This window comes from Aythya fuligula, chromosome 2, assembly GCF_009819795.1.
Source record: "Aythya fuligula isolate bAytFul2 chromosome 2, bAytFul2.pri, whole genome shotgun sequence".
NCBI lineage: Eukaryota > Metazoa > Chordata > Aves > Anseriformes > Anatidae > Aythya > Aythya fuligula.
In genome coordinates, this window is record NC_045560.1 from 103,096,668 (window position 1) to 103,240,846 (window position 144,179).

Consider the following 144,179-nt stretch of genomic DNA (forward strand, 5'->3'; position numbering starts at 1 on the left):
ATAAAAATAAACAATGCAGCAAGAAATAAATAAATAGATATTATTTATTTATTATTTATTATTAAATAAATGAATATATATTTATTAAAATAAATATAATAGGTAAATATAAATATATATTCATCTAGGAGGCAATCTCAGACGTGTAACTTCTGTGTAGTGTCATGTATAGTTACATGCATAGTTACATCCATATGGTCATGTATATGGTGATCTTCTAAAACAAATCCTTCCTGTTCTTATATTTGTAGGGAGTTTTCCATTCTCATGGTCATACATAGGCTTTCTCTGCACTTAATACAGGTTAATTTCATCATCAGATGATTAAGACTGTATAGAATATTTTGAGTAAGAATCTGCAAACGTTACACAATGGGAGGAATGTTTTTCTGTCTCTGTTAAGAATACTTTGATTCATCCCAGAATCTCATTAGCTTTTTCACAGACATGTCATCCTGTATTTAGATTTCTCCCTTTGTCACGTATAATTGATGTAGTTTCTATTTGTAGGCTTAAATTCTATTTAAAACTAAAGTGTAAATCTTTGTACTTTGTGTTATTTCATTTAATTTTATTTCCATAATTTTAATCCACAAGTTCATTTGAATCTTCCCCTTATTGATCTGATCTTCCAGATGTATTCATAATACTTTCAATTCAGTGCCACCTGTGCATATCAGAGCACACATTTAGTTCCTGCATTTAGTTCCCTGTGGTGGTTTTACCCAGCTGGGCAGCCAAACTCAACTACAACTTCTCTCTCACTCCCCCTCCTGAGAAGAAAGGGGGAGATGTAAGTATGCTGGAAAGAAAAATAATAATAATAATAAAAAAGGAAAAAAAGAAAAAAAAAAAAGAAAGAAAGAAAGAAAAAAGAAAAACAAAGGCTTGCGGGTTGAGATGAGGATAAATTAAAAGGAAAAGGAAGAGAGGAAAAAAAAAAAAAAAAAAAAAAAACTAGCAAAGGCCACATGGAGGCACAGAGAGAGCAAAAATAATCTTCCCATCAACAAGTGATGTTTGGCCATTATTGATGAATATAAGAATATAAGAGCATTTGAAATATCACTTTCTATAGCAGATGTATCAAGTGCTTTCTTAAGACTACATAGGTAGGACTGACTTTACTATGATGATCTAATACATCAGAGATCTTCAAATATGCAAATATATATGTATTTACAAGCATATTTGAAGCTGTTCTGGTTTAAACAAAAAGGCAGCTAAGCACCATACAGACATTTGCTCACAGTTTGATCCCCCCCTAACCCTAGTGGGATGGTGTAAAGAGTCAGAAAATAAAATAAATTAAAAAAGGGGGGTGGGAAAAACTCCTGGGTTGTGATGAAGACAGTTTAATCGGACTGGAAGAGGAAGGGAATATGACAATGACAATAACAATAATAATAATGACAAAAGAATATAAAGAGTAAGTGATAGACAATGCAATTGCTTGCCATTCACTGACTGATGACCAGCCAGACCCCGAACAGTGACCTTTCCCCTCAAGTCAACCCCCCTTCAGTCTTATTGTTCAGCATGATGTTATATGGTATAGAATGTCCCTTTGGCCAGTCTGGGTTCTGTCTCCTTCCACATTTTTGTGCACCCACAGCCTACTTGCTGGCTGGGCAGAATGAAAAGCTGAAAAGTCCTTGTCTAAGTGTAAGCACTGCTCAGCAACAACTAAAACATTGGTGTGTTATCAGCATTATTCTCATCCTAAATACAAAACACAGCACCACATCAACTATGAGGAAAAAGAATTATCCCAGATGAAACCAAGACAGAAGTAAATCAGATGTCATATCTCTTTAAAAGAATTTTGTTACTTGCTCAAGGGCCTGCAGATTTCCATGGATTTGGTATTTTTTTTCTCCAAAATACGTTCTAATGTGTTTTGCAACATTGGGACCTATTAGACATCTGCTCTTTGTAGAATGTTTTTACTTGCTCCTCTCCATTCTGAGAGCATTGCCACCATTAATTTGTAGTACTGGACTTCTAACCTCAAGTGATGAGTCTTTCAAGGCATAGATTTTTCAGAGGCAGAGATTAATGGATGTGGTGGTTTTACCCAGATGGAAAGCTGAACTCCACCACAACTGCTCTGTTATTCCCTGTCCTGGTTTCAGTTAGCACAGAATTAATTTTCTTCCTAGTAGCTGGTGGAATGCTGTGTTTTGGCTTAGAATGAGAAGAGTGCTGATAACACCCCGATGCTTTAATTGTTGCAGAGCAGTGCTTATACTAAGCCAAGGACATCTCAGCCTTTGCTCTGTCCTGCCAACGGGCAGGCTGGGGGGTGCAGTAAGAGCTGGGAGGGGACAGACCCAGGACAGGTGACCCAAACTAGCCAAAGGGGTATTCCATACCATCTGACGTCATGCTAAACAATATATAGGGGTGGCTAGCCGGGGGGAGGGGGCCGGACTGCTCGGGGTTAGGCTGGGCATCGGTCAGCGGGTGGTGAGCAATTGCATTGTGCATCACTTGTTTGTACATACTATTATTACTTTCGTATTATCACCATTGTATCATCATTATTATTATTATTATTATTATTTTCCTGTCTTATTAAACTGTCTTTATCTCAACTCACGGGCTTCACTTTCCATTTCTCTCCCCCGTCCCAGAGAGGGAGGGGGGAGGGTGAGCGAACGGCTGCGTGGTATTTAGCTGCCAGCCGGGTTAAACCACGACAGTCTTTTTGGCGCCCAACGTGGGGCACGAAAGGTTGAGATAACGGCAGATCTGACCAGAGTGTGTTAAACTAAAATTGGTATAAGTATTAGACCTGCTTAATAGTCACTTGTCATAATGCTGATTGCTTTAATCTCAACTGTGCTGCGCCTGTTTTCCAAATTGAGTATTATAGCACGTTATTTTCCGTATGTGCTCTCTGTCATGTTGTTTATCCTCTCCGGGCCCTGGTTTCAGACCATTATGGTACTGTGTGTTGTATCAGTGGCTTATGAGATGATGAAATATCTGGCCATGACTCTAACCTGGTATTTGTATTCAGTAACATCTTCGATTCTATACTTTGGAAACTGTATTTTGGAAACTATTAGCAATTGTATCTGTTGCCTTTTTTCATTAGGGAGTCAATCTGTGGAGGGGAAAGGGGAAGATAATTTTTCTTACTTGATCACTCTCCCTTTCTCCTTCACCACCCCTGTACCCTCCTTGATCACTCTCCCTTCCTCCTTCACCACCCTCTTATCCTCCGAGTTTATTACAATAGCTCTCCAAGATATTGAATATCCTTGGGATACTCAGACCAGCATAGTCCTGTTGTTCTGCCTCCTGAATGCACTTCAGGTTCTGCTTAAAGTTAAACAACTACTTAGGAAGCTCATCCGGAGATCTGCCCGGAGGCAGTATAGTTGTGGGTGGCAGGGAGTATGGGAGGATATGGGCAGGCATCTAGACCAGTTGGCACCCCCAGTGTTTTGGAAATTCACCCCTGAACAAGTGCAAAATCCTCAAAAACTGGCAGAATGCTTGAATAAAAGGTGTCGCGATTCGGGAAGTTCCAAAGTAACACAAATCATTGTAACATGCTGGGGCCTGGCTTACGCCTATCGAGCTGCCATGGATACTGCTATCAACTTAGTGACAGACCCTGCGGCCACTCCAAGTCCCGTGACAGATCCAACAGCCACTGTGACCCCTACGGTGGACTCTGCAGCCGCTCCAGTCCCAGCTTCTGCAGATGCTCCAGTCCCAGCTTCTGCAGATGCTCCAGTCCCAGCTCCTGCAGCCGCTCCAGTCCCAGCTCCTGCAGCCGCTCCAGTCCCAGTTCCTGAAGCCGCCCCAGTCCCAGCTCCTGAAGCCGCCCCAGTCCCAGTTCCTGCAGTCGCTCCAGTTCCAGCTCCGGCCGCTACTCCAGTCCCAGTTCCTGCAACTGCTCCAGTCCCAGCTCCTGAAGCTGCTCCAGCTCCAGCTCCTGAAGCCGCTCCAGCTCCAGCTCCTGCAGCTGCTCCAGTCCCAGTTCCTGCAGTCGCTCCAGTTCCAGCTCCGGCCGCTACTCCAGTCCCAGTTCCTGCAACTGCTCCAGTCCCAGCTCCTGAAGTCGCTCCAGCTCCAGCTCCTGAAGCCGCTCCAGCTCCAGCTCCTACTGCTGCTCCAGTCCCAGCTCCTGCAACTGCTCCAGCTCCAACTCCAGCTCCTGTAGCCGCTACAGCTCCGGTTCCTGCAACTGCTCCAGCTCCTGTAGCCGCTCCAGCTCCTGTGGCCGTGTCAGAGAAATGAGCTGTAGCAGTGCAAGTTGACCCTGCAGAGGGCATTCCAACCCCTGTGGCAGACCCTGTAACAAAGTCAGAGAAACGAGCAGTAGCAGTGCAAGCTGCCCCTGTAGAGAAGGTGAAAATATGGTATAGAAATTCAAGTCGTTTAGAACGCAGAGAGTCTTCTGCCAATCCAGGTAAGGCTTCTGCCAAAACTAAGTATAGAGATGACGAAGATGATGACGACGCTGGGCCGTCAAGGATTCAGGAGGAGGAAGATGAGGATGCCGAAAGAGCAACAGTAACTACCCGAAGCCTAAACGAGCGCGAGCTACGAGATGTGCGAAAAGATTTTGGTCGCTGTATAGGTGAGCAGCTTGTCACCTGGCTGCTCCGGTGCTGGGACTCTGGAGCCAATTGTGTGGAATTAGACGGCAGGGAAGCCAAGCGGCTGGGATCCCTTGCTCGAGACGCCGGCATTGACAAAGCAATTGCAGATGGAGCACGACCCACCAGCCTCTGGAGGCGTCTCCTCTCAGCTGTGAGGGAAAGGTATCCCTTCAAGGAAGATATTTTATGTCTACCAGGCAAGTGGACCACTATGGAGAAGGGAATCCAGTACCTGAGGGAATTAGCCATACGGGAAGTGATTTATGAGGATCCAGACCTCAAACAAACATCCACAGATCCAGATGAAGTCAAGTGTACACGACCCATGTGGCGGAAGTTTGTACGGAGTGCACCATCATCATATGCCAGCTCATTGGCAATAATGGCCTGGAAAGAGGATGAGGAACCCACAGTGGGTGAAGCGGCTAAACAACTCCGGCAGTACGAAGAAAGTCTCTCCTCTTCCTTACAGGCCTGCGTCTCAGCTGTGGAGAAACTTTCTGAAAAGGTTCACCAACTTGAAGAGAATCTATTGTCCTCCCCACCTGAACCAACCAGTGCCCACCGACCAAAGGAGAACACTTGGGAGAAACTTTCTGAAAAGGTTCACCAACTTGAAGAGAGATTATTCTCCTTCGCACCTGTACAAAGCAGTGTCTCAGCTGTCAGGGGTAGGCGTTCACCCACACAAGGAAGACGATATGGTGGGTACTCACCCCGTGCCACCCTGTGGTTTTACTTACGAGACCATGGAGAGGACATGAGAAAGTGGGATGGAAAATCTACCGCGACCCTAGAGGCACGGGTACGTGAGTTGCAAAAGAAAACAATCAGGAAAAAGGGATTCTCCGAAAAGTTTGCTGCTCCAACTTCCAGCAGACAGTCCTTCAAACACAGAAACGAGGAAGATTCTGACCAGGATTAGGGGGGCCCTGCCTCCAGCCAGGGGGAGGAAAGGGACAATCGAGTTTATTGGACTGTGTGGATTCGATGGCCTGGCACATCACGCGCACAGAAGTATAAGGCTTTAGTAGACACCGGTGCACAATGTACTATAATGCCATCGAGCTATAAAGGACCAGAGCCCATCTATATTTGTGGAGTGACAGGGGGATCTCAGCAGTTGACTGTATTGGAGGCTGAAGTGAGTCTGACTGGGAATGAGTGGGAAAAGCACCGCATTGTGACTGGTCCGGATGCTCCATGTATCCTTGGCATAGACTATCTTAGAAGAGGATACTGCAAGGACCCAAAAGGGTTCCGGTGGGCTTTTGGTATTGCTGCCTTAGAGACAGAGGGCATTAAACAATTATCTACCTTGCCTGGTCTCTCAGAGGACCCTTCTGTTGTGGGGTTGCTGAGGGTCGAAGAACAGCAAGTGCCAATTGCTACCACAACTGTGCACCGGCGGCAATATCGCACCAACCGAGACTCCCTGATTCCCATCCATAAGCTAATTCGTCAATTGGAGAGCCAAGGAGTGATCAGCAAGACTCATTCACCTTTCAATAGTCCCATATGGCCAGTGCGAAAGTCTAATGGCGAGTGGAGACTAACAGTGGACTATCGCGGCCTGAACGAAGTCACGCCACCACTGAGTGCTGCAGTGCCGGACATGCTGGAACTTCAGTATGAACTTGAATCGAAGGCAGCCAAGTGGTACGCCACAATTGATATCGCTAATGCATTTTTCTCCATCCCTCTAGCAGCAGAGTGCAGGCCACAATTTGCCTTCACTTGGAGGGGAGTCCAATATACCTGGAATAGGCTGCCCCAGGGGTGGAAACACAGCCCTACCATTTGCCATGGGCTGATCCAGTCTGCACTAGAGCAGGGGGAAGCTCCTGAACACCTGCAGTACATCGATGACATTATTGTGTGGGGTGACACAGCAGAGGAAGTTTTCGAGAAAGGGAAGAAAATAGTCCAAATCCTTCTGAAAGCCGGTTTTGCCATAAAACAAAATAAAGTCAAAGGACCTGCACGGGAGATCCAGTTTTTAGGAATAAAATGGCAAGATGGACGTCGTCAAATCCCAATGGATGTGATCAACAAAATAACAGCTATGTCTCCACCAACTAACAAAAAAGAAACACAGACTTTCCTAGGTGTTGTGGGGTTTTGGAGAATGCACATCCCAAATTACAGTCTGATTGTAAACCCACTCTACCAAGTAACTCGTAAGAAGAATGAGTTTGAATGGGGCCCTGAACAACGACAAGCCTTTGAACAAATCAAGCAGGAAATAGTCCATGCAGTAGCCCTTGGGCCAGTTCGAACAGGACCAGATGTAAAGAATGTGCTCTACACTGCAGCCGGGGAGAACGGCCCCACCTGGAGCCTCTGGCAGAAAGAACCTGGGGAAACTCGAGGTCGGCCTCTGGGGTTTTGGAGTCGGGGATACAGAGGATCTGAGGCCCGCTATACTCCAACTGAAAAGGAGATATTGGCAGCATATGAAGGAGTTCGATCTGCTTCGGAGGTGGTCGGTACTGAAGCGCAGCTCCTCCTAGCACCCCGATTACCGGTACTAGGCTGGATGTTCAAGGGAAGGGTCCCCTCTACGCATCATGCAACTGATGCTACATGGAGCAAGTGGGTTGCACTGATTACTCAGCGGGCTCGAATAGGAAACCCCAGTCGCCCAGGAATATTGGAAGTGATCATGGACTGGCCAGAAGGCAAATACTTTGGGATATCATCAGAGGAGGAGGTGGGTCGTGCTGAAGAAGCCCCACTGTACAACCAGTTGCCAGAGAATGAAAAGAAATATGCCCTGTTCACTGATGGGTCCTGTCGTATTGTGGGGAAGCATCGGAGATGGAAGGCTGCTGTATGGAGTCCTACGCGACGAGTTGCAGAAGCTGCTGAGGGAGAAGGTGAATCGAGTCAGTTTGCAGAAGTGAAAGCCATTCAGCTGGCTTTAGACATTGCTGAACGAGAAAAATGGCCAGTTCTCTATCTCTACACCGATTCATGGATGGTAGCAAATGCCCTGTGGGGATGGTTACAGCAATGGAAGCAAAACAACTGGCAGCGTAGGGGCAAACCTATCTGGGCTGCTGCATTGTGGCAAGATATTGCTGCTCGGGTAGAGAACCTGGCTGTGAAAGTACGCCACGTAGATGCTCATGTGCCCAAGAATCGGGCTACTGAAGAACATCAAAACAACCAGCAGGTGGATCAGGCTGCTAAGATTGAAGTAGCTCAGGTGGACCTGGATTGGCAGCATAAAGGTGAATTATTTATAGCCCGATGGGCCCATGACACCTCAGGCCATCAAGGTAGAGATGCAACATACAGATGGGCTCGTGATCGAGGGGTGGACTTGACCATGGACGCTATAGCACAGGTTATTCATGACTGTGAAACATGTGCTGCAATCAAACAAGCCAAACGGTCAAAGCCTCTTTGGTATGGAGGACGATGGCTGAAATATAAATATGGAGAGGCCTGGCAGATTGATTACATCACACTCCCTCAAACTCGCAATGGCAAGCGCCACGTACTTACAATGGTGGAAGCAACCACCGGATGGCTGGAAACATATCCTGTGCCTCATGCTACCGCCCGGAACACCATCCTGGGCCTTGAAAAGCAAGTCCTATGGCGACATGGCACCCCAGAAAGAATAGAATCAGACAATGGGACTCACTTCCGAAACAACCTTATAGACACTTGGGCCAAAGAACATGGTATTGAATGGGTGTATCACATCCCCTATCATGCACCAGCCTCCGGGAAAGTTGAACGATACAATGGCCTGTTAAAGACTACCTTGAAAGCAATGGGCGCTGGGACGTTCAAAAACTGGGATACGCATTTGGCAAAGGCCACCTGGTTAGTCAATACTAGGGGATCTACCAACCGAGCTGGACCTGCCCAATCAAACCTGTTACGTACTGTAGATGGGGATAAAGTTCCTATAGTGCATGTAAAAAATATGCTGGGTAAAACAGTCTGGGCTACTCCTGCCTCAGGAAAAGGCAAACCTATTCGTGGAATTGTTTTCGCTCAGGGACCTGGATATACTTGGTGGGTAATGCAAAAGAACGGAGAGGTCCGGTGTGTACCTCAAGGAGATTTAATACTGGGTGAGAATAGCCCATGAACTGAATTGCACCATGTTAAATAGTATATTATACTGTATATTATCACTACCATGATTACTATAGGTGACTAATTAGAATGTATAGAAAAGAGTGTAACCTGAGCATGACATAAATGGTATGGAATAAGGGGTGGATAGATGTCCTGGTTTCAGTTAGCACAGAATTAATTTTCTTCCTAGTAGCTGGTGGAATGCTGTGTTTTGGCTTAGAATGAGAAGAGTGCTGATAACACCCCGATGCTTTAATTGTTGCAGAGCAGTGCTTATACTAAGCCAAGGACATCTCAGCCTTTGCTCTGTCCTGCCAACGGGCAGGCTGGGGGGTGCAGTAAGAGCTGGGAGGGGACAGACCCAGGACAGGTGACCCAAACTAGCCAAAGGGGTATTCCATACCATCTGACGTCATGCTAAACAATATATAGGGGTGGCTAGCCGGGGGGAGGGGGCCGGACTGCTCGGGGTTAGGCTGGGCATCGGTCAGCGGGTGGTGAGCAATTGCATTGTGCATCACTTGTTTGTACATACTATTATTACTTTCGTATTATCACCATTGTATCATCATTATTATTATTATTATTATTATTTTCCTGTCTTATTAAACTGTCTTTATCTCAACTCACGGGCTTCACTTTCCATTTCTCTCCCCCGTCCCAGAGAGGGAGGGGGGAGGGTGAGCGAACGGCTGCGTGGTATTTAGCTGCCAGCCGGGTTAAACCACGACATTCCCCCTCCCCAAAATGAAAGGAGGAGAAAATACAATGAAAGGGCTCAAGGGTAGAGATAAGGACAGGGAGATGACTCAACAATTATCGTCAAAGACTCAGCATAGGTAGATTAATCAAATTTATTGCCTATCACTAGGAGACAAGCACAGTAAGAGACTAAAAAGCAAACCTGAAATGTCTTCCACCCATCCACCCTCTTCCACATCCTCCCTATGAGTGGCACAGGGGAACGAGGAATGGGGGCTGCGGTCAGTCCCCAATATTTAGTCTCCTTCACAGTCACTCTCTGCCCCTGCTCCATGTGGGATCCCTCCCACAGGATGTTGTCCTTGCCGAACTGAGCCTGTGGGGGCTGCCCACAAGCAGCAGTCCTTCAAGAACTGCTCCAACATGGGTCTGTACCACAGGGTCCATCCGTCAGGAACAAACTGCTCCAGCACGGGTGCCCCCATGGGTGGCAGCTCCCCCCATGCTCCACAGGCTGCAGCTCTGGCCTGGGGCCTGCTCCTGTGGGGGCTCTCCATGGACCGCAGCCTCCTCCAGGCCACATCCACCTGCGCCACTGGGGGCTCCTCCATGGGCTGCAGCGTGGAGATCTGCTCTATGTGGGACCCATGAGCTGCAGGGGCACAGTCTGCTCCACCAGGGGCCTCTCCACAGGCCGCAGGGGAACTGCGGCTGCATGCCTGGAGTACCTCCTGCCCTCCTTCTGCACTGACCTTGGTGTCTGCAAGGCAGTTTCTCACTTCTTAATCTCCCAGCTGCTGCTGACCAGTAGTTTTTATTTCCCTTTCTTAGATATGCTGTCACAGAGGCCCAAATAACATTGCTTATTGGCTTGGCTCTGGCCAGAAGCAGGTCTCTTTGGAAAGGGCTGAAACTGGCCCTTTTCTAACATGGGGCAGCTACTGGACTCTTCTCACAGAGGCAACCCCTGCAGTCCCCTGCTACCAAAACCTATTCCAAAACCTTGCCATATAATCTCTATACAATGGAGTATCCTGACTTTGTTAATGTATGCAGTCTAAGCTTTGTCTTCAGATATCCTTATTTCTGTTACAGCATCTATTTTTTTTTTTTTTTTAATAGGTTACCAGTATTTTCCATTATTTTTCTCTTTAGCAGTCACATTTTAAAAAATATGAGGCAAAATATCCCTTGGGCAACTAGAATAGATTAACCTTGATCTTTAATCCTTTTTTAGTACATTCTAGTTTCAATTTTCTTCTGTTTCCTATTTTTGCTCACCTTTTTCTATGACAGCTGTTGTTTAGCTTAACTAGATTGTAACTATTTTCACTATATTCCTGTTTTTTCTTGAAATCAATTCATAGTCACTCTTCTCACAGATTCTTTCTCCTTTCTTTGTGCTTTTCCTATTAATATTATTTTGGAAATGTTCATTCAGGCAATAAATCTCATATTTTTTCTATATCCATTATTTTGCCCTCCTGCCTTGAATACAAGATCCAGTTCAAAGTTGCTCTTTTAAGAGAAAATATTTCTTTTTTCTACATTCAGAGACTTTAAACCCTCCTTCAGTCTAGTCAACATCACCAATTAGAAGAAAGAAACTAAAACTTCAGAGGCTTATTTTTGTCTTGAACTTCAATGCATCAGTCACATATTACTTTACGTGGCTAATTCTGTTATAAAATACTTTATGCTTGCTGATCTAAAACAACTGATTTCACTCCCTCATTTCAGATTTGATCTCTCATTTCAGATATCTGCAAGCCCAATGCACTGGGTCTGCTATTTATTTCTTTCAGATATCTAATGAGGTTTTTACATACTGAACATTTACAATTTCATATAGTTTAAAGGAAAAAAAAAAAAGAAGTAAGAGAAAAAAAAAAAAAAAGACATCAGAATTTTGTTTGAAACTGAATCAAAGTTTTGTTTAAAGTAATCAAATGCATCCATAGCTTGAGGAGTACTTTTGACTTATTTTAACATAACTACTAGAAGTTTTGAAAGTTGAGTATGGCATCTGATTAACTATCAGTAAGGTTTTATGACTGATCTTAACTTGAATTGTATTTGCTTAGCTTACTATTTTAATTTCTAATGTTCTTATAGAAGTGCTGAATGAACAGTCCATTAACATCTGAGGCTTTCTTGATCTTGTTCTGTAATAGCTAATGCAGGATTTCTCCACAGGTATGACTAAAAGAAAAATGACCTGAAGAGAACTTTTGAAATGAGATGGAAAGACATCCATAGTTTAGCGTCTGTGTTAGTTCAGTACTTTTTGTTCTTTAATGAGTCTGCCAACAAAGATGTTACTTTAATGGTCAGCAGTAATGTGAACACTTACCCTCTATGAACTTAATTTCAAACCACAAATCATTTGATGTAGGCTCCCTGGTAGCCAGCCAAGTATAATGATACTTCAAATATTGTTGACTATCATATCCTTTACACTCACAACTCAGTTTATATAGGCAGGGGGTCTTAATTCATTATTAACTTCTGGAGCATCAAGTCCCTTTTCTCACTCTATTATTTTCTCTACACAGTACAATGTTATCTTGAAAAGTTTTTATTTTAGAATTCATAGACTACATGGCAGAAGAGGAAGACATTGGGTAATGTATTTGTTTTATATCTTTCATGAGAAACAAGGAAAATACTGAACACAGGTATAAACTGCTGGAGAATTTTTTTCTAAACAGACCTAGAAGGCAGCACTACCAGAAGCACTGTTTTAAAAAGCACAAAGATTTTGTTTCTGTGTAGTGAGAACACCTGGCATATCCTAACCTTTAAGAGACTGAGAGGTTGTATAATATAATAAATTTATAAAGCAGAGAAGTGAAGGGGAATGAGAAGACGGAAAAGACAGATGAGTGAAGGAATACAGGCTTAAGAGAAGTCTATAGAATCATGTGACACATCATTTATTTTTCAAGCTGCCAACATGGCTAACCTATAAAATACTGATGAACTACCAATATGATTACTTCTAAATCCTCTTCTTACATTATACTTTATATTTAAAAGCATTTTAGATATAGGAGAAGGTTTAATTTATTTATTTGTTTGCAAACTGTAATTTTTATTTTTCGTCTCCCATATTCAGTTACATTATCTGAAGTGCACTAGGTTTAATAATTTGTACTTAACAGCCCTCTGATTAGCTCTCCATGGTAAACAAGTTTCTGAGCTGGTTAAAGTCATATTCTTTTAGTCTAGCATCATGTCATCTTGCATACGCTCAATCTTCTGCCTGTTGTCTGTAAATAAGATGTGTTGCTAGCTCCTAGCAATATGTATAAAAACTATATAATTTTCCATCTGTCTTATAGGAAACAGGAAAAATATCAGAAAGAAAAATAAAAGAATGCTTCATGAGCAATTACAGCTGTATTCTAAGCCCAAATATCTTGCTATTCTAAACCATGTTAGATTCTACACCTCAGTTCATATTCAACCATCAAAAGACAAAATTATTAAAAAACAAATAAAACAAGCAGTTTTTACTTCTCTTTTTCACTCTCTCTCTCTCTCTCTTTTTTTTTTTGTTTGTTTGTTTGTTTGTTTGTTTGTTTGTTTGTTTGTTTTTTGTTTCCAGAAGCGTTATTATTGACCTACTGTATAGTTAAGAAAGGTCAGGGAGGCTTTCTAAATAATCTAACTTATACAGTTTTAATGAGAATTGTTCAGCTGAAGTTTCATGCAATATTTTGGACATTTGTAGATAAAAGACTGGTATGATCTCTTTTTCTATAATAACAATGGAAGTTACATATGACCTTTTTTTCTCTTATAACTAGATTTCCTAAGGTAGGGAGTCTTGACATAGTTCATTGTTTAAAGAGAGTTGTGTTCAGATTTCTGGTTTCCAGGGAACTTAGACGATGAGGGAACAGCTCTGGTACTGGCCTTTAGAGGTCTTTAGTTGCCACACACATTGCCAAACACCTTCGAAGAGCTGAACCACAGCCTGATTCATCCCATTCTCTTGGTCAATCTACTGCTGTACAAAGTTATTGCCAACATCTTACACCGAATATGAGTTATTGGATGACAAAATATACTACTAATAGCTGCTGTAGTTATAAAAAGTCATGTTTGAGTTCTTTGAACTTATCTTCTATGTCCTCTGTTTCTTCTGACATGTCATTTAAACATGTCAAAAGCAAACAGTGAAACGCGTTCTGTGTGATCCTATTTAGATTAGAAAAGCACTTCAGTATCATGCCATGGGCATCCTTTTCAATTCACTTTTAGCAAAAAATGAACAGTCCAACTTCAGACCTGAAACTTGATAAATTATTTCACAGAAAACATTTTCAGAGAGTATCTTCAACTTTAAATTATCAATGTATCAAATTTGTCTGTATCAACTTTCTTCTATCCACCATCAAATCACAAAGATAAAGTGACAGAGCAAATTTTGTTACTGGAGCTGATGATGGCTTACCTAAGCTGCTTCATTTGAATTTACAACAGAGCAGTGATTCCTGTTGCACATGGTAGATAAACTTCAGATATATTATGCAATGAAGTAGTCTGTTCAAGACCATAAGATTTTCCATACATTGCTTTGCCAATATGACTTGGGTGACATTAATTGCATGTTTCCAAAGGCAGGTTTAAAATTTACAAAACTATAGGTTTATTATGATGATGATGATGATGATGATGATGATGATGATGATGATGATTATTATTATTATTATTATTATTATTATTATTAAATGATAAATGGCAAACAGGATGAATGAACTTTCCCTCCTCTGATGAAGCTTCCATGTTGATAAAATTTATATTTATTAATCTCATTAGTTAAACCTTAGGCTTACAAAGATTCATTTTATATTAGGAATGGATTTTAGCAAGTTTCAGTTGTTGAAATAAATTAACTGAAGACAATCTGTATTCTCAAATCCTTTCTTGATTACTTGCAAAGATGGCTCCTTCCACAGTAAAGCATCAATTAAGTCCTTGTATTATCTACCTTCATACACAACTTTCTTTGTAAAAGAAAGGTTTCTTCAATGCCACTGTTTCTTCATGGATTTGAGAGTACACTTACTTCAAAGACAGAATGAATAAACAAATCAGGTCAACCTCTCTTTCTTCATCTGAAACTCCATGGAACAAAAGTTGTATGAGATGATCTTGTAAAAAAAAAAGCAGCCTTTTTGTTTGTTTATTTTGTTTGTTTGTTTGTTTTTGTTTCCTACAACATTCCTTCCCACTGGCATGTTTATCACATTGCATTCATGTGCTTTAGAAATGCCAAATAATTTTCAGGAATGCTTATTGTCTCTTGATGTTATTTTGTCATCCCATATGCAAAACTGAAATTACATTGCTGCTGACTTTGGCTCAAGATGTTTACTCCAGACTTAGAACCAGGACTGAATTTTATCCATAAGTATATCTCATAGTTTATATTAAACAAAACAAATAAACAAAAAAAAAAAACACCAAATTTATTATATGGATATTGCAATACCATTTTCATTCTAAAATATATTAGAAACATGCTGTTTCTCTTCAGGCCTCTATATCAACAGATAAAAAAGTTGGATGAATCAACCAACCAAAACAGATCTGTGATAAAGCTGGGCAGATAACTTGATATTCTGACTCCAAGGCCAACAATGTCACATTTACCCAGCATCATTATTAGTAGTAGTTAAAGTAACCGTAGCATTGCTTTTCTTCTTAGAAGGTTTGATCAGAGTCTGGGACCAATTGTATGAAGTACAATACTAAAAGAATTCAAACACAAACAAACAAAAGCACACTTTTCTCAGGGAAATAGCAATTAAAGAAAGAGATAAGTAACAAGTGTATACAGGAAAGGATGAAAAATGAGACAGTAAGACATTGTCATTCGGTGTGGTCTCTGTATCATCAATCTTAACTATATTGCAGGTGAGACCAGACTAATAGCCACAGCTTTGTTACGTATTTGCTTTACCTCTTCATGAATGCAAACTTACCAGAAGACAACAGAAGTCTTTTCCATTTCTGAAGTTGTGGGTTTTGTAGAATATATAAAGGCCAAGCTAGAGCCAGGCAACTTTTAATATAAATAACAATTTATTTATATCAGGCCAAGTGAAGCTGATTAAAATGCATGTCATTGAAAGATGTCTTCTCTGCTTCTGTCGTGCTTTCAGTTGTAGTCATTTAGATTTAAATTCACATTCACTACAGATCTTAAGTGCTAACAGGAAGGGAAATCCCTTCCTATCATCTCTGTATATATCTACCTGTAAAGACAAGAAATTTGTATTTTTGGTCATGTGTTTATTTCCAAGAACCCTTGTCTTTTGAATAGTGAAATAACCTCAGATTTTTTGCTGGAGCTGTTTGAAAATTTCTTCTTGAATGTTCTTTGTACATAAGCCAAGAAGTCTATATTAATCTTGGAGTCCTAATAAAGTTTATTGACCTGTGTTAAGCCACAGTGAAAAAGAGATATTGATTTCATGCATAATATATTAATCAATTTCTCATGATCAGTTGTTCCTAGGTATCATTTTTTCATATTATTTTATTTTGCTATCATATAAGTTACACTGAAAGATAAAGGATAATTCTACCTTGAATCAAATTTGTCAAGGTCATATAGCAGTAAAGTGTAGGAAACTATTAAATCGTTTTCCTAATTCTCAGGTGTTGACTTTGATGCTAGTTTGTTCTCCATTCACCTTCTACATGTGACTACTACAAAACATAATGAATGTGTACCCAAAACAACAAAATGATATATTAGAGAAAGATTTAGAGTCATGTTATCTTTGAAGGGACTGAGGACAAAAGAGGAAGGGGGAGACAAAATCTTTTTCTTTTTACTAAACTCTTTAAAGAAGTAATTATTTATTTATTTATTTATTTATTTTTTACTGCGTGAATGTTCACAATGTACTAATGTCCTTGGTCGCAATTACACAGTACTTTTTTATCCCTGTAGTTGTTTCTATATATCACAGTCAAGCTCTACTAGAAATTGAGGGGAAGAAGAAAGTGAACAAATATCCAGCCATTCTTATGTAGGAATGGTAACCACATCAACAGATTATACATCCTACGAGAGCTCATTCACAGATTCATTACACACAAACTAGGAAAGCTTAATGTTTTGAGGAATAGCAAGTTTCATATTAAGCTTGCCACTGAGATATTTAATCTTTCTCCTTCATAGTTTTTTTTGTTTGTTTGTTTGTTTGTTTTAATTTATATATTTGAATAAGATGAGACTAGGACAAATACCATAGACTGTTGGAAGATCTCATTCCACAGTATGGAAATATCACTAGTTCAGAGGAATTTTCATATTCCAGCAGCATCTGTTAAAACGTTATTTTTCACATCATTAGATCAGGTGTGAAGCAATAAAAAATATCAGGTGTTTTAAATTTCCTTTTTGTTTAGTTGCTGCTACCACTTTCTGTGTTAGTAAAATCTCAAGCAAGAGCAAGATAACAGACTCCAAAACAGGAAGATCATAATCTATTTAGGTTGTATGTCATGGATATGATAAAGCTACAGATGGTCACAAAGTCCTATTAAAAGTGAAGTGTCATAATTTGATTTTGATAGCATGAAAATTCTATATGTTCTTAATTATAGGGAGGAATAGTTTTATATACTTTCTATATTTGTCTATACTGTCTATAAATATCAGAAATGAACTTTGACAGAAAGGGTACTCACACAAAAATGTTGTATGTACTGTGCTGATAGCAAATAGCTTATTCTATTAAAAATTTCCTAATAATATATTTGTTTTACCATCAAAAAATGAGAATTGTGGCTTATTGGAAGTAAAAGATTGTGCAAAAAGAAAAAGTATCCAGTTCAAACTGACACTCTGTCATCTTGATGCTATCAGTGGTCATTTATCAGACTCCCCTAAAAAAGCATAAATTTGGTACATCTTGAAAGTCACCGTCAAGGTAATTCAACATGATCAGGATTTCACCTGGCCTCTTATAGGTGCATTGGTAAACACTTCCTCATATCATTTCAACAGTGTGATAATAATAAAGGATATTTTGGTCAATAAGTAAATAAGAGATTAAAACATAATGTCATGAAGACATCAAAATTCTGCCTGACTATTCTTTTCAGACTTGAATGATCTAAAGTGACTTAAATACCTGGCTAGATATCATATGTCTAATAGATGAGTAGCTGGTTTCAATGAAAGGAAAAGAAATCAATGCATTGGGGAGCACTAAGGGAGAATAAATACTGTATTAAAAGTCAGTGCACACAGGGCCATTTTTTACTTGTACTGTTTTACTTTTTGTAACTTTCCTGTCTTTTTCCATGCATCAAGAATATGATATAAATAGTAATGGTGAAACTGCCAAGTGAAGAACCTCAACTATTCTAAATTCTTTGCTAAGCATGTAAATATTACTGATATTAATGCTAGAAAATGACATCATGTTTTAAGTTGTTAGATTAGACCCATATCATGATTTGAATGGTGTTAATGACAGCTTTGTTTTTGTGAGCTCATGTTTAGATGAAGTGATGCATTTGTTTCACTGCAGTCTGCTGATGCTGTCTTTAGCTTTTTCTCCACAACTTCTTGAACATCTCAGGACTTTATTCTGTCCCATTAACAGAAGACAATAAGATGGGTTTCTAGTCAAGACTGCAGAAGAGTCAAGATACATTTTGGCTTGTATGGTTTTGACCAAAAGAAAAACAAAAACAAACAAAAATTAAAAAAAAAAAAAATCATCCAAGCATAAGCCTTTCACCAAGAAAACTAGATTTAACAGAAACAAACAAACTAACAAAAAACTTTACAGGTCCAGGTTAGTATGACCTGTGAGTCAAGACATCATCACACTGGAATAATTGAATTGCATGACCTAGCAAAGAGTCTATTAGCCTTTGTTCTCTCAGCTTTGGTCTCTTAGGAGACCAAGATCCAATTGTCTGCTCTGTCTAGCTTAGACTATTTTTGCTTTCATATACAATTAAAACAAATTCTGGATTTGGCAGAAAGGTTGGGAAGTAGGAGAAAACAAAACTTTTAACTTTTTTTCTAGTTTTGGTTCAACTTTAAGCTCATTGTTATGATGTACAATTGCTTTATGACCTCAATTAATCAAGCAGCCATTAAACTCCATTAATATTTACATCGCTTCTAGGAATAAGAATTTTAATCTGATTCTATAGTAAAATAATCCATGGCTTTACAGCATTGTAGAAATAGTAGTTCTTGACAAACTTCTAACAGATATTAAACTATTTTTGGTAACAATATTAAGAGGGGAAAAAAAAAAAAAAAAAAGTAAAAAATTAAAGTTTTATTGCATGGGCAGTCTTAAAAGTTTTGCCTGAGTCCAGAAATAATTTTCTACTATACTCAATCAGATAATGACAGAAAAAGGGGGAATGGTTTTAAACGAAAAGATTAGAGATTAGGAGGAAATTCAGAGGCTGGTGAGGCACTGAAACAGGTTGCCCAGAGAGGTTGAGGATGCCCCATTCCTGGAGGTGTTTAAGACCAGGTTAGATGAGGCCCTGGGCAACCTGATTTAGTTGCATGCCTGCCTGTGGCGGAGGAGCTGGAACTAGATTATCTTTAGGGTCACTTCCAGCCCAAGCTATTCTATGATTCATTCTGTGACAGCGTCAATCAAATATTCTGTGAATTAATGGGGATAAATTTGAGGGTAGGGTTAATTTGTTGGGATATTTAATGGTTTAATAAGGCATTTTAAAATAAACAGTAGGTGGGTGGAATTTTTAAATATATGTATGATTTTTCACCTTTTGGATTCAGAAGAGAAATATGTACATGTAAATTTAGTCTTAAAAAAACCTCTAAAAAAAAAAAAAAAAAAAAAAAAAAAGACATCCACTCTTTACAATAATGTAACTGCTGAATTGCTCAATTCAGTAGATTTTACACTGGTCAAAGCTGAGTCTTGCCTTAAATCTTTAGGGTATAATTCAGATGGTATGATTTATATTTTACTCTAAGATGGATGTTACTGCAAAGGTTGACAGGTTACTCTTTAAGGAGGATTTGAGGCCTGTAGGTGGATACCACAGCTCTTCAGAAAGTTTAGCAAATAAATAAAATAGGGATTCTTTTTTTTTTTAAAGCTTTTCTAATTAATCTGATCAACACTTCCATAATTTTTCAGGGATAGAGAAAATATTTCTTATATTTGGACAGTAAACTATAGATTATGACATCAGATTATACAACATAAATAACACTAAAAGAAAGAATTTGAATCAGGACCTTAACCATGAAAACATATAGACAAATGGTAACTTACAGAGAGCATTATATTATGCAAATGTATATACTATGGTAACATCTGTCACTGAATGTAAGGGATTTCCCTCTTTCTCTTTTGCTGAAATAATTGTTAATAGGTAAACATATGTAGTGTAACAAAAATTTACTAGATTATATCAGAACAGCAAACAAATATATGCAGGATTTTTTATGGCATTAGAATGAAACATACTTCTTTCCACAGAAAACAAACACTTACATAAAACTAATGCAGTTGAGCTATAGGAAGGGGGGTTTCTGTGTTTGTTTGCTTGTTTTTGGTTTTGTTTGTTTGTTTTTCCCAGAAATATACCATAGGAAAGCAAGAAAATTGTGTTTACTCTAAACCATGTTTAAATCTCCTTTAAGTGTTATGTGCTACAATCAGCATCTTTTGACACCTTAATCTTAGTCTTCCCACAAACAAAAAGTAGATTAATCAAAAACTGTTCTCCTGACACTTTGCTGATCTAATACCCAATTAACTCCTGCAGTATTTTTCACTCTCATTGAACTATAAATGTGGATCATTCTCTCTTTTTTTCTTTTTTTTTTAATTTTTATTGAAAATCTTACAGGTATGACTAAAAGTCATAGGCAATATCTTTCAGTTCCATTACAAAATCTGTCATATATATATATACATATATATATATATTTAGTACAACTAGAAGCAAATCTACTGAATTATGAATCAATGATTGTCTACCAAAGTGTAACTCAAAATTAAACATCCATGTTGCAGATGATTAAAATTATTTTGCTTTTCTCTGATGAAGCTGAAGGCCACTTTCACATAGTTAATTGATAATGCTGGGCTGCAAAAAAAAGCCTTAACGATAATTTTCATTCTCCCAGCCTTGTGTCACCCATACATTTCAGTACAAGGATCGTTCTTTCAGAAATATGTACTTTTGGAGTGATCATTCTCTATGTAGTACCTTCTATTCACAGATAAAATCCTGCAAACAATTCTGAATGACTCTCAGTAATTGCTGGCAAGTCAAATCATTGCAAGTTAGGTACAAGCAAAAGAGTTCATAGGAGCATAATCTAATTTAGGAACTTATCTACAGATTATCTCAAACAAAATAATCTGAAATAATACTTAAAAACACTACTTTACTTGATTATATGCCTTATTGTCTAATAATAAATCATGAAAGATAAAATATAAATAGAATAATAAAAAAGTTATCTTATTCTAAGAAATCCTACTTCAAAACCATACAGTATTTTAAGCGACAGCAGTTTTCTTTCTGTTTTGGCACTCCTGAACCAGTGTAGAAATTATGTATACTGAGTTAACACCTTTGGGGAAAATACATATGTGCAGAAAGATCTAAAGATGGTTTCTGTAATTAATACCATTACATTGCTTAACATAAGAAAGAAATTTAAGAGTCTTTTACTGTCATCAGCAGCAAAAGATAATGGGAGGGGGAAAAGCAGGGTGTTTAAAGTCTTTGAAGTATATAGGATATTTGACCTTGAAAATTATATCTTGCATTAAAGACACGCCCAGCTACTCTGTGGTCTTCTTTCCAGAACTGCAATGTACAAATATTTTATTTAAATGTCTCAGACATTGTAGTGGCTCAGAAGAACAACTGTGTGTCCTTGCGGCTGAGAGATGAATGGTGGGCTCAATTGCTTTACTGTAATTTCTCTATTTCCACGCTTCATTTATCTGAGACTGGAGAAAAATCAGCATGTTCTGACAAGTCTAATACCATGAGGCAGTAAAATGGACCTGAATTTAGTGGAGATTAGAGCTCCAAAATGAATATAATGCTTTATGTCAAATAATAATAAAAAAGGATAAATTCTCCTGTACAAATCAGAAGAGATAATAAAAAATAACAAATAGATAGCAACATATTTTCTATACCTACATGGGCATCACGAAACTTTTCAACCTTGAGGATACCACTCCATATTTCTGATTTTATGTGGTCTGTAAACCACATCAGTAAGTTGATGACAAACATGGAGTTTCTTAGAACAAATAGTAATATGTATCTCTTCATATATATATTCATAAAACTACCCAGGAATTTACAGAGACTTTCAATTAACTAAATTTGAAAAAAGCAGGGACAAACAAAAAAATGATCTGGGTTTTTGTTTGTTTTCATTTCTGTACTTCTGTTTTTGGTTTAGCAAGCTGCATGCAGCATTGTAAAAAAAGTTTGCTAAAAGGCCTACATTTGCAAATACTATATATTGTCATATGGTACTGAATTATATTTGTTAATTTGCTTCTTACACTTATATCAAAGACTTTGTGTTCTAGATATAGCAATACTGTAAAGGCATCTACAGAGTGTAATTGACTCATTAAGGTTACAGTGCATAACACTCTTGAAAGTGAGTTGCCTCTGAAGGTATCTTATGAAGCTATCTATTTGAATGTGTCTGAGCATTTCATTTTATCAAAAATGCCTCAAATGCTCATATGCTATGTGGTCAGTGCAATCCCTAGGACAAGTTTAATGAGGATATGTTCCACCAAGTCAAAAAGAAAAAAAGAAAAAAAAATATTAAAAATGGAGAACTATTTACAACTTTCTTCTGTCTGTAAAGTTGAGTTTTTTATTTTAGTATTCTTCAGTGCATTTTCAGAGAAAGGTTCCAAGGCTATGAGTACAAGCAGTCTGGTCCAGTCCCATACATATCTGCAAGCCTTTTAAAACGAGGGCCCCAGTCACTGAGGTAATCGTAGTTCTGGTCAGAGTTTGAGCTGATCGAATCTAAGGAGCTGAGTGACTCTGCCACTGAGCCATTTCCCTCAAAGGCGTATGTCTGCAGGGAGTCATAGGGTGGTGCGCAGGGGTCCACATCAGCTTCTTTTAGTCTCTCCCAGATAAATTCCCTAAAAATTACATTATCTGGGATGCTTTTAAAAGTTGGTCTGCTCAAGAACTGAATCTCAGGTGTCACATCCCTCCTGGTCTTGGTGTCTCGGATGATGTTGAGGTTTCTCAAGGCAGCCATGTCAAAAGCCTCAGTGTCTTCTTCTCCACCACCCTCATCATCATACCTGACAATGTTCTCTCTGATATCTCTCTCTTCATCAAAAATGAGGGGCTCTTTTTTCCGTCGCCTCATGGTGACAATCAGCAAGACGAGAACTGGAATGCAAAAAGACTGAAGTTTTAGCAATGCTAAAATTTGCTCATATTTTGGTAGTGGTTGAAGCACTCATTAATTTATATGGATAACGACACAAGGAGTAGCAGGTAATTTATAGAGTTAGATTTCAAATCTAGCAGGTTATAAAATGGCTTTTAAACCACTTGCTTTTTAGATGTTAAAGAATCTATTTCAAAAGCCATTGTGAATTAATGTTTTCTTCTCTAACTCTATATCCTATGCTATCTTTTAAATGCAAATTTTAGTACTGTTTCAGTATGAGTGTTACAATGTCATAGCTATGAAATAATAATAATTAAAAAAAAAAAACAACAATATTTTTTTTAATTAAAAAAAAAAAGACCTTTTCCTGTACTCTTAATTGCCCAAGCGGTAAAAGCACATTTGCAAAGTAACTGAATAGAATTTAATGACCACAGTTTGGGAAGTCACTGAATTAAAGTATATGGCCAATCTCTGCTGGGAAACAAACAAACAAACAACAAACAAACAAACAAAAAATCTTCCTAGACTGGTGAAGACTTAATTATTAAGCAATGTGTAACATAAAACAGTCTTAGCTCGTGGATTAAAAGAATATATAAGAATGCACTTTCCTTTTAAGTGCAAAGCGCTGTTCTTCAGATTTATGAATTACTTCTAATGAGAAATTCTAGGACTGAAATTTGCTGGATCAGCCAGTTCTAGAAAAGGTAATCATTTTAGAATTAAAATAGAATTATAATCAAAATAGAATTATAATTTTTCATCAAACTGAAAGCTAATATTAAATGTCAGTGACAGCCAAAAGAACTGAGAAAAACAAACTCAAGATTCATCTTTTTCAAATACAGATTTGGTAGAGAAACACCATTACTGATACACAAAGTATGGAACCTGCAATATGAATATTGCGCCCATATGTGGGACATGATGAAATGTGAGTCATATTAATCACAAAGTGATTAATACTATCCTGTAGCATCTCGATAACATTTGCTGAGTTAATGATAATCCTAGAAAAGAGCAGGCATCTCTATGACTGTAAAAATAATGGTACATTGAAAAGTAAGTATCATTCCATATTCAATTTATCATTCCTTATAATATTATCTATATTTTTAATGTTAAGAATATACTATTTTTTATATTCAAATATCTAAGGTTTGCTATCGTTACTTACAGTACTTTGATATGCCTACTAAATTCCGTATACATTTCTGAAAAAAGGAACAACTGGTTGAGATAAAATTAAGATTGATATTCTCTAGGCTGTCTCAGAAATGCCCTCCATAAATTTAATAATATAGAATATTGTTGAAAGCCTTTCTTTTCAGGGAGGAACATTTGAAAATCATTATCAATCTAGTCATTGTGAGACATGACATAGTATAGGGATCACTTGGTTAGAATTAACCAGTCATTCAGAGATTGTACATGTAGAAAACTGCTATATTTCCACAGATATTGTCATAATTTCCTTTGGAGTGATGCTTGTTTAAAAGTAAAACTGGAACAAGTTCATTTTTTCCCTTTTAAAAATATATTAATATATTAGGAAAATATTTTTAATTTATTTATATATATATATATTTATAGTAAATATGAGCTACAGGTTCAATGATCCATCTATTAACAGATGTCTTATGACTTTATAACACTTCAGTATCATCATCACTCTTCCACTTTTTTTTCCTCCTGCCATCTCACTGAATCATGTCTTGTGTATTAAATTCAGGAGCCACTGGTTTGGGGCACTTTGCTTTCAACAGTATTTACATAAGTAGTTTGATGATATAGGAGTTTGACCTTTAAAGTGTTTTTTATGAAATTTCAAAACATTTTGATCATTGTATAATACAAATTAAGTTGTAAATTATAAAACAGATAACATAAAATTATCATCATTATATAGACAACAGTTGGATTCTACTCTTACTGTTTTTTCCTTATTATAAAAGGTATTTTTAAGTGAGAGACAAATTAGGTTGTTGACAGTACTAAAATACATTTAAGTCAAGATTGCTATTGATTTCTATTTTTTAAGCATTTTTAAAATTTACCGACACATTTTTTATTGCCAAGTAAGTAAGCAGATAATCATTTCCTTTAATCAAGTGCACATGTGTTTTCACACTACTGTCATTCTTAACAGACTTAATTTTCAAAGTTAAATACGTTTAATAAGTGAAAAATATGAAGCTCAGTAGGTAAGTCTGGCTGAAGGTGAAATAAAGTCATGATGCAATGAGTGTTTTATGTAGTATTCCTTGTACATCACATCCCTGTTTGAAGTCAAGAAAAATATGGAGTCTTTCTAAAGGTTAAACCTTTTAGCATGTAGATGGCTTTATGAGATTATTAATTTATCTCCATTCCAACAGCTATGAACAATAATGTTTAACCTCTAAATGAACAAAGCTTTAGCTGCATTTCAGCAACTGCACAGATGTATACAAGTGCAAACCAAATTATACTGGTAACTAAATCAAGTGAAAATGATTTGTAAAGCTTATCCATTTCTCATTGTCATTTTTCCTTCTACATTTATCACAAAAGCAGAGATCAAGTCAGTGACTGGCTGAACATCTAGAGAACACGGTATCTTAGAAAAGAAATAAAACACAGTGAAAAAGCTTTAGGAACACATGTATTGTACATTTTGGCCATTGTCTCTATACCAGCACAACAAACTGATGCCAAGCTGATGAAATGTCAATACTGATTTTGTATGCAATTAAAATAAATAAATAAATAAATAAATGATATTGAAACTAATAATTATAAATGAATAACTAAAACTAATAGAGAAATATCTAAACTAACCTTTTGTTCTGGTTTACCAGAATTGTTGAAAATGTTTATTTTGTTTAATAGGTACAACAACTGACAGAACCTTGGCATTTGTATTTATATTATCTGTGATAAAATGTAATTTTATCTTTGTGTTGGTATAACTACAATCACAGTATCAGTAGTTTCAGTTCACCTAAATCAGTTTTTAAACTAATGCCCTTGAATATAAGAAAAATTTTTTGTTTGCTACATTGCATTCTGCTTTGTGGAATTATTATCAAGTTTTCACTTTAGTGTGATCTTGCAAAAAGTTAGGTTTAGTTTACCTGTGCTTCTCTGTTTTAGCATTAAAATTTCTGTTTGTACTCAGGGCAACTACAGTGTCATTGTAAAGAAGCTATAATAGCCCTCAAAAAACCTAAACGAGAAGCCTACACTCAGAAACAGGCAGAGCTGTAAAGGGACAGAGCTAAATCACAATCATTATCATACCCTGTATACTTCGCTCCTAAGCCTGGCATTTACTATAGCAGTAAGCCATGTCAGCTGCAAATGAACATGCCATTGCTTTATGCCTTAGGTGTGTCATGAGTTATAAAGCTGAAGATTGGAGACCCTCAGCCATCCGAGAAGCACACTGATCTGTTTAGTTACACATTGCAGTTACTAGTACAGTCAGAAGAGATTTGAGAATACAGAGGCCAAGACTCAGGAAATGTATATTTAATTTCCAGTTAACAAGCTTCATGTATAACTGTTGCTTAATCAGTTTAGATTGCTTTTTGCAAAGTGTTGTAACCTTTGAATGCCTAGACTGAGTAACATTAGTAGGCTCTATAATTTTCAGAAAACAGGTTCTGCATTGCATAGTCAGCCACCTTTTAAATGACTCAATTTGAATTACCTCCAAACTGAAACAATTATTGATTTATCATTTTTCAACTGTAAGACCCAGTCCATACATACTGCATTGTCCTATCCCATATCCATTTTACCCATTTAGTCATAAGATCCTTATTACTAGTACTGTTTCTTCCTGTTTAAGAGTCACAAAATTACATGGCTGGTTGTATTAGGCTTTTGTAAGTAATACGTTAATAATTTACTTGTCCCTTAATTGAAAACAAGTAATACTTTAAATCTGTATTTTGAAAGGTAATCAACCTATCATTAACTTGTAAAATCTAAAGCCAGATTAAGAGGAGGTTTGCTACATTGTTTTGAGAAAAATGCTGGGGCTAATAAATTTTATTCTGAAATATGGAAGATAAGAATAATGAATTTCTATTGCTTCAATACAAATAAAATATTTAACCTTTCAAATATGATTGGGTTATTTACAGGTGAATATTCTTTTTGTATGTATGATTTTATGTATACATTTTATGCTAAGCACTTGTTACAAAAGCAGTTATTTTGTCTGGAAGATGCTAACTGAAAAACAAATTACCTTGAATTAAATTACCATATAATTTTAAAAGGAGGTAAAATTCCTTTTTATTTCTCTAAAAATTATGTACAGTCTAAAATTAATACAAACTAGCTTTTCATATGCTTTTAATAGAATAATTTGCAAGCAGGTTTTTTTTGTTGTTTGTTTGTTTGTTTGTTTTTCTTTAAAACACAGCCTCACTGCAGAGTGAATAATTATAGAGGTTTTGGGGTAATTAACAAAGTACTGGTGAAGCTTGAATGTGGAATAAAATTTAGAATTTAGTCTCCATAAATCAATCTAAGAAGGAGAAAAAAGTGGTAAAATGTTTATAACTTTTAAAATTATTTAACTTTGAAAAAAAAAAACAAAACTATGCTACATTATATGTGATTATAATAAATTGGTATAATGTAGTAACTCTTTTTCTTCTTGCAATCACTGAAACCATTGTGCTTGTCTAAAATTGATCAGTTGTTTAAGTAAAAATAAGAATACTAAGAAATCCCACTGAGACAATCTGAGTCTTCTTTGAGACAAATGGTTATTAGGCAAAAGGATGTGTAGGGAGGAATGAATATCAAAGCATATAATTCTAACTTTAAGCAGATAAGAGTTTGTTGCAATTTCAAGATATTACAACCAGAATGCATTCATTCATGACAGTTATACAAATCTCTCCTCTGCTTTGCAACTGAAACTTACATTGAGATGACATTGATGAATGTGACTAGATTTGCAGTGTATTTTAAATTTTAATCAGAGGAAAAAAAAAAAAAAAAAAAAAAAAAAGTTTTGATCCAGTAACCTGTTTCCTCTGATAAACCCTTACATGAAAATGTACATTGCTTGGTCCCAGCCCTGGAACCACACAAGTTTAAACTTATTTTTTATGTAGTACTAGTTGATCTTCATTATTTTATTTCTTTATTTGTTTGGTGTTTTTTGTTTCCTCATTTTTGATTTTGTTTGTTTCTTTGCTTTCCTTGGGAATTAATGTAAAAAGAAAATTCCGAGCATTATTGCCATTCAGCTGAGCCAGCAACTGCGTTCTGGGAAGAAATAAGAGAAAAAGAAAGGCTCTGGAACAAGACAAGCAACACTTGATTAGTGTTTCACTGGTCATCAGTGATTCTTTGGTACCTCTTCTTTATTAAGACTGATACCAGGTATCTGAGTTGCAGGATCCAGCAACTCAGTGCAGGACTCAAAGCCAAGTTTAGCACAGAAACACAGACTAAACTGTGCCTTCAACTCTGAACTGTATCCAGAAGGAAAAGTGATGAGATTACATAGAATTATCTACTTGGATAAACAACAGTAACACATTCAGATAGCTAAATCTGAAGTCCAATTCTTTGACAACTAAAATCAATGGTGAGGTGGTTGTCTGTCAGATTCATTTTCGGTGCACAACCGAATTTAAACACTATGTTCGTATAGTTTATCCTCAGTTCTTTACCAAATGCTTGTTCAGCACAATCTAGAAGTGACTGGGATAAAACCTCAGGTTACCTGATTTATTGGTTGTGTTTGAGCTGTGCTACACTGAGTGGAATAAGCAGTCTCTGGCACAATGCTGTGTTTCCACCGGACAGTCTTCTTCAACACATATGGTTCATATTTCTGAGAAGCTCATGCCCAGGCCAACCTAACTTTTAGCTACAGTAGTTTCTAATGCATTATTCAGAAATTCCCTTGTTTATATATAACAGAAATGGTGACATTTCAGTTTGGGTTTAAGTTAATTGCTATCATTACAGAATTCTTAAATACATTGAACCAATGTTTTCAACAGGTGATTAATGTCAATTAATGTCCATTAATGTCAATGCCAGTTGATACAAGAGAAAAGCCTAACATTATATATTTATTTGAACATATTTTTTCCTATTTGTTTCTATTTACCTGCATGTGCAAATAAAGTTCATTTGGGAATAGATATGGACTAGAAATATTGCTAGAAGAAAATGTATGAAAAATGTTGATTAGAATTGTTGATTATCATTCACTTGTATTTCTCCTTAAGCCTTGGTCTTTACACATGATGAGTGAGATTAAACAACCTTATGTTTTTAGCTTTTTTTTTTCCTTTGGTCAAAAAGCTGAAAAACTTGGGAAATGTCTCCTATACACAGACATTGAGTAAGTTGTTTGGGTTCATTGTAGAAGTAGTGATTTTTCTTATTCTCTAACAACAGTACAAGAAGATTTCTTTTTCTGAGTCATTTGGAATTGTTTGTAGCAAAAGAAACATTTCCTTCTAATGGCTTACTGTGAGGTGAATCAGTCAATGAGAAATTTCCCATATGTGGTTAAAATACTGGCTTGAACAAAAATGCAGACAAAAATCTTTTGATTTGATTTATGATCATATAAATTTGAGGAGACTTCAGTCTTCTCCTTCCCCTTAGGCTGATATGTGCAGTAAAGGAATAGACGAATCTCTTCAGTGATAACACTCGTGAGAATTCTTGTGTGCTGATTCAGGACCTTTTTACAGTAGATCTCCCTGACAATAAGTAACATCGCACCTCTCCTTATCTGCATATCACAGTTGCAAGGATGATCCTTCATCTTTATTCCCTGATTTGTACCTGTGTAGTATCATCTAGGCATTTTGTTTCAGGACTTTTCATGAAATGAAAAATGCTAACCAAACTAAGCTCTTGACACTGTTCTGCTATTCACAAGCCGGTTTCTCCCCTGGTCTTCTATCTAGCAGTGGTTTCACTGCACAACATAAAATCCAAGAGAGACACCAGTTGCAGGAGTAACAAAAGATCATTCTGTAGAAGATGTTCAATTGAATAAGATGATTTTAATCAGTAAATTATATCTGTTGTATTTCCTGGGTATCTTTTGTTCTCTACAAATCAATTTTTGAAAAAAGTTGCATCTCTGAAAAGAACACACACTGATTACAAAGTAATTAATCTGGAAAAAAACAGCTTTTATACTAAACTAGAGAAATACATACATAAACTACATTTTTTAAATATTAAATTTGTTGTAAATAATATTTTTTCTTCTAATATTATTTCATATGTACCTCTGGAGTCAGCTTAAATTAGAAAGTATCTGATCTTGAAAATCACAGAATGAAGGTTTTGTGTGGCTCGTGATACAAAATGTTGTTCTTCCTGGAATGTGATTAATTTAGTGATTAAAAATAAATAAATAAATAAAATAGTGTGTGTATATCTATACATATTTTTTATTTTTTCTTTTGCTAATTACAATACATTGCATTGAAAAAAAATTGTAACAGAAAGAAGACTTACCCAGCAGCGTTAATACACAAGCCAATATTGCTATCAGGGCTCCAGTGCTAAGTCCTGCAGGCAATATGTATGCCTCTGCATTGCATGTCTGAGCAATACCATCTGCATCACAGTCACAGACTCTGATGGTGAGTGTATTAGTGCTACTTAGTGAAGGTGACCCACTGTCCACAATGAATATTGGCAAATAAAAAACAGATTGTTCCTGTCTTCGGAAGCCATTTCTTCTGGTTAATACTGTTGCAGTGTTATCTATATAAAGGAATAAAAAGATAAATGTAAAATACTTGGCCTTTCAAGAATATAAGTCTATAAGAAATACAGCCTTTCTCTCAGAAGACTTTAGAAACACATTTTTGTTATTTCAATGAGTTTATATTGATCGTATTTTCCTTAATCTGCAGAGGTAGGATTAGCTGAGAATTCATGTTCAACTAAACAAAAATATTCCTGTTGTCCATGAAAAACTATTTCAAAATCGCAGAGGTCTATTTGTTTTTAGTATGCTTACAGTTCCACAGTCTCAATATATAGCTGAAGATGAGAGTATTGTAAAAGAGAAGAAAAAAAAATCACACTTCAGTAATCAGTTTAAGTATTTATATTCATGTTTCAGGTCTAATTTCCATGGATCTATTTCAATTATTCACAGATATAGAGAGCATGGAATAAGAGAATATATTCATAGGTGAGTAGGTTCTGAACACCAATTAATATATATTTTTTGAAATATAAAAATAACCTCTTGGAGCACAAATACATGTAATTGCATGTATAACAAAGACGTGTTTGTTTTCAGTCTCAGCTGAGAGTCAGCAAGTTGGCTAATATAATCACATGTGCTTCGATGTTGCTGATTTGGGTGACTAAAATGTCCAGGTGTTCCAGAAAATATGTGCATAACTCACTGTGTTCAATACAGGTTGACCGCTCCTGAGAGGTAGGGAGATACATCTCCTAGAAATGTATAGAAAAGGTTGGTCGGTCGGTCTGTCTAGCTACATGTATCATCTATCTATCTGTCTATCTATAGTCAGATTCATTGATAATCTAGTATAGGTATCTTATTGTGTCATCTATTATGACCTATCTGGCAAAAAAATACAAACATTTCCTCATACAGAACCATGTGAAATATATCTAAAGCTAAAACATCAGAAGAGGCAACAGGTTCTGCCTCGTAACTCCATTGATTTTACTGGCATTGCAATGGTCTGTTATTACCCTTTGCAAATTGTAAGTTCTTTGGAAGATGGACTGTCTTTTTATTGAGTACTTTGCAGAACTCGTAACAGCATCAGAATTCTTAACAGTCTTATTCTAATGCATTTTTATTATTTTGACCACTATTTACAATTTTTAGTTTCAAATTGTATGCTGCTAATATGAAGAAAGTTAAACATGTCAATACTACATGCAGAATAAGGCAATAAATGCCTGTGTGAGAGGTCTTTATTAGGTCCCGTGGACTTAGTGACTGTTGTTCAAGGTCTTTCTGTACAAACAGTACACCTTAGTCCACCATATGCTTCTTTTTTCTTATTAATAATGATCGCTTTGTAACTCTGGATAATGCTGATACACAGAATCACAGAATCACAGAATCACAGAATTTCTAGGTTGGAAGAGACCTCAAGATCATCGAGTCCAACCTCTGACCTAACGCTAGCAGTCCCCACTAAACCATATCCCTAAGCTCTACATCTAAACGTCTTTTAAAGACTTCCAGGAATGGTGACTCCACCACTTCCCTGGGCAGCCTGTTCCAATGTCTAACAACCCTTTCAGTAAAGAAGTTCTTCCTAAGATCCAGCCTAAAACTCCCCTGGCGCAACTTAAGCCCATTCCCCCTCGTCCTGTCACCAGGCACGCGGGAGAGCAGACCAACCCCCACCTCACTACAGCCTCCTTTAAGGTACATGTAGAGAGCGATAAGGTCACCCCTGAGCCTCCTTTTCTCCAGGCTGGTGCATAGAAGAGCAATGCAAGACTAAGATGGTGTCTATTTAGTGCTACTTGCCTCAGCTAACAGCTAAACTGACTGATACATGCTCAGATGCTATACTGTGCAGTGCAACTAATGAGAACACTAATTAGAAGCATGTTCTCAGATATTTAACTAATAAAAACTTGATGTCAACAGGAGTCTTTTCATAAATGTCTGGGGAAATAATAGTAAGAACTCAGTGTAAATGCTTTTGTTTTCAAAATCATTCCTCAGTAGGTAGTACACTTATTGAAAAGGTGCATAAAACAAAACCAAACAAAATAAAAACAACAAAAAATGAGCAAAACAAAAACAAAAACAAAGAAACAAACAAAAAACTTGTGCACTCATTTTTTATGCCCTGAGTTGAATTAATAAAATATTGATTCATGGACATTTTTCAGTTATTGCCCCAAAGTATAATCTATTTTGGATTAAAACAAAACAAAACAAAAATATAAATACAAGGGAAAAATGTGAAAAGACTGCCTTCTGGAAAAAAAAATACAATAAAAAAGAAGCTACTCTGTTTGGCTCAAGACTTTAAATGATTCAGACAGCAGCTTTATTCCCTTGACGGACAATCTATAAAAGCACTTTTGAAGCTGATTGCACTTTAATTTATGTCCTTACCAGTGTTTATGTAGGTCATTATCAGCATGATATAGTCAAAATGAAAGGTGTTGGTTGTGAATATTTACCCCCCCCCCCAAAAAAAAAAAAAAAAAAAAAAAAAAAAAAAAAAAAGTTATCTACCTTTGTTGTCCTGAAGTGTAAAATTGTGGTTATTTGCTGCCTCTGCTGTTAAACTGAAATAGAACTGATGGCCATTTGGTGGGTCATCTTTATCAATTGCACTGATTTTCTGTATGACCTGTAACGAAATACATTGAGGTTTCATTATATGAAATGTGAAGAAGCACAAATACATGCACATTACATAACTCCTCTGTTACATATCCAAGTACCAATCCTCTCATGAGTCCTGCTTATATTGTTTTTTTTTTGTTTTTTTTTTTTTTTAATTTTCTAAACTCCTACGCATGTAGAGATACTATTACATGTATAATGTGACTCTTTTCCTTACTTTCCCTGTATCTTTATTTACCTTTATTTACCAAAATTTACTTAATTTACTTAATTTACTTAATTTACCAAAAGCAATTCTTTGCAGTGCTTATGAGAGAGTTAGGTCCTGTCATGCACTGGTGTTTGAAGTATAAACTGCACAGCAGTGGAAGAATCATATATTCCAGATGCCTATAACATGGCCCTCTTATAGTTAGTCACCTGTTGCTGTGATCAGTGTTGAGCTGTAATCTTTTGCAAAGGATTATGTTTATGAGCACCCAGTTGAAAAGGAAAAAGCCAAGTCCTAAGTATATTAATATATTCCTTTTTAAAAAAAAAAAAAAAAAAAAAAAGAAAAATATTTTGTAAAATTCAGTCAAAACATGTCTCTAAAGGAAAGATTTCAAAATTGCTTACAATTCATAAAGAAATGAATAGTAGAGGTAACAGTTCTGACTGAATCACAGGCACAAGAAACAAGTATTCCAATAAGAACACTCTTATTCTATTCCTGTGCTTCTCATGAATGCAAGCTAACAATAGTGTTTTCTGTTGAAGAGTTCAGTTCTGCTGTACTTTTGAAATGTATAATAGACAACATCTCCCACAGAAAGGAAAATATTCTGGGAGAAGGCCCGAAAGTGCAGAGCCTCCCAGGGACTATGTGGGATCTATATGTATGAGACATCTACTACTTTTCTGGGAGAGAGAAGAGAGAATTAGAAAACATATATTTCCTTAGGCCTTAAATACCAAATTGGAAAAGCTAAAATATGACAGACATCAAAGATAAACAATACCAGATGCTGTTAGTTAAGTCTAGGACTGTTTGTAAATCATGTTGGGAGTTAAAAACAGTTTGGTAGGAATAGGTTTTGTGAAATTCTGACCTATACTTCCTAAGGGAAATAAAAGTATGTGCTCATTTTAGGAATGGTATAGTTTCAGAATAAACTCCATGTTAAGATTTCCCACTTCCCAGTAAAATTAGGAGGAAGTATATATTCTTAATGTTACTCACATTTTGGTGAGCTTAAAAATGTGTCAGTTATGTTGTAAGGGAACCTACTTGTGTAGGTTTTAAGTTAGTTTGAGAAAATTTGGAGCCTTTTAACCCTACCTCGAACACATTATTTTTATATTTGCATCTTTTTCTTCAAAAGTAGGGTGGATATGTTAGGAGTTGAGTAATATTTGCTTGTGCTGCACATCAAAACATTGTTTTTACTCTCATAAACAGATTATATTTTATCTTAAAGCTGTCAGGCTTCTGAATTGAATGACTACCTATCAGATAAAAGTAAACATTTAAAAAGTATAAAGCCATACCTGTCCAGGTTGAGCATTTTCACAGACAGTTGTCTCATACTCCATGGCAAACTCAGGGGCATTGTCATTGATGTCAAGGATAGTGATGGCTACATATCCTCTCCCAATCTGTGCTGGATTCTCTGAGAAGAAGCCAACAATACAATGAAATAGAGCTCCTTGAGAGTTATGCTTTGGGTCAGTATGTTTTTCATTTGCAATTTTCTTTTGCATATGCTTGTCAAATCAATTACAATCCCTTCTAGAAAGACAAAGGAAGCTCTTGGCTTGATCTTTTGGACAAAATGAAAACAATGTTTGTGTTTTCCAACAGCATAAATGTAATTGAGGTTTTACTTTCAGGGATAAGCTGAAAATCTAACTCACTAATAAAAACATTAATTTACATCATATGGAAAGATAAGAGCACAGTGATGTAGAACCATCACCCAGGGTGCACAGTGAACCAAAACAACCCTACTCAAACTAGGAATAGCCCAGATATCATGGATGAAATAATATGTTGCAACTCTAACTGATCAGGCTATTATGAAGTTAAAAAAAAAAAAAAAAAGAGGTGTATTTCCAAGCAAAACTGAAGTGGAATCATATTCTCAAACTGATGTACATTTCTAGCTAAAATACGAGTCTGTGAAAGACCTAATGTCATAATTTAATCTCAAACAGTAGATATTTGGTGGACTAAACATAATGGACATCAGTGTCTACTACACTTATTTTGCAAGATAACACTTCTGGTTTGGAGCAAGGAACAGAAACATTGTAGGTGGTGACATGAGTGAGATTGCAGGGCAGACAGAAAAACTGCACAAACATTAAAAGATATATCTATTTCAAACAATGTATTGCAAACAAATTTTATAAAATATTTTATGTTTTATTAAATATTAGCAGTTTTTAAAGAAATACCCTGCTGAAGTGCCTCTACACCAACACACACTGCATGGAAATCAAATAAGAGGAATTGGAAACCATAGCTTAATTGGACAAATATTACCTGATTGCTGTCATGGAAATGTGGTGCAATGGATCACATAATTGGAAAACTGGAATGGAGGGATACAAACTCTTCAGAAGCCATAAACAGGGAAGGAAGGGAGGGGGTGTTCCCCTCTACATTAGGGAAGGGATTGATCATGAAGAGATGCCTCTGAGAAACAGCCACAGACAGGTTGAGAGCTTGCAGGTGAGAGTTAAGGACCATACCAATAAAGGACATCTTGTGGTTGGGGTCTACTACAGACCACCCTATCAAGGGAAGCCTGTGGATGAGGCATTCTTGCTTCAACTATAAAAAGTATCACGCTCGTGTACACTCATCCTGATGGGGGACTTCAACCACCCAAATGTCTACTGAGAAAACTACATGGCAGGCTGTGAGCAATACAAGAGATTCCTAGAGCATGTTGAGGATAACTTTCTGGTGTTAGACAAATCAACCAGAGGAGAATCATTGCTGGACTTGGTGTTCAACAACGCAGAGGAGCTGGGTCCTGCACCTGGGACAGGGCAACCCAGTCTGTCATCACTCAGTCTGTACCTCTGTATACGTACAGACTGAGTGATAAGATGCTGGAGAGCAACCCCATGGAGAAGGATCTGGGGGTTGTGGTTGACATCAAGTTGAATATGAGCCAGCAGTGTGCCCTGGCAGCCAGGAGGGCCAACCGTATCCTGGGGTGCATCAAGCACAGCATTGCTAGTTGGTCAAGAGAAGTGATTGTCTCACTCTGCACTGGAGCAGCCTCACCTCGAGTACTGTGTGCAGTTCTGGGCACCACATTACAAAAAGGATGAAAAACTGTTGGAGAGTGTCCAGAGAATGGCTACGAAGATGGTGAAGGGCCTAGAGGGGAAGACGTAAGAGGTGCGGCTGAGGTCACCTGGCCTGCTAAGCCTGGAAAAGAGGAGGCTGAGGGGAGACCTCATTGCGGTCTACAGCTTCCTCATGAGGTGGAGTGGAGGGGCAGGCGCCTATGTATTCTCTTTAGTCACCAGTGATAGGACCTGCAGGAATGGTGTCAAGATGAGGCAGGGGAGGTTTAGGCTAGACATCAGGAAGAGGTTTTTCACTGAGAGGGTTGTCGCATACTGGAACAGGCTGCCCAGTGAAGCGGTCACTGCACCAAGCCTGTTGGAGTTTAAGAAGCGTTTGGACTGTGCACTTAGTCCCATGGTCTGAAATTTTGGGTAGACCTGTGTGGTGCCAGGAGTTGGACTCAATGATCCTTGTGAGTCCCTTCCAACTCGGGATATTCTACGATTCTGTGATTAAAGAGGTCAAGACTGGAGGCAGTCTGGGATGCACTGACAATACCCTAGTTGAGTTTGGAATCTCGAGGAGTACAGGCCTGGCAAGGAGCAAAGTCAGGACCCTGAACTTCTGAATCAGCAAATTTCAAGCTATTTAAAGACCTAATAGCTGTGATCCCCTGGAACACCATCCTTAGGGACAAAGGAGCTAAGCAGAGCTGGCAGCTTTTTAAGGATGTTTTCCTTAAAGTGCAACTCTCCATCCCTCTGCATAAAAGCAGGCAGGGAGGGCAGACAACTGGGATGGCTAAGCGAGGACCTGTTGGTCAAACTGAGGTCTAAGAAGGAAATGCACACGCAGTGGAAGCAGGGACACATGGCATGGAAATAGTATAGGGATGCAGTCTGGATATGCAGAGATGGGACAAGGAAAGCCAAGGCATAGATGGAACTGAGCTTGGCAAGGGGTGCAAAAAATAACAGGAAGAGATTCTAAAGTTACATTGCTCAGAAAAGAAAGGTCAAGGAATTTGTACCCCCTCTGATGAATGAGAAGGGTGAAATGATAATAACAGACATGGAGAAGGCAGAGGTACTCAACAACTTCTTTGCCTCAGTCTTCACTGCCAGTCAGGTTTGCCAAGTATTTTGCTTCCCTGCACCCATAGATGGAGGCTGTGGGAGTAAAGTCACTGTAAGTGAATAGCAAGTTCAAGACCACCTGATGAAACTGAACACCTACAAGTCTATGGGGCCTGATGACATGTATTCCAGGGTCCTGGGGGAACTGGATGATGTAGTTGCCAAGACTCTCTCCATCATATTTGAAAAGTCCTGGCAGTTGGGCAAAGACCCAGTGACTGGGAAAAGAGAAACATCACTCCCATTTTTAAAAGGGTAGAATGGAATACCAGCTTCATCTCTGTGCCAGGCAAGATCATGGAAAATATCCTCCTGGTAGTAATGTCAAAGCACATGCAAGGCATGCAAGACAAACAGGTAATCCAAGACAGCCAGCATGGCTTCACGAAGGATGAATTGTGCCTGACCAATCTGATGGCCTACTATGATGGAGTGACTGCATCAATGAAAGACAAATGAAGAGCTACTGATGTCATCTACCTGGACTTCTGTAAGGCCTTTGACACAATCCCACGTGACATCCTTGCCTCCAAATTGGAAAGATATTGATTTGATGGGTGGAACATTCAGTGGATAAGGAGTTAGTTTGAAGGCTCCTCCCAGAGTGTTGGGAATTGGCACAAAGGGCGTGGACATGAGTCCGTGGAACAATTGCTCGATCTGAGCTTGCTTTAAGCAACCAGGAGTAGGCCTTAGCAAATCCCATGGCCTGCTGTAGCTGAGCAAAACGAGCTACCAGGGCAACTATGAGAAGTTCCCATGACAGTGTTCCCACGTCGCCCAATTGAGGAATTCAGAAAAATATTGCTACCAGCAGCTGGCTTCAAGAACAAGATCTACGTGACTGCTAATCACAAGGGGGTTGTTTTCTTGACTGCTAATCACAAGGGGGTTGTTTTCTTGCAGATGGGGTTGTTTTCTTGTAGTTGTTTGTCTGAGTGCTTTTGACCAATAACCTTGTGTGAAACACTGTCCGCCCCTGTTAAGTTCACTATAAAAGTTAGGCTATTAGGGCAATAAAATGGAGAAGCATGATCTGACTCTACTGGTGTCTGTCGTGCTTTCGGCTGTGCTTCCTGCTACGCGCTCCAACACCAGAGAGTGGTGGTCAATGGCTCTATGTCCAAGTGGAGGCTAGAGATGAGTTGTGTACCACTGGGGTCTATCCTAGAACTGGTACTGTTCAATATCTTTATCAGTGACATAGACAGTGAGATTGAGTGCACCCTCAGCAAGTTTGCAGATGACCCCAAACTGAGTGGTGCAGTTGATACAACAGAAGGAAGGGATGCCATCAAAAGGGACCTGGACGAGCTTGAGGATTAGGCCCACGTGAACCTAATGAGGTTCAGCAAGTCAAAGTGCAAGGTGCTGCTCTGGGTCTGGACAATCCTGGACATACGTATAGAACTCACTTAGAGCAGCCCTGCAGAAAAGGACTTGGGGGTACTGGCAGATGCTCATCATGCTCATCATGGGCCACCAGTGTGTGCTTGCAGCCCAGAAGGCCAACTGCATCCTGGGCTGCATCAACAGAGGAGGAGTAGCCAGCAGGTCGAGGGAGGTGATTGTTTCCCTCTGCTCTGCCCTCATGAAGCCCCACTTGGAGTCTGGAGCCTCCAGCATGAGGAGGATGTTGATCTGTTAGAACAGGTCCAGAGGAGGGCCATGAGGATGATCAGAGGGCTGGAGCACCTCTCCTATGAAGAAAGGGTGAGAGAGCTGGGGCTGTTCTGCCTACAGAAGAGAAGGCTCTGGGGTGACTTCATTGCAGCTTTTCAGTACTTAAAAGAGTCTTACAAAAAAAGATGGAGAGTGACTTTGCTCAATCAGATAATGATAGAACAGGGGGGAATGGTTTTAAATTAAAAGAGTAGAGATTTAGATTAGAGATCTAGACTCAGAGGGTGATGAGGCACTGGAACAAGTTGGCCAGAGAAGTTGTGGATGCCCCATCCCTGAAGGTTTTTAAGACCAGGTTGGATGGGGCCCTGGGCAACCTGATTTAGTGAGTAACATCCTTGCCTATGGTAGTTCACAATGTCTTTTTTTTTTTTTTTTAATTCCACATGTGAAATAGTGAAATAGAAAGGAATTTTGATACTAACTTTCTCCTCTATTGATCTAAAAGCACCCTCCCCACCCCCAGGAAAAAAAAAAAAAAAAAAAAAAAAAAAAAAAAAAAAAAAAAAGAGCCAATAAGTGACACTTTTTGCATCTCTGTTTTAATGTGCTTAAGAAAAAGTAAAAATTCTGTGCAGGAGTATCTGGAAAAGGTGTGAGAAGATGTGAGAGAAAGAACCCCTGCAGACACCAAGGTCAGTGAAGAAGGAGGAGGAGGAGATTCTCCAGGCTCTGGAGCAGATATTCCCCTGCAGACCATGGAGAAGACCATGATGAAGCATGATGTCCCCCTGCAGCCCATGGAGGGGCACCTACTCCACACTGCAGTAGGTGCCCTGGTGGAAGCTGTAACCTGTGGAGAGGAACTAACACAGGAGCAGTTTTTCTGGCAGGAACTGTGGCCCTTGGGGGACCTGTGGTGAAGCAGTCTACTCCTGATGGCCTGCACTCCATGGTATGAGCCCATGTTGGAGCAGTTCTTGAAGAACCACATTTCACAGAATGTATTCAGAGCTAAACAAGTTTAGGTTTAAATTTTCATACAGAATTATTGTACGTACCTGAAGAGTTTGATTCTTTATCATTTTTCAACTTACACCATAAAAAGATATTGTTTACTAAATATCCTTTACCATCTTACTTGAGATTCAGGAAAGTAAAATAACATAGGTATTGACATGTCCTTTACTTCATCCTTTTTAAGAGTGTTGTGATTAATGAACAGAAATCAACCTGGGTGTCATCACTAAGAGGAGTTAACTGCTGTCCTCTACTTCATATCATTTTTGCTCTAATTATACTTAGTCTGAGACTCTTGACATTTTCAGCTTCTTTTGTGCTTGCTTTTCTAAAGTCAAAAAAATACATGAAGTGTGAGGCAAAAGAAAGTGTAAATGCTTAATCTGTTGTATTTCTGTATTTATATCACATACGTGTCTTTTACATTGAGTAAGAAGAATTGTTATCTGCCATGTTTTGAAACATTGTCATATTTTCACTTTGTGTAGCTTATCCCAACTAAACCTGAACTTTTATACATAAACAACTAATAAAATCTTTAAATTGTTACTTACGACTCTCCATAGCCAAGACTGTGATATTATGAACAGCATTCGTTTCCCTGTCCAAAGACTTGGCAGTTGTAATGACTCCACTGTTGGCATCAATATTGAAATACCTCTCAAGGTCTGTGTTTCGATCTATTGAGTACCTAGGTGAGGAATGAATGAAAACTTTTGATTTATGTTCAATTAAAGCTTGTAGAAATGTTTCATTGATTTCTCATTAGAGAGAAAGTGTTTCCATTGTTTCCCCATTTGGGACTTGGTTTTGTCCAGTTTCTCTAGGTTATTAGCAGAAGGAAAGCTGTAAGCAAAGGCAAGACCACACAGGCAGTGACCTATGCTGACAGTGTTAGGCTCCATTACCACAGTGACCTGTTAAGCAAGATTATAGGCATTCCCCTCTCTTTTCTATCACCCTCTCCATTGTAAAGCAGCTATTCATTTACTTATGGAATAGCATCCTACTGAGCCCAAGCTAACAAGAAGAAGAGTTGGAAGTTTGCTGCATGGCTGTACCAGTAAGGCATGGATCCCATGGGGGCTGACAGCCTGAGCACAGTTTTCTATCAACAGCAATAGAGCCCCTGAGTCACCCAGAGCTGCCAGGGCAGGGAAAAGAAAAGAAAGATAATGTAGTATGTCAAGGGATTGTGTGTCATCACCTTCATCTCCCAGTGCTTAACTGTCATTTGACAAACACAGGCTTATGCCCTAGACTCTTTGTCTTAGCATATCTTTTGCCTCCAAACTTGTTTTAGGAAGGGGAACCTAGCTCCTTAGCAAATAGAAAATTGCATAAGTGAAAAGGTCAGACTTCCTGTGGGTATTTTGCTTATATCCCTTTTGAGAGAAAGGGATAGTTAATTAGGCAGTGTTAGATTTAAAACTATAGTATTCTTGATATTTGGCTTAATATTGGGTCAGATTCTTGCAGTGTCATTTAGATCATTTAGATCAAGTACTTCAGAGCACTTCCCTACACTCAAAATGAATTAAAATGTCTGAGACCAAGTTTGATCATTACAATTACTGTCACACTGATGATATATTAGATTATTGATATAGCGTTAATCAAAACCTTTGAACAATGTGGAAGGAAAGAATAATGGAAGATAGTGCAAAGACAGGACTTCCCAGACATAATGATATGACAGCATTATTTGCTTGTTCTGTGTTGTAATATACTAGCTTCTACTCTGCTGTATTGTGATTATATCTAACCCTCCTGGCTGCAAAATGTCTAGAGTAGAGACTTGTTATGCATTAAGAATTGCTTTACTGCATTATCTTACAGTAAGAGAAAGGCATAAGGAGTCATAAAAACAACAGTAATAGCAGTTTTCATGGATTGAAACTCTCTCTCTTTCACTTTTCTTCTTCTTTTCTAATTAAACAGTAGTTTTGTTTGTTTGTTTGTTGTTTTTTTGTTGTTGTTTGTTTGTTTGTTTGTTTGTTTTCCCCCTCCCTTGTTTTGTTTAGTTTTGATAAGCTTCCCCTGGGGAATATGCCTGTTTCCTCTGCTATGTAATCAATCATGTCAGGTTCAGTAGTTTTGATTCAGTCTCTTGCCAGCCTTTACATTTCCTAATTATTAACACTGTTACTACATAACTGGAAAATTCAAAGGACTTTCTTAAAAACCTAGTAAGAAAGAGAGAAAAGGGGAAAGTAAAAGAACAGAGAGGGAGAGAGAAGCGAGAAAGAGGCTAACAATGAAAAAGAATGCACAAAAACAATAAAAGAAATCAATAAAAAGGAAGGAAGGAAGGAAGGAAGGAAGGAAGGAAGGAAGGAAGGAAGGAAGGAAGGAAGGAAGGAAGGAAGGAAGGAAGGAAGGAAGGAAGGAAGGAAGGAAGGAAGGAAGGAGGGAAGGAAGGAAGGGGTGAGAATGCAAGAGAACAAGCTATGTAAATTAGACAACATATTGTAGTGAAAGAAGAAAAAGTAGTTTTTATGCATAGGACCCAAACAGTTATCTTTAACTTTTATTTACAACTACTGTATCCATGTTGAAATTCTGAAAAAAAATTATTTTAAGCACTCCTAATCCTTTAATTCCTTGTGGCCATTAATATTTGAAAATCTTTGAGCTTCAGGAGTTTTAAATCCTTTATTTAAGGTAGTTCAAACACCAATAGTTCTCAGGTCCATATAAAATAACTTCATTTTCTTTTTGTTTCTTTCTTTCTTTATTTTAATTATATTAGTATTTTAATTATTTTAGTATTGTCAAGACATGGTTTTAAGTTTGTCTGATCTTGCAATTGCAACACTTTCAGAATTGTAACAAACCAAAAATTTTAATCTATCAATATAATCCAATGTTTGGAATATGGAATACTTATTTATAGATTAATAATTTAAAGTTCTTAAGTAGATCATGAAAATTACTATGCTTTAATCTTCCTTAACACGTTCAATTTTTATGCATCTGGTCTGTGATGTACATCGCAGCAGATGCAGGACATCTTTAAATTATATAGTTTGTCAGTACCCCTGACAACATATATAGTAGGTTCACAAGCATAGAGATAAACCTTCACTATTTCTTATTTTCATCTCCCTCAAATTCCAAACAACTTTGAAGCCGAAGAAATCTAGATGTCTGTTAAGCTTGTGATATAGTATTTTTTTGATGCTGAAATTCTAAAAAATAACCAAAACAAGGCCAATAAATTCATCCTTACACAAGAGTCAAAAGCATAGAGAGCATAGACTTAATTTATGGAACTGGATTTAATCCTACTCTAAATGGTTCTGCTAAACCAGATATTATACACCAGATGCTAACATCAGTGCCAGAAAACACTGCCACTGTAAAGAAAGAGCTCAGCAAAAGATAAATTTCACAAGTGAATCCCTGCCAACCAATCCATCTAGGACTTGTTTATACATGATAGGAAGCAGCTATTTTGAATCTGCTGCAAATATATAATGAAAAAGAGGGAGAGAACACTTGTATCACCTCTAGGAGTGAAACATATGCTTTATTTTTACAACTGAAATTGCTGCTTCAGAAATTACAGAGCTACAGTAGACTCATGAGTTCATATTCAATACATGAATGTAAAAAGTATCTCAAAAAAGGTGACATCTAAATGAGTTCTGTATCTGTAAAGTTTTTTTCTATGTATGCTCTAGATGAACAATAACAACAACTGAAACTTAGTACTAACATTTAACTGTATTATTGTCCTACTCCTGAAGATGTTTAAGTTCTCAGAATTCCCCTGAAGTCACGGGCTCCAGACCCTTCGCATTTTTTTTTAATTATTTTTTGGCTATTAGAATTACTATTCTGCATAACAAAACTAACAAATAATTCAGTGTTTAAATTAGTGTTTTAATTTAGGTGATGTGTCTTTTTCTCTGAACTTTTTCTCCCTAAAGACAGACAAACATAATATCAATATATATTCTTTTGTTGTTGTTTTCTACAGGTTCCCTACATTCTTGCGCATTATATTATGGAAGATTTTTTTTTTTTCACACAAGACAAAGGAAGAAGCCCTTGAGAATTTTTATGTTTCTCTAGTGTTCATATCTCTTCCCTTTCAAACGGAAGATATTTGGCTGCAGCAGAACTTACAAAAGCCAAAAGAGCCTTTAACCATCCTGGCAAATACAGGAGGTCATGTCCTATCCATTTCTTTCACATAAAGAGTTTGTAGCAATACATTTTTTCTGTGGGACATCAATTCTGGTTTACCATGTAAAAGAGTCCTATTACTTGCTTGCACATACTGCACACACAAAATGGAGAGAGAAAGAGAAAGAGATTTTCATCCTGATTGATTAAACAGAACATAATTTGTTATAGAAATGTTATAAAAAGATATATAGATTTGTTATAGATATGGATTCTTTCTAAATTTACAAATTAATATGTATAATAAGGATTATTTTTGCTTTGTAATTCTGAAATTCTAACTTTCCTTATTTATTTATTTATTTACTTACTTATTTTACAGATGTAAATATATTATTTTTTAAAGGTTCTGCAGTTTATGAGTATAAAATTTAAAATATGCAAAGTCTTAGAATATTTCATTCTCCCTCTGTAAGTGCAAAGAAACAAAACAAACAAACAAACAAAAAATCTAGTTGCTTTCAGTGCAAACAATCTTCCATCACAAAACAAGCATTTAGAAAAAAAAAAAAAAGTTATAAAAATAAACAATTAAGAAGTCTTATAAATTGTATCACAGGAGGTTTGGATTGGATATTGGGAAGAATTCCTTCATGGACAGGGTGATCAAGTATTGGAGGGGGCTGCCCAGGGAAGTGGTGAAGTTCCCATCCCTAGAGGTATTTAAAAGACAGGTGGACATGGTCCTAAGGGACATGGTTTAGTGATGGGATTCAGTAGGTCAGGTTGATGGTTGGACTTGGAGATCTTGAAAGTTTATTCCAACCTAGATGATTCTATGACTCTAATTACCTGACAGGACTATTTGAGACATCTGGATCATGGGCTGCTACAGTTCCAATGATAGTGCCAACCTTTGCTGCTTCAGACACCACCATGGAGTACAAACGTGAAGTAAACATAGGCGGCTCATCAACATCTTCTACAATTATCTTCACTGTTGTCATGTCATTGAAGGGTCCAAGACTCAGGAAGCGAGGGTCAACATGCATATTGGCTGCTTCTATCCTCAGGGTATAGCTTGTTTTAGCTTCAAAATCCAGCTCCTATACAGGTAAAATTATTTGGAAATTTTATTACCCAGTAATATTGCAGCAAAAATATACTCACTCACAACAATCAGTGAGTATAAAATGAGATTTTTCCATCTGTATTCAAGCAATACTTTTGATTGGCAAAACATAGTTGATGTCTCTTTTTTCGGCTTTCTCAAAACACTGGCTTTGTAATGTCTTGCTCAGTCTGATCTGACATAGCTTGAATGACTACTGTAAAATGATGAGATAATAAAGTTATTTTTCATCAGTGTATTAGTATTTTTAAGAAAATCTATAATTGCCTAAACATGTTTGATTTTGTAGAAATATGAGTGGGATTTTCAAGAATACTCTTAATTCCACTATAATTATTCCTAGCAAGTATTTCCCAATAATTTAATGGGAAGGACAGTTCTGAAAATTCTGCCCTGTGAATTAAATTATTAACTCAGAATTCTCTGAGTTAATACCAAAACTTTGTGTGACATCTTTGGGAACCAAATTCTCTTTCATTACTTCATTTCTGTGAATGAATTCTCTTTATTTGTATTTTTCTAAGGTAATATGCCTAATAACCCAGATACAATGTGCCATATAACCCAGACATGATAAATCTATATAATATTCACTAGTGAAAACACCTCTTTCAGGAAACTATGGTTTTGTTTTGCTTTGTTTTGTTTTTGCATAACATTGGCACTATAAACTATTACTCCCAAGTTCTTTATAAGTTTGTGGAGAAAATATGTCAATCAATTCCATGACATTGCTTATATGACAATATTTTGTATTTAGATACAGCCTGGAGATTCATTTGTTTTATCTGTTAAACGTTTTTTTTTTTTTTTCCATCTTCATTCCAATTTAATTTTCTTTGATTAAAGTAGAATTCCCTTTAGAATTAATACTGCTTTAGAGTTAAAAAAATAGCCCCCAGAACTCACGCTATATCTGTGATCTGGATAACAGTAACATTAAAAAACATGTTTTGGAAGCAAAAAGTCTTTTTACCTCACAGGTAATTATTGAAGGAAAACATCATATTAATATTAGAACCATTTACCCCACTTCTACAGTCTTAGTCCGTCAGTTTGCACCAAATGCCTGGCTAATTATTTCTTTGCAATTCCAAGTTTAAACATTAAGAACAACAGACCCAACTATTTCTAAAACTGCAGTCTAATTACTCAACTGTCTTTTCAAACTATGTTTCCAAGTGTACAAAACAGATTTTAGAAGTGTTTCTGCAGTTTTGATCCTGAGCAAATCATAAGTATCCGAAATGAGCCTGCAAAATAATCTGAGAGTATCCACAAAACATTCCTGTATTCACTCAGAGGAGGAGCAGGGTGAAATACACATCTATTGACCTACAAATACAAGAATATAAGTTGTCCATCGAGTTACAGTAAAATAAATCCCAAATGAGCATCTTAAAGTCAGTGATTAAGCCGACATTACACTACATCTGTAAACAGCCTGGATTTAAAAATGAAAAATGATTTGCAACATATCACATTTGGAAAGGTACTGAACTTTTGTAATATCTATGTGGCAACAAAATGCTTTTCTGAACAGGAATGCTTATGATCCTCAAGATATGCAAGCACTTACTTCCTGCATTGAATCAGAGATGAAGTACCCATAGTTCTCCAAAAAGGGTTATGCCATAAAAGCCGGGTCTGGATACTGGTCAATACTCTATATACAACTGGTCAGTGTTTACTACTAAAGGATGTTGATATTGTTTTGAATCTTAATCTTTGTTTTACATTTAAATACAAAATATGTCCTATGGAACACACCTTAAAGGCATAATGCAAATGTACTGTGATATTAGAATGATAAAAAAATTCTCAGAAAGTGTACTGTATGATGATAAAAATGAAGCAATGGATATAACCAGATAAGTGGCGAGGTTAAGGAGAAGAAAACCAAATGAAAATATGTTCATACTCTTCTCACTTTCAAGTGGAAACATCGTATGAACTAAACAAACGATAACCTGAAGAACTTCACAGACAAAACACTGAGATTTGATGAATAATAATAATAATAATTAAAAGCCTTAATCAAACTATATATTTTTTGTTACAATGATCTAAAATATATGTCCAACTTCTGTATGTCTCTTATGTTGCAGGCAAAAAAAATCTATGCTGACTTAATTTTTATTAGAAACTAGTGTTTTCAAATGAAATAGAACAGTATTATATATAATATAACAATATTATACAGTACTCCAGATTCTGCTTATTTTATTATTCAATTGAAATTGAAATGTGATATCACATGACATTTATTATTAATCTGCCCTAGATGCTTAAAATAACATTGTATAACTGAATTACACTATAAAAAAAAGGTGAAGCTGTGGTCTGCTGCATGAATATTCTAAACTTGGATGTGTTTTCTATTGAATAAAAAGGATGAATTATTAGTGTTAATTTCTGTTAACACAAAACTAAGGAGTACCCAACACACGGTAAATTATGAGGCAAAATAAGTCAAATAGTGATGTTTCCATTTAATTCTTCTTACATATATTATGTCTTGTGACTCCAAGACAACAATTTAGTACTGCATAGCTAGACTGTGTTTCTTTTATTTTCTTTCCTTTTTTTTTTTTAATTTTATTTTATTTTCACATTTCCCTTCTAACTTTAAAATTGCATAGGGTGAAGAAAGGAAGGCCACTTTGTTTTCATTAATCAGTTATATCTGTTGAAATTGGATGATACAGAAATTTTTAATCAAACATGAAAATCATGGCAGATACAGACAAGATACTTTCTAATGACATGCAAACGTCAACACCAAAGTCATCCTAAGGAAAAAAAAAAAAAAAAAAAGTTTGTGAAAATTTTGAATTAATGCAAAATGTGTATAGAGCAAATTATATAAAATTTATTTTTACAGTCTAAGACCAATAGTGAAGTAATTATTTAAATGAAAATTTTGCAGACCTCATATTTGAGGTCTCCATATTGATTTTAAAAAGACTAAATTAGAGCCTTGGTTTTTAATTAAAAGTCATAAAACCATTTGTTTTCCATGTGAATTCTTACCACAAAGCTTACATGCTCTAAGATCATCATATTTCATTCTTTAATATAGAAAGATATCATCTTTTATTTGACTAGAGTACAGGAGTGTTAGACTGGTAGGGAATACACATTCAGTAGAAAGGCTTTTCTTCATTGAGAAGGATGGAAAACTAATGATGGTGGAGATGCATATTTTTAACAGGTTTGTTTCACCTTCTCTAACTTAGCCACATACATCTGAGAAAATAGCGATATGCTGCTTCCTGTGAGTGAAGATTCTTTTAGGGAAGGAATCAGCTGGTCTACTTATGAATGTTTTTCACCAACCAGTAAAAAGAGTGTCTCAAGAACTGGAAGATGTAAACATTTGCTTTCAATATTTTCAACAATTTGCTTTCAAGGGAATCCTGCCCGAGGATTCCCTCAGATATTCTCTGGTACCCAAAGCTGCTAGTAGTTTACAAAAGCTCTAAGGTTCTCTGCTCATACAAGACAAACAAACAAAAAATATATAAATCTAATGTATGCATATATATGGTGGGGAACAGTTGGTGTTTAGAAGAGGAAGAGAATGGATGGGCAAGGCAGGGGTTGCATCATCAAATGGTGTAGAGTTATAAAAGGGCAGTACTGTTGTCTGTTTCTTAGTTCTTTGCAGCAGAGTCTGTTTGCTGTTGGGTTTGACAATGACTACAAAAGCTAAAGTCATCAATCTCAATCTCTTCCTATAAGATACACATCCTTAGATCCTATGGTGAGTAAACAGGTATCAAGATTTAATGAAGAATATGATCTGGGAAAATAAACAAAATCTCTAAAATATTGTTAGCATGCAAATGTTCTTGACCTACAGGAAATGTTTAGACATTCCGTATAAAATATAATGAAGATATTACGTACTACAGACACTAACAGAAGACTGAAAAAAGTAAATTGAAAAGATCTCCTTTTTTTCTCTCCTTATCTAATTATCACTGATACTTGTTATATAGTGAGCAATTTTTAACTGGCCTGTGAATCATATCTTCATTATTTCCTGCCATAACAAAAGCACAGATTCCAATAACAGAATAGCAAGTCAGCAGCTTACAAATCACTACATCAGCGTTGAAGGTTAAAAGGAAAATATATACTTCAGTTCTTCAGTACAGTGAATAGAGCTTGACAGCTTCATTAATATCTGTGTATTAGTGTTATCTGATTAGATCTTGTGCAGGATCATTCATCATTCTCTCCTTTTGGGGCTCTCATGTTTACTTTCTGTCTTTTTTTTTTTTTTTTTTTTTTTAACGGTGAGAATTTTGTCCTGTCTGAATGAAATTACAAAACAAGTCACCTATATCACAGAGACTGGATATGAAGTTATCTTTCACAGGAAGCCTATTTTAGAAATGTTCATTTTTTACTGTATGGTAACTTTGTAATAATGTACCTTACAGAGGTGAAAATCCCATTTTTAAGCCCAATTGAGGTTTTTTTTTTTTTTTTTTTATTGAAAACTGCAGTACATCAAACAAATGAACATTATGTCTCAAAGGAACCATGGAAGGCTCAAGGTGTTACATTGTAAACATTTCTCTGATATGGAATTGAAAGCAAATTTTCTAGCTGAAAAAGAAATGTTAACACTAACAGAAAGATAGCTTTTCACTCAAAGGCTTACACATAAAACATCCGTATTTATAATTGCAAGTATTACTCTTAGAATGAGATCAGGTTTTAGAATAATATCAGTGGTTTTTTTGTTGTTCTTGTTGTTGTTTTTATGCGTACATACTTTGCAACTTCTTTTCACACTTCTTCATATAACATTCGAAGTGTTTGATGATATTGGTGGTCGGGCTGTGTATTGGGGGGAGAAATTAAGACAATGTGAGCAATAACTGTGTAGCGGAAAATCTTGATGCTGGTCACTTGCTACAGTAAAACATGACAACCCTCTACAGAGTCTTCAGACATTATTTTTATTTTTATTTTTTAAAATCGAGTCTGCTAAAATTTCTCCCTAGGCTTCAAACAGCTTGAATCAGATCTCACAGCCTTTCAAAAAGTTACATATAATGCACATAATAAAAATATACCTTGCACACTTTTGTGTGCAATTTTTAAATACCTCTACAACTTCAAACACCAAGGAACTAGGAGGATGCATATTATCTATCAGGTTTTATCCTACATTTTTTTGACACTCATCTATTATTATTACTGAGGTCTCACTGTAGCCTGCAACTTTATAAAGAAAGTGGAAGCCATACTTATACGATGCTTTTCTCAGTGCACTGTTTTTAGGAATAGTGTTTTGGAAACTCCAAACAATGGGGTCTCTGTATTCTTGTCCGTAGTAATTAAATCAAAAATTCCATTCATGGGTATTACGATCAGAATTCTGTGAACAGTAATCCTGAATTCACTTTGAAATTGTACACACATAGATTTGCAATACTACAAAATTTGTTCTATTAATTGATTAATCATTCACTTCCATAAATGTTACTTCAGTTCTAAGTCTACTGCTGCAGAGAGACCAATCCAACAGTTGGTTTTTTTTTTTTTTTTTTTTTTTTTTTATAACTCCAATATCTGCAGAAAAATTGCACATTTTTTCTAAACACCCTCACTACTATCAAATGAGATACTGCTCGTATGTAAATGATTTGCGTCCTTTCTAACAGAGCATTGATAGCAGTATGTTAATTACAAATGAATTCACAGGAAGGAATTGATCCTACTCTACAGATGGAAAACTGAGTCACAGCGTGAATGAGGATAAAATTTTCAAATACTTCTAAAGAATATAAATGCCTGATTCCATTTCAAAAGCTGTACAAGAAAATTTTTCCAAACATATCACCTAAGGTGGATGTTTTACTAATCCTCCTTAAATGTAACTTAGACATCTGACTGAGTTTTGCTTAGGAATTTACCAAAGAGAGTGTGCCTATGGGGTGAAGGCATAAAAAGAAAGAAATAATCTGGGGCTAGAGAACAGCCAAATTCTCCCACTGAACTTTGCTTATGGGTCCCATTTACTTCTTGTTTATTCTAGCTTATGAAAAACAAAGACTTTTTTTTTTTTTTTCTGGAATATTTTTAGGTTGGAAACAGAGCATGACATCTTAAATACAGCTTACATACTTTTATATGCCTTCTAGATGCATACTGCATATATTACTTGCATGCACTTTCAGTTAATGAATTTAGTTAATGTATTGTGGTAGAAGTTTAGTTTTCCTTGAATGAACTTAAGAAATTTGCTGCAACACATTTACATTAGCTTCACATCTTATTCATTTAATTCATATTCAAGCATGCTGACCAGGACATAGGAAAATCAGGTGTCTCAAGTGTAAGAAGAGCCATAGAGCAGCAAATTATAAAGTGCCACTGCATGCATGTTATTTAGTGATAATGAATAAGGTAGCACAATTCTCTTTACTCTTTGGAGGGGCAAAGACCAAGGGGAAGAAAATACAGAAAAAAGTATTCATTCTTTCTTTTATTTCATATTCTCAAGGGAATTATTATAAGAATATCAGCCTATTGTAAAATTATTACCTTGAACTAAGATTTAGGCCAGCAGCTTGTATATACTGACATTAGGCAATAAGCAGCAACAGCATCAGCGTGCTCAAGAACATTTATATTCTATTCTTGCTTTAGTTATAAAAATTATGAGCAACTTTTATTCTGTTTAGAGAAAAATCCATCCAGAATAAACCACAAAAGCCAAGCTGATATCTGAATTTAGGAATGCAAAATAGATAAATGAAACAGCATACAATTCATATATTGATTAATATCACTGAGTATCACTGTTAGGATAAAATAATGTTTGTTTCTTTGTTTTTCTGACTTCTGATTTTTTTTAAAGTCTCTGTGTTCTTCCAGTACAGAGAAGAAATGTGTTTAAATGTGCATGAATAAATAAATAAATAAGCCAATCCACATCTCATTCATCAGACTTTCATGCCAATAGCATGCATTAGTCAAGGACATTATAGACAAGTAAGCTTGGGAAATACATACAACATTATGTTTGCATAACATTGTATTCATTCTACTGTCTCTATCCTTATTACATCTCTTTTTCAAACTTGTTCAGTTTTCTGTATTTATATATATAAATGCATTGTTTGAATTTTTATTTTGCCAATCCTTGAGCATTTTTTTTCATATTTCATCCACTTGGAGAATACAAAAATTATACATTTTTCACCAAATGCTTAAATCTTGTTTCTTTCTTCTTTTTTTTTTTCTTTTTTTTTCTTTTTTTTTTTTTTTTCTTGTTATGAGTTAAAACATATTTTTTAACATAAGTTAACTAGTTTTGGGGTCAGCATTTCAAATTTTTTCAAAAAGGTTATCTAGGAACAGACCATATCCTCAGCTTGTGTGTGGAATTCTGTTAAGCAAGTGCCAACTTTCTCCACAAAACCTAGCACAAAAGTGGATGGAGTAGTGCCTCCAGCTGCCCACGTATACTGACAGTGATTTGGATGTTTGGTCTCTTGATTTGTATGTACTATTAGAGCAGAAGTACACAAAATTAAATCATGTATTTACATTTAGAGCGGAATCACACCTTTCCACAAGTCTTTGCAATGGCATTTTACTGCTTGATTTGGATGCAGAAGTGTTATCTGGACATATATGTACACATGAGTTTAAATGAAAGGCACACATTTGGAGGCTGAGCTGTTTCTCAGTGTCTCAGCTGACTTTAGTGGCATGAAAAGAAAAGAGCTAATGGCACTCAGAGGTGTACAGAACATCATGTGCCAGGTAGTAAAATGTTAAGGCAGTTTCCATGCTACAGTTCTTCCCTCATTCCTTAATGAAAAGCACACATCATCATACAAGGATAAATTCTACCCGACTCTGTAGTTACAGAGCCTATAAGGTTAGGCTCTGTAACTGAAATTCATTTAACCTGTGTACACTTGTCAATGGCCTTCCATGTTCTTGTTCCATGTGCTTCAGAGAAGAACAAGATGTCTCATAACTACTGTGCATGGGATCTTCATTTTATTTCTTCCCTCTAAGTCAATGATCTCTGCTATTTTATTTGCAGGTTTAGTAGGGAAAATATTTCAGCCTTGAGCAAGACATCAATTTCCCTGGAATTCAGTGGAGACCTAAGAGGACAAATAGGTTTGGGAGGTGCCCCTCAGTGTGGGAACTCACTTTCAGGTAAAACAGGGGGAAAGGTAGTTAGTAATCTTACAAAAATGAGAGAAAAATTGTAATGCTGCAGAGGAGAAAAAAAAAAAAAAAAAAAAAAAAAAAAAAAAAAGCCTGAATTCTTGTATCTACAGCAGTGTCCACTAGATTTAAAAAAGATTAGCAAATGGTTATTTCATTGGGTCAAAATTTGTTAACTTCTTTAGTTCAGTCCAACAGCCATTTCATAGGGCATTTCTCAGAACAAATGTTCTTTACTGAAAAATCCAGTTCGGTTCCCTAATGGAAATGATGATAGAAATAATAAATGACAATTATTTGCCTCACTTGAATCAGGAGAGTCCCAGAACAAACACTGTGACTACCAAAACATAAAATTTAAAACATTCTTATAAGCTCCCAAATAAGACTGTTGAAGCCCCCAACTGATTCAGTGTTGCACACTGTGACACTTGATAAACACTCTCTCTCTCTAGAATGGGTATAATTCTTCCAGATCTTTCCTCAAAAGCTTTAAATGAGTGAGCTGAAGGAGCCACATTTAATTTGGCTGTTGAACAGTCAACTAGCTTTTCATCACTTGTATTTCAAACATTTTAAGCAGAAATTAGCACAGTATGCAAGAAGTGTCAGACAAATGCTTTTGCCTTGAAAAAAATGATTTACTTTACATGTTTTAGAGCCTGATCTTTCAAGGATGCTGAACATCCTACATTTGCTCTGACATCTATGGATGCTTACCAGCTCTCAGCAGGTGTTCAGGGCATAAGAGAATTAGCCCATTACTTTGCAACATCATGCAGTATTAACTTATTTCAAAAGAGAAGTGATACTGAAATTTATATTGCTTTAGAAAGAAATCAGTGCACCAGGAGAAAAAATAATGAAAATTGGTACATGAAATTTGCAGAGATTAAAGAGTACCTAGGCAAGAGAAATCACTTAGAGGATTAATGTAATTGTAACAATATGTCAGAATTCAGTAACATGGCTACACTTAAAATACTAAGTCCCACATTTTAGAGGATGATTAATAGCTTAGAACAGTTAGGACCATAGCTTCAGTGTAGTCATTGTCAAACATTCTCATATTAAGAGTATGAAACTTTAAGACATCGTGTTCTTCTGTCTAAGGTTTTTTTTGTCAGGTTTCCTGTTCTACTCAAAATTGAAAATTTATGCCAAAATATTTCAGCCCACTATTATTTTGGAAAAAAATATACTTTTTAAAATGTGTTGCAGTACGGCAAGAATGCTCAGTTTTAATATTTTATATAAACCCAATTTTTCTGTTTTAAAATGCTAGTTATTTAACTGCATATATGGAAAGCTGAAATAAAAATATTTCTTTAAATATTTTTTTTTTTGAAATAATATTTTTATAGTAAATTATCTTGTAAAACAGCTAGTCCTACTGATACGTAATTTTAATATAAATTATGTGTACTTTCTGGACTGAACAAGGTTGTCTAAAGATAATTCGATCTTTATTTATTTATTTGTTAGGCTTGGGATATATTTCAGATTTGGAGCTTACATTTTTAATGTCTGATATATTTTTCACATTTTCTATTTAATTGAAAAATGATAGTAAAATTGACATTCTCATTCAAGCTTGTATGTTCTGGGTCAGACATAAACTAACAAGCAAAACAATAAAACAAAATAACCCTTGCCAAAAAAAAAAAAAAAATCACAATAATTTTCACTGTAAGGCATTAGAAAGCTCAGAACCAGGTACACATACATGCATGGTGAAATTCAGCAATGTCAACTCTTACATCAGAAAAGGGTTTTAGAAACAAACAAACAAAAAATCACCTTCACAGTTCCTGCCCTTATCTTGCCCAGACCCAAGCAGAATCAGTGAGAAAAATTAGACCTACCTTCTGAATGGTGATGATTCCTTCCTGAGTGTCTTTGTCCACAGAAATTTTAAATACTCCCAAACCATCACCATCCACAATCTTATACTCCATTTCAGCATTGGGTCCCACATCTGCATCTGCAGCTTTTATTCTGGCCACCACAGAAGCCACAGGTAAAGACTCTGGGACATTATATTGATATGATCCTGTGAAATTTAGAAGTTTAATAAATTCATAGTTTCCTGAGACTGCAAGCTAATATATACATATATACAATATATATTGTATTATATATATTCTTCTGTATTCATGCATCTGAGTATTTATTCAAACTACCAGAAAATATTCTTCAGTTTAAATAGAAGGTTTGGACCTTCTATAGATGGACTCTACTTTGAGTACTATGGGTATTCATTTTTTTCTACAAAAATTACAAGACAAAGATGCATGAACATCTTTACACACTTAAATGTAAGTCATGAGGCAAATGTCTGCAACTTTCCAGTGAAAAAGATGTTTTCCTTCTTTGTTTTCTACAAAAGAGGAAACAGAAGTAAATATATCAAATGAAATTAATATAGAGACATTACTTTATAAACCTATATCTGAGGGGAAGGAATTCATAGGTGGTCTTGCAATGTTTCACACATCCCTGAACTAGATATAATGAGGAAGTAAGCGGTAGAAACAAAGACTTGAGCAAAGTTGAGTTAAATAACTTGGCTGCGGCATTAAAGATTAGCTTTGTGCTGTGTTTCTGGCTGGCTTGAGGCGTGTGTGTGAGGGTCTCTAATTTGGGTGCATGGGCAGCACATGGGGCTATGGGAATATATATGTAGTGGAGAAAAATGGCAGTAAGGGTCTCCTGTTCAAGAGCCATTGGGAGTCCATGACTTTCATCCCTTCATATATCTTGGTAAGGCAGTTTACATTCTGAATATGACTAGAAACTGAGATATATTCTTTGACAATAAATGCATCATCTGCACTCTTGAAAATTCCAGCTTTTTCGTTCAAGTAGAAAATTATATATATGCTGTCAAAAGAATATCTGAATGCAGTCAGTAGCCGATAATATCTTCAACTTCAAAAATAACTTCTTATTCTATGATTACTTGAAACAGTTAATGGTAGGAAGCCTGTTTTACATTGTTGTAGGTGAAGCTGGAGTGGATATATTCTTCACATTATTTTTGTGTTACTTTGCAAGGTCATTATAAGATCATGTGATTTTTGTAAAATTATCCCAGACAGAATGTTATTAATAAACTGGTAAGAGAAAACAACTGTGTATTCCTTTCTCCGGCTGGGATGAGAGCCACCTTGGTGAAAGAAAGTAAACTGAGGGAAGATGAATGTCCAGCTCTTCTGTGATTAACTTCTTACAAAACACTATACACAAGAGAAATCCTGCTGAAGTTCCAAAGTAATATGAAAGATTAACAGTCAAGAAATTAAGTATCCTGAAGTCCAACTGGCAAGAGATAAGGATTTGTTAACTTGTATATTTTGTCTTTTTATTGGTAGTGAAGCAGTAAAATATTTTAATAAATGCACCTACTTCATTTCATATGCTCTAAAATATATTAGCTAAACAAACAAAAAAATATATTCCAATTTAGTAGTAGTAGCAATAATAACAATAATTATAGTAATACACATTGCTGTCAGTGGTTCTCAAAGTATTTGACATGGAAGTTGACTAATTTTATTCTTTGATTAGAAATAACAAAATATATAAAGAAAATAGCAATGTTTAGAAATAATTCCAAAATTCAAGTAACTTACGTCGTGGAAAGCGGGGTGGGTTGTCATTTACATCAGTCAGTGTGACAGTTACAGATGTTGTTCCTGATAATCCACCATTTTGCCCAACCATGTCCTTTGCTTGAATAACTAGTAGATATTGATCCTTGGCTTCTCTATCCATATTTGGAAGGGCAGTCTTGATAACACCTGCAGTAAGACAAGATATGTCAATGGCTGCAGAAGTAAATATATTGCCGTGAAAGCTGAGTTTGCCTTTAAAAGGTAGCAGCAAATCAATGACTGGAAAAAAAAAAAAAAAAAAAAAAAAAGATAAGAAAAAACACTAATAATATTTTACTAGGAACTGAACTGTCATACTACAAGCTTAATTGAAGAAGTAGTGAAACCACTGAAAACCACATTTTATTTATTTATTTTTTTCAGTTTGTGTTACATTGTTTGGGTAAAACATGACCATGTTTTCAGAATATCTTCTCCCTGAACTGCAAAGTTACTCAGGTAACACCCCCTTCCTTGAAAGATATCATCTCCACTCTCTTACAGCTAGTAAGAATAGCATATTCTGTATTCGCTTTCAAGATTCCAAGTTCAAGATTCATTTTACAATGCCCAACAGTCATTCAGCACATTAACTCTTACAAATATTGATATCATGACACATTCTGCATATATATGCAATTATCTTATTTCACCAAATATTTGCTTTAAAAATAACTACTTCTAAAGTATTAACATAATTAAGATACCTCTGTTAAAGAAAATATTGTTATATCTGAAATAAAGTTTTTGTTATAACCATTTGATTATCTGCATACAATTTGTAATTATTTGATTTGAAACAAAAACCAAAAGAAAGCTCCATGCTTCCTTCTTTTAGTTCTGTTGATATAGATCAGAAAATAAATACTCTTTCTCAAAACCTGATGACTTTATGAATATTTCATGTTCAGCACACAGTACAGCTGCTAACTCTGATTTCCAGAGAGGCAGCCGCTTACTCCAGCAGCGCTTAGCGTCAGCAGTAAAGGAAACAGAAACAATCTAAATAAAGGAGAGGCACATTGGGGCACATATCTCTGCATGTGATGTTTGCCGAATGTTTAGTTACAGTTTTATTTCTTTCTTCCCTTCTGAATTCAGGACTTGCCATTAATCAACTCATGGCTGAAACATTTACTTCACAGACTGCCTGGCACTATTTCACCCCTTTTACAACATATTAAAAAATACAGTTAACATACAATTTCATAACTTTATTGTCTCTACAATACTTTTCCTGGACTGCTTGTTTTTCTATCATATTTAAATTGTCAAGCACTGTTAAACAGGAAGCTAATTATCAGGCACACAGGAAATTTCAGTATCACATCAAAATCAAATAGAATGCAAACATTCCAGTCTCAATCTTTAAAGGTTCTGATTTAGCAGAAAATACCATATTATTGGTCAGGGACTGTTTGCAGTCATTGTGACAATATACATTGTACATACACATAGAAAGCCAAAAATAAAATACTATGTATCATATCTTTTTGTGGAAAAAAATACTATATTGAGGACAGATTTGTTATAATATGAATATGTTTATACTGCTTATTTCTGCAAATTTAGATGCTGTTAAATGGAGTGTATCTTTTTGGTCACAACATTAGGATTCAGGTCTGTTTCCCAACACATTTTTTTAAATGAGAAATAGAGTAAATAGTTTGTTTCTCTTTTGCCTCAGCATGTCCATCTCTGAAATGGAGATTATAATTTCTCTCCATGCATGCTAAATAGCAAAATTTTTGCTATAATAGCAAAATCATTTAATTTGGAAAAGATTTTCAAGATCACCAAGTCCAACCATCAACCTGACCTACTGAGTCTCATCACAAAGCCAAACTTCCAAGGGTGGACACTCCACCACTCCCTGGGCAGCCCCTTCCAGTGCTTTGACCAACATCCCTCTGAAGAAATTCTTCCTAATGTCCAATTTAAACCTCCCCTGGTACAAGCTGGTACCATTTCCTCACATCCTATCACTTGTAACCTGAGAAAAGAGACCAACACACTCCTTGCTGCAACCTCCTTTCAGGTAGTTACAGACAGTGTGAGGTTTCCCCTCAACATCCTCTTCTCCAGACTTCGCAGCCTCAATTCACAGAATCACAGTCATAGAGTGGTTTGAGTTGGAAGGAACCTCAAAGATTCCAAGCTCTCTGCCATGGACACCTACCACTGAATCAGGTTGCTCAAAGCTCCATCACACCTGACCTTAAATACTTTCAAGGATTGAGCATCTACAACTTCTCCAGAACACAACATGTTCCAGTGCCTCATCACCCTCAGAGTAAAGAATATCTTCCTAATTCCTAATCTAAATCTACACTTTTTTAGTTTAAAGTGTGTTCTCGTATCACTACATTCCCTGATAGAGTCCTTCTGGTTTCCTGTAGGCCCCCTTTAGGTACTGGAAGGCAACTATAAGGTCTCCCTGGAACCCTGTCTTCTCCAGGCTGAAGAACCCCAGCTCTCTCAACCTGTCTTCATAGGAGAGGTGTTCCAGTCATCTTCATGGACCACCTCTGAACTCATTCTAATACATCCATACTTTTCTTGTGCTAGGGGTCCCAGAGCCTAATGCAGTGCTCCAGGTGGGGTCTCACGAGAGCAGAGCAGCAGGGAAAAATCACTTTCCTTGACCTGCTGGCCACACAGTTTTTGATGTAGCCTAGGATATGGTTGTCTTTCCAACTTTTCCAACTCCTTTCTGAATTTCATGTCAACCAGGTCCTTCTCCTCAGGTCTGCTGTCAATCCATTGTACACCCAGCCTGTATTTGTGCTTAGGATTGCTCCGGCACAGATGGACCTTGCTCTTTGCAAGTTCATGAAGCTGAATGAACTTCATGAGGTTAAAATTCCCCAAGTCGCTTTTCATAAGTCTTGTTGTCTGGTTCCTTCACCAACTTTGTTGCTCTTCTTTGCACACAAAAGACCAACTCAATATCCTTCTTGTTGTGGAGGACCCAAAACTGAACAAAATATACAGTTAAAGGGGCAATTTTTATTAAAAAAAAAAATATATATATTAAAAAAGGAATAAAGGTTGTGTTTTCGTGTGCCTGAAAATACACAATACATTTTCACAAAATTTCAAGAAAATAGTCATTAAAAATATAATAATTTGTTTTGAAAGTGACAGAAGGATAGTGTATCAGATGAGGATGGGAAGTACAATGATTTCTGGTTCAAACTAGTGAATAAAGAATACTTTTCCCACCAAAAAAAAAATAAAATAATCCAGTTTGAAAAGTGAAGGAGTGAGGTGGTCATGCCATAAATCTACACTTTAGGAAATCTGGTGAATAGGTGACATTTGGACATTTCCATAACAAATATCTGAAAATGAAACAAATAAAAACAAAACAAATAAAAACAAACAAACAAAGCAAATGTTCACAACATCTTGAAATTTTCATTGTTCAGAAATACTGAAACAGGCAGTAGACCAGGGAGCTGGTAGATTGACAAAGAGGTAAAATTTCAGTTTCAACACTATAAGCTTATCAAATTGCTCAGATGTGTTAATTTTGTGGTATATTCAGAAGAATAAGAGAGTAAAAGATCAACAAAATCATAAGGTCTTCAATTAATCAAGAGATCGCATTAATAAGTTCCTAGCAAATTTTAATGCACATGCTTTTTTTTTTTTTTTTTTTTTTTCTCAGCCTTACTGTAGAGAGAGTTTGTGAAAAGTTACCTGTCTTTGGCTCCACAGAAAAGTAAGGTTGTCCTTGCAATATGCTGTAAACCACTCGGGCACTGTTGCCATAAGTAGGATCATCTGCATCAGTGGCTGTTACTTGAACCACAGAGGTACCTGCAAAATGTTTAAGGAACTATTTTACATAAAAGATCCATGCATCTAAACTACATGCAACATGCAGTTCCAATGGAACAGTGTGAGGTGGCTTTTTCACAGCTGTTCATCACTTCCATGATTCTGCCTAGAATATAAGGTCCTTTTTGTAAAGCAATAATATTAATCGTTATAGAATTTGTTCTTCCTAAATAGTCTCAGAGTTTAACTCACAGTAACAGAAACCACATCACTCAGTAGTTCCCCTCTCTATTTATAAATTTGGTTGGTGGAGGGTATATATAACAACAAACTTCCAATGAACAGTGTTTTAAACAATGATGAAGCCTGAAGTATGGTTGATAATTATGCCTGAAATATGTTATGAAATATCAAGTATGAAATATAGTAACAATTTCCCTTTGAAGATAAGTCCACATATTAAAATTATTAATTATGGGTAATACAGATTAAAATATAAACATATTCACATAAATTACATATTTTGATATTTATAAATACACACATATATATACAAATTAATTTTAGTCTATAACATTACTTGCCCTTTTATACAAGAGAAGACTGAAAAGTTTCTATTTCAGCTCAGACAACAAACAAGTGAGAGATACCTCCAAATAAATAAATACCTCCAAATATAAAGCACTCATTTTCCTCTGTATCTACAACGTTTCAGTAACACTTGAGGTCATAATCTGCTAAATAGAAATAAATATTTCTTTAGGATAAATGTCTGTATGTTAACAGGAATAAGAAAGCAACATATTTAACTGGTTAGCAAGAAGGGTGTAATTTGTGAGAATCTCATTCAACATCCCTCTCCTATTTATTATGTTCTCCATGTAAGTTACCATTTGTTTTTGTTCTGTACATGATGTACACTCTGAGTTCAGAATAAGCCAACACATGGGAGCCAGGGTCTTGGCTGTGGTCACCACCTTTGATAGGTGGAAAGGATTATTATTTCTCACTGGCAGATTGTCTGGAACATTGAGACCTTCTACTCAACAGCCGAAGGACCCATTTGGAGGTTAGGTTGCAAATTAATATTGTAGCAATTTGGCAGATGCCCAGTGCAGATCTTCAGCTGAGGATCATATTCCCTATTAAACTGGATTTAGAAACAAGATTAGAGAGAAACATTTGTTAAAAAGAGTGTTTGTTTTCCAACTGAACACATTTTTGTTCTGTGAAAATGAGAGCAGCAAATCCAGAAATCATTCTTTAAGAACAAACTGCTATAACAAGTGACCAGGATGAATTCAACATACATTGTACTCTGGTTAGTTTTATTTTGACTTACTCAGGAAAGGATGAGAGAAAGTTCTGAAATTATTCATGTTTAGTATAGTATGTGCACCATTCACTCTCTTTAGTTTTTCTATTCTTAGATAAGTAGAAGATCGTAAATGGGTCTTGGGATCAGGCTGAAGGTTCAGAGAGAAAGAGGATAAAATGATGCCCTTTATAAAATGGTACAAATAACAAAGGATGAGATTTACTTGAATGAATTCTGACCAGAAATCATCTTTCATAAGATAACTTTATTCATATATGACCTAACTAACCCACATTCCTGACCTCTCTTCCTAAAGTATCAATGGCAAGGCATTATGTTTGCAATTCTGTTTCAAATGTATTTTCTCTCTCTCTCTCTTTCTAATATTTTTGTACAGAGAGAAGGTCCCTCTCAACCTGAAATTTCATGTGCAACTATTAAGTAGATGGGAAGTTTAAAAAGAAAATTGATAGTTAATCCATCAAGTCGTTTATCAGTTACTGGGCTTAAAATACATCAATTTTCTGTTCATCATTAAGAGCTTTGATTCAGTATGTCAAACTGATTTTACAGATTACTTTATAATGTTATCCATATGGAGACCTATTTTAAATTTTCCAGAGTCTCTTAAGCTTTTGAGTACAAGGGTGTCCTAATTTGACATCCTGTGTTTTTTGTGAAAGCTTACCACATTTACACAGTCTCTAAGCCCTGACAGTGAAGCTTATGATGTCTGCAAATATTGGCGAAAGTTCTTATAAACCTCAAGGAGCTGTGCCTTTGCTCCTTGTTCTTGGTGCTTTCAAGGACTTCAGACCAATAAAAGATCAAAGAAATTACAAGCTCTGCAATCTCATCACAGAAATTCTGCAATCTTGGAAGGAATTGTTTGCTATAAAATATCTACTGATGTGACGAGCAAGACTTCTACATTCTGTGAGATAAATAAAGCCAGTATCTGAATCTAATTGGTTCTCCCCTAAACTGATGGTTTTACCTTTCAAACACATATATCTACAAGAAACAAAACCAAACAAACTATCATACAAACAAAATTAGGCAGAAATTCTAACACCAAATATTTCTGCACTCATCCTGTTTGACTGTAATCAGCAACTAGAAAATGATGATACTTTCCTAGTCCCTTTACGCTTTTTTTTTTTTCCTCAAAGCTCATAGGAAAGGTATTTTTTAAACAGCTACTATTATAATTATTTCTTTGAGATTTGTGCTCAAAAAACTTTGAATTTCCAGAAATTCTATGTCCAGAGGGAGATTTTTGCACAATATATTTAAAAAAAATAATAATATATGCAATCTAACATAAGGTGTTTTAACGATGTGAATAGGCCTACTTTTAGGAGATCTGTTGCAAGGAAACATAATACACGGAAAGATCAGTAGAGATTTCCAGAGATATTTTCCCAGAGGAAGATTTCTCTTGAAGAATAAGGATTCCTTAAGAGGATCAACGTTGCAACACAGAGATGTGTTCCTTTACTGAAATTGTCTTCCTTCCTGAACACTTTCCCTGACCTCACAACAGAGGCAAGCAATTATCATGTAAGTGTCCAAGTAATGGTGGAATCAAAGGTAACATGGGACAGTCTACAAACAGAACCACACCTTCTTTTCATTTAATGAACTGGTTGGTGCTGTAAATCTTTATTGCAGCATTGTTCAGAGCCCTAGATTGAGGTAGAAACAGGACACTAACCCTACCTCAAACCCATTAACGTGCTACAGCCTGTAGCTTCACAACTTCAACTTTAAATATTTCTCATAGTTTGTATATGATACAGGCTGAAAAGACAACGGACATTTACTGAAAAATCATGTATTTTCCTCTTGGATATGGATTTATCTACAATTATCTTTCTATACAATAGTCTAGGGCTTTGTAGCAAAGCTACAATGTCAGTTCATCTAAATGAATTCTACATAAAGCATCTTCATAAAGTTTTTAAACAATTGCAGCAAATATTGAGGGAAAGTCTGTGCTGTTACATGGATGTTCTACATATTTTGTTATTGATGATTAGCTAATAACACTGGCTTCTGCGTGGATAGCACAGACTTCTGTTTTGTTGCTGTTATTGTTGATGGTGTTTGTTTGTTTGTTTGCTTTATTTATTTATCCAGAATGTTTAAGCTGTCATTTTTAACCTAACCCTTAACAGACACTAATAGATATCACAATATAACAGTTATCTCACAATATAACAGTTATCTAAGAACTTGATATGTTTAAGTTCTGATATTAGGACAAAAAGAAGAGAAGAGGTTCTTCTGTTGAGGGCACCCAGAATTTAGAATTATATTTATACTTCATTTTATCAGTCAAGATTCACAGAGGTGTCGGATGTTGCAGAGATCAGCCTTTTCTGTGATAGGATCAAATAAAAGTGAGCTGAGCTGGTTGAGCTAGTTGTTGATGTTGTTTTGAGATGGAGACACTTCACAGGGATCATTTTTAAATCTCTAGGTTTATTGTTTTATTTTTTTAGAAACCTCTCTACAGTTTTTTTGTTTGTTTGTTTGTTTTTTTAAATTGTTATTGCAGTGTGTAGTACTTGATCAAAGTTTTAAAATAGATTTGTATGAGAAATGTGTGTTACTTCAGTTTTTAACACTGGTGAAATCATTTAAGGGAAAATTGCTTTCCAAAATTAGATGAATTTAACAAATGCAGATTTTTGAAACTACACAAGCCCTGAAAAATAGAATTTTAGCCATATTAAAAAATTAAATCTAGGCAGACAGTTACTAAAGATATGGACTATTATAAATTAATGATGTATAATATGCGAAACAATTCTATGATGGCTTCACATTTCTAAAGGATAGCAGTTTCTACCAGAAATACTAAACAACATTACTAACAAGGTATCCATAATACCTGCTTAATCTCTAAATGCAATTACCTAGCCTGGATTATCTAGTCTGCTCCACAGCTTCTGGTATTTCTGTGCTTCTGCCTTTGGGCTAGATCTGGTGTCATAATGCCTTGACAGTTTTCCCCTCCAGGAGCACAAAGTAGGAGGCACAGTACCTGGAAGCAGGTTCTACACTTATCCCTCTTTAGTCTGCCTTCACTTGGGAAAAATCCCAAGATTGGGATCAAGGTTGGATGAAGCACTTTTTTTTTTTTTTTTTTTATAAATATGAAGTTTTCCATCCATCTCAATCAGATATAACAAATGTAACAAGAAAGAAAGGCATTACTTGTGTTAGGTGATAACTAAGGCTGTTCGTTCATATGTGCGGAGAGTCTAGAAAATGAAACAAAGCCAAAGCTATGTTGTTCATTGGATTTTTTATTGCCAGTTCTCTTGGTTATAAGCCAAATGGGTCTGTCTCACTTCAGCTGTTTTTGTGTACAACATCACACATCCCAGGAATGCTCTTTTAATACTCTTTTAAGTATGATTGACAAACTTTTTCTTTGAAATATAAAACTGCCAGATGTTTTTAAGTAAAATGACTACTTAAATATATATGATTTTCAGATAAGCCATATCTTTGAGGGTTTTGCTATGAATAGATTTATAAGCCATCAAGATTTTCCCTTTGGATTTTCCCTTCCATTTACCCTTTTCATCTTAATCAGTATAATTGGACCAGACCCAAATATAATTTGAACCTGACCCAAAGTCATTTAAAATAACAGAAAATATTGACTTCAATTAGCCTTAGATAATGCCCTAAAATATTTGCCAAATATAATACATAATCATTACATTTGCATAACCTTCCTTAAGGTTAAAGGTGATAGTTCTAGCTTTATAGTTAATTTGGGTTTATAATCCTTTGATCTCTTTCATTTTGCTAAATATCCAATTAAAAATCATTGTCATAGATATAATTTCATGCAAAATAGGAGAAAAAAATACTTTGTTTTGCCTGAATATTTCACAAATGCTCTGAGTGGTTAATTAAAAGTTGTGTTATATGAATAAACTATGGATCTATGTAACTATGTAAGACAAGTGCCACATAAGCACTTCATGGTAATCCTTAATTTAGTAATATTTCAGTATTCAGTAGATGTGTGATACAAACACTGAAGATATTTTAAATGTACAGTTCCAGGAAGTTCATGAAGATGAAACTGCCCTGCCTCAACACAGATCTTAGAGACTGCACATGGTACAGTTAATGATAATTTTGTACAACATTCTACCTAAATTGAACATATATTTTGTGCTGCTGTCCATATGGGATAGAATTTCTTTCAAACACTCACGTGGTAAAGATTTATCAAAATATGCAAAACCATCTCATTTTGAAAAACAGTCCTTATGTCACCCATTGTTTAACATGCACTTCCCAAGAGTTGACTCCCAATGTGTTTTTGGAACAAATGGAACGTCTGTGGGAGGCTGTGGCAAGGATCTGTGTGTATAGGCAAACCCCAGATATTTACAGAGTCGTTCATATGTCAATATATCAGTACAGGACAGGAAAGTGGTAACTCCTCGAAGAGGGAAATTAAGAGATATTAGAGATATTATTCTTAAAGAAGAAGGACAAAGGTGTAAAAATCTAGTTATTGTAGCATTCTACAGCTCACAATCAAATTCTAAAACAAAACATCAATTGCTCTCTCTCTCTATATATATATAACAGAGCATGTTTCTACAGTGCTAACTATAGGTTTTAGTCTTGTATTATCTGATTATTTTTGCCAAGTTCAGTAGGCAAAAGTTCTCATCAGTGTATCACAATATCATATCCACCCTAATGCTGCTCAAAAGCTATGGTGTCCATCCTTCTTTCCATGGATGCTACTGCTTCTTCAGCTATTCACATAGTGTTTGAGTGATAATGAATAAGATATCTATGTATTTATGCTCACTGGTTAGTAAAATAAATAAATAGAAAACTCATTAACATTGTTTTACTAATATTCTATTGGCTCCTAAATTGAGATTCAAATGTAAAAGCAGTGTTGACAAATGATTGCTGCAGGGCACACAGGCAGGGAAGACTTTATTTATTTATTTATTTATTTATTTATTTATTTATTTATTTATTCCTCTCTCTAGCTCTAATTTAGAGACATTGTTCAATGTCCAAAAATAAAAATAGAAATAAAAATAAAAAAATATTTTAAAAAGTATTGACAACACTATATCAAATTATATATTGGCAGCTTACTTAAGAAGTCACTTAAGTACTTAAGTGCCAGATTTTGCTATGGTCTAAAATCAGTCAAACAAAGACATTCTTACTTTCAGTCACCATAAAACTTTCTTAACCTGAGGTAGGAGTTCCCATACATGTATTTCCACTGACATAGATGAAGTTCTTATGCTTTTTAACGTCACTCTTGTATTTAGAACTTGAAGATATACTAAAATTCAACAAAATGTCTCTGGGCAAAATTCTTATCTGTCTTGAATCAGACAGGTTTTGAAGGAACACAAGCACCTGACAACAGATAAACATTTGTTCTCTCTAAAATGAAAAGATGGCGTATTTGATGTTGAAATTCTTTTATAATTCAAAGTCAGGTATAGAAGCTTCACTCCTTTTCTAACAAAGAAAAGAGGTCTGAAGCCTCTAATAGCTATTCTTCCCTGATTCTACTGGAATTTTATCAACTACCCCCAGCTGTACCCCAATATCTGCTACTTGCATTTATTTCCCAGAGAGCTGGATTTGAGTATTAGAAAAGATACACAATAAACTGCTACAAATATATGCAACACTTACCAAAATGTTATGCATTGGTAGGAATATGAAGAATTTGTTAAGAACAGACTTTATCTGAACAAAATGATATATTATCACTTCTGAGTACCATAGCATAGGTGTGAAACTTATTATTGTTAATGAGAATTACAAGACAAAGACTCTGGGCACTGGAATGAGAAATACATCATAAAATGCTTATCTGAGTCCCTGAATAGCTATTTGAGTTTCACAACATTTTTGAGGGGTAAATCTAGTATGCTATTTTCAGTTCAGCCTTGAAATATCTAACTGCTGCAGGTGGCTCATAGATAATTAAGTAACTTATTGTGATACAGTAAAAAAATGAATTTGTTTTAAAAAAGGCAAGAGGAAAAAAATTCCCACAACATCAACAGTGTATTTTGCACTTACCCACAGGAGACATCTCAGGAACTCCAGCAGTGTAAGGACCATCCAGAAATTTTGGCTCATTGTCATTGATGTCCTGAATCTTAATGACGAACTCAGATTCTGGTTCCACAGGTTTATTAGTCAGCCTATCTAGTGCTTGTGCTCGGAGTGTGTAGTAGGCCTGCTCTTCTCGATCCAGCCTCTTTGTAGCATGAATATCCCCTGTGTTCTCATCAATAATGAAAATGGAACTTGCCCCTTCGCCTGACAAGATGTATTTGATGGAACCATCTCCTTTATCAACATCAGAGTGAAGCTGGTGAAAAATTGATGAGAGATGAGATTAACTTACAAGAGAGTCAGTGGCATGGAGATATGTAAAAATAATTCTTATGTTGAACAGTAGTACATGAAATTTTATTGTTCTTGGAAAGATAAGCTGAATGTTTATCAGGCACAGCACATAAGGGACTGTTAGAATCTGTCAGTTTACTCTTCTGAGAAAGACAATTTCATTCCTTTCTGCAAAGGAATGAAAATGCATTTTCAAATACATTTTATATCATCCAATAGTCTTCCTCATCATGAAGACTCTTTTAAATCATGGAACAAGATTCCATAGTTTTTGTAGCTCTTTTATGTCTACTGAGTCCCACGTTCCTGTTACAGAATACAGACTCAAACACCACTGATATACCTTTAAAACTTGTATCAACAATTAATTGATCTAGATATCATGTCAAAGTAATACACACACACCATAATGGATCACTATTTTTAAATAGATGAGGAGAATATTAAAGATGATAAGATTCTTTCTCTCTTGTCTACTTTGTACCTGCTCTTAACTCTGTATCACACTGGGTTTGGAGGTAACTCTATTGTCATCATTATTACAATGTCCTCCACTGAGGAGGTCTTTTTTTTTTTTTTTTCTTTTTTTTTTTTCTTCTCAGCTGGGATTATCTTTGAGATACTAATCACTTCCAGAATGCATTTGCAGTATATTGCTGTCTCAGGCACAACTTTGTACAGCTGCAAAGCCTTCTCCTATTTCAGCAGGGAAGAACTAGTGATCAGTTTTGAATTTTTCACATGGGTGAAAACCTGCCTATTTCTTACACATTAGTTCATTTACACTGTTTCCCACAGTCAGGTTATCTCATGCAATTGCAGTGCACTTTCTCTCTCTTTTAAGGCAAGAATGGAATCTGAGCTTCAGAGTGGATTGAAAAACAGAAGAGGGGTATCTAAAGCAGATTAGATACATTATTTCAAAATATAGCTTATCCTAATTCGACTGCTTCCTAACTCCTGAAATACCTAAACAATTCTGAGATTTCTTTGGTAGAGTTTCTTAATCCTTTAAAGTCCTACTTCTTAGCACACTAAGATATAGTCAATGCTGACACTGTGAGCAGATCAAGGGAAAATGTATTTCACACCAAGTCTCTTTGAATATCCACAGAACTGCCTATTCCTTAGCCACAATGCATTCACTCAATAAACTATACAGCTGTTCTTCTCACAAATCTGGAAGCGGTGGCTCTTGCTGTTTTTTCAAACTTGACTGGAAGGAGTACTCATCCTTCTTAAAAAGGAACAGTGGTGTATGCAAGTAAGAATTTGGTTTGTTGTTTGTTGTTGATTTGTTATTTGTTTCGTTGTTTGGATTTTGTTTGTTTGCTTGTTTGTTTTCCTAAGACACATTTTCTGGGTTCTCTTGTGTGCTGCAGAGGCACTGTGTAGTTTCCCCTACATAGCCAGATTACTGCAGTGTAGACTGAAATATTGATCATCACATTAGCTAAGAACTGAAACTATAGGGTACAAAGATTCAATGCATTTTTCTGCTTGAAGAAAATCAGTTTTTTCCATATATCATATTCTAGTAGAGAATTAGTCTTTCTGTGGTGGCTGTAATGCTCCCATTATCTCTGTAAAAATTACTCCACTTTCTTAAGCACATACTTAAGGATGTGCTGTTTATCAGGTAGAGCAGTTATCTGAAAGTTAGAGATGTAAAAGTAGATCTCTTCAGGCAGTTAAGGGAACTGAGTCCACACTTGAAATTGCTGAGAACAACCTCGCTCTACCTCATGGAAATGAAGCCTCACCTGTCAGTCCATCATACTGTAACACTCACGCCTGGGTCGCACACTGCAGGGCTGCACAACCTCCTTTTCACATTGGATTTGTATCAAGATCAATCCTGAGTAACTTTCTAGCAGTGTTTCAAAAGAAAAGAGACCTTCAGGGGAGAGACCAGAAGCGTAAATCCTCAAAGATGCACTGACTAAGGCTTTCACATCCCAGAGAAAAAAGGAAATCTGTAGCTTCAGCATTTCCCATTTGCTCACACAGTAGATTTCTGATTAATACATTGTTTTTAAGGTGTACCACTCTGAGGTCCATAAATCTCCACACGGATTGCACTACAGTGATTGGTGCCCTGCAGTGAAATACTGAACAGAAGTTACTTTTTGGAAGTATGCCTTGGTAGAAAACTGCAAACGGATTAGTAAATTGATTAGCAATGGCCTTTGTTACTCCAAGGTTGAAGTTCTGGGTAAGAAAACTTATTTGAATCTTTTGCTATTTTTTTTTTCTACTTAGCCTTTATAAAATAACACTGGCCCATGTTCAAGTTACTAAAGCACCATTCTCTACCTACTTAACCCCAGGGAAGGTGATGTAGATAAACAATTAGTTCATTTCTTGCACTATGGTATAATCAATTCTATGTAAAACACTCTCAAGGATTTGTCTCAACATTTATGTGTATATTTTAGAGTCAGTGTGAGGTCATTTAAACTACAACACAAGAAAACAATACAAAAATAAGCTATTCTTACAGAATCCAGACATATGTTTGGTGCAGTTTTGAGATCACCTCTATTTGTCCAGCTATTTATATTAAGAGTCTATGAAGTGAGTTTATATTTTCCTTATAAAGTTGTCTTCAGAAAATTCACTTTTTCCTTTTATTTTTATTTTATTTTTAATGAAGAAGCACGTTTAAGAATGAGACCTCTGATTAAGTACATATTGTTATTTTCTCCCGTGATTGATTTGACAGTATTTATCCAAAATAGTATTAGTCCCCAGAACAGTTGTACTTTACTGGAAGATTCCAGAAGAATCTGTCGGCTTCAGAAATATATCTGTGCCATCTACTAGATTGTCTATTGCTCCTGAGACTTTCTACAGAGAGATTCATACGGGAGCTGGAATTGCAGCTCAGCTGAACACAATGACAATAATATCAGAGGAGCAAGACAAACTCAACTTCAAATTCTTGTTTCAAGAGACACGGAAGATTCAAAGATTCACTGGGTAAATCTCATCTGATCTCATTCTGGAATATCACAGAAAGATTTTATTTCAGAAGCAGTTTGCAAAAAAAAAAAATAATATTTAAAATAAAATAATTTCTCATCCTTGTACAGCTCTTTTGAAAAGATGGAAATCTAAGCCATGGTGTAAGGCATCTTCATTTCTCCTGCTGCTCCATTCTGAAGGGGGAGGAATGCTATAGAATGTTTTCATGCTTCCAGTTCACTCCACCCATTGCCACCTCCATGAAATATCCATCATGGTCCACATCTTATTGCTTCTTTGCTAGATTCCACATAAATACAACATGAAGATATTGGGCATTTTGGTGTTGGGTGTTTTCTGCAATACACTGCACAGAAAACAGAGAAAGAAAGCAGCAGGCTTTTGCAGAAAGAGAAGATGCTTTTTAACTCCTGAAGTTCTGCAAAGGTTAACAGAGAGCAAAGAGATATAATAAGGAAAGCTACACAAGATTTGTGGAGGCAGAATGTCAGTGCTTATTAGAAGTGAGCTTTTTTATTTATTTATTTATTTATTTATTTATTTAGTTGTTGTTGTGGTTGTTTTTAGAAGAGAACTTACTATCTTCTACTGTCTATGAAATCAAACTAAAAAGAGAGCACTTAAATCTTCTAAACCAAGCTCTAAATCTCCCCTCAGATTTAGAAAATGCTTGTTTAGATATGTGCGATAGAAGAGAGCAGTCAGTTTGACTCAGTAGCAAAGGCATGTCTACCCTAACTCCTGTGATGAATAAAATTTTGTCTTCACATACATTTTTAATTCTGCAGCAGTAAATGCTTAGTATACTGTCTCACCCAATGATTTATGCTTATTTGGACTCTTAGAATCATGATTATTCTAGGGAATACTCAAACCTAAATATTTCCTTCAAGATCCTTAATACTCAATAGCTTTTTGGGTTTAGTGCATTTGTAGGTGCAGATCTGTAGTTTGCATCACTTGCCATTAAAGTATGCTAATGCAGTATTTTCAGTAGCGAAGGACATTTATTTTTATCAGCAAGCAGAGGTACTGCAATGCATTAAAAACAATTTATCTGGCCACCACTGATCTGTCTGAGTTCTGAATTAGAGGTTTTCTCTTGCTCTGATTTTCAGTTCAGGCTCCCTTAAAGTAGATACAACATTCATATTCTCTTTTCCTTTTTTCTTCTTCAAATATCTCACTTTATAGAAGTTCCTCACTATGGTAGCATGGATGATGTTTCACTGCAGACACTACAGATTTAGGGCTGAATCTGGGTGAAGAAGAAAAGCAGAGAGAACATTAAGAGGTTTGCAGCAGCAGCAGGATCACACAGTAATGATGGCAAAGGGACAGACATAGCAAACATGAGATACTTCAGTGAAACCCAGCTCCATATCTCCTTGATGCCAGAAGAAAAAATCACTTGTTTGCAGAATAACTGAAGTTTTCTCAAGAAGGAGAGCCTGCCTGCCTGCACCCTTTCATTTCTTGATGTGGAAGTAGCTAGAAAGGGAGGAAAGAAATAAAAATATGACTCATGATTTTGCAGGCACCTGTACTTCTTGGTGATGTGGAAGTGGCTAAACTGTAGCTTTATTTCTGCCTTGTCTCTAAAAGCACAGAGCAAAGCCATGAGTAATCTTCTTGCCTATTTTATAACCAAAACTTTCTATCATAAAACTACACAGAACTGACTGTGGGAGAAAAGCACTCTTGTCTTCATATACAGTATGCCCCAACTGCTTTTTGGGAAGATATAGAAAGGGAACTTGTCAGCTATATACAGATTAAACATGTAATTGCTAGATGAAAGAAAGTAGGCGATTACAAGCAAAGACTTCATTTGGTTGTTTCTGTTAAATTATTCTCATCACAACAGAAAAGTTCTTAAAACTTCTGTTCAGAGGTTTTAAAATGTCTTTTCCACTCAGATTATAACTGTCAAAAAATGTTTTGAATTGTGATAAGTCATAAATTAATAGACATATGTATTTTATTTTATTTTATTTTACTTTTAATGATGTTCTATTTATTAACTATCAGGATAACTAAGGGTTCAGTACTGATGATTTGGAACGACTTCATGTTATTGACTAAATAACTAATAATTAAAGTGCAGCATAGACAATGGAGTCAGCATTTAAATTCAGTTTGTGCACATATCACCATGTGTAAGAGCCCTACAAACATATTATTGATATTGTTTCAGCTTTCAGAGAAAGCTATGAAAGTCTCACGTTTGTAAACTATAACCGTATTTCATTATCAACAGCTTGAGACATCTTTCTGAATTTCTTTTTTTTTTTTTTTTGGTCTTGTTACAAAAGTAATGTGGGACAGAAACAGATTCTTCAACATTTTGTTGATGTCAGCAAAGCCTTGTTATTCACGTGAATCATTTCATACCTAGGTAGTGAAAGTATTATTCAGCAGGTGATGAGTTTTTCCTTCCCTCTCTCCCTCCCTTCCTTCCTTCTTTCCTTCCTTTCTTCCTCCAAGAAACACTGAGAAAATGATTTTAAAAAATAATAAAAAATGTTTTGTTTGCTTTTGGTTTTATTAATTTATATAAAACTATAGTATAAGCTTGGCTTCAGAATGGAATACTCTGTTCTAAGTTCTGTGCTTCCAGCATAACAGATGATTATCAAGGACAAGAGGTCAAGTAAACATAAATGGTTTTACCCCAAACCCCTAGTATTTTTAATAAAAGGGAGATTGAATAGAAGAAATTTGAGAGTACATACTTATGCTGCCAGTTTCCTCATTGCAACAATGTTATCAGGATGATAGGGAACCAGTACAGAAAACAGTGCCACATTGGCAAAATTTGCCACTTTGAAATACTAGCAATTTCATGCACTGTTTTGTTGCCTCTGGACTTCCTCCTTGTCAGGAAAGAGCAAAGACACATGGGAATGCAGCGAGGTCCCATACTGCAAACCACAGTATAACCACATTATATTTGTCTAATACAAGGAGCTTGTGACAGCCTTGTTCAAAACCCAGTCAACCTAGAAAAAAATTCTACTCTGTGTTGAACTAAACCCCTGAAAATTGCATCTAGAGTGCCCAGAGCTGACAGAAGACCTAAGAGCTACTGTAATGACCGAGGTCCTGAGATTTCTTCATTCCCAGCATCATCCTTATAGTCTGTCTGAACTCAGGCTGTCTCTAAATCCTCTTTTATATTGCATCTGGTAACACTGCTGTCCTACAAATGACCACAAACTAATATATCTATCCAAGAACATCCCAAGGTCACATGCATAATGAGAGGTTACATATCACATGAGTGCATTTCATTTTCAAGGTAAAACCAGAGAACATCCCTTTGGGAGTACCAGCTGTGTCACCCCACAGCTGTGGTTAATAGCTCTCTTGCAGGCAAATTATACGCTGTTTGTGTATCTTGGGCTTAGAAATCTTCATATTCAACAGTGTATATATAGCCAGTAAGAATAACACTCTGTCTAAAGTCAAAGTATTCATTTAGATGCATGATAATAAATAAAATAAATAAATAAATACATGAATAAGTTAAAGAAGGAGAGAAGAACTAGAGATTAAAAACAAACAAGCAAACAACAACAACAAAAACATGAATGAGAACATAGCCAGTTCTGTGGGACCAGCAGAGAAGCTGAATGGGAAACAAACTGATGAAAGAACTCCAGGGGATAGGATGGGGTAGAGGAGATGGAACATGAAAAGGAGGACAAAAGGACACAGAGAAAAAGAAAAACAAGTTGAAATGAGAAGAAACATTCTGAAAAAATTTTGGTAAAAAAAAAAAAAAAAAAAAAAAAACAACAACAACAACTAATGAAACAAAATCATAAAATAGTAATTGAGCTGTTGTTTTCAGTGACTGAATATTGTTAGGCAGTCACAGTATTTAAGAGTAATGTTGTATAGAGTTACCAATATTTTTCAACGTCTTTTCATGTTGTGTGTTACACAACAATGATAAAAAAGGCAGATAATATAAATCTGATCAGGTGTCAAATCAGGGGAGCAAATAAAGAAAACTGGCTGAGGGGCAGGGAGAGTAACTTAAGTATCAGCCTCCTCTAAATGAATTAGGTATGATTCTTGAAAAAATAATCATTATTTCCCCTATTAATTTACTTTCTGAACCATTTCTTGCTGCTACAGAATGCATGGTTCTATGCCTAAGAAATTAAAATAATAAATTAAAATATTTTAAAATTTCTTTAATATTTTAATTTCAATTATTTTGGTCTTGTTACAACAGTAATGTGGGACAGAAACAGATTCTTCAACATTTTGTTGTTTAAAGAAATTAAAATAATTTTATTAATTTCCTCAGACATTTCTCCCATCATCAAATTTGGAATAAGCAGTTAGGCTTCACTGTCTTGTTCTCCCTCCATGCAGGTTCCCCAGTCAAAAGTTCAGACATGTCTGTGGGAGAGTTCAGAAAAAAGTGTATCGCCCTTACACTCTCTAGTGACTAATCAGTGCTCTAGGAGGATAATAACCTTAACAACTCAACGACAGGAAGCAAAGTGAATGTTTGATTTTGCCAACTTTTTTAAAAAGGGGGGTGAAACAGAAAAGAGAACAATGAAATTTTTTAACTCCTTGATGATTATTATTCAAACAAAATTCAAAATAGAAGTACCAAAATTCTAAGACTTATACTTCATAACATTCCAATTAGTATCTAAGTAAGCCCCCAAGGCTTCTAAGTGAATAAAAAAGTTCAAATGAAAGGATCCCCTAGGAATAAAAGAAACTGTCATCTAAAGGCTACTGAGCTGAATAATTATTAGGAAATACTGAAAACTGGATATGATAATAGCAACCATATCATATTTTTGACATTTTTATTTTAATAATACTCAGTTATTTCTATAGTGTCTTCTATTTCTGTATACATGTATAACAATTCTTTATATAGACCAATAGTGATCATGTACATATAGAAACACAATGCCTGTATATGCGTGTGTATACATATACACTCATACACATATATTTGGATATGTGTATGCATATACACTCATATACTTATATTTCCTTATTGTGCCTTCTTTTCCTACTTCTGCAGATGATGTACACATAAATCTGTGCCTCTCTCCCTACAGTTTTAATAAGAGTATGAAATGCCCTGTGGCAACAGGGACTTGTGCAGTGAGCCCATTAAGATCCGTGCAGCTACAGGAGGAACTCAGAAGCAGCTGCTTCTGTAGATGGGGCTGAGTGGGCATATGTATCTGGCTGAGTATTCTTGAAGAGTTTTAATGGGCCATCATCATGGCATGTCACTCTCCAAAATGACTATTTGTCATTCGCACTCTTAAAAGACAGTTTGGCAGCTTTGGGAGGTAAAAGCCATCTGTATACTCTGCATCACCATGTACTAATTGCATAATATCTACTAGGGGGAGAGGGCCAACAATACTGTATTGTAGCACCACCAAGAGCCTGCAGGCAACATAACATGGTTGGAATGGAAAACAGGAATGACTTTCCCTCACATACACACTTCAAGTTTTTCCAGTGTTCCAAGTTTTTCCTATGTAAATAATATGCATATCACATTTTTTTTCAAAACACTCTCAGTACACCAGTAGTTATGCCTTGGAGTTCTTATACTGAGTTTTTCATCAAAATTATCACTGACAAACCAAGCCATAGAGTAGTGGATTTGCTCTCTGAATTACAAAACAAAAACTACTTGTGCTTCAATATAAATAGATTTTTTTTTTTGATTAAATCACATGAAAATACCACTGGAGTGAAATTCTATTTATGAATTCCTGAGTTCTAGTAAATGTACTAGCTGTATGGGGGTCTCTGCATTTATTTATAATCAGAAGAGAGAGACTAAGTTCTCTTTTATACATACCACTAGTATTTTTACATGATCCAAATACTTGCTGCTCTATACTAAAACAATGCATTTCCTGATCCAATGATTTGATTTATTTTGTTGCCGAGAATCACTGAAGCTACAAGAGAAAATTCTCCTAAAGTCACCGCTCTTTACTTCAGCAGTATAATAAAGGATGTTCTCTTCCTGCATTCCCAACATGTAGCTTTTATGAAAGTGAACAGGCTTAAAAAATGCAACATGGCAAATAAAATGCAACACAACAAAGGCCCGAGCATACTCCATATAAGAACATCTCTGGGCTTGCAGATGTTCATGGACATAGGTGTCCAAAGGTTTATGCATGTGTAACATCTTACAGAAACAGTTTTCAACTAACTTCGCTTAATATTCTTCTCAGATTACTTCACCACTATGCATCTAACAATCCTTACTGATATAAGTTGAATATACTTAAGGAACTATTTCTAATATACATAATTTCCTTAAATGAAAGATATATATTTACACAAGTGTATATGCATGTTTTTTCTAGTTCTTATAGTATTCCATATTAACACATTAATATTTTTTATTAATTATTTATGGTATTAAAGTTTTGGATTTTATTTATTTATTTGTGTTTTGTTTGTTTGTTTGTTTGTTTTAAAGTCCAGAAAATGCATAAATGCACTATACCTTGTAGTACACGAAAGAAGAGGAGACAGAAGGGGAAACGATGTTGATTGCAGAATCTATACACCTGACATAATGCAAAATGAATACTTCTGGATTTTTCCAGTTCTTGGAAACAGAAATAACAAAAAAAAAATACCAAGTTGTTTCTCCCCTATCACTTTTTCTACTTATCCATAATTCAGGTCTGGCATTTCAACCATAAAAGATGAGAGCATATAAAATATATTTTTTTTTTCATCTCTAACTCTATGACCTAAAGAATTAGCTGTAATAGCACTGAGTGGGAAAATAATCACACACTTTTTTGTTGAACTATTCATGTCAATAATACCAAATTTACAAACAAAAACTCATTTGGTATTAAAGTATTTTATGAGATAGGTATGTACTTATACTAAATGACTTCATTTTCGAGTAGAAATTATACCTTCATATTGTGTCTTTATCAAACTACTGATCTATAGTTTACTGTGATTATCCTGTTTCTGCTTCAACTATCCAAAATAGCTTGCAGCACCGCTTGGTTGATAATGATTTTCTCATAGGAGCCTGATTCCAAAGAACATTAGTACCAAGTACTAAGAAACAGATTCCTGGAGGGTGTAGAGGTTTTCTCTTTGTCTTTTTTCCTTTTTCTTTTATTCTTTTATTATTATTATTATTATTTTATGTTTATTTTCATTTTCTGTTTCCTTTTTCTTTGTGTGTGTATGTCTATTTTTATGCTGTATCCATTCCTGAAATTTTATTTGCTCTTGAAAGTTAATGCTACTAAAAATCCACTTGTGTGCTAATAGGGAGTGCTGAAACCCTAACTTCTAACAGTCTAGAAGACAACTATAAAATGTTTAACTGTAAACTGTGACAAATTTTGACTATAGAAGCTTATAGAATACTGGACTATGGCAGACAGCACAATCTGATCATTTTAATTACAAAAAAAAATACCATTAAAAAAAAAAAAAGAAGTAATTAACAGCATCTATAGACACATTAACTTTTAATTCTCTGCAAACAGTTAAGGACTTAAATAAAATTTATGAAACTATTAAAACAAAGAAGAATTAATATGTCAGTTGACATCTGGATTATATTTTTTATTTTCTTTTTACTTACAGAAATGATAATATATATGTCAAAGTATTGACATTTTTATTGTATTTTGCTTTGTAAATATTAAATTAATATTGACTTTTGTGAAAACAGTCATAAAATCTTGTAAGTTCACTTAAAGAGAGCAAAAGAATCCCTTGGTTAACTTCTTATCTCAAAACATATTACTGTTAGCAGTGTGTTTGTATTTCATTTAGAATCTCTTTTCAGTCTGGCTTGATTAAGTTCTCTAACATTTCTGTAGTGCTTTCTATTAACTGTTATGACTGATTAATAGCACTGAAGTTCAGAGTTTGTAAGGTGAAACTGAATAACAAATAAGTTATTATTTTTTCAGAAGCTTATAAGACTAGTACCTTTAATTTTTATCTTTCCCTTACACTTATGTATTTCACTTAAGGTAGTTTATCACATTCATTTTTACCCTGAAGTGTATGTGTGTAATATCCATATCCATCCATCCATCTATGTTGACTAGTTAATTAACAGCTTGATTTTCAAAGTTTACTCAGAAGAGTAAGGAAATTTAACACTATGTTACATCAAAGTAAATCTGTATTTTATAATTCTCTGGGTTAAAAAAGCATCCTCATTTCTGTCATCCTCAAACATTTCAGGACTTGCTTATGGAATCTTGTGCCGACCATTTGCATAAGCACCGTTCTGAACCTGAGACTTAATCCCTGAGCAAAGAAAGGGTTCTTTAATAAACGGCAATGCGCATCACATTGACTAATTGTAAGAAGCAGCATTGAAAGCTTAAGTGATTCCATTACCTAAGTTCTCAATGTAGCTGTTCAGTATTCAGAACAAGAAGTAGGATATGCACAGTAAATATGGATGTTTGAAAGTCTGTTTTAAATTGTTCTGATAATTTAAGTTAATCCCTTGTGAATAAATACTTTAAAAGGTTTGATTTTATTATTGTTATTATTAAAATTTGCAGGTCTGCCAGGGCTGATCTCAAGATAGTATTTCATATTTTGATGGACATTTTCACTCCATAGGATTAAGGGCTGAGGAAAAAAAAAAAAAAAAAGCTTTTAATGCCTGTGTTTTATGCTGTTTTTCAGAAAACATTTGAGGGGGAGGATAATGCATTAGTATTTCAAAACCATAATAAACTGCCTTAACATGAACAATGCTAGGTTAATTGTATATAAAGCCTTCCTGCTTAGAGGGATTTTAACAGCTGTACAAAAAGGACAATGATCTCCTGATGCCTTTTTCTTTTTTGGTGAGTATGAGGAGTGCTTAATAGACAATCTCAGAAAATTCTTATGCAGTCATTACACCTTGATTCCTTAAACCATATTTTGACATTTAAAATTATGACAGAAGGTAGTTATGGATTAAAACTGAATTTCACTTGTTTTTCAGTAAAAAAAAAAAAAAAAAAAAAAAGGCCCACCCAGGATTTTTTATGTTTTCTTTGTATTTTCACCATAAGACATTCTTACTATGTTTCTTAGTCATTACCATTAAATGCTGGCAACACAATCAATGTATTTGCCATTGATGAACAAATGATGATTAAGAGGCAGATATTATTTTATGTTGGTCATGTGTACCTGTTTAATTTACATTAAAATTCAAATTGTGCAGACCTGTTTCTAATTCTGAAAACCATCTGGATTCTATTGAATCTTCAAAGCATTTCTTAAAACAAAAAACAAACAAACAAACAAACAAACAAACAAACAAAAACATTTACGAAGGCTACAGTACTTCACATATATTGTGAGCTTCTCATTTACATAAAGACCCCTCTGATTATCTAAGGCTATATGTCCTTTTAGCGGTATACAAGATTTTGCATAAGGTACATAATTCAAATTAATAGCTAGTCCCTGATAAAATTAGAACACCTCTGTCTAATAACCATCTCTACTTTGTTTCCATTCTGAGTATAGTCTGGTTCAATGAAAATGGAACAGACAATGATTTTCTTACAAGAACAATCCCTGCTTCTGAAGCACTGTGGTCATTACAGAATCATTAAGGTTGGAAAAGACCTTCAAGACCATCTAGTACAACCATCATCCTACCACCATTGTCACCCACTACACCATGTCTGTAAGCATCAAGTCCAACCTTTCCTTAAACACCCCCAGGGATGGTGATGCCATCACCTTCCTGGGCAACCCGTTCCAATGCCTGACTACTGTTTCTGAGAAGAAATACCTCCTATTTCCAACCTAAACTCCTCTGGTGCAACTAGAGGCCATTCCCTCCAGTCCTATCACTAGTTATTTATGAGAAAAGGACAACCCCCAGCTCCCCACAACTTCCTTTTGGGTAGTTATAGAGTGCAATAAGGTCTCCCCTGAACCTCATCTTCTCCAGACGAAACAACCGCAGTGCCTTCAGCTGCTCTTCATAGGACTTGTGTTCCAGGCCCTTCACCAGCTTTGTAGCCCTTCTCTGGACATGGGCCTCGATGTCTTTCTTGCAGTGAGGAGCCTAAAGCTGAACACTGCACTCAAGGTGTGGCCTCACCAGAGAAGAGTACAAGGGGACTCTGGTCATGATGGCTACACTATTCCTGATACAAGCCAGGATGCCATCAGCCAATTTTTAACCCAGCAGACTGTACCTGTCCAAGCCATGGGCTGTCAGCTTCTCCAGGAGAATACTATGGGAGACTGTGTCAAAGGCTTTGCTGATATCTAGGTAGACTATATTAACAGACTTTCCCTAATCCGCCAGACAGGTCACTCAGAAGGAGATGAGGTTGGTCAAGTACAACTTGCCTTTCACGAACCCATGCTGACTAGGCCTGATTCCCCAGCTGTCCTGCATATGCTGTGTGATTGCATTCAAGATGACCTTTTCCATCACCTTTCCTGGCACCAAGGCCAGGCTGACAGGCCTGTAGTTCCGTGGGTTCTCCTTATGATCCTTCTTATAGATGGGTGTCATATTAGCAAGTCTCCAGTCATCCGGGATCTCTCTGGATGACCATGACTGCTGATAGGTGATGAAAGGCAGCCCAGCAATCACATCTGCCAACTCTCTCAGCACCCTTGGGTGGATCCCATATGGCCCCATGGACTTGTGACAGTCCAGGTGGAGCAGCAGGTCTCTAACTGTTTCCACCTGAACTGTGTGGGTTTTCTTCTGCTCCTTGTCCCAGACTTCCAGATCAGAAGGCTGAGTATCCCAGTTTTTCCCACATATCCCACGACGTCTTTCTTGAAGTTAGGGGCTCATAACTGAACACAGAACTTGAAATGTGGCCTCACCAGAGCAGAGTACAGGGGTACAACCACCTCCCTGGTCCTGCTGGTTACACTATTCCTGATACAAGCCAGGATGATGTTGGCCCTCTTGGCCACCTGGGCAAACTGCCAGCTCATGTTCAGATGAGCATCAATCAGCACCCCCATTTCCTTTTCTTCTGCACAGCTTTCCAGCGACTTTGTCCCAACCCTGTAGCATTGCATGGGGTTGTAAAGTATCGTGAAGGTATATAAGATGTTAGTATTATATATTCCATTAACTGCAAACAAGATCAGCCATCTGTATTTATTCTCATCTACTTTAAACTGTTAACATTAGTTGACTGCCTAACTAACCTGATTTCCTTTTATGATAAGATCATCCATATGGTGGACCAAGGGAAACCAGCTGATGTGATTTTTTTGGACTTCAGCAAGGCTTTTGACACGGTTTCCCATAGGATCCTACTGGACAAAATGTCCACCATACAGCTAAATAAAAACATCATACGATGGGTGAGCAATTGGCTAACGGGCAGGGCCCAAAGGGTTATGGTAAATGGGGCTGCGTCAGGCTGGCGGGCGGTCACCAGTGGGGTCCCTCAAGGCTCCATTTTAGGGCCGGTACTTTTCAATATTTTTATAAACGATCTGGATGTAGGAATAGAGGGTATTTTGAGCAAGTTTGCTGATGACACCAAACTTGGAGGAGTTGTGGACTCAAATGAGGGCGTAAAGGCCTTGCAGAGGGATCTGGACAGGTTGGAGAGCTGGGCGATCACCAACCGCATGAAGTTCAATAAGAGCAAGTGCTGGGTCCTGCACCTGGGACGGGGAAACCCTGGCTGCATGTACAGACTGGGTGATGAGACACTGGAGAGCAGCCTAGAAGAGAGGGATCTGGGGGTCGTGGTAGACAGCAAGTTGAATATGAGCCAGCAGTGTGCCCTGGCAGCCAGGAGGGCCAACCATGTCCTGGGGTGCATCAAGCACGGCATCGCTAGTAGGTCAAGGGAGGTGATTGTCCCTCTCTACTCTGCGCTGGTGCGGCCTCACCTCGAGTACTGTGTGCAGTTCTGGGCACCACAGTATAAAAAGGACATGAAACTGTTGGAAAGTGTCCAGAGGAGGGCTACAAAGATGGTGAAAGGCCTGGAGGGGAAGACGTACGAAGAACGGCTGAGGTCACTGGGCCTGTTCAGCCTGGAGAAGAGGAGGCTGAGGGGAGACCTCATCACAGTCTACAACTTCCTCGTAAGGGGGTGTCGAGAGGCAGGAGACCTTTTCTCCATTAACACCAGTGACAGGACCCGCGGGAACGGGGTTAAGCTGAGGCAGGGGAAATTTAGGCTGGACGTCAGGAGGGGGTTCTTCACAGAGAGGGTGGTTGCACACTGGAACAGGCTCCCCAGGGAAGTGGTCACTGCACCGAGCCTGTCTGAATTTAAGAGATTGGACTGTGCACTTAGGCACATGGTCTGAACTTTTGGGTAGACCTGTGCGGTGTCAAGAGTTGGACTTGATGATCCTTAAGGGTCCCTTCCAACTCAGGATATTCTATGATTCTATGATTCTATGACTGTTACTAATTTTTCTGTCATACTTCTTGTACATACATACCATCAAGAATGTCCTAAAGGGGTCTTTTATTAAGCTATCTGACCATTTTCTTTCTATAAAGAAATCTTAAAACAATGGATTACCTTTGGAGATTAGAGTTTAAACCACTGTCATGCTTGCCCCCAGCATTCAAGACTGATCTTTGCTAAGTTTCACTTGACACAGCATGTAAACTTCTCTACCAGATTGTCTAAGCACTCTCAAAGCTTAATTGATCCAATTTGCATGTCTCATCCTGGCAGAATTTTGCATCATTTCTGTCCTCTTGGACTAAGTGATCACAATCTAATCACTTTGTATATAAAGCAGATGGAAACTTTCCAGCTCCTTTGCTATCCCCTTGCATACATCCATATTAAAGCTATTCTAGTTCTACAAGCAATCTGATCTTTCTGTATTTTTATAGGATTATTGTCTCATTGATTGGCCTTCTGTCACTAATTGTAATGTTCAGAAATTCATACTCAAAGCATTTTCAACTTTTGTCTTATACCTTCTGTGCGGTCCATTAAAACAAACAAGCTGTGCCAAATAACCCCCCTCAGGGAAGTTCTGTAAGGTGCTTCACTTGGTGTGAATCAGCACAGCTTAGTGGTCTGCAAGGAGAGAACAATTTCCAATCATTGAGAAGCTGCTCCTATATTTTTAAGGAAAAATATATAACCTTATTCATAAAATTTTGAGCTCTGTACATTACTAGATACTGATAAAATTTAATAACTTTCAAAAAGAAAGTATTATTTTTAATTCAATAATAATTTTCCAAATAATAATTTTCTGCACATGAAAAAAAAAATCTCTTATTTATGGTTGGGTTTTGCATACTTTTTCCCTTCAAAGATGTGCAGACTGTAGTTTAAATACAAATGCAGTTTACTAAGTTATATCACTTATGAATGAAGGAGATATAGCTTTTGAAAATAACACAAATAAATGTTTCCACACATTCACAAAAAAAAAAATAATAATAATAATAATAATCAGAAGCAGATCAGAATGAAGATAAAGGACATATCAACTTCAAATACACTTAAAATGAAGCATTCTAAAGTAAACAAAGGTCTGCTTAATCACTTCACTTGTAGTTCACAGCTGGAATTTATATTCCTCTCCTTTGTCTAATTTATATACGTTTTCAAATGCAATTGTGTTTCCTCAGCCTCACTCTATTCCTCACATTGCTAACTGGCAAACTGTTTGTCCTCTTAATGGTCCCACAAATCCCATAGTCTTATGGGAGTTTGTGGTTGGCTAGTTGCCTGATTAGCTCTTTTGTTTCTTTGTTTGTTTGTTTGTTTTCCAAAATATGTTTTATTGCTTCTTTCTATTTTGTTTCTCCATCAATCTCTATTCATATTTTATAGATAAAATGAGACGAAGCAAAAAGATATTTTTTCTGTTTTCAAATAAGAGTACATGAGAAACTTGAAGTGTGTTGTCTACAAAAGTGAACAAACATTGGTGGTCAGTGTTCATGACAGCACTGGATATGGAATATCCTTAAGTTTGCTCTGCAAAACTTTAGAACAGGTGGAAGACTAGAAGACAAAAACAATGACTATATAACAGGAACTAGAATGCTCTATTTACTGCTCTTTTTTTCTCAAGGAGAAAGCGTACCAGTTGAGTAAGAGAGCCAAGTTCTGTTCATATATATTCAAAAATTGTGGTAATAGCGACAGGAGTGGAAGGAGAATAGTTGTTCAGTATCTAATCTAGTGAGTTAAATATTAAGAGGCAAAGAACAAACTGAATTAACACAGTAAACCGATTTTATCATAAAAAGGCATTAAGACAGTGAACAGGCTTTCTTTTAATGTTCTACTTGCTGAAAAGTGGTAGTACAAAAACAGCAATGCCTTTCTGCAATTCACATTGCAAACAGACTAAATGGATAAGTCATACATTGGCTTCCTGTGTTGCAACCTTGGTACTGTCTTGTAAAGACAAACTCCCATTCCACAAGATGAATTATGCCTCTGGTTACATAAGTAAAACCCCTGCTGTCTTGAGACTCTGTTCTCATTGTGAAAATATATGGTCCCTTAGCTTACAATGGGATTGTGCAGGTGTAACTTAGTGGAACATAACAAACAAGTCCATGGATGGCACTCAAGAAATAATAGAATGCAGTTTGCTGTCTCTCAGCTGTGTTAGCTCAGCAGGACTAATAGCAGTAATAAGTAGGAAAAATTATCTGCAGAATGGGCAGGTGTGACTCACATATGGAATTCATCTACTGAGAAACTAAGTATAATTTTATCCAGTCACTTTTAAAAGCAAATTTTCTGCTACTCTGCAAACAATCAGACACATATTTGACTGTTGTACTTCGTGAAGACACCTAAGGTGTGGAGATTCATGTTTCTGAGCTGCATTTTCCATGCTGCTGCTTCTGACAGTCTCACACTCCACCATGAAGGTATCCAAACCTTCATTTGAAGTAAAAATAAAAATAATAATAATAAAGTATTTAAAAAAAAAAAAAAAAGTATGTAACATTACAGCAAAACTTCAGGAAGGGTAATGGTACACACAACTTTGGGAGTATGAAAAACTCTTACTTTGCCTTCCAAGTCATCACTCAGAAAAAAAGATGTCTTCTACCAAACACTATTAAATAGAATCTTAATGCTTTAGTGTTAAAAAATAAAAAAAATAAATAAAAAATACAAAAATAAAAAAGCTTATTTAATTGCATTATTTATGTTGCCACCAACAAAATCAAAGGTGCACTTTGATATCAAGAAAAAAATAAGAAAGTGTCATGCCATTCATCATTACTGTATTTTTATTTCCAACAAGTCAGATTAGTTATCAGGGAAAAAGTTCTGGTTTCATCCCAGTACTCTCTATGATGGCACTTCTGAGTTTGCATCAGTTCTGTCAGAGTTCTGTTAGAAAAGATAATTTACATATGCAAGAATGCTAGACTCCAGAAAAAATCTGTAATATTGCTGACAAATTTCTTCACTGTAATAAACTTAACTCTTCTGACCTTGATGGTTAAGCTGCAGCATGTTTCTCCTGTATCTTGCTACCTCACAAAATGATTTTCTGGTGAGTTGAATCTGATCCACAACCTCTTAGCTCTCCCTGCTACAGTCCAAACTGTATTCCAAATTGTTCTTTGCAGCCTAAGGATTGTAATAAAGAAAGCATGAAATGATCAGAGGTGAAAGATGAACTGTTGTGTCTAATACACAGAAGGTAAAATTATTCCTGATTCAAAGGTAAATATCTTGTATTTTTAGTGTAGTCTGCAGACAGACCCTTATATCTTTAAAGGTCTCAGAAGGTTCTGTCATCAGGATGCACCTCTTATCGTTGTCTTCCTCACAGTCTCATTGCCTACTTGGCAATAATTTTGGAAACAAGACAAAGCACCTGGGCTCTCAGTCTGCAACATCCCTTATGAAAAGCATTCATTGATTTCACTTTGTGCTTCTGGAAGTAAAATTTGCAAAAACTGTCTGGAAAATACGATTTTTCAGCATAAGATCAATCCAGCATAATGGACCATCACCTTCTACCCTCCTTCCACTTATAAATTAATAGATAAAAGGAAAGTTCTGAGTGTGACACTGTGGCTTACAAAACATGAAAAAAAAATCTAATGTTGACAAGACATTAAAATTAGTCTGAAGGAAATGTTCTCATGTAGCCTGCAAACAGGTTGAAGGAAATACAGTGACATGAAATTATGAATGTTAAAATATCAGTCTAGAAGGGAAGGTATCTACAGAGAAACTGAAAGCCCTTGAAGACCCAGAGGTATCATTATTTCATCCCTTTGACTCCAACAAGAAGTTTACTTCATAAGGTGCAGGCAGCTTTCCTTAGTGGTGAACCACAGTATTAATCCTTTTCATTTTTAGCTTTTAATTTGGAAACAGGCTGGACAAGGACCAGATGCTGCCCTGATGGCTATACATACTTGCATCCTTCTCCCCATTTTCTAATAGCTTAATCTTGCTTGGACTTCTTGAGATCTGCCTCTCCTTCATTAATCCACACTCCGTCTTGCTTGACTCAGCAATTCTTGGAAATCATACTGATAGGAGGCTTTTCTGTCTTGTCCTATGTTGTTTGGCATGATGATACTTGTGTTTAAGACTTCTTCAGGTCAAATGCTGAGTTTCCTGGTTTACTGCAGAAATGTTTTATAAGAAATAATTAAATTTTTCCTTTTATGTCATCTGCTTCCCTGTTACCAGAAGAGAAACATCAAATCACCTTTGCGTTACTTTTTTTCTTGATTGTATTTGTTTTTGCTGCTCCCAAGTATCATACATGTAGATTACCTTGTCGTACATAGTATCGTCCTCCTTCCATTACAAATGATCTTTTCTTACCTTTTTGTCCCTTTCAGCCTTCTATTTAGCAGACCTAGTCATCTGCATAATTCTCAAACCAGAATATGTCTGGATCTATGGCTAGATCCTCTTTTTTTCCCCATCTGAACTAACAATGCCTAAGTCAGCTAACATTAGCAGTTACAAATAAATAAATAAATAAAACAGCACAATTATTCTCTACTCCCTATCAATGAGCAAGGTTCAATGTTTGGCCACGTCCTGGGAAGCAGGGTGCCTTAATACATATAGCAGTTCTTTGGGAGAACAGACATGATCGTAACAAGAGCCCCCTCTTCTCCTTCCCAGCTTCTGTTGTTGAGTGTGGCATGGGACCTGGTGCTCGCCAATGCAGAAGAGCCCATTAAAGAGATTAATATTGGAGGAAGCCTACATTGCAGTGCCCACACTCTGGTTGAGTTTGTGATCTTGAGGGATATGGGCCTGGCTAAGAACAAAGGCAGGAAAATGAAGAGCCAACTTCCAGCTGTTCAAAGAATTAGTAGGTGAGACCCCATGGGACATGGTCTTTAGGGATAGAGGATCTAATAAGAGCTGGCAACCCTTTAAGGATATTTTCCTTGGAGTGCAAGAGCTCTCTATTCCCATGTGTAATAAATCAAGAAGGGAAGGTAGGAAACCGGTATGGTTGACTAAGGATCTGCTGGTCAAAGTTAGGCAAAAGAAGGAAATGCACAGATGGTGGAAACAGGACCATGTGCCCTGGGAAGAGCACAAAAATGTTGTCTAGATGTGCAGGGATGGGATCAGGAAAACCAAGGCATTGACAGAAGTAAACTTGGCAAGGGATGCAAAGAATAACAAGAAGGGGTTCTACTGGTACGGTGGCTGCAAAATAAATGCTAGGGAGAGCATACCACCTCTGACAAATGAAGACAGAAAACAGGTAACAACAGATGAGGAAAAGACAGAAGTACTTAAAAAATTCTTTGCTTTGGTCTTCACTGGTGATCAGGCATCCCACATCTATCATGCCCCTGAACCTCTAGGCGGGGGCTGGGGGAGCAGAGTCCTACTCACTGTAAGCAAAGAGCAAATTCAGGACCTCCTGATGCAACTTAACAACTACAAGTCTAGTTGTAACTAGTCTACTAGTTGTACTAGTCTAGGCCCTGATGACATGCATTCCAGGGTTCTGAGGGAATTGGCTGATGTAGTCACCAAGCCACTCTCTGTCATATTTGAAAAATTATGGCATTCAGGCAACATCCCTGGTGACTGGAAAAAAGGAAACATCACTCCCATTTTTAAAAAAAGTAGAAAGGAAGATCTGGGGAACTACAGACTGGTGGGTCTCACTTCTGTGCCTGGCAAGATCATGGAATGAATCCTCCTGGAGGCAATGTTAAGGCAAATGCAGGTGATCCAAGACAGCCAGCATGGCTTCATCAAGGGTAAATTGTGCATGACCCATCTGGTGGCCTTCCATGATGGAGTAACTACATCAGTCAACAAGGGAAGACCTGCTGATGTCATCTACTTGGACTTCTGTAAGGCCTTTGACACAGTCCCACATGACATCATAATCTCTAAATTGGAAACATGGATTTGATGGGTGGACCATCTGGTGGATGGTCCCCTCCCCCCTCTAAGGGCAAGAACTAAGAGTGGGGAGAGTCAGCGAGGGCAGCTGACTTAGACACCAAAGGGATATTCCTTACCATATCACAGAATTACAGAATGATTCAGGTTGGAAGGGACCTTAAAGATCATCTAACTCAACCCCCCCTGCCACAGGCAGAAAAGCTACCCACTAGTTCAGGTTGGCCAAGGCCCTTTCCTGCCTGGCCTTGATGTCAAGAAGACAGTGAAAAAATAGACCTAGTGAATAGACGAGTCATGAAGATGAACAAAAGATTACAAAGCTGACTAGGAAAGCTTTTAAAATAGCGAAATATATATTGCTTGGTAAGGAATGGTTATGTGGTAAAATGGAAGAGGTGGGTGTGAAGGATGACAGCTTACATATATATATAAAATTAAGAACATCCAGAAACAAGAGGGATTATTTTAAAGTTTTCCATATAAACGCTATGCAGTATTAAATCCCTGAAAGTTTGTTGTATTTGTTTTTGTTTGTTCGTTTTTAAACATAGAAATGTGCCAAGCACTTTCACAAATGCTTACTCTATCCATATGATATATGCAAATTGTATAAGAAAGACAAGTATTTGGCTACTTTATAGTATTGTTATTATACCCTGATTATGGAAACTTAAGAAATGACCATCTGCTTTTCACAGCTGTGTCTGAAAACTTTCAATTGTTATGGAATAACAAGCTAAACCTTACCTAATGCAGCACTTGTCTACTTTGTAAGAAATTTAAAAAAAAAAAAAAAAAAAAAGTGAATTGTTTGATTTCCTAGTCAGGAGGGTTACAATTTGATACTTTGGTATGAAATGTTTAAGCAGCTTATCATCCTTATGCATGTATCCAAGTACCAAGTTCTTATGCATTTTGGAAATGTTTCAAATGGAAAATAACATTATGGGCTTAATTTTTCTCACATGCACTCCACAGCAACAAAATTTCATGTCTCTCTGGTCCTCAATGCAATTTCTCATGATTTACTTAAATAGGAAGAGTAAATGGGACGGTATGACTATGGCAACAGTTCATGGAATTCATGCAATAAAATCTTCTTGTACTATCTGGAAAATACTGTTAGGTATATTCTTTCTACTCGGAAAGGACCAAAGAATCCTTAGTGATTTAGGTAGAACATTATGTTAGACTGCTTTTAGCTGTTTGCAACATATATCCTATTCACCCATATGAAACACCATAAAGCAGACCTTCAGAGCTCAAAGAACACTATGTGATTGTACAAAAGGAAGGTAATTTTTTCACTGTCAAAAATGCGAAATATGTTGCTATCTCTTGCCAATCAATCCTCAGTATTCTTCTTTAAATAAACAGTGAAATAAAATATCAGTTAAAAAAATCAATTAAAATGGACAAATAGCTTTATTCCAAAAAATAATATAGTCAGATGGCTTTCTAGGGTAAATAAAAGTGATCTTCTCAAGATTCTGGTTTAAATCTTCAATTATTCCATGAAATACACAAAGCCGCATATATTAAAAATAATAATAATAATAAAAATAAAAAAATAAAAAATAAAATAAAATAAAGACTTTTTCTCAGCTGTTTACAACTACCTTGTCCCAGGGGAGCATTCTGAAAAACAGCCTGAGACAGCAAGGTATATTTTGTATTTTCTCACATTTTCATGTGCAAAAGAGCTGTATTTGTCTTGGCATTTCTATTTATCTGAAAGATAAAATAATAAAAAAAAAAATGATTCTTTGTTATATTATTTGTGATATGTGATTTGTGTAGTAGTGCTACTACAGTACTGTGTGTTTTAAACCAACGTAAAGGACAAAATTCCACATTTTGCACAGGCATGCACAGGCATGTAACACCAGCAAATACTGTACCGAATGAAAGACACTATTAATGTTAGCAAGTTGTAAACTGAGTCACAAACATTTGCAAGAACGAATCCTAAATATATATAGTATAACTTTATGAGCATATTTACTGATTTTGATGATCAGCACCCTTTTATTATGTTTCTTTTGTCATTAACAGAGTTCTTTCATTGGCTATGTCAGCAAGTAGTACAATACAATGGGCTGGGATACTCAGGGAGAAACTGTCGGTGCTGAGGAACCAGTGTCCGCACTATGTGTTCTGGGGTTTTCCTTTGGACTAGCAATGAGACCAGTCTGGTCCCATTAGGAGTTTAATCAGTGCATTTATGGATCTTACTTTTCTAATTTAGTCTCGACTAACTGGAATCTAGCTTGCCCACTCAAATCCCACTCCACAACTGGAATATACTATATGACAACAGACGTTAACTTCAGAAATGCACATCTGATCCAAGCAAAAATGCTAATGCAGATATATCACTGTCCTCTTTTACTTAACCCAACTGAGTTAACACAGTAATACATAGGAGAAACACACAGTAGCAAAATTTGTGCTTTTTTTTTTTTTTTTTTATGCAAATAGAACACATAAATAAACAAGATAAATATTTTCTCTTCCATTTAAATTATTAAGTTGAATGTATGGAATGTAATGATTAAGAAAATGCAGTTGATGCCATGAAAATATTTAAATTTGGATTTCAATATTATAATTAGGATGCAGGTGAAATGGTTATTTTCTATATTTCCAACAGTATTTGAATATATATATATTTTTAAAATCATAATTTACTTTGATTAGTTTAATTTCTTTTACTTTTATCAGTGTCTTGGGTAAAATGAAATGTGAGCTTACTTCTATCATATCCGCCCAGCTCTCTTAGAATATAACTTAGCAACAACATATTTATGTATTATATTTTTGTTCAAAATGGAATGCTCAGGAAAAATATCATTGTTAATTTATCTCTATGATTTTTTCTTTCAAATGAAGCCACTGCAAAATATAAAAAATGTAATAATATGCTACTATAATAAATTTTTTTCTTATAAGTTTGAAAAAGTATAGGTAGATTTTCAATTGCTGATAATCCAAATGCAACACTATGATGAACTATCCACCAAACATAATATGTAGCAAAGATTGCATTTATAGTATCTGGAGGGATATAAGCCACTGATTTTCCTGAACTCAAACATGACTTCTTGTACCAAAAATTGTGAGGGTGTTCCTTTTCTCTTCAACTACCTTTTTCTCCTGAAATACTGAATGAAACAAAAATAATTGTTATGCTGCACTGCTTTTAATACATATCAGTCAAAAAATATATATTAGAAAGCTCTGGAAGTAAAATCTATTTAAGTCAATATTTAAAATACCAAAAAGAGAAATATAGTCTCTCTCTTGGACCTACAAAATTCTACCGTAATGACCCTGGAACAAAGTTAGTTAAGGTTTTGGAGCTGAACTAACATGTGTCAATATACTCGCTTATTCCTGGGTTTTGGGAAGGGCATGTGATCTATAATTAGGTGTTGACATTATTATTTTTTGTTATCTTTTTATTTTTATACCATGGAAACTCACAACCCTACCTTTAAAAAATAAAAATAAAATAAAAATAAAATAAAAATAAAAATAAAAGATACTTTTTCTTACAGCCTTAAAGCTATGACAGTAAGCATTAGGACCTCCTCAAACTTCTGCTCACAGTGTGTGCTGGTAATCATATTTGCATATATAATTTGAACAGCTAGGATTCACCTAGCAGCATAACTTACACCGATTTTTCTAAGAGTAACTTGTTTCTAATTTATATGACAAAACTGTCTCTTCTAGCACAAAAAGCACTGAGAAGATATAAGAAGATATACATTGGTAGTACAAGGTAGCTAACAGGTACTCTAACAGAAGTGGGCAACGTAGTGTATTCACGTCTTTCTTCTTTCAGCCATTCCAACCTCAACACACGGTTAAGCCACTTCTTCCAGGGAACTTCATGATGTTGTGACAAAGATTTATAATGCAGAGATTTTCCAGCATTAATTACCACTTATGTTAAAGATGGTTTACTGGACACAAAAGCACCATTGCCTGACTTTTCAGGATCTCTAATATATTGTCCCACATACTCACCTCAACTGGTAAAAGTTAACATCAAAATCTGACATACGTACATGGTATAATTTTACTGAGTACTCAAAAACCAAAACACACACATACATACACACAAAAGGAACTTAAGTTGTGAAGCGTGAGATTGAAAAACAACAACAACAAAGATGCCATGGAGCAAAGAAGAAATTTGGCAGAAAAAAAATATGTGACAGAGCAGCAATAGTGCTATTAGACTGTGAGGTGAAAAGTGCTAAATACATGGAATGAACATCCAATGGACCTGTAGACAGATACTTGTGCTGAACAGTATAGGTATAAGAAAAAAGACAACATGGAAAATATAGAGTGATAGCAGGTTACAAGATATAAAACTTTGAATCATGTGCAGTTTGAACTTTTGAAAGCAATAGAAAAACTTCCTTTATCTTCACTGTCCTGAAACAAGATTTTTAGACAAGTAGCCTCATACTAACATAGATCTGCCCTTAGGAATTTCAACCAAATTGTCACCTATAAAGGTTAGAACATAAAGGCAGGAAAAGACTTTCTGTTATCTATTCATGTTGTTTAAAACATAGTTTTGATTCTCATGTTTAGAATAAACAATATTTTATCTTATTGGAAAAGGATGTGAGCGAGTTATTGTTCTCGAGTTATTTTGGGGATGTTGATTGATATCTCCATATTTCACTGGATTGTATTCTTACCTCTTAATCTGCCTCTTGTTTTACTGCCTCTTGTTTTACAAGACCTCTGTCTCAGGGCAGAGGGTTGTCTTAGCCTGCACTGCACCTAGCTCATGGTGGGGATTTGATTCCTGACTGGACTTCCCTAACAATAATGGAATTCACATAATAACGTGAATACTGGCACTTCTTGGTAGCCCCGGTCTTACAGCCCTGCATTTCCAACACCATCAGTAAGACTAGAGGACAGAAGTAAAACTGGATAACAAGTGACAGCCAATAAAGAGAGCCAATAGGACAGAAAACAATTTTAGCATATGCAAATGTTAGAATAAAAGATTAAAAAAAAAAAAAGTCAGCTGAGGCAACAAGAGCTTCAAACACCAAACTCACATCAAAACTGTAAAACTCCTCAAGCTCTCATGAAAATAAAGCATTTCCTGATAACCAGCCAAGCATACAGGAGACTTACATCTATATATGGTATGAAAATTAGCTTTTACTTTTGTTTTTCTGATTTGTCAGAGACCCATAAAATATAGTTTAAAATAACATCCCAAAGAAATTTAGAGCAGAGCACTGCAGGTAGAGCCTATTAGTCTACTGAAGTACAGCACTGGTATTACACGATTATACAAATAGCATAGCTGTGCCACCGAATAAAAAGCTGTGATGAGGGCTACTTAATTTACAAATGTTGTCATCACCTTCACTAACCTTCCTCTTCTGTAATGCCACATGTTAAGCATCAATGTTCTATATTATACTAAAAGATCATAAAGCTTCATGTTCTGGTTCAGTATTCAACCATAAGTCTCTCAACTATTATCGCTTTTAATAATGAAATTACATATAAATTGTCTTTTAGAGCTTGAGCATGCGGAATTGTCATCACTTTAAATCCCCTGCATAAAACCCATTTCTGTATCCATTCAGCTATGTGAGTAAGACAATGACTTCCTACAAATAGGGAAAGAGGAAATTACACTATAGCTGTGCAAGCTAATGAAATAAACCAAGAAAAAAAACAGTAGATTTTGGGTTATCCCTTCAGATAATTCTTCCTGTGTGCCTTAATCTCATTGTTCTCCCCAGAGATACTTTAGCCCTACATGCTAAGTAGGAAACATTCCGGTTGTCAACACTGTTATTTGGGGTAATCCAAACAAAATAAAGCATGGAATAACACAAAGCCCATAGTGACTCCCCAGTGATGAAAAGTCTATGCTACTAGCAACTTATGAATAACAAGTTGAGCTGGTAAATTCATACCTCTTCTGTATGGCTGGGGTACCCCTTTACCAAGACCTATTCCTTCTACAAAGCAGATATGCAGTACTTGAGTATTTTGATTAGTCATTTGTTTCATTTGCAGAACTTGTGGTAGAATAATTTTGACAAGAGTGGTATGTCCGATTTTACTTAAAAGGTCAACTGTTATCAATTTTCACAGCACAGAACAACAAAGAGTCGCTGCGATGGATAAATAGAAACAGAGCAGATTCGCATTTTCAGTTTCAGAAGTTGACTTTTGGGAGTATAAAACAATACTGATTCAAAGATTATCTTAAAATGAAGATAACAAATAGAAAAAGAATAAAAATATATGTAACAATGAGGAAGGAAGTTTCTCTGATTCATTATGCTATCTTTGTTTTCCACATAGTGTACACAAATAAAGAAAAGGAACTTTTTTTTTCCTCTCAAAAGGACTTGGGAAAAACAAAAAAACAAAAACAAAAACAAAAACAAACAAACAAACAAAAAACATAAATTATTTCTGTGCAGAGCTGTAGCTACTCTCAGCTGGGTGCTCACTTGCAGTTTTTCTGAGTAGACTTGAACATTTATCTTATGCAGGCTATTTGGAGAGGCAAAAGACCAAGGCTGAGACTGGGCTCAGGTCTCCATGGGTTACCTCCACAGACAACAAGAGGAAAAAGAATCACAACCAACCTGCCTCCTGCTCCCTTATCTATAAATGTGGCAGCCTAGCCCCTTTTGCCTAAATTTAGCCCTTATAACTTCCCTTCTTCTCCTCTCCATTTCCCAAAGTGACAGTAAAGTTGTAGTGGGTTTCTAGTGAGACAAAAAGCTACTGGACTTATTTCTATTCAGAGGTTCTCAGCTTTCTCATTCACAGATGAAGTTCCCTCTGTTTCTCAGTGACTGGTATTTGGTACATTGCTATGAGTTTGACAGTGTGGCCAATGCTTTCACAGTACTTACTGATTTAAAGTATTTTACCAAGAACACTTATTATCCAACACAGTCCAAAAGTTACCATGCACATTTGAAAATGGCGGGCAATGAGCCAGGAAAAGAGATGCATTTCTCACTGTGTCTGTATGGGTTCTTACATATTGTAAACATATTGCAATAGGTAAATATCAAATGTGAATAATTGTCATACCAAAAAAAAAAAAAAAAAAAAAAAAAAAAACAGCCTTCTTCCCTCCAAACTGATGAGTCTGGAAGAAGCATTCTACAGTCTATACCAACAAATAATATACATTTCTGGTTATTCTGCTATTCTGCTGCTTAGAAAGCCCTTTCTCCACCTTGCTTCAGTGCATAACTGCAAATTCTGCTTGATATATCACTGTATCAATGATTTTCTTTGTTACCCTTTATTATCAGCCCTTCACATCTTAGAAAGGTCTCAAGAAAATAATAATAATAATAATAATAATAATAATAATAATAATAATAATAATAATAATAATAATAATTTTAAAGTTTATCTCAGTAGCCATTGTGCTTATGTGCTTGAAACTGTTTCTGTCTCTAACTATCCATAAATCTAGAGCCATTGGAAAAGGAGCTTTGGTCTGGGTTCAAAAGAAAATAATAAAGTCAGCCATCAATTTTCACACTCAGTCACATGGAGTTCACAGCCTTGTTTCACTTCAAGTTTATTTGTGGGCTGCTTTTGATTCAGTTGTTGTTTTTTGCTTGTTTACTTATAAAAGACAAATAAAAGAATTACTGTCTGTGGCTTTGTGTCATTCCAATGCTTTTGAGGAGACCAACATTCTTGCAGGCAAACACTGATGAAACTAAATAAAAGAAAACCAGGAACAAAACAAAACAAAACAAAAAAAAGCACAAATCCTACAAACAAACAAAAAGGACACACACACAAAGTCCTTCAAACTAAAAACAAAAACACACACAGAGGATGTTTGCATAATTATGTAACAAAAACATGGGAAAACAACAACAAAAGAATATCAGACATAAAATTAGACTGTGCATTAAACTGCATCCTTTTTTTTTTTTTTGCCTCTGCATACCTATCCAGATTTTAACTATGTGACTGTAAACAGATTTTAAAATATTCAGTATTATAGCATATACTATATACATATATACTATATATACTATATACATTTGTGATTTTAGGTATTTTTATATCAAATCATTTTAAACTGTTCTATATTATTATTTTTATGCCCAAGTAGATTCAACTAAATTCATTTATATGGAAAATGCAGAGTAAGACATTTTACAGAGAAATAGTAAACTGTTTCTGGAAAACAGAAGCCACCTAAGCTTCCAGCTAAATTATTATCATAGTTAACTGCTTCAATTCCTACATGGAATGTCTGGAAAATAACAGGGACTATCTGGATGGGTAAATGGGCTAAATAGTGAATTTCTTCAACCCTTTTATTAAAAATAAAATAATAAAAAAAATATGCTGTGCTGACTGATAGAAAGAAATTGTATATGTTTCAGTCCACAATCTGGACTGTTAAGCACCTCCCAAGAGGCACTCAGAATTACTCAGGATTGAATCCAAGATGATTAAAATTCATACCACAGAGAGGAAAGACCTGCATATAAAAGCAAACAAAAAACAAAAACAAACTACCAGTAACAGCAACAAACTTCAATCACCTCTGATTCCTCTTATTGTAAAACTATTGGTGTTTCTCCAAAGGTTTCTCCAGAGTGCTGGGAGAAACAGGACCCTGCTGCCACAAAAAAATAAATAAATTTAAAAACAAACAAACACCACTGAAAATAAACAACATTTCAAGAATTCAATACACTTACAATATGGATCTGAAATCTAAATATGAAAACATTGAAAAAAAATATTTTAAGTGAAAGACTCATCTTAACGAAGTGAATAGGAATCCTATTATATAATTTCCAAGGAATTGGATTTTACCTTGCATGATCATGTAATTAAAATGTTAAATTGCATGCAGCCAGAAGGACAGAATTAATGCCAAACATGGAATTAACATTGGTATTTCATGACTTTTAACTAATTTGCCATGTAACCCTAACATTCTCCAAATACTGCCTCATCCAAACAGAACTGCCTAGGGTGTTTTAAAATTGGATAGTGGCAGAGAGAAAATATTCCCTAGCACAGCTCCATTTGCCTGCTTGTTTCTGAAGCATTTTCTCTCACAGCCATTAAAATCTGAAGGCAGGTTCCTCCTTCCTGGGTGTCCACATTCAGACTGGCACCCTGCAAAGCATCCTGAACTTCTGTTCAGATAGCACAGGACTGACCTCCCCAGGAGCAGAATGCTCTGCAGAATATGAAGCAGAGTGGTTGCTGTTTCCACTTCACTTGATGAGAGAAGTGAGTTATGCCAGCTCTTCACTTTCCTCACCAAGAGGAAGGAAAAAAAAAACACCCTTCCATCCAAATCTTGATCTCCTCAGTCTCTACCTGCCTACAGAGGCTTTGAAACAGGCACAGCAATATTTTTAGGGGGAAGAAAGGGGGAGGAAGGTGACTGCTGCTCACTTCAGAGTGGTACTCCATATAATATGTTAACACACAGAACGAAAATCACTTCTTCACCTCTTTTCTCCCCTGCATGGGAATGCAGCTTTGGTCATGATTGCACCTCAGGAACCACACAGTAAAAAGCCTCTCCAGAGTGAAGGTTAGGAACTGGGCACATCTTATCTTATAAGATGCTCAGCAAGGGCTATGTTTCCAGGAAAATGTGCTTCCTTTTGAAAGTGCAAATTTATGTCTGCTTTTCCTACAAAATGCTGGTACAAATGTGAATTCTTGAGCCAACAATTCATACTGCTGATACAAAGGCAGGCTGGGCACAGACTGTTACTAGTAAAAAATAAATAAAAATAGATGTGGAGGGATTGCTTTTCAGAATATATATATATATATATATGAATGTTAGGACTCCTGTAAAGGACTGGAAAAAGCAGACTGTGAAGATAAAAATAACCACGTCGTGTACTCCAGTGTTACCACAGCATATTTGGCCAAAACACAATAATCTAGTGAATATGAGAATTGCTACAGATCAAAACCAGACTTCTGTCAAGTATTTAAAGACATTTATTTTCCAGGAGAGAAATTCTAAATTGTAAGCCACACATCCTTTTATATCAGCAGGTAAGAATGCCAAATATACTATTTTCCTTTCCAAATATATTATTCTCCCTTTCCCCTTCACTCCTCTTCACCCCACCCCCCCCCAAAAAAAAAAAAAAAAAAAAAAACACCTTACAAAGCCAAGTAGTTTCCAAGTTGAAACTGCTACCTAACCTCCAACTTAACAAAAACTTTCATGATGCTTGCAATGAAATATACATATGTTTGTTTATTCTAGTTCTCCTTTAGTGCTCAGTTGTGCATAATACTAGCTCCAGTTCAGAAAAACACATAAACGCAACCATAGCCTTAGTCACAAGAACAGATCGCCATTCAACTTGATTATTTGATGGCATGATTAAATTCTAAGTACTTAGCTGTGTTAACACAAACATTAAGGTTTTTGTCTCGGTAGGGCAAATCAAGTAAGCTGAAATTCCCTGCACTCGTACATTTGAAGTAGTGGATTTCAGATTACTTTTTTTTTTTTCTGTAAGCATACCATTTTGCAAAAATTTGTCACTCCCTTGTTTTCTATGCATTTGCTATATCTTAATGAGAAACTGCATTTATTGATTCTCATATTACATAGAAAAATGAGTTTTTCTTTCAATAAGATGATTACACATAAATGTTACATAGAAGTACAAGAAGGCTGTTTGTTTTTTTTTTGTTTTGTTTTGTTTTGTGTGGTGTTTTTTTTTGCTCAATACTTGCTGAAGCATATTACTCACCAGCACAATGCAGTGAATGAGCTAAGGCACAGATTCACAGCTGTGCTCAGTGTGTTCCACATGCAGCTATGGGCGCGCTGACAATAAGCCATTTGGGATGCCCTGATGCAAGGGCTTGTTCTGTGCTGGCCTGGTGCCCATCAGAGGGTGGGTAAAGCCAAAAGGCTATGCCATGCTCAGAGGGCAGTGAGGCCCCCAAGGTGCCGCTCTGCCAGCCAAGCAACATCAAAGCATAGCAGCAATGTAGACGTGCCCTCCTTTCCACTTGTCACACCCCTAGATGCCTGAATCTTTCTCTCTTGACCATAATAGTGCCAGTCTTTAGGGAACAAACAGGATAATATAGAAATGTTGTTTTCTGGGACTAGTTTTTTGTTCTTAGGAAAGAATATGCATTATTATACTTCTGTATTCCCATGTAACAAAACAACTAATATTAGTAATAAAATATTGTCCTTGTATAATTAATGGCAAAGCACTTTCATTATTGTACTCCCTTAAAGAAGCATAGACAATAGATTAAACTCTTAAAGAAAATTGTGAGAGTGGTCAGAAATATGATGCATTGCTGTTTTGAAGTGCTAAAGGTTTTTCTTTTTCAATCTGCATAACTTTTGTCCCATCCTGGTTTATGTCAGACACACTGACAGCGTTTCAATTTTCAGGTTACACCAGATAAACACATCAAAAAGCAGGCATCTGTACTTTCCAATATTTGGTTAAATCCCCTACCTTTCCTACATAGAGTGGGTCTGTGCCCATGTATTCTTCCAGCACAAAGAATTGATTCCACACCCAGCTGCGTTTGGTTCTTGTCCTCCCTGATTGAAAGTAGGGCTTTGACCTGGACCTTGAGGGCTCTGCTTGATTCATCCCAGAAAGACACAGGAAAAGAGCTATTATCTGCAACAAATGGCAGAACTCCACTTTGCCCAACTTCATCTTTTTTTTTCTCCTTTTGACAAGAGCAGGCACAATTCCAGTTGTCTCTGCAGCTCTAGCTTCCAGCAGGGTGTCAGCTGGGAGTCCAGAGATAATAATTTGTGGAGTGGTCGATTGGGAGAGGTCACCACTGCTGAGTAGCCTTCACCAAAGAAATGGCATAACAGGTACCTATCTGGAAAAAAAAAAAAAAAAAAAGCAAGAACTGTTGTCAGAATTTCATTTATTTATTTATTTTACTAATGTAAATTCTTTGCAACATTTACATAATGCAGAAATGTTTTTTTAAGATTTTTCTAATCATCAACACAGTTGAGTTTACTAATTAATCTGTGAGTTTAGACTTCATTCCTTGGATTTTGCTACTAGTGATCAATATGTATTTTTTATTTATAAAGTTTTCTTGTGACTGTTCTCTTAATATACCCATTTCCCCAGTACAAAGACTGAATTTTCTTCTCTTTCAAATAAGCAAAACAAGTGTAATTATTTTACAGTTATTATCTGCATTTTTTCCTCCTCTGCCTGTTATAGTCAGCTTTACTTGACATTACTATGACATAATTATAAAACAGTTACAGACGGGAAGCAATATTAATGGAAAGGACATATGTTAGCTTCTCTTTTCCATATAACTGAAGAGTAAAATAACAGAGTATAAGATGAATCAGAAAAATTTGATTGATTCTTAGTCACATTCTTAGACCAGATGTTATGATTTGTTCTTATCTGAATCTGACCGGCTAAAAAGCCCTCCGAGTGTCCCCACTCATTTTTTCTACATTTCTAAAGCAAATATCAGGCATGATAAGAAGCATGTTAGACTAGCTTATGTACTTGTTTATACACATATATGTTCAGCAAGATCAGAAAATTATTTGATTTTGCGTTTTCAGTGAAACCTTACATTAATGATGAATGATTTTTCAACAAAAATACACATAAGTTTTATTTTTCTGTGCATATTGTCTGCTTCCTTTTCAAAACCTTGATCATTTAGTAATTGGTGGAACTTGCCAAGAATAAAAAATCATTTACAAAAACCATAAAAACTTTGAACAACATTTAAATCAATCCTTTTTTAAAGTGCATCTTACAGTTACAAACCTTCTCTGGCCAAGTAAAAATATATATATAATATAATGATGATACAAGTTCTGTTAGCCAGAACCAAATGCAGCTTTGTATTTCAAGGGAATCATCTGCATTAAGCCCAAGTAAGCAATGCTGTCTCTGAAACAGGCATTCTCCTTGTCTGAGTGAGCAATAAGGCAGACAAGAAGTATTTAAGAAGTGCCAAATACAAGGTGAAAATGAGGATGAAATTAAAATGGATAACAAGGCTTTCAATTAGAGTGAGCTGTTGCTACTTAGGAAGCCACGGAAGAAAGAAGATTGCATCCTTTATACATTATATTAAATCACATTATGCAGTAGACATTAAATCACGTATGCATTAAATGCTCTAGATAAACTCATATTCCTATCCACTACTATTAAAAGTGATTGGAAAGTGATCTCTGATATCTGATTTCACTATGTCAAGCTCTTTTAGCTACAATACTATGTACCGTGCAGCCAAAGGTACCTAGAGGGCACAAACACGAAACAAATAAAAAGCTCTTCTGATTATAGACTGTATTTAAAGCCTTTTTATAGTAATCCCTTCTGTGGTACTGCCCTGCACCAGAAAGGCTTTGCTTAGAGAATGGTGGGATAAACCACAAACCCACTGAGCATGTATGCTAAGCAGCAGCTATTTGAAAGCTTCCATATGTGAAAATTTAGTGTCTCTATACATGCAAAACAATGGGAATAGGTGTTGTCTTACCTAAACATTCTAAATTTCAAAATGTGATGCACAGTTATAAAACACATCCCTCCAACCTGCACCAAGTTTTGTTTTTTTTTTTTGGCAGCAGGATTAACATGCAGGTGTCATCATCACTAGCAGAGCGTAATTTAAAATGATTAATCACAACTAGTCATAGCTAGGTTTTGATGTGGGCCATTGGGTAAATCATGACCAGGTGACATTGTAATAACCAAAAGGGCTACCATAGGTGTTAAGGAGAGTAGTTCGGCTTCCCAAGTGGCACATTCACTTCCTACCACTCCTTTCAAGTATGAAAAATATTGTCTGTATTACAGGCTGTTTGCACACCCTTTAGCTTCCTTCTCTGTATCTAAGTTACATTAGGTTAAATACATATGATATTGATAAACTGTCAGTTTATTTCAAAGAAGCAGCAGATTGTTACTTAACAGAGATAAAAATATGAAATGGATTTTCTTAAGAAATGTCAGTTAAACATTTACAATATGTTAGAGTTTTTCCACTAAGCAGTTTGAAATGTCTTGTTCTTGCTCTGAACAGACATTTCAAATCTAGAATTGCTCTAACCTTTATCTCGAACAGTGTTCTCTTATATCCTTTCTTTTACACCTGCAGGGAAGTATGAAAGCCACCATATGGAGCTCCATGGTCCCCAGCCACACACCACAGCACAGAACTGAAAAACGCACCCAAAATACCAACTGAAAAACAGTCCATATGCTAGACAGCACAATCTGATGAAAAACAGAATACTCACACCCCCTGGAAAAAAAAAAAAATATGTTGTCGTTTACTCATTCTCAAATCTTTTCACCACACAGTCTCCAGAATTCCAATTACTTTTGTTCAGCTGCGTGGCAGCACTTTGTACTGAAACACTCTTCCCTCCCTTCCTCCCCTTCAGGAGGAATCTTCCAATTCTTCTAAGAGTGCACCCTCCCCCCCCCTTTTTTTTTTTAAGGTTTTTATTTATAGTCTTTTCAGCACATCATTTTTTTGAGTGTGATACTTCCCAAAGCAGAAGTAAAAGTGTCTGGTGTTTAAATTTTTTTCCTGTTTTGGGAATAATTACTTCTTAAATTGTATTAAATTGTATCTTTTGTTCTGATATAGATATATATATTTATATGAAATTTGTATGGTTATGTGTAAAATATATATATATTATGTTTTTGTTCAAGCATAAATAGCACTTTAACATCATCTGCTCTGTGAAATGCCTAGGTATGAAGTCAATATGTAAAACAAAAGCAACATCATGGCATTCAGAAAACTAAAAAGTAACCTAAAAGGTTGCTTTTTTTCTCTTCATCAAGGCATAAACTTAATGTTCTGAGAGCACTTGCAGCTACAGATATGAAGAACAATGACAGCAATAGGTGGAATGAAGCTCTCTGATTTAGGTGCCTTCTCTGTCATTGGCATTTATGCACTTGAGTGAGAAATTAAGGCAAAATTGACCTGCACTGTTTTGTGTTTAAGCATTCTCATTTATGAAATAGTAACCTGTTCTGTACAAACAGACTATATGGAACTGAGAAATATTTGTACTTGTAATTAATGTCTTTATTTACTCTAGGACATTAGTACATCTTCATATAATGTTTCTAAATCCATGAAATGCTACTTCCCTCCTCAAACAGGGTCTCAGGTAAAATAATATCTCTTCAAGCTTTTCCTTCATGAAAAGTATTTTAGCTTTTAAAAATAAAATGAATTTGAATGCTCATGTATTTTAAGCAAGATGCTCTACCTTCTACATCTAAGCTCGTATTCCTTATTTACTTTACATATAGTACCAAAATTCACAAATATAAAAAAATATAAACCCAAACAACCAGTATGCAATTCAAAGAGTATGTTATGTGATTTGGACTGTGCTTGTAGCGTGTCTTACCATATCAGTAACATGCTGTCTAAGTGAACAACTGCAAGAAATCCCATCCTCCCCCCCCCCCAAAATTCACATATATATATACACATACTCCCCCCAAAAATATATATGTAAATATACACACATACTCCCCCAAAAAATATATATGCGAATATATATGTGAATTTTGGGGGGGGAGGATGGGATTTCTTGCAGTTGTTCACTTAGACAGCATGTTACTGATATGGTAAGCACAAGCACAGTCCAAATCACATAACATACTCTTTGAATATATATATATATATATATATATATATATATATACACACAAACACACACTGAATATCAACTATCTCACGGTGTGTTCTTAAATACTTGGTTCATCTATAAAACATCAGAATGAAAAATACACATCTGAAAAAATAATAACCTCCTCATTCAATATATACCATAAAATTTAAATTTTCTCCCATCTGCTGTAGAGAAGTTGGGCTATATTTAAGCCATAGCCTAGTAGCAGAAGTGTTCTCGTGAACACTGCTAATCTGAAAAATGTTACTACTCTACTTCACCAAAACAATCTGCTAGTGTCAAAAAGACACCATTATGCACTGTCTCCAAGGGGCAATCTTGATTTGATGAAAACATTCAGATCATGAATAAGATCCTCAGCTTTAAGGAATAGTTCCCTTCACTGCAAGCAATTAAGGGCAATTTACACCCACTGAAAATCTCTCTGAATATTTTGCTTCACTCCATAATTTCTAAAACAACACATCAAGAGTAGTCCTGGCTATACTCATGTACCCCTGAGCCCCACTAGATATGGACAAAACATGTATTCAGTCCCCTAGATGTTCTCATGAAAGGCCTCCTTCCCCACCTCTGAATTTTCTGTGGTCTCGTTGGGCCTTTGGTGAAAGCCCTTGAGGTCTTCTTGGTGCCACCTAAACTTTTCAGCCAAAGCACAGATTTCTACAGATTTCCACTCACACATTGCTGCTGGTATCACAGTGCCAGCTTAATATATGAACCATATTATTTCCCTATCAACCTTGTCAGCCTAACATAGAATTTTGTCCATCAGCATCTATTGTCCTAAAGTCTTTGCAACATATAAAATACTTCAGGAAGAAGAGGTGGAAATCCAATACCTTTTCCTAGACTCCACCTGACTGGATTACATTTCTCTGTTTTGAAAACTCAGTGTCAGTTCAGAGCATCCATTTAAGGTTTAAGTGAAGAGTTTTTCATTTCTGTTGCCTCCCCCACCCCTTAGTCTCCTCTCCTAAGATTGCTTCAATTTTTGATACTATAGAAAAAATTTAGTGTTTAAACTCAGATCTCACTGTCTCTGGAATGGCAGCCCTGAAAACACCTGTGAGTAAATTTTATTTTAGCTTGATCAATAGCACACAGTTATCCTTCCTTCCCAGCCTCCCTCTCACTCCCCTACCAACCTCCCCTCTCACCCCTTCCCCATACACACTTTAGCCTTTCAATAAAACAAGACCCTCTGTGTTGAAATAATTCTGAGGGTGACTATTGCCACTGGATCTTGAACCAGGATACCATAAGCACAGAAGAATCAGCAGGTGAGCCCCATGACAGCTGAACTAATCTTGCTGAAATATTTATGTTTTGACATTCAGTTTTACAATGCCCATTGGAAAAGGTATCACTTTCTGTGGAAGAGAAAATTCCCCTTGGAGGATCTGTAAGCTCACAACAATGTCACATATCTGAAATATCACAGGGACTCTTTTTGCGGGTACAGAAACTCTGTGATCCTTGAGACAAAAGGGTTAGAGAAGAGAACATGTTTAATTACATTGCAGATTGCAACATCTGGTTGCAACATTTTTTCATGGAAATAAACAAATAAATAAAATAAAAAGGAGGGTGCCTTAGAGCAAGTGAGGTGGGGACCCTTCCATGAAATGAAGGTCTATGAGTCAAGGCAGTATGATCAAACCTGTTAACTCCCTGTGCCAGATGACATTACATCTACAGACCACAACCTCCTGCAGCTAAATGGCCTAAATATTCACATGGGAGATCTGTAAATGGAGTGCAAATCCTGAAGTCTGCATCTGGTTATCAAGCAAGAAACTATCACTGCTCCAAACATATGGCACTGTTACACTAAGCTGGCTCCAATACCCTCTCACTCAGGTGAAAGGACCTGACAACACAACAGAAAAACACTAGGCACACTTCAATAAATGATATGGCTTCACAAAATGCAGAAAGAAAACCAAGCGACTGTTTTTGGTGTTTCACAATATTCTGCAGTTGACTGTAAGACTTGATGTCGCTGAAGAGTTCATACTTTTTTTTTTTTCCCTCCCTCTAGAAAAAAATGACAAAAGAAAGAAATTTTATATCGTTTTCTCTATATGAAAGTGCTTTGCTGGTTTTTCACCTTGCTATGGTACATTGGTACATTTTATAGATCTAGAGTTGCTGGAAAGGAAAATGCTAATTAGATCAGTTATTGAAAAGAAACGCTAGCAGTACTTGTATATGTGAGACCAATCAAGTCAAATATTTAAACTTCCACAAGCTCAATTTCTGCAGCCTCATTTAAATTGAGGAATTTCACATAATACCTAAGGGAAGAAATGACTTCGTGGCATTTTCTTGCAGAACCACTGAATTCCCAGAGGAGGCACTCCTGCATTACTGCTTAGAGTTAAACCTAGTTTGACAGGCAGGACTGAAGTAACCGTCATATATTTTATACACCCTTCCTCAGCTAGAATTTAATGATTTTTATTCCTACAAGAAAACAATACCCAGTAGTAGCATGAAAGCATATATATATATAAAAAAAAAAAAAAAAAAAAAAATGAGAGAGAGAAAAAGAGAGAGAGAGAAGTGTATGTTAAACTAAAATAAATTGGATGGCTCAGGAAAAGCATTCATTGAAGAAACATTGAGCAGATCAGATTTTATGTCAATATCCAAAAAAAAAAAAAAAAAAATAGTCAATCTGCCACTAAATCTGCCTTCTGAGTAGTATATTCATATGAAAAGCATTTTTAGTTGGAAATACCTTCTATTTTCATTGCACGTTGGAGTCAGTTTTTGTGTTGACTACCTTTGAGAAAAGGCTTAGCCAGGTTTACAGCAAAGTAGGACTTTAATTTAGAGTAAAACAACCAAGGTTTTACATTAATAATGATTTTCTTGAGCCAAGCATCTGACAACTGAAGAAACATAGAAAAACATGGACAGAACACACTGAGGATCCATGAGAAGGATCCATTCTGCTTATCAGATAGGTCATGGGTAATCTGCAGTTAAACAAATGATTCACAATTACCCCTTTATATGTGTAGTCTAATGGAAGGTGTCCCTTACCATGGCAGCGGAGTTGGAATTAGACGATCTTTAAGTCCCTTCCAACCCAAACCATTCTATGGTAAGATTTCTATGTTAAGATTTCTTTGCTATTAAATCAATAGCAAATAACCAAGAGTGCTTTGCAATTATATCAATAAAAGTAGACTTAAAAGAACTCTGAAGCTGTCATGTGGTACATTATTAACAAACACATTTCTAATGACCTACGGCAGCCTTTAATTACAATAAAGTCTTCCATTATAAGGGTGAAATGCCCTCTGACTAAAACTCCAGTATTCAATGATTTTTTTGTCTGTTTGTTTCAAGAAAATACTCTAACTTACCAGAGATTGTTTTTTTCTTCACATTCACTCACATTTCTAAAATTCAGTGGTAGCTCAGATTATTAACTTGGATACTTAGTTAATTATCCAGGCAGTTTTTAATCTATTAAATTCTCAAACCCAGAATATTCCACATAACATAAAAAGTTGTCAGAGTCAGCTTTCAGCGTTTTTGCTCTGCTCTGCTTCCTGTGGATTTTACTGTAATTATTTCTTAATCTTATTTAGGCTTTCTTCATGTCCCCCCAAAAGAAGCGTGTCTAGATTAGATCCTCTGGTATTTGCAGGCTGTGAAAGCTAGAAAAGTGTGTACAAGGAATTTAAACAGGATGTCACATTTGGTCCCAAAAGTTGGTTTGGACTTTTTTGGTACCTCCCCCTCCCCCCTCCGAAGATGATAATGCCACAGTCACACTGAACTAGTTTCAAATGAGGCATGCTTATTGTTTCTATACATTCTCACTTCACTTTTGCATTTTTAAAACTGTTAGGATATTACTAAGAGCAAACCAGCACCATTTCCCAACTAATCTTTATCTTCTGACCTGTTGTACATTCAAAAGCAAAATTCTAAACAAACTTATTTATACAACTTGCATGCTGTTAATTTAACTTGCTCGTCTGAATAGCTCTTCACCTGAGATTAGATAGATCTATCTTTTCCAGAAACAGAATAACATCTACCTTTTACCAGTAACAATCTCCTACAGACTTCACAACATGTAACAGAGGAGCAATTAGTAGATATGATAAAGGTAAAAAAGTAAAGTCACACATCACTGTCACAGAGAGACCATTACAGAAAATGACATGCAAGAGTTTGGCTCCTTTATCTATTTATTTACTTATTTGTCCTGGAAAGCAATTTATTTTCTGCAAAGCTTTACAATCAGCTATGTTTTAGCTGAGAAAATGGCAAGGCACTTTGTCTTGTTAGAGAGACTATAAAGTATACACTGCCCTTTCAAGTCTCTGCTTTGACTTGAGAAGTTATCTATCAGAACATGAGACTTTTTTTAATCTTGCAATGGGAAAAAGATTAAAGTATCAGCATTTCAGTTCCCAGAATCAGAGTGCTTCACTAGTCTCAGTCTCCCCTCCCTCCCTAAATCCTCTGCTTTGCTGGGAAAGCTATAGTTGTTTGCAGAATCCTGGCTCACCTGAACTACCTCACCTTTGGAAAGCATGGGGTATGAAGGCTAAATCCTATATCAAAATGCGATATTTCCCTCTGTTTACCGACTAGAAGTTGGATCCAGATCACAAAATACTTCCTACCAGTGCACATAGTCTATTAGAGGAAAGCAGGACCTGTCTGTGTGTGGATATGTGGATAAATGAGTGAACGGGGCAGGGGGGAAGGGTCAGTATCAAACTGCCAAGCACTGCAGAGCCTGCCTTACCAGCTGAATGCTAATCAAAGAAATAAGCTCCCATCATTTTCACATTTGCAAACTCCAGAACATCCTTGACATAAAAGGAAGAAAGCTCTGGGAAATAACTCTCGGGAAATTTCCTGGCCTCCGCAGTATTGCTCTGTAGCATGAAAGCTGGACTCAGCCAGCAAGGCAACCGCTTTGCTTTAGCGGAAAGGACAGAGGCAGTCGGGACTTGGTGCTGCCTACATTTTGCACAAGTCTGTAGCCCTCCCTTCCCCCACTCCATCTCCCCCCTTGTCTGCGAGACTTCTCCGAAGAGTCAGAGGGTTGCTATTGTTCTTTTTTTTTTTTTTTTCTTCTTCTTTTTTTTTTTTTTTCCCTTCTTATTGCGGTAGGTGCACACAAGCGTAGAGCATCCGTGCTCCCTCTCACTTCCCACCACTCCCCGGCCACAGCCAGCGCTTGGGCGGCCTCTGCCAGCCGCGCTGCCCCGGGCAGCCCCTTCCCTTTCCTTCCCTTCCCTTCTCTTCCCTTCCCCGCCGCCCCCCGGCACGGCAGAGAGGAGACCACGGCGCAGAGACACGGAGGAAAGTTGCCGCTGCTGCCGCGGCCGCTGCCGAGCAGGAGCGATGCGGGGCCGGGGGAGAGGAGCCGCGCTCAGCCCCCTGCCCGCAGCTGCTCCCACCGCCCCCTGCCCGCACGGGAAGGCGGCGGGGGCAGGTGCAGCCGGCACTCACTCACCTGCCGTCCCTCGGCTGCCCAGCGCAGTGAGTATTTTAATCCCAAGGGCCGGCGGTGCCTCGGCGGAGAAGTGCTGGTGGGATGCTCCCAGGCGGCGGCCGGGCACCCGCCTGGCATCGGGGCTGCGCGCCCGCCCGCGCCCTCGCCCGCACCCGCGGAGGCAGGAGTGCCGCCGCTGCCCCGCTCCTCCTCCTCCTCCTCCTCCTCTTCCTCCGCGGCGCGGCGCGGCGCGGCGCGGCACGGCACGGCACGGCCAGCAGCTGGGCGCACGCAGGGAGAAGTGGGCGCCGGTGCCAAGCCCAGATCCGACTGGGTGCGGATCCTGGCTGCGGGAGGAGGAGGAGGAAGAGGAGAAAGAGGAGGGAGGGAGGGATGGATGGATGGAAGGAGGGGGGAGGGAGGGAAGGAGACGGAGGAGGTGGGGATGCTGCTCTGGGCAGGGGATGTCACCGCTCAGCGGCCGGTGCCGGCTGCCAGCTCGGTCCGCGGGCGCGGAGGAGGCAGGGCGACTTTTTGTACCTCCAGCGGTGCCTATTGAGCAGGGACCCGGAGAGCAAGCAGCCTGCCCGGCCCCGCGCCCCCCGCCTCTCCTCCTCGACAGGATATACAGATGGAGTCCTTTGGATAAAAATCGGGAGCAGGGCTAGGGGGTGGGGCGCGAGCCAATCTATCTCCCGATTTGCATTTGAAAACACGGAGCTGAAGGAAAGAGTTTAAGATATTTTTTTTTTTTTAATACTCCCCTCCTCTCCCCTCCCCCAGCTCTCCCCCTTCCCCCCCCCTCCCTCCCCGCTCATACACAAGCTTGTCCTAGGAGCCGTGATCAACTCAGCACCCGAGGCGTGAAGGGAAAGTCGCAAAACTAACGCAAAGTACCTGGGGTCCCTCCTTCATAATTCTGCCCTTTCAGCCCCCCCAACCTGCCGTGTTTCCAGCCTGCAGCACCCCACCCCCAAAATGGCCTGGGCGGCCCTAGGGGAGCCGAGGGTCGCGGGGCCGCTGGGCACGGAGCTGGCACCGACCGCAGCGACCGCAACCCCCTCAACCCTGGTGCCCTCAGCCTCCCCAGTGCCGCTGTCCCTCCTCTCTCCCCAGCTCTGTTTGCAAGGGGGGAGGGGGAATAATAATAACAATAAAATAAAGTGTGTGTAAATAGCTGGAATAAATAAACCATAAACCAGGTGCTCTCGTAGAATACACGGTGAAAGAGGCGCCTGTGCCAGGGGCAGTGTGCCCGTGCTGGAGCTCTGCGCACCGGTAGGAGGAGGAGGAGAAGGCTGCGCACAGCCCCGCATCCCCAGAGCTGCCCGGGGAAGCAGCTCTGGGCAGTGAGTATCTGCTTCGTCTGGACTTGGTTCGGCTGGGAAAGCGGCAGCACAAACTTTCTGCCTCGTTTCAGCACTACTGAAGCCTTTTGGGTCTGCAGCATGCACGAGGTCTGACAGTGAAATGCGATCACCCAGGACTCAGGACGCCTCCTGCTAAAAAAAAAAAAAAAAAAAAAAAAAGGGGGGGGGGGCAGAGGTTCCAAATGCTAGCGGAGCTGCTGAACTGACATTTTCCACGGACAAAAATATTTTTAACTTACTGTTTTTAGAACAATGGATCAAACCAAGGGCAATAGCAAGAAATGAGCCTTGGCCAATGTCTTTTGATTTATTGCTCTATGAGGAAAGCATTCTCAACCTACTATGAACAGACTAATAATCTGTGTTTGTAATTAATTTTAATTCCATATATATATATACAATAAAGTGTGGTGTCAACAATAATGAAGTAATGTGAAGGCAAAGTCACTTCTTAAAAAATAAAATAATTGATTTATATCACAGAATTTTTCTTTTTTCCTTTTTTTTTTTTTTAATATAATTTTAGTTTCTGGATGTGGTTGTAGCCTTTGAATTCAAAAGTGCAAAGAAGTATATATATTTTTATAAATGTAATAGTTAATCTCTATGTGTTTCTTGTCTTGTAGCTTCATTTTCAGAGATGTAATTTCTGATGTGTCGCCCTTCTAACCAGAGAGTGGCAATTCAGCAACATGGCATTTGAGGACAGGAGAAATGGTTTAAAGAGGGCAACTAGAAGCAATCTTCGTTATGGATGTTCAGCAGCATCCGAGTGTGTGGTTACAATGCAATAGGATGTATTCAGGCAAGAAAATCCTGAAACATGATTGTATGCAATCGCTTAAGATTGCAATTAAGGATTCTTCTTTCCTTTGTCCTCCTTCCCCCAATCCCTAATGCATCTTTCACAAAGTAATTGAAATAAGACTCTTTTCACTGATCCTTAAAGAGCAAAGTTCAAGGACAATTTGTCTATTCACTCACAAAATATCACAAACACCTTTGCTCTATCTTCGTTCAAACTCATTCTGTAATGAAACCAGTACTTGGGAAAATTATCTTTTCATACTTAATTCGAAAGCTGTAACTTCAATGATGAAAAATGAAGGTTTATTTATTTATTTAAGAATATTTCATTGTTTGGTGATGGGATAAAATGAAAGAAGAATCTACAGAGGGTAGTGATCTTCATAAATTGTACTTACCACCTTCAAGCTCTTTCTTTGTTCCTGAGAATCAAAATATGGACTAAATAATTTTACCATCATTTTAAATCTTTAAAATAGAAGGATTATTTCTCCTTAATTTTGATTCTGATCCTGATATTCCTAATCAAGAATTGGAATAGCCAAATATCACCCAATTAAGAAGCTTTCATGTGTAGACATATTTCATGACATTCCTACTAACTTAACAGACCACTTTCAAGGATGTGGTTTATGTTCCAAAAATCTATATTCTCTCAAGCAAAACCTTTAATTAAACTGTATGTCTGTGAAAATGCTTGAACTTATTTTTATTGTGTTGAAAATAGGATAGATATTTTGGTCTGATTATTTTTTTCTAACTGCTTACACAGTCACATCAAAATAAAATGTATTGTACCCTTTGACTTTCACAGGAGCAAAACAGCTCGGTGACTCCAAGCAAAAAGTATGACTAAGCAGACCAATTTAATTTCATTGCCCTGGCAGAAGAAAATATAAAGAAGCAATTATTCTTAGTCAGTTTTGGCAATTCACCATTTTTAGTAACACAACCAAATGTATATTTTTTTAATACAATTTGTTCTTGACTGTCTTATTGGTGTATTTTTGCCAGTGAGTCAGTCCGTTCCAGTACATTGACCAAAAGATTTTGGCTGTAGTCCATACTTGAAGTGCTGTTGCATTTCTTTCTAATATGGTTTGTAGTGTATTTACTCATCCTGAGAGGTACGTATGTACCACTTCCATGGGACAGTCTACCGTTTAGTCAAAACAAATATTAGACCTGCATCTTAGGCCCTGTAAAGACAGCTGCAGGCATCAAAGAGCCTATTGGTTCTGGCACCTTTCCTTTGACTTTTCAAAGTGTCATGTATGCCAACGAACAATTTGAGTTGTGATCCCATACTATATAGCAGAACCATAGGCAGATCTAGGACCAGAAAACATGCTCTCACACACTCTCAAATACTTCTTATACAATGAGGGCTTTGGTTGGCACTGCTTAGAGAGCATTTTGACCTAAGGCAGAAAATAGAAAACTTTTATAGTTCTCTTCAGTTCCCTGAACCACTGAGAGTCTCTCAATAATAATATTTCTATCTTTAAAAAGTATGCATTCAGAAACAAACAAACAAACAAACAACATCTGGTACCTGCTACCTGGATGCTGGTAAATCATTGACTATGTAGGTAGAAATAACTTCTATAATGCACTCAGCAACAGCCTGCAGAGTTCCTTTGATATGCTTAGAGGCAAATGCTAACTTTTCATTATGTTTCCTGAAATCTTATACAGATATTAGGTTTTCATGAGGCAACTAAGAGAGCTTGCAGTTTAAGATCATTTTTAAATGAAAACATTACTAACCAACATTAGCACATTAGTATGAGTACTAATGCAATTATAAATGACTTTTAAATTCGGGCTTCTGCTGTCCAGAGATATTATTTACAGGTGGCTATAATTCTGATGTACATTTCTCACCTCTCATATCATCATCCATTTCTGTGGTTACATTAGTTCAGATTCAGATCTAAAATGAAGTATTGCTTGTCTGATGTTTAGTTTTCTTTTATTCTAAATTCTATAAATTGCAGAAGGAAAAACAAAAATCCTATTGTAATTTAAGACACTTACTGTCTTTAACAAGATACTCAATACAGGAATGTCTCAGCCATTCTCTGTCCACCCTGTTATGACTTAATTCCACACTTAAACTGAGTTTTTTTAGTTAATTGCATTGTTGCCTAGGTTCCAGGAGTTTCCCATATTCCAGAAACCTCCCATCAAGCCACAGTAACTATGGGGACTTACTTAATAATCCCCCAAAGTTCATCAACCTGCTTTATAGAAGACTTTATGCAGAATATCCTTTAAAGACTTGGCAACCCAACTGAGATAATAATATGAACTAAATTGTAGAAAAGAAAAGTAAAGGTGATTCAAGTGGTCAAAATATTAAGCCTCCACAACCACCCATTCCACTTTGGAATTGGTACTTTATCAATTCAGTATTAGCATCACAGCTCTATCTGTCCTTCTCTCATTTCTCTGTATCTTCTCTTGTGTTTCTGCAGTCTTTTGATGACATGGTGGGCCCACATATGCCGGCATATGTGGTGATACATTCTCAAGAATGTTATTCCTCTTCAGAAATAAATCGGATTAATATAAGGGAATATAACTGTAAAACTAATAAGAATTTATTATTGTCTAAGGTAATAAATGTGAATGCAGATAAAAATGAAGTTCATATTGTAAGGAAGTGTAATTTTAAGAAAGTGTAGATAGAAAACTGGATTGTTTAATCCTAAAAAGGGTCCAAAATTAAAAGATTCTACCAATTAGAGTAACTTATAATTCACATAGTAATAAGAATAGCACAAGCAGAAATCAATTGAAAAAAAAAAAAACAAAAAAAAACAAAAAACAAAAAAAAAAATCTCACGAGAAGATTGTGGCAAATGTTAAGCAGGCTGTCAGAAGACTGAAAAGAGAAATGAAGAACTTCATTACGGCCACACAGGAATGAGCAATTTGTACAAGCAAGGATAGATGGCTTAAAAAACCCTAATGCTAGAATGTAGGATGTGTGGCCAGGCGCCAGATACTATTCATCATATTATAAGTGGATGTACCAAGTTGGCCAGCACTGAGGTAGAGTATGGCAGGACAAAGCTGGCAGCGTTGTGCTCTAAGCACTCTGCAAGAAGTATGGATTACCAATAAGGAAAAAAAGAATCATCAGGCAAAGAATAATACTGAGAATAAAAACATTAAAATAGTTTTTAAAACATTGAATTTATAAAATGGGAGCTAGGACTAAGGGATAGGAAAATAAGATATTATGATAAGAAAATTAAAAGAGAGGAAGAATGCTTCAAAGCAGACTTTTTTTTCTCTTTCATTTGATGAGATCATTCAAATAACAATGCTAGGAAAGGCACAATCAGGATAGGAGCAACAGAAGAAAACCTAGTTCCTGAGAAGTGTAAACAAAGTGCTAACTACTTGTGTATCCTTGGACCTCATGATGTGTCACTCATGTCAAAAAGTAGCTTTCCAACAGATCTCTCACATAGCAACATTTATGACCATCTCTAAAATACTGTTGAACATAATAGCTCAAACTGCAAAACACATACATCCACAAACACTTGGGTCTCAAATTAATGCTTCATACCAGCAAGATCCTGCTGTTGGAGGAGAGGCATCACCATTTTTACAATCAGCACTTCTCTCTTTTCTGATGTATGCAGAAAAAAATTAGGTTAGATAAGTTTCTGCTGGGTATTAAGCTCAGTTCTTCAGGGCATTCACACTGTGGTAAAACTAAGGTCAATTTTTCAGAGGAATTGCGCTGCAGACTGAGAGCATTTGTCTGATCCTATGAAAAGTTATGCATAGGAAGTCCAATTGACTTCAGGGATTTTTACATGCTCCAGGGGGCTACTACTGTGTAACAGCCTTCTGAAAATCTGCAGCTAAGTTATATGTGAAAAATCCCTATTTTATATTAAAAAGGAAGGAAGGAAGGAAGGAAGGAAGGAAGGAAGGAAGGAAGGAAGGAAGGAAGGAAGGAAGGAAGGAAGGAAGAAAGGAAGGAAGGAAGGAAGGACGGACGAACAACAGTAAAAGCTCATACACAGCAAGATGTATCACTTCAAGTTAGAGCCTGGATTCTGCATTTCTGTATGAAACTAATGTGAATAACCTCTAAGTCCATAGCTTGTCAATACAAACTCAAATATTTTCATAAACAAAATCAGAGATTACAGCTGCAATTTTAGAAAGATTTTCTGAATAATTAGCTAAAACTACATTATTGCATCATGATTGATATTCAAGATCTCATAACCTTCCCTGTGTGAACACATTAGCAGAGTAAACAGATTTTATTTGTATATTTTTTCCCCGCCACAGCAATAATTGGACAAGCTCTCTCTCTCCTTCAAAATATAAAAATAAAATGCAACAACACTAACATTTACAAAACGTACAGTCTAAGCATTATATGCACTAGAAACACTATATGCAAGGATCTTGCTGGTGACCCTAGTTTTTCACCTTCAGGCAATCAAACTTTTCATGTCTGAATGTTAAGCTAAATGCTAAACTCCTATACCTGAATATTTATGGAGAGAGAATTCTAAAATGACATGTAAGCAGTTGTACAGGAAGCAGATAGAAATTATTTTGTAAGTGAAATATAGAAAAAAAAAATGTGACTATCTCCACCATATTGAACTGCTCATTCTAACAATTATTTGTTGTGAAGGCCAAAGGAGACATCATTATATATATCAATTTTCAACAAAGTTAATAAAATCAACTTCCAACTTCCCCCCACACACACGCTCCCCCCTTAGGAATCAACTGAAACATTACTTTTATGTTAAAAATATTAAAAGCATTACAAATTGTCCTGGTTTCAGTTAGCACAGAATTAATTTTCTTCCTAGTAGCTGGTGGAATGCTGTGTTTTGGCTTAGAATGAGAAGAGTGCTGATAACACCCCGATGCTTTAATTGTTGCAGAGCAGTGCTTATACTAAGCCAAGGACATCTCAGCCTTTGCTCTGTCCTGCCAACGGGCAGGCTGGGGGGTGCAGTAAGAGCTGGGAGGGGACAGACCCAGGACAGGTGACCCAAACTAGCCAAAGGGGTATTCCATACCATCTGACGTCATGCTAAACAATATATAGGGGTTGGCTAGCCGGGGGAGGGGGCCGGACTGCTCGGGGTTAGGCTGGGCATCGGTCAGCGGGTGGTGAGCAATTGCATTGTGCATCACTTGTTTGTACATACTATTATTACTTTCGTATTATCACCATTGTATCATCATTATTATTATTGTTATTATTATTTTTTGTTATTTTTTTTTTTTCCTGTCTTATTAAACTGTCTTATCTCAACTCACGGGCTTCACTTTCCATTTCTCTCCCCCGTCCCAGAGAGGGAGGGGGGAGGGTGAGCGAACGGCTGCGTGGTGTTTAGCTGCCGGTCGGGTTAAACCACGACAGTCTTTTTGGGCTCATCAGTGAACAGGGCATATTTCTTTTCATTCTCTGGCAACTGGTTGTACAGTGGGGCTTCTTCAGCACGACCCACCTCCTCCTCTGATGATATCCCAAAGTATTTGCCTTCTGGCCAGTCCATGATCACTTCCAATATTCCTGGGCGACTGGGGTTTCCTATTCGAGCCCGCTGAGTAATCAGTGCAACCCACTTGCTCCATGTAGCATCAGTTGCATGATGCGTAGAGGGGACCCTTCCCTTGAACATCCAGCCTAGTACCGGTAATCGGGGTGCTAGGAGGAGCTGCGCTTCAGTACCGACCACCTCCGAAGCAGATCGAACTCCTTCATATGCTGCCAATATCTCCTTTTCAGTTGGAGTATAGCGGGCCTCAGATCCTCTGTATCCCCGACTCCAAAACCCCAGAGGCCGACCTCGAGTTTCCCCAGGTTCTTTCTGCCAGAGGCTCCAGGTGGGGCCGTTCTCCCCGGCTGCAGTGTAGAGCACATTCTTTACATCTGGTCCTGTTCGAACTGGCCCAAGGGCTACTGCATGGACTATTTCCTGCTTGATTTGTTCAAAGGCTTGTCGTTGTTCAGGGCCCCATTCAAACTCATTCTTCTTACGAGTTACTTGGTAGAGTGGGTTACAATCAGACTGTAATTTGGGATGTGCATTCTCCAAAACCCCACAACACCTAGGAAAGTCTGTGTTTCTTTTTTGTTAGTTGGTGGAGACATAGCTGTTATTTTGTTGATCACATCCATTGGGATTTGACGACGTCCATCTTGCCATTTATTCCTAAAAACTGGATCTCCCGTGCAGGTCCTTTGACTTTATTTTGTTTTATGGCAAAACCGGCTTCAGAAGGATTTGGACTATTTTCTTCCCTTTCTCGAAAACTTCCTCTGCTGTGTCACCCCACACAATAATGTCATCGATGTACTGCAGGTGTTCAGGAGCTTCCCCCCTGCTCTAGTGCAGACTGGATCAGCCCATGGCAAATGGTAGGGCTGTGTTTCCACCCCTGGGGCAGCCTATTCCAGGTATATTGGACTCCCCTCCAAGTGAAGGCAAATTGTGGCCTGCACTCTGCTGCTAGAGGGATGGAGAAAAATGCATTAGCGATATCAATTGTGGCGTACCACTTGGCTGCCTTCGATTCAAGTTCATACTGAAGTTCCAGCATGTCCGGCACTGCAGCACTCAGTGGTGGCGTGACTTCGTTCAGGCCGCGATAGTCCACTGTTAGTCTCCACTCGCCATTAGACTTTCGCACTGGCCATATGGGACTATTGAAAGGTGAATGAGTCTTGCTGATCACTCCTTGGCTCTCCAATTGACGAATTAGCTTATGGATGGGAATCAGGGAGTCTCGGTTGGTGCGATATTGCCGCCGGTGCACAGTTGTGGTAGCAATTGGCACTTGCTGTTCTTCGACCCTCAGCAACCCACAACAGAAGGGTCCTCTGAGAGACCAGGCAAGGTAGATAATTGTTTAATGCCCTCTGTCTCTAAGGCAGCAATACCAAAAGCCCACCGGAACCCTTTTGGGTCCTTGCAGTATCCTCTTCTAAGATAGTCTATGCCAAGGATACATGGAGCATCCGGACCAGTCACAATGCGGTGCTTTTCCCACTCATTCCCAGTCAGACTCACTTCAGCCTCCAATACAGTCAACTGCTGAGATCCCCCTGTCACTCCACAAATATAGATGGGCTCTGGTCCTTTATAGCTCGATGGCATTATAGTACATTGTGCACCGGTGTCTACTAAAGCCTTATACTTCTGTGCGCGTGATGTGCCAGGCCATCGAATCCACACAGTCCAATAAACTCGATTGTCCCTTTCCTCCCCCTGGCTGGAGGCAGGGCCCCCCTAATCCTGGTCAGAATCTTCCTCGTTTCTGTGTTTGAAGGACTGTCTGCTGGAAGTTGGAGCAGCAAACTTTTCGGAGAATCCCTTTTTCCTGATTGTTTTCTTTTGCAACTCACGTACCCGTGCCTCTAGGGTCGCGGTAGATTTTCCATCCCACTTTCTCATGTCCTCTCCATGGTCTCGTAAGTAAAACCACAGGGTGGCACGGGGTGAGTACCCACCATATCGTCTTCCTTGTGTGGGTGAACGCCTACCCCTGACAGCTGAGACACTGCTTTGTACAGGTGCGAAGGAGAATAATCTCTCTTCAAGTTGGTGAACCTTTTCAGAAAGTTTCTCCCAAGTGTTCTCCTTTGGTCGGTGGGCACTGGTTGGTTCAGGTGGGGAGGACAATAGATTCTCTTCAAGTTGGTGAACCTTTTCAGAAAGTTTCTCCACAGCTGAGACGCAGGCCTGTAAGGAAGAGGAGAGACTTTCTTCGTACTGCCGGAGTTGTTTAGCCGCTTCACCCACTGTGGGTTCCTCATCCTCTTTCCAGGCCATTATTGCCAATGAGCTGGCATATGATGATGGTGCACTCCGTACAAACTTCCGCCACATGGGTCGTGTACACTTGACTTCATCTGGATCTGTGGATGTTTGTTTGAGGTCTGGATCCTCATAAATCACTTCCCGTACGGCTAATTCCCTCAGGTACTGGATTCCCTTCTCCATAGTGGTCCACTTGCCTGGTAGACATAAAATATCTTCCTTGAAGGGATACCTTTCCCTCACAGCTGAGAGGAGACGCCTCCAGAGGCTGGTGGGTCGTGCTCCATCTGCAATTGCTTTGTCAATGCCGGCGTCTCGAGCAAGGGATCCCAGCCGCTTGGCTTCCCTGCCGTCTAATTCCACACAATTGGCTCCAGAGTCCCAGCACCGGAGCAGCCAGGTGACAAGCTGCTCACCTATACAGCGACCAAAATCTTTTCGCACATCTCGTAGCTCGCGCTCGTTTAGGCTTCGGGTAGTTACTGTTGCTCTTTCGGCATCCTCATCTTCCTCCTCCTGAATCCTTGACGGCCCAGCGTCGTCATCATCTTCGTCATCTCTATACTTAGTTTTGGCAGAAGCCTTACCTGGATTGGCAGAAGACTCTCTGCGTTCTAAACGACTTGAATTTCTATACCATATTTTCACCTTCTCTACAGGGGCAGCTTGCACTGCTACTGCTCGTTTCTCTGACTTTGTTACAGGGTCTGCCACAGGGGTTGGAATGCCCTCTGCAGGGTCAACTTGCACTGCTACAGCTCGTTTCTCTGACACGGCCACAGGAGCTGGAGCGGCTACAGGAGCTGGAGCAGTTGCAGGAACCGGAGCTGTAGCGGCTACAGGAGCTGGAGCTGGAGCTGGAGCAGTTGCAGGAGCTGGGACTGGAGCAGCAGTAGGAGCTGGAGCTGGAGCGGCTTCAGGAGCTGGAGCTGGAGCGGCTTCAGGAGCTGGGACTGGAGCAGTTGCAGGAACTGGGACTGGAGTAGCGGCCGGAGCTGGAACTGGAGCGACTGCAGGAACTGGGACTGGAGCAGCTGCAGGAGCTGGAGCTGGAGCGGCTTCAGGAGCTGGAGCTGGAGCAGCTTCAGGAGCTGGGACTGGAGCAGTTGCAGGAACTGGGACTGGAGTAGCGGCCGGAGCTGGAACTGGAGCGACTGCAGGAACTGGGACTGGAGCAGCTGCAGGAGCTGGGACTGGAGCGGCTGCAGGAGCTGGGACTGGAGCGGCTGCAGGAGCTGGGACTGGAGCGGCTGCAGAATCCACCGTAGGGGTCACAGTGGCCGTTGGATCTGTCACAGGGTTTGGAGTGGCCGCAGGGTCTGTCACTAAGTTGACAGCAGTATCAATGGCAGCTCGATAGGCATGAGCCAGGCCCCAGCACGTTACAATGATTTGTGTTACTTTGGAACTGCCAGAATCATTACACCTTTTTTTCAAGCATTCTGCCAGTTTTTGAGGATTTTGCCATTGTTCAGGGGTGAATTTCCAACACACTGGGGGTGCCAACTGCTCTAGATGCCTGCCCATATCCACCCATACTCCCTGCCACCCACAACTATACTGCCTCCGGGCAGATCTCCGGATGAGCTTCATAAGTAGTTGTTTAACTTTAAGCAGAATCTGAAGTGCATTCATGAGGCAGAACAACAAGACTATGGTATTCTGAGTATTCCAGAAATATTCAATATCTTGGAGAGCTATTGTGACAAGCTCAGGGGATAAGAGGGTGGTGAAGGAGGAAGGCAGAGTGACCCAGGAGGATACAGGGGTGGTGAAGGAGAAAGGGAGAGTAAGCAAGTAAGGAAAAATATCCTCCCCTTTCCCCTCCACAGATTGACTCTCTAATGGAGAAAAACAATAGGTATAATTGCTAATAGTTCCCAAGATGCTGTTTCCAAAGTACAGAGTCCACGATGTTACTGAGTATAAATACCAAGTTAGAGTCATGACCAGATATCTTATCGTCTCATAAGCCATTGCTATAACACTTAGTACCATAATGGTCTGAAACCAGGGCCCGGAGAGGAGAAACAACACTACAGAGAGCAAATACGGAAAATAATGTACTATAATACTCAATTTGGAAAACAGGCGCAGCACAGTTGAGATTAAAGCAATCAGCATCATGACAAGTGACTATTAAGCAGGTCTAATCCTTACACCAATTTTAGTTTAACACACTCTGATCAGATCTGCCGTTATCTCAACCTTTCGGGCCCCACGTTGGGCGCCAAAAAGACTGTCGTGGTTTAACCCGACCGGCAGCTAAACACCACGCAGCCGTTCGCTCACCCTCCCCCCTCCCTCTCTGGGACGGGGGAGAGAAATGGAAAGTGAAGCCCGTGAGTTGAGATAAAGACAGTTTAATAAGACAGGAAAAGAAAAAAAAAAATAACAAAAATAATAATAACAATAATAATAATGATGATACAATGGTGATAATACGAAAGTAATAATAGTATGTACAAACAAGTGATGCACAATGCAATTGCTCACCACCCGCTGACCGATGCCCAGCCTAACCCCGAGCAGTCCGGCCCCCTCCCCCCGGCTAGCCACCCCTATATATTGTTTAGCATGACGTCAGATGGTATGGAATACCCCTTTGGCTAGTTTGGGTCACCTGTCCTGGGTCTGTCCCCTCCCAGCTCTTACTGCACCCCCCAGCCTGCCCGTTGGCAGGACAGAGCAAAGGCTGAGATGTCCTTGGCTTAGTATAAGCACTGCTCTGCAACAATTAAAGCATCGGGGTGTTATCAGCACTCTTCTCATTCTAAGCCAAAACACAGCATTCCACCAGCTACTAGGAAGAAAATTAATTCTGTGCTAACTGAAACCAGGACACAAATCTCTTTACAAATCTCTTAATCCTATCTAAGTTCTACCTGTTTTGGGATGGATTCTATGTTCATTAAAACTGGGGGGGGGGGGGGGGGGGGGGGGGGGGGGGGGGAAGGAACAACAAAACAGAACAAAAATCACTGGATTTGATAAGAGAATAATATGTTCTATGAAACATCTAAGTCCTTGTCAGTTTGAAAATTAACTCAGGGTATGGAAATTAACTCAGGGTATGGAGCACAGCACTTTGCTCAAGTCCTAATGAATGTGGTGAAAATCTCTTCTCATTGCTCTGAAGACGCATATCCCAAGACAGTATATACATGATAGTGTTGCAGGAATCAATATCGAGGTTTATCGGTTCCTATTTTCTCCTCTTACTTCTTGTGCCTGTAGGTGTAAGGAGAAAGAAAAAGGCTGAGGGCAGTTGAAAGAACATAACAGTCCTCTGGAATGTTCTTCTTGCCACATTTAGGAGGTTAATGGTGTAGTGCCCTGACACCAGAATTAAGAACAATTCAATCCCCTTCACACTTTCAGTGTATTTCCTCCAGTCTGGCCTTTAGAAACACTAGATGCTGGTCACTAGGATGCTGTGTCTGATCATTCAGCAACATTGACCTTAGTGTTACCAGTCCTACATGCCTTGGTTTTTCAACAGAAGCACTGCTTTTGTTCTTCTTTTAGTCACTAAAGTTTGTGTCATATTTCTGTTGTGAACTTTCCAAGACAAGACTTTTTTAGGTCACATATTTCTACAAATCACAGGACAGACAGAACTCCTAGTGGGAACTACCACTGTACACATAAATATTAATAATTTACTACCCACATCCAGACAATACACACTTAAGCCAGCTACTTTAAGTCATCTCATGTCATGGAGTTAGTGTTCATCCATACATTTTCATGTTACTTAACGACCATGGCCAGACAACCCAAACAAAATTCAGTAAAACTGGAGGCACTGCAGAATTTCTTCTTAAGCACTATCTTCATCTAAAATTTTGTACTTACACAAAGCTTTGTTGCTAAATTATATAATTGAATAACTCAACTTCTTTTGAATAGCTTTTATTTAATTTACTGTGATTATCTTCAAAATATTGGAAAGCTGATAAGAATGGCTTCATGTATGAAATGCAATATACATTCTCAGTTCCAAGGCCAACAAAAAAATAGGTACCTTTTCAGCAGAAGATGCCTTCCGGAGGATAATATACCCACCAGTTACTCAGCTGCTTCATCTGTCATTTTTATGAAGGCATGTCATGGTTGGACAGAGCAAAATTGCCTGTGAAAAGCTATGTGAGGAAAAAAAAGGAGACAGAAACAGGTAATTGCCTCTTCCTAAGTGCTGGATAGAATTAGTGTTTGGGGGGAGTGAGGTGATGGGGAAGAGAGAAGAGTATACAGGAAAACAAACATAACAAATAACATCTGTGCTGCAGTTGCTCCAGCTCTATTAGTAGCTGTTTTAAAAGATAAAAGAAATTAGAAAATAACAGATGTGAAACAATCTTAAGCATAAATTCCTTCACTCTTCTTATTAAGCATGGTTAAGATTTCAATTATCAAATGTTCTTTAGTTCAGAGAATGAAAGCAAACAAGGGAAAATTTAACCGTTCTTCAGCATTGTAAGTACACTGAGCTCTATAATTTTCTGAAGATTTGTTTTCTGACACTTTCACCAGAAAAGGGAGAGAGAAGAGAGGAAAAAAAGTGTTTCACCAAAAGCATTCTGACCCATAAAAAGACCCAACTGTGTGTGTTGGGAAACATGTCCAAATGCTTCTCTATTTAAGGCTTTTTTCTCTTTCAATAAAATGTCAGTACCTCTTTGAATAGATATTGTCCTTGGCCAAGACCCTAGTGAAAGGCAACAGATGTTGCTAAGATTGTACCCAGGCTATCCTCTATCCTGTTTCATTTCTGAAAGGGAAAAGAGAGAAAGAGAGAAGAAAACTTGCTTTAAATCACTGGACCATTTTGTACTTCAGCAAATCTGTTTGCACATGCTCGACTGGCCTTGCAAAAAGGGCTCAGCCTTTTGCATTCAGCCTGAGGTCAGTCCTAATGCTCTGTTCAGTGGTCCTCACTCCTTTCACATGGAGCAGCTGCCTCTGATTGCTAGAACAAATTGAGGTGATTCAGGCCACCAGCAGGGCCATGGTACAAGTGCTTTTCACCAGAAAGGGAGGGAAAGCCTTAGAACAGGACCAACTGGGGTTGCCCACAATAAACCGTAGGATTAGATTTGATACACTCAATATTAAGACATGCTCTTGCTGAAAAGTAGGCCATAGTGACATAAACTACAAGACAGTTGGACTGAGAGAAGGGGAGAGAAAATGATGTTCAAACATTTATTAAGTTACACCTAATTATTTAATTTGCAAACATTTAAAACAGTAACACGGACAGTTCAGGCTGGGGAACAATTTGCTGTTTTAACCCTTGATGGAATATTATTGATGTAAGTGTGATTACAGACCAGTTTCTCCCCCGCTATAATATTGTTAGAAACATTACCAACAAGTTCTCTAAACTATTCCTGCTGTCAATTTCTAGAGAAGAATAATCATCATTTCCTACCATCTTATCAACCTTTTCAGTAGCTCGAAACTGCCACACAGCTGTTAACTTAAGGGGTCAGGGGAGATGAAAAAAAATACAAATGATGTAGATTTGGTATTTACCTCTTTTTAAATTCTTTCTAATCTACCAAGTGAGGTAAGAGCATACAGCATATTAGCAGGGAAAGATGAAGGCATAACCCTCCCCCTTTCCCTGGCACAGCCAATCTCCTGCAATTACTTGGTTCAGTCCCAGATATCAGATCACAGTATTTTCTACTGTGTGAAGGATCAGACCAACAGCTCTCTGAGGCTGAGGTCAAACAAAACAATACAGTACTGCATTAAGCCATAGCACCAAGCACTTACCACTTCAAAAGGATTCATTATTTGATCCCTCTGACAGGAAGCAAAATCTCTGTGTGTATGTGAGAAATTCCACCAGGCTGCCCCTCTCCCCCTCAAAAAAAAAAAAAAAAAAAAAAAAAAAAAAAAGTTTATGTTAATTCATAAAACCATGGATTTAAGATTGGGGAAATTAGCAATTACAGCATTTACTACTCTGGGTGTGCATTCAAATGGAAGTCTAACACATGACCTTTGAAGTACACTCATTCATGAGGCAGTTTAATATGCTGAAGAAAAAAGGAAAAAGATCTTTGTATGTGCTTAGTTAACAGGTGTAGAAATGGAAGCTAGGGGAAAAGATATGTAAAAACCCTCCTGTTGACTCAAAAAAGTTGAGCTGTAGAAAAGAACGTACCAAGCGGTATGCTAGTCTCTGCTACTTGACTTAACAAGAACACAAAACAAAACAGGTTTTAACTCATTGAATAACAGATAAAAATTTGAGATATATCTCAATCTTTCTCTACTATTTCATCCTATTGCTTGTTACACAGATATTAGGAAAAACAAAATAAAAGCTGTATACTGAAATAAGAGTTTTAAAATAAAAGACTCAAATAAGTCTGTCTCTTCAAGATAAAAGTTCAGTTATTTTCCTGGTTAAAAACAGTAATAGTTTGTATCATGAAATTTTCCTCATAGAACTTGTTAAACCTTTGTTTTCTCTAAGGCACAGGAAATAATATGTGTATGAATTTTGGAGAGCTGCATCTGAAAACTCACTTCTATTTGTAATATACAAGACAAAATAAACAGTGGCCAATGCCTATTAAATAAGGGATGGTTTTCAGCTATGTGAAGTGTGGAATTGTGTGTTTTGGTGACACTGACAACAAAGACAGCTGAAACATTCCTCTTCTCCTTCCTACCCCTGTGCTACTGCTCACCATCTCCTGTCAGCTGGGGTGACATCGTGTGTGAGGCTACATAGTAAAACGCATTGCTCGATGATTCAGATTGAATTAGACAATTAAAAAAAAAAAAAAAAAAAAAAAAAAGGTGATCTTTCCCATTTGTTTTCTTCTTCCAGGATCAACTTTTAAGCAGAAGTCTGTATCAGCACAATTGGATGGAACAAATAACAGGGATGAGAGAGCAAGAACAAGCAATAAGGAAATCTTCACTGTAAATTTCCTTCAGAAACCACATAACCTGGGGAACCTCAACATAAACAGTCTTTGGGTACATCTGCTGGTATATTATCTTCTTTTTATCTCATTCTATTAGTGGGTTATATGTTCTTCTTGTTGGTCTTTTTCCAAACCTTTGCAGTCATAATTTCCTCAAGTATAGACATTGAATGAGAAAGAGGAAGGAACTGAATCTTACTGATTATCTTACTAATGAATCTTACTTCAATGGTAAGTTCTGGATATAGAAATGGGGACTTCTGCGATTAATCTGACAGAAAATATCAGTCACTTGCATGCTTCTGCCTACACTTGCCAGATTTGTACAGCATGGAAGCAGCAATGTATGACTGACAGTGTCAAATACTGCTGAGGAGACAGGCAGGAAGGGTACGGGTATTTGCCAGTTGTCAGTCCAAGGTGATACGCTCTTTAATAAGATAGGCACAAGCAAACAGAAAGGGACTTGATTAATGCTTTGAAGGAAAAAAGTTCTCATCTGGGATTCTACTAGCAAAAAAAAAAAACACATGCCACAACTGAGCGTGAAAAAGCTTGTGCCAGCCCCTTCTGGGTAGCAAATCATATTGAAAAAAAATAATAATAACATCAGGTCATTTTGATGGTTCAAATATTAATATTCAGGTATACAAAATTATTTGATGATATCTAAATTATTTGGTGATATCTGGTCTTACATAAATAGACCTCAGAAGACCATAGGCTGAAACCCAAATACTCTAACCCTTAAAATTTAAGCAGAGAAGCTACCAGAGAAAAGAATCTTTAAACCCTCACTGTTACAGAGAATTAATGGATGGCTATTGTTATGGCATATTTTAGTAGATGCGTTATCCATATCACATGTATTACATTCCAGGCAATTTCAGTACTGATAGGAACAGGAAAGACCACTATGTAACTAAGTCTGAATGTCTATGGTTTTAATTGGTATCACTCACTCAAGGTTCATAAGAAACTCTGATGAGTAAAACATGAAAAGGAAAACAAACAAACAAACAAACAAACAAACAACAAAGATTATTATAGAGAGTTTTACATTATTAAAGGACTATTACTACTTGGGGTAGTTAACAAAATACATAAAGAAGTAGACAACGTAACTTATTTAGAATTTCAAGAGTCTTTTGAAAAAATCATTCTTCTGAGGATATTAAGTGATGAGAGGGGATGATGCACAGTCATGTTATGGATTAAAAACTAATTAGGAGACAGAAAACAGAGTAAGAATGTATTCCTGCTCACAACTTAGAAGTGAGTTTCTTTCCCCAGCAGTGCCAGAACTAGCCTTATCTGCACCAAACCACATTCATTATTATCTACTATCCTTACAGATTAAAGGAAAAACAAATAAAAACAATTTCAAATCTTTAATTTTTTGTATTACACTAGGATTGGGTATACCACAGAGATGTGCTAGTCTGAAGGATACAATATGTTATAGTTTTGTTCTTGACTATTTACCTGGAAGAAAGAATTTATAAGGAAATGAAAACATCCACATGGTCTTTCTTTTTCTACCTGAAACAAGCTGATGGAAACCAAAAGGGTTTTCATTCATCTCTGAAGTGGCTTCATTCTCTATAGAGGCCATGATTTTTGTTGTCTGTAGTTAGCATACAGGTTGATCACCTGGTTGATTTAGTGCTTATATTACATGCCTACATGTAGTTGGTTGGCAATCTCAGGGCAATCAAGGACCTTCAAGAAGACCGGACAGCAGTTCAGAGATTTAGGCTGCAATGGATCCATGGGAACCCTTCAGGTTAAACTGTGCTCATTCTATCCATTCATGGACATTCATAGGTCTTCCTTCAGTTATAAACGGTTCTCAGTAACAAGAACCTCTGGCATCCATTTGCATATGGCCATGCTGAAAAGCCAGGTGATACTCATAACACTATGGTGACTATAGAGTATAGCCCTATGAGAACTCATTATCTCAGTTTAGTTCACAAGTCTTACTCTGTCAGGCCCTTGAGGCTACCAACTACAGTTACTCTTTTCCTATTGAAATTAGGAGCCTATGGTAAGCAACTTCTCTACAAAGTAATAAGTCTTCTATTGCAAAAAGCTATCTACTCTCCTCTCTTGTTTAAATTAAATAGAGGCTCATAGGAGGTACAATGAATATGGACTGAAATGCCAATAAATTAAAAATGTAATTCAGGTTTTAGTATAAACTCCAGTCATGTTTTCATGGTAAAGGAGCTTCACTCTTTCCCACTTGTGCAGTATCCTTTTTCTCTATGGACAGTAAGATTTATCAACAAAATAATCTGAACCAAACACAAACTGAATGATTATGAAGGTTTTTGATCTTGGCTTAGTTTAAACCCAGAATAAGGAAAAGATTATAAATGAGAGGATTAGCATATACAGAAATTTACACTGCACTTTCATCTCCAGGCAGTACAATAATACCTCAGAGAAATAAAATCAGAACATGGATCCAATTTAGTTGACTGAAAATGATATGATGGAGGTAAAGATGTTTTTAGGGAATGAAAATCAGACAAGAGTTGGAGTTTGTGCACACCATTATTCCATGAGTATCCCTCATGATGATTATAATTATGACAGCTATGGTAGCCCACTGGGTCAGTCTGTGTACAAATGCAAAAACTTCCCAAAGGAAATCTTCCCAAAGGAAATAGCAAGAATTATATTTTTGTATATTGAAACATATTGAAACATTTTGTGCTTGGGGTTCCAATGAATCATTGCTTGCAATCAAAAAACTTTCAAAACTCAGGGCAGACTATATGATATAGAGTGACTGGGGAATGGGCTCCAGGTCTTTAAAGAATCCAATCCCAAACACTCTCTCAGAGAGGGGGCTCTGCTCACGATAGGCTATGGATCTTGTGCTGGTTTCACATTGTTGTCTAGCTAAACTGCACCAGCACTGCCCTCTTACTACACCACCTCAAAGCAACTATGGGAGAAAACACAATGAAAAAGGGCTCAAGACTTGAAGAACCACTTACTGTCACAGGCAAATCAGACTCAGAGTAGGGAGATTAATATCATTTATTGCCTATCATTAGCAGATTAGAGCAGTGACAAACTAAAAGCAAATTGAAAATGCCTTCCCCTTCCTCCCTTTCCTCCTTATCCCCCCCCCCAACCACCTAACCCCCCCCATCCCATCCACCCTCTCCGACACCCTTCCCTTGAGTGGTGCAGGGGAATGGGGACTTCAGCCAGTCCATAACACTTCTTCTACACCATTCCTTCATGTTAACAACCTTCCCAATCTCCAACATGGGGTCTTTCCCATAAGATTCCATCCTTCCTGAAATTATCGGGACAGGTTTTGAAATGACAGGTTTCCCACAAACTGCAGCTCTTCATGAAGCTACAGGCCTATACCATGGGGTGCAGTTCTTCAGGGAAGGACTGCTCCAGCACGGGTCCCCCATGGGCAGCAGCTCCCCCCAGAACCCCCCTGCTTCTGCATGTGCTCCTCTCCAGCTCCAGCCCAGGGCCTGCTCCTGCGGGGGCTCTCCATGGGCCGCAGCCTCCTCCAGGCCACATCCACCTGCTCTGCCGGTGACTCCTCCATGGGCTGCAGCATGGAGATCTGCTCCATGTGGGACCCATGGGCTTCAGGGGGGCAGCCTGCTCCAACAGGGGCCTCTCCACAGGCCTCAGGGGAACTTGTGCTCTGGTGCCTGGAGCACCTCCTGCTCTCCTGCTGCAGTGACTGCAGAGCTGGTTCTCTTATCATTTTCTCACTCCTCTTTCCTAGTTGTTGCATAGCAGTTTGTTCCTTTCTTGAATCTCCTGTTACAAAGGCGCAACCTGTGTCACTAATTGGCTTGCCTCTGGACAGTGGCGGATCCCTTTTGGAGCTAGCTGGGACTGTCTCATAATTAACTTGGGACAGTTTCTGAAACCTACTCACAGAGGCCACCTCTGTAGCCTCCCCTCTAACAAAACCTTGCCACATGAGCCCAATACAGATCTGAATGAGTACTGCAAATCCTACGTAATAATTGAATAATGCAGTCACAGAACTAGTAACTTTGCAGGAACTTGTCTAAGTATATGTTGTGTCACCTTTTTACCTTACTAGAACCAATCCAATGATAAGCTCTTTCACTCAGCTTTTGTCCAGGAAGGAATTCTGTATCAATTACTGAGCAGTTAAAAATTATAAAATGTCATAATGTGTGAACGGGATATAGCCAGAGGAGTTGTGCAGTATATTTCCTTCTATGTACAGTCCTTCCTCAAAGCACTTTATAAACATGAACTACTTGTTCCAAAGAGCATATATTAACACTTATTTTCCTATATGAATCACCCTGAACTCTTTTACCTTAGGAAAAGTAACAGACAAAAATCAATGCTAAAAATTCCTTATAACACAGAATTTAATGCCATCAGCTTTCTTTTTGAAATAGAAACACTTTATGTTTAAATTTAAATGTACTTGGCAGTTGAAATGGTACTTTCACCATTTTGAAAACCTGACACTCATTTTTTACTGTTATCCTTCTTATTCTTTTTCATTTATCCTATTTTGAAATTTGCCTATTCCATATTTATGTATGTATGTCTATGCATCTATGTATGTATATAAATATCTATGGGTCCTTCACTATTTATTTAGATAAAACTGTCACTGAAGACAAGGAAAATTGTACTAGCCATAAAGTGAAGATTTAGGATACAGATGTCTTTCCAAGATAAAGTGTTCCATAACGTAATATTCCCTGACTCTTTCAGGCTACTTAAGCCTGAAGAAATGCCACTGGGTAGCATATCATGAAGAAGAACAAGCTCCCTTCCAGACCAGAGGCTTTCATTAATATCTTCATTTTCATGCAGTATGTTTTCCCTCTATACATTTTCTGGTACTTCTTTGGATGCTATTTAAGTTAAGAATAAATAAGGGGGTGGGGAGGGAACACAACCTGTGGGATAATTTGAGACTAAGCCATACTGATAACATCTACTTCATAAAATATTTGAAGTGCAATTTTAGACTACTTTTGATACTTCCAGTTCAGAATAAACACTGTTCTCAGTTTGACTAGACTTCAAGTATAACTGTGATGCTTTTCCATTAGGAGACAGTTATAAAGGTGTTCTAACTACTTACCTGACTTCGAAACCTTCAATCCATGGTCTTAGAACATGTATTTGAATACTGTTTAAACTCAGAGATTTAAATAGATAAATTCCAGTTTCATAGGCAGTTCCCACAAATAGCTACAGTGTAGTATACAGTGGAATAATGAGGTATATAATGTTATTTAAAGTATCAGGTACTCTGATGTAACATGACACTTCTGATAAAGTTTTTGTCTTTGTAGGATACCTAGGGGATATACAGGTTATCTCACCTTACAATCAGAAACAGTAAGAACACTCGCACAATTTCTTCACAAGAACTCTGCTATAGATTTACACCCAAAATTACTTGGTCCAGTTAGACCAATTATTTGTTCCAAACAGACTTTTTTTTTTTTTTTTTTTCCTAAAAGCAGTTCTTATCCTTTGGTACAGAACTTAAGTGAAGAATACATGATAAGGTAGCAGGATAAACTTATCAAAAACAGACAGGAATAAGCTACAGTTTAGACTTTAGATTTTTATTAGCATCATTATTTTATGTGGACAGAGATTAAGATTTCTTTGCATGAATCAGAGGAGTCTTTTTTTGTTTGTTTGTTTGTTTGTTTGTTTGTTTGTTTTTAATTCAGAGCTTATTTTCCATTGGTAGAAAAATCATCTTGAAGAGCCTAAACAGTACTTTTTCTAGTATAAGATATTTTACATTCAGTAAATACAACAATGTTAACACAGAAAAGTTCCCAAATAGCACACAAACTAAATTTCTTCTTCAGAAGTATCATGAATACATAGGGTCACTTTGTCCCAGGCCTGATCTCTAATTACAGAGATTATGGCAAAGGTCATTCCACCACTGCTTCCTACAAGACCTTTCAAAAGAAAATGCATTTTAAAAGAACATTTCTTCTCAAATGAAAAGAAGAATCAGCCTACAAAGCTGGTGTCTGATGAGGTTACTACTTTCCTAGAGACATGAAGGAACTGAACTGGATATCAAATGCCCTCTATACTTTTGAAAATTGTAGTCATTAGACACTGAAACCTATAAAAAGCAATTCAATGCACTCATCTATTTTCCTGCAATGTGAAATGAAGAAATCACAAGTAAAAATTCAAGCCAATTAATTTTGGAAATAAAAAGAATATTTTAAAGCAGAATACAAATAGTCAACAGAAATCTGTTTTTACAAGAAAAAAAAAAAAAAAACAGAGAGAGAGAGGAAAAAAAATCTGAGGGTATGTTTCCTTATTTATTATATATAAATTTCTATGGTGATTAAGAAATAATCAGTGTAAATCGATAAGATGCTGATTTCACGGCCTTATCCTATGGGGGAAAATAAAAATTACAGCATGCACCTGAAATCAAAGTCAGTTATGATCATTATGGAAACTAATTTTAAGTATGTGGAAAACTAGGCTGATTTGCTAAACTTAAACCTCTGTCCCTAGCAAAGCCATCCATGCTCAGATGAGCAAGCTGAAAACAAGAATCCCAGAACTGTAAGATTTTCATTGTTGTGAAGGTGTCAATTCTTCACACTTTGATCATTCTACCTTTAGTTCTCAAAGTCAGTTCTGTGTATCTGGGAGATATATTTATGGATGTTTCTATCAAATCTTAAGAAGTAAATATGCTCTGAAAATAAGAACTGCAAGAATATGACAATTTCAGTTTGTTGTTTGGTTCATCTAATACTGAGCAGTAGTTCTGAGACATAATCAGAAACTAAAATGTGAATTCACTTTTCAAGTCAATTTGCTTGGTTTTGAGGAAAAATGCATGAAACTGATCTGCTGGGACATTATAAGTCAAATCAATAAAACCATGCTATTTAGAATGACAGTAAATGCTGAATTTACAGCTCTATTTACAAGCTCTATTAAGATGAGTGTTAAAAGATTGAAATTAAAATATGTTTTATACAGTAAAGTGGATTCTGTAGTTTGTATATATAGTTTCTCAAAAGGTTTTGAATTGTATGTAAGTTGTGTTTGCGGCTAGCAAACGTGACGCCCATCTACAAGAAGGGCCGGAGGGCAGACCCGGGAAACTACAGGCCTGTCAGTTTGACCTCAGTGCCAGGAAAGCTCATGGAGCAGATCCTCCTGAGAGTCATCATGCAGCACTTGAAGGGGAAGCAGGCGATCAGGCCCAGTCAGCATGGCTTTATGAAAGGCAGGTCATGCCTGACGAACCTGATCTCCTTCTATGACAGAGTGACGCGCTGGGTGGATGAGGGAAAGGCTGTGGATGTGGTCTACCTTGACTTCAGCAAGGCTTTTGACACTGTTTCCCACAGCATTCTCCTCAAGAAACTGGCTGCTCTTGGCTTGGACTGGCGCACGCTTCGTTGGGTTAGAAACTGGCTGGATAGCCGGGCCCAAAGAGTCGTGGTGAATGGAGCCAAGTCCAGTTGGAGGCCAGTCACTAGTGGCGTCCCCCAGGGCTCGGTGCTGGGGCCGGTCCTCTTTAATATCTTCATCGATGATCTGGACGAGGGCATCGAGTGCACCCTCAGTAAGTTCGCAGATGACACCAAGTTAGGTGCGTGTGTCGATCTGCTTGAGGGTAGGAAAGCTCTGCAGGAGGATCTGGATAGGCTGCACCGATGGGCTGAGGTCAACTGCATGAAGTTTAACAAGGCCAAGTGCCGGGTCCTGCACCTGGGGCGCAATAACCCCAAGCAGAGCTACAGACTGGGAGAGGAATGGTTGGAAAGCTGCCAGGCAGAGAAGGACCTGGGAGTGATGGTTGATAGTCGGCTGAATATGAGCCAGCAGTGTGCTCAGGTGGCCAAGAAGGCCAACGGCATCCTGGCTTGTATTAGGAACAGTGTGACCAGCAGGGCTAGGGAGGTGATCGTCCCCCTGTACTCAGCTCTGGTGAGGCCGCACCTCGAGTACTGTGTTCAGTTTTGGGCCCCTCGCTACAAGAAGGACATGGAGGTGCTTGAGCGGGTGCAGAGAAGGGCGACGAAGCTGGTGAGGGGCCTGGAGAACAAGTCCTACGAGGAGCGGCTGAGGGAGCTGGGCTTGTTCAGCCTGGAGAAGAGGAGGCTCAGGGGCGACCTTATCGCTCTTTTTAGGTACCTCAAGGGAGGCTGTAGCGAGGTGGGGGTTGGCCTGTTCTCCCACGTGCCTGGTGACAGGACGAGGGGGAATGGGTTTAAGTTGAGCCAGGGGAGTTTTAGGTTAGATGTTAGGAAGAACTTCTTCACTGAAAGGGTTGTGAGGCACTGGAACAGGCTGCCCAGGGAAGTGGTGGAGTCACCATCCCTGGAAGTCTTCAAAAGACGTTTAGATGTAGAGCTTAGGGATATGGTTTAGTGGAGGGCTGTTAGCGTTAGGTTGGAGGTTGGACTCGATGACCTTGAGGTCTCTTCCAACCTAGGAAATTCTGTGATTCTGTGATTCTGTGTTTAGAAACAACTCTACAAATAAGCAAGTTCTTAAAAGCTATGCTATTTTTAATTGTAAGGCATATTAACTTTGATATTTAATGTTTTATTTTTAATTGTAAGGTATATTAACTTTGATATTGAATGTTTTATTTTTAGTTATGTTTTGGCACATAAACCTCTCTTCCTTGTCCAGAGAGATTCTCTGCTTTACTCCGAATGGTTCTCCTTACAACTGATGAACAATCTCTCAGAACACAAAATATGCTGCTGGGCACAGATCCCAGGTAACGAAACACAGCAATTGAAAGATCCAATGACTGATAGAACTTGTGATGCAAGCCATCTACAGGGTCAGTTGTGTGTGGCACAACAGCTAAGATTGATACGAAGAAAATGTATTCTCCACTCAGCTTTCATTTGCTTGAGCCTGAGCATCAGGATTGCAGCTCTATAAATATATTGAACCTCCTCTTTAGGAAGAATTGCATAAACTGCACTTAACCTGGCCTTGCAGTTCTTTGGCGATTGCTCAGGAAGTGATTTTTTCCTCCACTTTTGTTTTGACCTCTATTTTTGTGTTGATTTGGGGGCATTTTACTGACAATCTCACTGTGATTCTTTTTGCAACAGCATGTGCTGTATCTGAACCTGATGGAAAGACTGCACAAGTTATAGCTCTAGGACTGATATCCTTTCTGTGTTTCAGTTCATGTGATCTGCTTTAAAATGGAAGTAAATCTCTTACCATACTTTCTTGTATGTCTTAATCAGGATCATCCTTGCTTATGGGAAATATCAGTGGTCAGGCAACAAAAAATTTCCAAGAAATATTATTTTAGGAAGAGTATTATTTGCCTCTGTATCACCAAAGAAGATTCCATTGGGACAAGTGAAATTACAGCCTTGGGTACAACACAAGGAAAGCCCTTGCCAATACTTATTTGATAGTTTCATTTCAAGTTATTTTCACAGTTTGTGATGTTCCTGTGACTTTGATGTCTTTAAACTGGTTTGGGAGTCCACTAGGCCTCTTTCTTTTGAAAAGTTTGTGCAAAGAAACATTAGTGGAAATCATATATAAAGAAGCCTGAGTGCTTTCCTCCATATCCAGTTTTACAGGGTGGATCTAATGGTGAGATGTTGATGCAGAGTTGTTGGTTCCTGAGAAAACATTTCCAATTTTAAATGTCAGTTATCAAAAGCTTGTATTTTAGTAACTTAGCTTAAAATAAAACATGTACTTGAGGGATTCTTGTTTTCCAGCTGTCAGATAGGTTGTCTTAAAAATATTTGCATTCAATATGTGATTAACTCCAGAAATTTCCATGTAGTGACTCTTTAAGTCAAATAAATAGTGAAAGAATTACCAGACTTTTATTCACAAATATTTCTTGCAAAATATAGTATGCAGAGGGGACCTTTCTTAACAGCAATCACCAATCCCAATACTTGAAATCTGTACTGCTTAAAAACAGACAACAAAACAAACAAAAACAGATACTCATTTTGAATATTAGCATTTTTTCATTCAGTGATTGCTGCCACATAAAAGTTTCTAGAATTCAATTAGTTTTTCATGAATTACACAACTTCCACAACAGCATCTACCTGCTTGGCTTAGATAGAATCGTGAACTATTTTGCCTCTGAGAACTGCTTTTCACAAGGTTGTTCTGAGCTGCAGATTCTTTTATAGCCTTCAGAAAATAAAAAGACACTTTGCACTTGTGTGAAACTTTCCACCTGAGGCTCAAAAAGCTCTTCCTAACCTTTCTATTAAATTGCACAGTCTTTGTGGTACAAGCTAGCACCATTAGGATTGTACAGATAGGGAAAAGTAGAAAGAAAAACTCAGACAAGTTACATCATCAGTCCTTAACAGAAACAGACTGAAGAGTAGACTAGATTCTTAGTATGCATGTAAAATAATACAAGCAGATTTCCGTGTAGAAAGTGACAGAAAATAAAGTGTTTGTTGTTGTTGTTGTTGTCTTGTTTTGTTGTTGTTTTGTTGTTGTTGTGTTTTGTTTTGTTTTGTTTTTCCCTTTTTCATTTTTTTTTTTTTTTCCCCACATTTATCTGGAATGCTCAGGCATACCTTTGAGTATACACCTCCCCCCCCACATCCCCCCTATTCCCCCCCTCAAAAAAAAAAAAAAAAAAAAAAAAAAAAAAAGAGCTAGTCACCACCACCAAAAATACCTCTCTGATACATAGACCATATATGGACCCTGTGCTGCAAATAGTGTTGGAAAACTTTTCTCTCTGTGTCTTCCCAGAAAGGGACACAACAGCCAGGGCAGAGTAATGGGCAGGGGAGGGGGACGGGGGGGGGACGGGAGGGGAGCAGCAGTGGACATCTGCTGGGAGTTCAGCCTACTCACTTTAGATTCAAGAAGTGGCCAACTAATACTGATCACTTATTTCTCTATCTTGTCAATCAACAACATTCCTAACTATATTGTGTTTCTCTACTGAAGCTTCAGGATGGCCTCTGTGTTGCACTGAGCATGTGGTGGTCAATTTTTTTCTTAACTTGAGCAAGAAACTGGAGGAAAAAAAATAGACATCTCAAGTTGTATTTTCACTTGTGATCATGGTCATCAGAGGAATGCATGATGAAGCACAGCAAATCAGAGCAGGTTAGGGCATGTGGCATGATCTGGATAATTTATCTAGTTGACTGGTTTTAGGTATAAATTTTGACATAATTTTGAAATTTGTGTGTCTTGAAATGATGAATTAAGAGATTGTGAAAAGAATGTTTAGTCTCAGAAAATAAAAATATAGCATTGAAGGTACTTAAATGGAGGAAATTTTGGACTATTTTGGACTTTAAACCTATTGACGTCTATTCTGAAAAAATCCAGTGAAGTCAATAACCTTATTCTGTTTTTATGCAGACTCATTGAGTCAAGCGATCTTGAATTTCAATAGTGCCACCCCAAACAAAAGAAAATTGAAGATTTTTGACAGTGTTCTGTACGATAAAAATATTACAATATATTTTTTCCTACTACAGAAAAGATTAATGCATATGCAATGTACCAGCACACTATATTTTACATTCCAACTCAGAAATATACACATGTACTCACTCTCACAAGAGTATACAGTAGCTACAGTCAGATTTATGTCTCTGTGGAGCAATTTGAAAGTGTGTGATCCAGAAACTAAGCTGAACATTAAGCCTGAAGGAGCTGTTAAGCAACAAGGCTTTGCTGATTAAAACATGAACTTTATTTTAGTTTATGTAATTCATTTTGCATTTGGCTGTTTTATGTTAATTAACTCATATGCAATTTTTATTAAATTTACTTTAGGCCTTAAATGAATATTTCAAGTTGCTATTGACAATAGTTTATTGAATATCAAATCCAGGTTGAATGTATTGCAACATTTAATTCCCAACACAATTATGAAAAAGGAGCTACAAAGCAGAACTTTTCAATGGTCTAAGCCAAGGATGGTAAGTTCGGAGATACAAATCTAAATGGAAATCTTCACTGCACTCACTGTGTAGGTTGGAAAGGTCTTAGCTATTTTATACTGGGATCATGACTAATTTTTTGAAGATGAGCAACCTACAGACTACTAATGTTTGGAAGAAGATATCTTGGAAAGCATAGTTATACTATGCTGAAGCCAACACTGGGCCCCAAAACTGAATAAATTTGAAAGACAGCTTTTTAGTGTACAAGTGATAGAAGAGAAAGTTACCAGAGTAAAGTCCCAAATTTATGTTTCAGTATTTTCGTTTATAGGGTCATAATTACTTACATGTGTGAAGTACTTCAGAGTTTATAATGCTTTACAAAGCAGTTTCAGCCCTGGTATAAGTAGATACAGTTTGACTGGCAGTTGTATTACAACTGTGTGTAATCTTTTAAGTAATAAGCTTTATCAGTAATGACATTTATTAAGAAGCACTATTAGCTTAGCTTTGCAGTGCAAGACTGAATTTGTTGGAGTGGGAAGATGATCTTGTCATTACAGGACAGAAGTTGTGAGTTCTATATCCAATATCACATACATAATATAATAATATACTTTATTATGCACTTTATTGGAGAGCATAGGGTAGCGTCTCTATATTTGAGTCATTACCCTTCTTGTACAACTACGTATACTGTTGATATTATTATTATTATTATTTATTATTATTACTGTCTCAGCATGGCAATCAAAAGGCACTCCTTTCGAAATGACTCCTTGCAGTCAAAGCTCTGTGGATAAGTTCACTGTTATCTGTGACTGTGTTTGCATTCCTTAATTTTAGTTTTTAATCTTTTGAAAAATGCAAAGTTGGCAACAGTGAAAAATGAATTTCATTTATCCACAGGCTATGACCATTAAGAAAAGTGATGTGCATTAGACCATTTGACATCTGGAAACTTCTGCAAAGTAGTTCAGCTCTCCAATGTCTCCTCTTTTAAAGTCACTAACAGATAGCAACATCTGTTCTAATGATTTTTGCTGATTGTTATGCCTCACTAGCAGGAAACAGACTGAAATCAGCAGCTCATTTTGTAGGCCAAGCACTGCAAGTAGAAATACATCCAGGTGGTCAGTTCCTCTAAAAAGAGTTAGATGAAATAGTCTTCTTTAGGAGCAGAAGGGCTGGCAATGTTGGCAGATGGTTACTTTAGTCATAGGAAGTAGATCTAATCAAGATGTCTGTTAAAAAAGAACTAGTTTTGAAAAAATGGTGCCATGGAGTTAAATGGCTGAGGAAATATAATGGCTTTTATCACCTTGCTTTAGTATTTTTGCTGAAAATAAGATACAGAGGTGTTTTCTCCCTCTAGAAAATGTTACCGTATTGTATAGGCTTTCCTGTTCACTGACCCTATCACATATATGAAAATAGTTACAGAGTTCATAAATACGGAGTCCTAGACTTAGAGGTGGGTGTAGCCAGGAAGAACTAGAAAGATAATGAGGAAAAATATTTATATATATATACATATATGTGTGCATATGTATTTTTAAGACCTTCTCTGAAGAGAAAGGACAATACTCTAATTCAGTGCTTAGACAACTGCATGTGGATTAATTCCTTTGACTAATTTAGAAAACAGAAATTGCATTAGAAACACAATGGGGATTCTTTTATTTATTTATTTTATGATAACGCTTTAGGGATGAGTCTGGGAGATATTATTAAAAATGTCAAAATTACCTCTTCCCTTCTTCCCCATGACTTCTTTCTTAAGGACTTGCTGAATTCATTCCAGTAATTCTTCACATTAAAAAATACCAAAGAAAAGCAGTTCTTTGGAAATTAGTCTTTTCAAGAACCTGATGCAGAATAGTCATATTAGTGCTGAAAACAGACTGCAGATCTGAGTATGGGTAAGATGATCTACAAGAAATAAAGGTCATGCACAGGGAGATTTTTTGTTCAGCTACTGACTTGACTCCTGTGTTTCTGATACATTGGCTGAACATGGATGCGGGATAATCTGAAGCCCATGCTCTTATTATTTTTGCTAACTGTAAGAGGACAAGATGCTGATTTGCACTAAAATCATGTTAATCATTAAAAACACGAACATTTTCTTTTAGGATCTCAAGCTATTACGTTGAGAAATAGGACAAATGTAATCTGTCAAAATAAAAATAATTCAATAAAAATAGTGATAAATTTCTACTTAATATCATGGTCTGTTCAGGCCTTTCTTTGTAGACTATGCTGCACAAAGGCCAAAAGCATGTACTTTAGATGCTTACAGTCTCCGTAAGAAAGGTCCTTAGCCATTTTTCAGTGGGTTTTTAAGTGCTTATGTTATGTGTAAGTGTAAATCCCCCCTGTAAAAAGCACTGAGAATGATGGAAGATTATAGGATGTGATTTACTCACATTCATATCCTGAGAGACAAAGTGCTTTGAAGTACTCCAATGTGGGATGTAATCTGTTGTAATAGTTGTGGAAGTAATACATGGAGAATTATTTCATATGTAGACAATGAATTTTCACATATTTGAGAATCTCCTGGCCACCCTAAAGAGTCGTGCTTCTGATTCTCATGTTATGTTGTTTCTGACAAATCATCAGATGCGTTATTTTTTTATTTATTTTTTTTTAATGATGTGCGCTTTTGCCCCACCCAGCGGCCATTACCTAAATTGCCAGGTCTGCTTATTTTGAGTTTTCCCCCCTTCGCCCCATTCTGCAGTGTGGATCTGCCACTGAAAACTGAATAAAAGCAGCAGCTGTCCCCTGTTGCTACCACGAGTATATCAGGCTATCATTATCTGCAATGACACTACCATCTGTAATGTGCTCTGGGGCAAACACAGGCACTGCCAGTAGCTTCAGCACCACCGGCAGATGCTTCATCATGCAAGAAGATGCATGAAGATGAAATATGCTATACGTGCATCCAAGTACTTGAGAAGAGACAGAGAAGAGAAAAGAAGAGGGCAGCCAGAAAATAAATGCTGTTCGTGTGTCTCATCAACAAGGATGGAAACAAGGAAGCACAGGCTAGGTCAGATGCATTACTCAATCTAAAGGAAGGAATAATGGGTTTAAAAATGAGACTAATTTTCTTTCACTAGGAAATCTGAGAGTCTATAACTTTTTATGGACTTTTATATCTTCCTTTTTTTTTTTTTTTTTTTTTTTTTTACCAGTACCTTACAAAAATGGTTCCAAATTAAAGTAATAAATAGAAGTTTTTCTCAAAATTCCTGCCTTCACTCATGTGGAATACAAAATGAAACACTTGCACGCAAAAGATGGGAACTAGAGACAAAGACTTTTTAGACTTTTTTTTTTTCTTCCTTGTAGTGATTTTGTTCCCTGTAGATCAGACTTATATATTGAACTCCTCTCCTTTAACCAATTTCTCTGTTATTAAGATCTCAAAGAAACAGAACTCTCTTCCTGGACCTCATTGTCACATGTGAAGGTGCAACTGCAAAATAAAGAGATATAAATCTTTTCAGGAAGAAAAGACATTCTGGCCAATATATTATTTATTCATTTATTTATTTTTGATCTCCTGATTTCTTGACCTGCAAGACCTACATGCAAAGAATGCAGTTCTGTTCT

General features: G+C 37.3%; 1 protein-coding gene across 4 annotated transcripts; it reads right to left on the reverse strand.

The window, feature by feature from the left end:
• Nucleotides 1-19,361: 19,361 nt before the first annotated feature.
• On the reverse strand, nt 19,362-111,836 carry CDH7 (cadherin 7). Of its 4 annotated transcripts, none has more exons than XM_032181709.1 (12): nt 111,667-111,836; nt 101,935-102,319; nt 68,667-68,961; nt 61,157-61,276; nt 57,431-57,598; nt 55,661-55,848; nt 45,302-45,555; nt 40,870-41,006; nt 34,778-34,899; nt 33,134-33,251; nt 30,391-30,642; nt 19,368-22,877 (listed from the first exon to the last, which is right to left on the reverse strand). In XM_032181709.1, the coding sequence occupies exons 2-12, from the start codon at nt 102,142-102,144 to the stop codon at nt 22,384-22,386; spliced, it is 2,358 nt and encodes a 785-aa protein (XP_032037600.1). In that variant the 5' UTR covers nt 102,145-102,319; nt 111,667-111,836; the 3' UTR covers nt 19,368-22,383. The 4 variants fall into 4 exon arrangements, with proteins under 4 accessions (XP_032037603.1, XP_032037601.1, XP_032037600.1 ...); XM_032181711.1 differs by lacking the exon at nt 19,368-22,877 and adding an exon at nt 31,299-31,347 and having other exon boundaries at nt 30,581-30,642; XM_032181710.1 differs by lacking the exons at nt 68,667-68,961; nt 101,935-102,319; nt 111,667-111,836 and adding an exon at nt 61,906-63,704 and having other exon boundaries at nt 19,367-22,877; nt 61,157-61,295.
• Nucleotides 111,837-144,179: the final 32,343 nt, after the last annotated feature.

Bases quoted from the DNA above. Each gene is read 5' to 3' on its own strand.
- CDH7 (XM_032181709.1), bottom strand. From the start codon at position 102,144: ATGAAGTTGGGCAAAGTGGAGTTCTGCCATTTGTTGCAGATAATAGCT. The intron at 57,599-61,156 runs GTAACTTTTCAC...GTCTTACTGCAG, and splicing joins TTCTGTGGAGCCAAAGACAG to GTGTTATCAAGACTGCCCTT. The intron at 41,007-45,301 runs GTAATTAGAGTC...TTCCTCACCTAG, and splicing joins GTCTCAAATAGTCCTGTCAG to GTACTCAATAGATCGAAACA.